Source organism: Myodes glareolus, chromosome 4 (assembly GCF_982192425.1).
Source record: "Myodes glareolus chromosome 4, mMyoGla1.1, whole genome shotgun sequence".
In the NCBI taxonomy this organism is placed as follows: Eukaryota; Metazoa; Chordata; class Mammalia; order Rodentia; family Cricetidae; genus Myodes; species Myodes glareolus.
The window spans coordinates 4,330,223-4,457,500 of record NC_142029.1 but is presented as its reverse complement, the minus strand read 5'-3'; the positions used below and the strand labels follow the sequence as shown (position 1 = coordinate 4,457,500).

The following is a 127,278-nucleotide window of genomic DNA, read 5'->3' as shown; positions in this document are numbered from 1 at the left end:
TCTGTCAACTACTTAATTAAGAGAAAAGTAACTAATCCTACTCCTATCTCAGGCTAAACTAAGATAGAAGGCCGTCCATTCCATACCACTCCCTCAGCTGCGCTAATGGTACATGGCAGGCGTACTGGCTGTCTGCATCTTTACAATCCTACCAATCATTCCTTTGATCTGTCCCCGTCATTTTCTCCAACAATGCTTTCCCCGTACAACTGTAAGTGCAGCTGGAGGATGAATTGCTAGAAAAGGAACCACTAAGTCACTTTCTGGGTGATTATATTGATTTACCCTCACGCTCTGAACGTGTAAACGATGGCTTCCCCACATCACCTGAACACACAGTCTCATGAAACCTCCGGGTCTTTTCTGAGCTGTAGGAGAAAAGTGGTGCTCCCTTAAACACATGTTTTCTTCATTATGAATAAGATTAAGGACATTCCCATACAAATTCAATCATTTCTTTTGCTGCACGGTACCTATTCATGTCCTTTGCTCATTTTTTTTTCCTATTGTGTTTTGATGTATTCTGTGTTAGTTCATAATCATTCTTTGTATTATTAAAGAAACCAGTTCTTTGTTGTGTGTGCTGCAAACGTATTTTCCCCAAGTGGTCCAGGGCAACCAAAGGAGGCCAAAGCACAGCTCAGTGGGCTCAGGATGCAGCTCCAGGTGCTGAGGACTTCACCCCTCCTCCCTGCACAAGGCCCCAGCCCTCACCTTCTCATGCACAGCAGCTCAGCAATGAAGACCTAATTGGCTTGCAGGAGAAGAGGATGCATTGGACTGTTGTCATGGAAACTGCCCCTCCCACCGCATTTACCATTCAAAGGCTTCTTTGGGCATTTGTGTACAACAAATTAGTGAAGGGAGATTTCCAGACTTGTGGGCCTGGTTTTGAATGCAGTTTGAAGGTGCTTGGAGGCACGAAGAATGCCTGTGGCTTCTGCTGGGAGATTACGAGGAACAGAACAGTGTTAGGCTCCAGCTTCTGGGGAAGGCTGATTTGTTGAAGATTTGGAAGGTCTCGGCTCTGCTTGTAATTTTCCTTCCTTCCTCAGCTTCCACTGATGGTCATCAATCCACAGAGCTTGCTGGTCCCAGGGGTGGTTTATGTTGCCCAGCAAAAAGCAGGAACTCCTCAGGCAGGATATGTTCTCATCTGGACTCTAGCGAAAGCCAAGACCACTGAAGACAGTCCATTAGAACGGTAGGTGGGGTGAGGCATCAGAAGACAACTCAACGCCCTTTTGCCCTTTCGAGGCTGGGGGAGGGGTCGGTGAGAGTGAAAGGTGCCACAAGGAATGAAAACAAACCATGAGCACCGCAGACAGCACCCATGCTGACGCTGGTGCTCGGGGCTAGCTCGGAATGAATGAAAACCATGAGCAAAGCGCCCAGGTTGGTGATGGTACTGGGGCTAGCTCTACCCGTTCTAGGATTCCCAGCGCTGGTAATGGCCACTCCAGATGGAAGAAAGGGCCACTGGCCTGTCACTTCCAAAGGACCATATTTCTGAGGCACTGGGTTCTAAACACTGTGGTTTTAGGGTTTTTGGTGCCCCCCAAGTGTGATCCTGAGATTGACGTGTGACCTTACAATTGCCATAGCCACAGGTGTTTGGACTGCCACTGTGGAGGAAGTCCCCATCATTTTGATTAGGTGGGAGCCCCAAAGTACACTTTGTTTGAGTTTTAAAATGTACCCTGACACCTGGGACCGACACAGCATGCGTGTGGAGGTCAGAGATCAGCTTGCAGGAGTTTCTTCTCTCCTTCCACCATGCACTTTCCATCAGGCTTGGCAGCAAGCACCGCTACCTGCGAGGCCCTCTTGACGGCCCAGAATTACACTTAAGCTTAATGACCTGCTATGGCATTTACTTGGACACGTGCAAGTCTGTGGGTAAAGTTCACACCTCCTACACGTTTCTGCCCCACGCTTTAAAGCCTCAGTCCATTCAAGTCCTTCATAAAAACCACACGCCAAAAAGAGAACATTTGTGGCAGTGTCGTTACATTGTTTTCATTTTGTCCACTTGGTAAATCATCAAGTTACCCCTCCTATCTATGGCGACTAAGTTTCAAGACTCCCTTGGGTATCAAAATTCTGGGATGCTTAAGGATCTTATAAAACACGGTGTGGAAGCTCCCCGTACACTCTAAACCATCTCTAAAATTCAAATGCTATGTAAAAACTGTTTGATTTAACAAATAATGGTAAGAAAGGAACTGAATGTGTTTGGTAAATGTGCAATCTTTTTTCAAACACTGTTAATCTGAGTGGCTTACACCTATAGATATGGGACCTGCTGACCTTACCAAATTATGCTTTATTTTCATTTAGCTTGTCCTCCTAACAAATTACAGCATTTTTATGAAAGAAAATCCATTTCTTGTAGAGGTACTTTGTGACTTTTCATCTGTGGGGAACAAGTATCAAACATTCTAAGGTCTGTCCCAGATGGTGACTTCCAAATCAGGGACCGCATGGATGGCTCTCTACTGCCCTCCAGTGGGAGATCTGGACTGAGTATTTGCGACACCAACTCCGAGGTAGAGGCTGCGTTCAGGAATAAGCTAGCTGCTGCACACTGGTTTCTTTTCACTTGGAAGGGAAATTTCAAGACGGCATTTAAAGCAAGTCTCTCTGACAGACGAAAACATCATAAATTTATGTTTGGACATAAACATCTCCAGCGTCTTCTTAGAGTTTCTGTGGGAAAACTCAGAGATTGCAGGGGATGGGACCCCATATCAAATGAGCAAAATAAAAACAATCTAAAAGATGTATCACAAGGATGGGGAGATGGCTCGGTGGTTAATAGCATTTGCTCTTCTTCCAGAGGACCAGAGTTCAGTTCCCGCTGAGTTACATCACTAACCCACTTTCACTTTGAGAGGCAGTAATTTTATTGCACTTATTACATGTCAAGCACATGCTACACAATTATATGATCATTTTAACAGAGTATGTTTTACTCACCCTTAGACAACTTCATATGTGTTGTCTTGATTTTAGGCAGCCCCAACTCACCTCTTCCACTCCCTCAAGGAACCCCATCTCCTCCTTCCCACTCCCCTCCCAGGGACTCCATGTCCTTCCCCAATTCCTCTAGACACTCAGCACACTTCTCGCCTCCGTGTCCTTCCCGTGTGTTGATGACCCACTGAGCACATTCAGCGCCGCCTGCTGGAATGTTCGCAGACCTTTGCAGTAGCTACAGCTGCAGCAATTTCACTGGGCTATAGCCAAAAGACAGCATTCCGCAGGCTCTGCCCCATTCTCCAGCTCTTAGCTTTTTCCACCCTTTGTCAGAGACGTCTCTGAGCCTTGGGGTGGGGAGTGATGCAGACGTCTCTTTAGGGCTAAGCACTTAACAGTCACTTATTGCCAGCTCTTAGAGTCTCTGCATTTAACTGCTGCTCACCACAAAAAGAGGCGCCTCTGGCCATGGCTAAGGACAGTACCAATTCATGGACAGAAACATCCAGAAAGAAGTATGATAATGTGTAGTTTAGCAAAACAACAGTTGCAGGTTCTTTCTTGGGGCCATGACCTCCCAAGCCAGGGGATTTACAGGACCGGGTTCACAGGACCAGGCCTGTATTCAGAAGTAGCTGGTTCCCCTCATAACTGTCATGCCACCACACCGTCGGGCACATCGGACCTGTCAGGGTTTTCTGCAGGGATATCGTGGATGCGCTCTCTTCCCCAACAGCCTGCACAGCGCCAGCACCTTCTGCCACTATGAAGGCTGGTCATCAGGGAGGAATTTTCCAGGTCAGTTCTGCTTGGATGTTTCTACGTTCAGCTACCAAAGTGTATAGCATCTTCAGCAATATTGTCTTACTACTTAGTTTTGGTGGGCAACCAAGAACAGTATCAATAACCTGTATTGTTTGGAGGGCCTCTAGGGCTTCCCTGACCCTAAGTCATAGGAAGCTATCCCATGCCTAGTATTGAGATTTTCATTGAATAAACCATGTCTTCTGGGGGAATAATCGTCCATCCGTGCAGGGTATCTATATTCAAAATTCATATATAAAAAATTATATATGTATTTTCTTTTGAAGATTTACTTCTTTTATGTGTATGAGTGTTTTGCCTGCATATGTGGGTATGCTATCTGCATGCATTACCTGTGGAGGCCAGAAGAGGGCCTTTGGAATTGGAATTACAGACACTTAGGAGCTCCCAGGTGGGTGGATGCTAGGAATCAAACCTAGCCTTCTTCAAGAGTAACAAGTGCTCTTATTTTCTCAGCTGTCTCTCCAGACCCATTATATATTTTTAATTAGCTTACAAAGGTAGTAGGTTTCCATAGGGATTATTGTTATGTCCAAATCTGCAAAGTCCCCGCAAAAGCCAACAAGGAGACCGAGTGCCGTATGTAAAAACAAAGAGACTTTATTTTAATCTAGTTTGCAAACTCGGTCTCTCCGCATGTCCAACATATTGGAATAACCGGAGAGCCCCAAGCTCAGTTAGAATTGGGTTTTTATAGTAGTAAAGGTGAGAGTGAGGGGTTGAGGTTTAGAACCCCTGATTGGCTGATATTTGTCTAGGGGTGTCCTGGTGGGTGTGTGCTGGCAGGTGGTCCTATCTACAGTGGTTGGAATGCTAGGCATTTCCTTTGGATGGTCTGTTCATGGGTGGTGCTCGGTAATCTCAGTTTGTGGTTCTTTCTGCAACCAGGTATTGCCTCAAGCCTCTTATTAAATTTATCTTATTAAATTTATCGATAACCGAGTTTTACTCTGGCAGGTGATAAAGGTTGGAACTAAAGAACCTCCTTTGGGTGACCTGCCCATATTTAGCTTATCATGGCTGGCCCCCATAGTTATAATACTTTGACCGTATTTCCTAGCCAAGGTGATGATTTAAAATATTTTGACTGTCTCCAATCAGGGACAATGCTAACATTACCTCGCTTAACTTCTAAGACCCGTATTACCAGCTACAGTGCCACAAGTCTGTAATTCTACCACTTGAGAGTCTGGGGTCTGGTGAGATAGCTCACTGGGTGGGTAAAGGAGCCTGCTGCCAAGCTGGAATTAGAGCCTCAAGACCCACACACTGGAAGGAGAGAACCAGCTCCCACAAGTTGTTTTCTGACCTCCGAATGAGTCTGAAGTCATTCATACATACATACATACATACATACATACATATCACATACATACACATACATACATAGCACACCCTAGCCAGCACATTCTACACAGTAAAACCATGCCTCGGAAAATAAATAACAACAAAAAAGTTTTGCTTTTGCTTTTTTTTGTTTTGTTTTTAATTTAAAAACTACAAATATGGAGATGCAGTTGGAGACATGGCACAGATGCTAAGGGGACTGGCTGCTCCTGCAGAGGGCTTAAGTTCGACTCCCAGAACCCACTTAGTAAAACTTTAACTCCGGTCCATGGGATCCGACTCCATCTTCTGATCTCTCTGGGTACTGCGTGCACACAATGCACATACATACATTCAGACAAAACACAAATACGCGAAAAAAAATAAATTAAAAAAACTATTCATAATAAAGCTGGGGCAGGCCTCTCTTCTGCATGCTGGCGTCTGCGGCGACTCTGCCTCCATTAGCATTACCGTTCGCACGTGGCTTGCTCTCCGAGGTGCAAGCGGCCCGGAAAGCCTACGCCCTACCTATCTTCTGCCCAACCAAGGGAACAAGGAGGGACATCCGCCGGCGCCGAGCCTCTCCCGGAAGTGACGTCGGAGTGTCAACATGCAAGATGGCGGCCCATCACCGGCAGAACACAGCCGGGCGGAGGAAAGTGCAGGTATGGCGGCCCGGCTCCGCAGCCTTGGCGACGCCGCCGTCGGGTCCGTTTCCCCCGCGGGCGGGCGGATGTCTCGGGCCGCGACCGGCCGGGTTCGACGGCCGGAGGATGACGGGGCGGGGCGCAGCCTCGCGAGGGGTGGGGCCGCGGCGCCAACGGCCCGAGGCGGCGGCTGGGCGGACTGGGCGCCCGTGCGGGCCTCGCGCGAGCGGTCGCGTGGAGCCGCCGTCCCGGGGAACCGCCGTCCCGGGACCGCGGGCTTGCGGCGGCGCCATGGGCCTTCTGCCCGCTCACCTGCCTCTGCTCTCGGCCGCCTTCCTCCGGAGCGGCCGCGACCCGGCGGCGGAGGCCACGCGGCGCCCGCGGGTGGGTGAGCCCCGACAGCGAGGGGCCTTGCGGGGGCGTGGCGGGACCGGGCCGCACGTGGGAGCGTGCGCTGGAGGAAATGACAGTTTCCCCTCCTTTGCAGTGGGGTTCACCTCCCCCTTCACGGTCCTCCCTTTGCGTCTTCCAGTCCCTGTCTCCGTAGCGTCGGCATAGCGGGCGATGAGTTCGTTAACCCACAGCGTGGGTGTTGTGGGTTTCCCTAAATCGCTTTGGTGTGGTGTACGTTTGAGTTCTGCTTGCTGTCTTTGGGGCTGGGTCCTGGAGCTCATTTGACAGTACTTCCTGTCCTGAGCAAGGTCAGCCCCCCTGCACCGGGAGAAAACCAGGCCCGGTGGTACCTGCCTGCTGCCTGTACTCTTAGCACCTAACACGGGTTAAGGGGCTTGGTGTTGAGGGCAAGAGGGTCAGAAATTCAAGGTCATTCTCTGGTACCTAACAAGTTTGAGAGCAGTCTGAGCTACAGATCAGTCTGGCTCAAAAAAAAAATGTTACCTGCTACCTTTTTATCTTAAAGATGGAGGAATTTATTTTAAAGTCCTGTTACAGATGTTTGCCTGCAGGTAGATTGTGTGTGGCTTGGAAAGGTGCATTGTGTCATCAGACAAGTACATAGATTGGCCCAAAAAGGGACAGAGATTGAAAGGGTTCCACAGTCACTAACACTCCACAGAAGAGGGGACCAAGGGACAGTAACCCCAAGGTTCTAGACCTGTGAAGTTTTCTGAATAAATATCCTCTTTAGATTCCTGATCTCACTGGCCAGTTCAGTGTTCCTATGTATTCAGTAGGTGGTTGTCACAGTGATTGCAATTGGGCTGAAGAGATGGCTCAGTCTGGTAAATGACCTGGGGCACAAACGTAATTTAAATTTCTGTCCCCACTTAAAAAGTTCTGTCCCCAAGTCAAGCTCGGACCTCCACACTCATGTACATACATGTGTCTACATGTGCTGTTCACCCACACACACACACAAATAATAAAAAAATTAAAGAATAAGTGAAATTAGAGCAATTTAATATCCCTTAGCTTTCCCTGAATAGGTGTTGTTTTTCTTTTAAAGGGCATTCGTGATGGGATTGCAGTAACCCCAGCTTCCAGGCCAGGTGGTGAGAATGCTGTTTCCAACTAAGCTGTAACTTAGTCATGTTCTGCACGCTAGGATGGTGGTTCTCAATAGAGTAAGGATTATCAGTTCTCTCAGTTTGGGGGCAAAGGTTTAAAAGACAAGGGATGCTGAGGTGGCTTGAGGAAGAAAGGTGCATGCTGCCAAGCCTGAAGACTTGAATTTGATTCCTGGGACTCACATGGTAGAATGTGAGAACTGACCATGTTATCCTCTGATCTCCAAAGGTGCTTTGTGGCACCACCGTCCTACATATATACATGCTTTAAAACATTAAAAGACAAAGCTATGAATATACCTCAGTGTAGAGCACTCATCTGCCTTACGCAAGGCCCTGGAGTTCAGTCCCTAGCATCTAAAAAAAAAGACAATAGGGATCAAGGAGAATGAAGACAGAAATGAAACACAGCAGATGCAAAAACAAAGCAGAAGTTTAGCTGGGCTGGGTGTAGGCCAATACATGCAGTGAGAGGGGGGAGATGGTGGTTGGTGCAGAGAGGGTGAGGGAGGAGATGGTGGTGGTTGGTGCAGAGAGGATGAGGGAGGAGATGATTCTGCTCTTAAACACTCAGAATGAAGCTAGAGTGTGGTGTTCAGCAACAAGCAAATTATAACTAGACACTATTTCCTAACAAGAGTGAAATTAGCCTGCTGAAGAAAAAGTTAAGAATTTGTCCGGTAGGTACAGGAGCAGTGCTAGAAGCCACAGAGGTGATTTCATCTCATTGTGTAGAGAAGTGTGCCCACTGCCAGAAGAGCCCACAGAGAGCACCAGACTACAAACTCTGCCTGTCCTCTACTATCTCAAGGCAGCAGCTGTGTGCGTTGTCCTGTGTCACCCTAGGGCTTCTCAGCCTGCTCAGTCTTCCCTGGGGGAGCTAAGGGTCCTGTCCTGTAAACTGTTTAGGATCCCCTGACTCCTGCCCACTGGATGGACTTATCCTCTCCAGTCAAAAGTTTCCCGTAAGGGCAGAGTTGACACTGCTTGAGAGCCATGCCTGTGCTTTCCCAGTTTGCTACCTGACATATGTGACATTTTACTTTAAACAGAGCCATAGCACTTACTGCTCTTTGTCTCTTGCCTTGACAAAACCTAAAAGCAGCCCCTTTAGTTCACAGTGCCTTACTGTAAAAAATGTGTTCTGTCCTTTCCTGGTGGCACACCCCTTCATCCCTGCCCTCAGGAAGCAGAGGCAGGCCTGATCTATATACCACATTCTAGGTACCTAAGGCTACTTTGTGAGACCATCTCTGTAAAAAAAAATATTCTACAAAATTTACATATATGTATCTGTTGGCGGAGACCGCTTGTTGGTTCCCAGCCACTCAGACCCGAATAATCGCACAGAAACTATATTAATTACAACACTGTTAGGCCAGTGACTCAGGCATATTTCTAGCTAGCCCTTACATCTTGAATTAACCCATTTCTCTTAATCTGTGTTTTGCTGTGCAGCTGTGGCTTACCGGGTAAGGTTTTGGCTGGCATCTTTCTTCTTTGGCAGCTACATGGCTTCTCTTTAACTCTGCCTACTATCTTTATATATCTCTGTTCAGATTTCCCACCTTGCTTTGCTCTGCTCAGCCATTGGTTGAAACAGCTTTATTCATCAACCAATAAAGCAACACATATACAGGACATCCCATGCCATGTGTCTGTAATCTTTCTCTACTTATCTAAGATTATTTTTTAGGAATCTTGTTATTGTGGAAAACTAAACAAACGTGTTTGGAAATCTCAATGTATATAGTTGTCAAACAAAATATGATATATTCTTGTAGTGAGTTACTTTGCTATTATCAAAAAGTAAACTAGAGGCTGGGAAGGTTCTGTTGTTTGTAAAGTGCGTGCCACATGAGGGTCTATGTTCAGATCATCAGTTCCCACCAAAAAAAAAAAAAAAAAGCCAGCTGTGGTGGCATGTGCCAAAATCTTAGTATGGAGAAGGCAGAGACAAGAAGAGCACTGGAGCTTGCTGGCCATTGATAAAGTCCAGAGTCTGTGAGAGACTATGCTCAGATAAAATAAAATGGAAGTAATAAAACAGAAGGCGCTGATGCTTGACCTCAGCCCTCCATGTGCATTCACACACACACACGCACACACACACTCGGTATGCTAGGTCCAGATAATCAAAACAGGAAGGTATCCTGAAATAAGAGCAGCAAGTCAACACAATATGTTCCCATTTCTGAAAAGTAAGATAGTGGCTGGACAAGACACTGGACAGTGTGGTGGCGCATGCCGTTAGTCCCAGGGCTCAGCAGGCAGATCTCTGAGTTCAAGGCCAGCCTGGTCTACAAAGTGAGTTCCAAAATGGCCAGGGCTACACAGAGAAACCCTGTCTCAAGCAAAATATCTAGAGTGCCAGAGCTGCTCCCTAGAGTGATATTCTGTGGTCTGGGTCAAAAGGACATGGGGTACATTTTCTGTAAAGATATGCACCTCTGGGGCAGCAGAGATGACTCACCAGTTAAGAGCACCGACTGTGCTTGTAGAGGACCTGTATTTAATTCCTGGCATCCACAGGGTGGCTCCCAACCATCTGTAACTCCAGCTCTAAGAATTTGATTCCCTGTTACATCCTCTGCACCACACATGTGGAACACATATGTGCAAACACTCAAGGCACATACACATAAAATAAATCTTTTTAAAAAAAATATATGCCCCCCCCCCGTATATACTTCAGTATTTTTGTTGTTGCTGCTGTGTGTTTTCGGGTTTTTGTTTTGGGCTTCGTTTTGTTGGGAGACAAGGCCCCACGGTGTAGTCTTGCCTGCACGCCAGCTGGTGGTCTTCCTGTCTCGGCCTCTTACTAAGATTGCAGGCATCACCACTCGGCTGTTTTCAGTCACTTTACATGTGTTTTTTATGTTTATGCTTGTAAATTATAAAAAAAAAAACTTCCATCTTGGGAAAAGTGGAAAAATTAATGTATTTTGCCTCTTGACTGTGTCTTGGATGAGAAGACAGTACCTTGAATTCTAAAGTCAAGTTACAGACAGGCCTTGTCATTATAATGTTATAGGGTAGTCCGTGAAGAAGGACCCAGAAAGAGTACTCAACAAGTACAGGATCTCCCCTTACAGGTCTCAGCCAGCCATGGAGAGTCTGTAATGAACAGGAATGACTGGACTCCAGCAAGCCTAGCTCACAGAAAGAAGGTTGAGGCTGGATTTGTCTGTCAGTTACTTGTTGCTAAGCCCTGGTCTAGAAGAAGGCAAACTAGAGACTCTGTGTGTGTGTGTATGTGTGTGTGTGTGTGTGTGTGTGTGTGTGTGTGTGTGTATGTATGTGTATGTGACTGTAGACGTGGGTGTGCCATAGCACACATGTGAGCTCAGAATAACCTTTGGTATCCATACTCACTTTCCACCTTGTTTGTGACAGTCGTTCACCAATGCACATGCTATCTAGCTGGCCATGAGTGTCCTGGTCCCCTCCTGTCTCCACCTCCCATGGTACTATATAAGCACTGGCATTCCAGATGTGTGCTACTCAGTCTAGTGTTGCATGGTTTCTGGGTATTCCACTGCATTCTTATGCTTTTGTGGCAAGTGAAGCCACTTACTCACTGAGCCATTTCTCCAGCCCTAAAATACTTTTTAAAAGTCAGCTGAAATAGAGTTACAAATAGAAAGTCATTATGGAACTAGACAGAGGAACGGTTGTTGCCTTACAAAGCTCACATTGTGCCTGTCTGATTTTGCGGGCAGATGAGAATAGTCAGGTATGACTTCTCATCTCTGCCTTCGGTTGTCACAATAACATTATAGTGAAGTCACTGTTGCCTGCTAAGGTTTGCCCAGGTCTGCCTCTCTTGGCCTTCTATTACTTCCAGTTAAGCTCTTCCCTTAGAACACCATACCAGGAGGACTTCTGTGCTCTCCCCAGAATCCTTCACATTTAAATTGTACCTGGCAGCTGGTGCTAATTACTTAGTAGTTGTTGAGAGTATTAGATGTCAGGCCTGGGCAGGTAGCTCAGTGGCTAAGCACATCCTGCTCTTGCAGAGACACCACTTTAGTTCCTACACCCATGCCATGCAGTTCACAGCCACCTGTAACTTCAGCTCCCAGCACCCTCTTCTGCTCTCCATGGACAATGCACTCACACATGCACAGAATGCATGCATATGCCCATAATTAAAATTTTAAAAATCATGAATTAAGTTCTATGTTTTTCTGTCTTTCTGTATCTAGACTTTTTTTTTTTCCTTAATAGCTATAGTTGATTGGGGTGATTCCACTTGTCTTGATTCAGGCCTGGCTTCTCCTGAGAATCCCGCTGCTGTGGTCTTGCTTCTCTGGTAGACAATAATGGAGGCCAGCACATAAGACTAGCATTTGTGCATGGCTAAAGACCTTGGGGGTTTGATATTGTCCCGAACATCTCACGGTAGGAACTGGGGTTCTCCATCAGGCCCTTGTGTTTACTCTTCTCTTCTGAAGGCACAGTTTTGAAGGCAGGTTGTCACTGCTGGACTTTAATGTAAAATGTCTTAAGAACTCATACCTTGGGAGGCAGAGGCAGGCGGATCTCTGAGTTCTAGGCCAGTCTGGTCTACAGAGTGAGTTCCAGGACAGCCAGGGCTACACAAAGACACCCTGTCTTGAGAAAACCAAAACCAAAAAGGAAAAAATCTTTATAAATTCTCCTTCTCCTTTAATGACTGCATAGAGTGTCTGTAGAGTCAGTTTTTAAATACTTGGTATTATTACCGTGCTGGAAGGGGTCACATGCCATGGCACATGTGGAGGTCAGAGGACAGCTTTGTGGAGTCAGTTCTCTCCTTCCACCTTGACATGGCTCCCGAGGGTCAGACTCAGGTTGCCAGGCTTGTGTGGCCAGCACCTTTACCTGATGAGCCATCTTGCCAGCCCAGGATATGGCAGTGTAACCATTTCATTATTAAAGACACTGTTTCTATTTTTCATCATACTACAGTTGGAAAAATGCAATGGTAGAAGCTGGGTATGGTAGCACTTAACAGTACTAGCACTTGAGAAGCTGAGGCAGGAGGATTGATTGGGGGTTCAAGGCCATCCTGGGCTGTATAGAAAGTTCCAGGCAAGCCTGGGCTATATGATGAAATCCTGTCTCAACAAAAGAAAAAAATAGGGTCATAAATCATAAAGGAGGTCTTTTCAAGAGTAAACGGGAAAAGATGATCCAGATTATGTTAAAGACAGGGATCAGTAAGAAAGTTCCATTGTCCACCAGTAGACAAGAAGGAACAAAGAAAGCAGGCACAGCAGTATCCACACAAGGGCATCTGCAGGCGTGAGGATTGCACACTATTCACACAAGGGTGTCTACAGGCGTGAGGACCACACTCTGCACACAAGGGTGTCTGTAGGCATGAGGACCACACTCTATTCACATAAGGTGTCTGCAGGCATGAGGACCACACTCTGTGCACACAAGGGTGTCTTCAGGCATGATGACCACACTCTAGTCACAGAAGGGTGTCTGCAGGCATAAGGACCACACTCTCTAGATTGAAAGGGCATTCTAAATGCATAGCAAAGCCAGTAGATGGTCAAAGGACAAAATCCAGAAATGTGATAGCACAAGAAGATCCTAGAAGCTTAGGGGATGGCCTGGGGTAGGGTGAGGTGTTGAGAGCTATAGGTCCCTAGCCCCTTGATTTTCTTTGCCTGCCTCAGACCCTCACCTGCTGGAGTGAACTGAGCAAAACAACTTTACTGCTGATCTGAGCATAAGACCTTGATGGCAGGCTGGTGGGTCTGCAACTGCCTGAGCACAATAATTGTGGCAATCATGTATCAAGAGTGACCCATGTCTCCATCTCTCTGTGTGTCTGTGTATGTTTAAATCTCTCAGCCCAGTTCCCGGCCACTCCTGTAGTGACAGGGGAGCTACAGGCATAGAACCGTATTGTGATACAGATGCCCGGGTCTGACAGTGGAGGCCCTCAGCAAGATCGGGAACTAAGGAATCGCTGAGAGATAGCCCATAATTATATAGAAAGGGGGCATTCTTGGCACTCTTGTTTCAAGGATGTCCCCGTGGCCCCATCTGTCTCTGTGTGTGTATGATTTTAAAATTTCAGCCTAGTTCCTGTAGCAAGTAGAGCGCAGGGATGGCACAGGTGGAGTTTACAGTAAGGTGTCCAGGATAGAACACAATGAGGCCGCTTTGAAGGAGACTGAAGGCATGGGCTCGGGAACAGTTGTGCTGGAGGAGTTAAAGGAGGCTTTGTGCACGGACATCTACCTTTGGTTTTCTTTTTTCTTTATTTTTTATTTTGAGACAGGGTTTCTCTGTGTATCTCTGGCTGTCCGGGAACTCACTCTGTAGACCAGGCTGGCCTTGATCTCAAAGATCTGCCTGTCTCTGCCTCCGTGTTTTTTCTTTCTTTGTCATGCTTGAGGCAGAACCCAGTGCCTTGCATGTGCCAGCCAATTCTCAGTCAGCCCTCGTATCTAAACTTCCTTGTCTACTTCAAGTGTGAGAGAGAAGAAGACCTTTCCAGTCACCCAGAGCTGTGTATGCTTTCACTCTTTTCAGAACTACGGAGTGAATGAGGCAAGGTGGCGCCTTTTGAGCTAGGAGCAGGGAGATCTCTGGCCCAGAAAAGCAGGAAGCTGCTCCGTCTGTGCTAGGCTTTGGGGAAAGCTCCTCGGGTGTTCTCTTCCCCTGGGCCGCTGGAGAAGGGCCTGCTGGGAGAGAGCTTTCAGTGCACCAGCAATTGCCGTCTTCTCAGAACGGAACTGCAGGTCTTGTCCTGGCATCTGTCTGCCAGCGATAGGCAAACCAGGAGAGGTTGGGGGCAGCTTTCTCTTCCCACATTTCCTCCTTTTCCTTACTGACTGTCCTGCCTCAGGGGTACTGGTGGATGAAGGTTGGTGGAATGGATTAGACAGATAAAGGCAGACAGGAGGCTGGGGAGGTGTCCAGGTGTCAGCAGCAGTCCTGCTTGTCCTGAGCTGGGTTAGGGGTGCCCTGTAGTCTCCGTGGAGTAAGATAAAGACAAAAACTGTTAGTTTGCTATTGGAACTAGCCACTAGTAGGCTACACCTCACCATGCCCTGGCTCTCTTGGTGTCTGCCAGGTTTCCTATGTTATCCGAGATGAAGTGGAGAAGTACAATCGCAATGGAGTTAATGCCCTGCAGCTGGACCCAGCACTCAACAGGCTCTTCACCGCAGGGCGGGACTCCATCATCAGAATATGGAGTGTCAATCAGCACAAGGTGAGGCGGCTTGGACCAGTGGCTTTGACTGGTGGACTTCTTCTTCAGCTCTGGCTTTAATCTCTGAGCACTGAGCTTCATAATCTATTCTGTGAAGACATTTTCCACAGAGTTCTGTAAGGCTGCGAGAAAATGCCTCCGTTAACACAGGGTCTCCATAAATTATTTTGCCTTAAGAGTCCCCTGCCACAAAGGAGCAGAAATATTTGGCTGGTGGGGAATGAGCACTTCCCACAGGATTTTGGTTTAATTATGAACTTGAAAAGTCTCTTGATAACTGTGCATTTACATGTCCCTCACTGTGTAAACAAGAGGCTTTCAAGGCTGGGATGTAGCTCAGGTGGCAGGGTGCTTGTCCAGCACGCACAAGGCCCAGGGCTTGATACTCAGCACTGCAAAACAGTTAGCAACGTCTGCAGAAGCCCAAGGAGTAGAAGGAGAGGGCAGCCTTCATGGTTTCACACTACCATTAGCCAGGAAGACACGAACATGTAGGGACTTTAATCACTTTTTATAAGGAAATTAAATATTTGTAAAAATTCAACATTCTGTTGTTCTATTTTCAGCATCATAATCAAGAGACTTTTCAAATATATTGACATGCAAAGGGGGTCTGCAGTCGAAATGGAGCAAACTCAGGGTTTGTTTGAGTGTTGCTTTGTGAATGATACAGAGAATGGCACTGGGGAGGAAAAGGAGCATTTACACAACTCTCAGCTGTGTGTCTGGCCCTTGTACTCACCGAGGTCTGAAGTCCTGAAAGTCCCTCTTAAGGCAGTAACTGGGAACTCAGCCTAATCACAGACCCCTGGTGCCAGCACCTGAATTTTTCTTTAAGTTTGTGTCTTTTTAGCCAGCTCTTCAAACCGGTATTCACTGCAGTCAGTGCCAGTCAGGGAGTTCACAGCTGCCAGATAAGGTTTCTTGCAGTAGACTCAGTCTAGCAGGCTGAATTCTTTTTTTTTTTTTTAAGATTTATTTATTTATTATGTACACAGTATTCAGCCTCCATGTATGCCCACACTCCAGAAGAGGGCACCAGATCTCATTACAGATGGTTGTGATCCACCATGTGGTTGCTGGGAATTGAACTCAGGACCTCTGGAAGAGCAGTCAGTGCTCTTAACCTCTGAGCCATCTCTCCAGCCCAGCAGGCTGAGTTCTTAAGGAGATGAGGACGGTGTCAAAGGCATGAGAATAAGAAGAGTGTGCTGCCTTTGCTGTGCTCTAGGAACTCTTTGAATTAGAATGTTAACTTTTTGAGAATTTCCAGTATTTTGAACAAATTAAGGGAAAATGCAGTTTACCCATAATCTGGCAGTCTGGCCTACACTCAAAACGTCTTTTTCCTGGTGTTTATGACAAGTTCTTAGATATGCAAAAGAGCTATTCCCTTGCCCCTGAAGTGTGTAAACTTGCTTGTGTTGGTGTGGGACCTAACTTGATATTGTGTGTAAAAGGCTCTGGTAAAAGCCAGGGGATAGGAGTCTGGCAACTGGATTGGGGTGCCGGTGCCCTCGCACCTTGTCTCCTTCTCTGAAGGACAGACAGTATAGGGACTCATCCGATGGGATTACAAGCCACAGGAGGAAGCTAGTCTCCTTTTGTTCTTAGGCCAGACTCCAGAACCACAGGTGTGCTGGTGTAAGAAATCCCTCCCTGTCCCCCTGCACTCTGTGCCCTGTACCATGCCTAGCCCAGAACTGTCAATTTTGCCACCACAAGGTATAAAACTTAACCTTGGGAACCTAGGCTTTTATTATGGTAAATGTCCTGAAACAAGCTTGCTTAAATCATCAGGTCTCTGGAAGCACCCCCTGTTTAGGGAAGTGTCACTCTAGTTAATTTAAGTATGGTAATGTATCACATTAACTGAAGAATCTGAGCATGATTCTACTTTGTCGTGTTTGTGCTCTCTGTTGTAAACTGTGTGGTTTTTCATTTCAGCAAGATCCATACATAGCATCCATGGAGCACCACACAGACTGGGTGAATGATGTCGTGCTCTGCTGCAATGGGAAAACATGTAAGTCTGTGTGTGTGCAGGTTTGGAAGCATGTGGACACCAGAGATGGGTATCAGGTGTCGTCTTCCATGATGCTACACTATAGTGTTTGAGACAGCATCTCTCACTGATCTTAGAGTGCGCTGATTGCTAGATTAGCTAACTCCTGAGCTCCTGGAATCTGCTACTTTCACCCCTCTTTCCTCTCCAGCATTGAAGTTATAGGAGGTTCAGGTGTGTGCTTCCACACCCAGTTTTTTATGTGGGTGTTGGCAGTACCTAATGCCTACACAGGAGGCGCTTACTTGGTGAGCCATGCCCCAGCCCCTGTAAGACTTTTCATTGAAGCCAACATACATGCAGAAAAGTGCACACACATTGAAACCACAGTAAAATATAACAGGATTACCAGATGCCCTCTTGTGCCATTCCAAACCTTCCTTTTAGCCATTCAGCATGAGCACACAATCTGTTTGACACAAATTTGAACTGTAGATAAATAGAACTCTATACTGATATAATCTTTTTAGCCTTAGTATTACATTTTTGTTATTTTCTTGAGTTCCATTTCTTGGTTTTACAGTCTGAATAATTCTCAATTAAATTAATTACTTATACCTGGGAAATTAGAACAGTTTGTTCTATATAATTAAAACCAATACTCTGTGTGTGTGTGTGTGTGTGTACATTTACATATGAAAAGAGCTTTTAAGCGTGCATGTATGAGCAGGTGTTTGTGGTAGCATCACTTGCTGTTAAGTGGCCTAAAGCTCAAGGCCCTCTAGTAAGTCTTTACTCGCCTCTGTGTCTTCTAGTAATATCTGCCTCCTCTGACACGACAGTCAAAGTGTGGAATGCACACAAAGGATTCTGCATGTCCACACTCAGAACACACAAGGTAATGTCCACGGTTCAGTCTTCCTGTCGTGTTGGGAGCTCAGTTTTTTGTTGGAACTCGTGTTCTTACAGCATAGATCATAGTGTGTCTGTTCTGTTATAGGACTATGTAAAGGCCTTAGCATATGCCAAGGATAAAGAGCTGGTAGCATCGGCTGGGTTGGACAGACAAATATTCCTTTGGGATGTGAATACTCTGACAGCATTGACTGCCTCAAATAACACTGTCACAAGTAAGGTGTTTGAAAAACATTTTTGAAAGTGATCTAAGTTGATATAAAAAATGTTATACAACATCTTTTATACATTTGCGTCAAGACGGTGGCTCATGTTTTGAGAGTACCTCTGCATACAGCTTCTAGCCCCTGGATTGTGATTGAACTAGGAGATAGCCCATCTCTGCACTGTAGACTTAGTAGCTTCTCCAGATGGAACCTGACTATTCCTTGTGTATTTCTTAGCTACATAGCTATAGTGTAAGTCCCTGCAGGCAAAGGACTCTGTCTTCTCACACCGTGTACCTCCCATAGTGTTGCTGCCTCAGACCACACAGCCAGTGTTCTCTAGAAGGTGATAGATGGCCATGCAGGCTCTTTTCTGACTTCAGAGTCTTACTGTATTCGTGAGCTTTTCATAGCCAAGATGAGAAATACCCGGGGAGAGAATGTTCCCAGTACCAGTTGAGAAGTCTGTTCAGAGCAGCCTGAAAGAATCCAGCAGTTCTGGAAAAGCCCAGTAAAGCTCAGGCGCTTCTAGAGGGATGTAGAGGTGCTCGGTGTGGCTGTTTGATAAACTTCCAGGTCAGGCTTACACAGCTTACTACAATAGCCCAGCCTATGGAAGCCTCCAGACTGAATGTCTGAGGACTTCTTATGGGAGCAGAGTTTGGCCTAACCTAGACCAGAGGAGGTGTTGAAGACACAGACTCGGACAGTGAGGTTTCTGCGCTGTATGGTCTCAGCTTGTGTGACTCCAGGGCTCCCGTGGCTTGGCTGAGATAGTTACAGCGTCACCAAGTCTGCTGGAAAGCTGCTAGAGAGACTACGTTTACAAATTGTTCAGTGTTGGTTTTCCCGGAAGTAGTATGGATCTAGAGAGGCTCTGTCCCTTGTTCCCTTGGGGTTTTTTGTTTGGTGGTTTTATTTGTTTTTCAGGGATCCAGCAGGTAGGCCTGCCTGGTCTGTCCTAGGCCTCTCTTTGTAAGGCCTGCCTCTAAGGTACACAAACAGAAACTTGGCCTTAGTGAGCACAGATTCTGCCATAGCTGGGTTTACTTAGATTGTAAGGGAGGCTGTCACCAGGTTTATGTGTGTAAGACCCATGCTAATCATAGTTACCTTTGTGGAATGCTTACAAGCAGGCATTTTCTAAACCTGTCATGTGTCACTCACTGGGTGTGTATTTGTGAACCAGTTACCATGGAAACCCTCCACTTTGGCTTCCAAATCAAAGGGTATGGACATGATTCTGGCTAAAAGTGTTGCTTTGGATTTGGGGGGTTTGGGTTTTTGTTTTTTTTAATCTGATTTGTGTATGAAATGGTGTTTTCATTTTGCACTTTTTTGAATAGCAGTGGCTTTAGAATGAATCAGGCTCATCTTTGGAAATACACTGCTTTTATGTGGGTCAGTTTTAAGTGGCAGCACAGTTCCACTTGACAGATATTGAACACTTACACATACACAAATCCAGAAAAACAAGTGTTGATGACGATACTGTTATTTGGAATTATCTCTAGTATAGATAGATTTCATGTCCTTAAAGTGTTTGTCAAGTTTCTAGGTCAAATGTGTAAGCTTGCGATCTTTGCTGACAAGTTGCTGACTACCTGGTCACTTTGTTAATATTGAACTCCTTTTATCCTCAATAGCTTCTTCTTTAAGTGGGAACAAAGATTCCATTTATAGCCTGGCCATGAACCAACTGGGAACAATCATTGTATCAGGGTCCACTGAGAAGGTAAGCATGGCCTGGCCAGTGTCTCTGAACCTAAGAAAATGGAGTCCTTAAAAACATGCCCAGAGCTCAGCGAGGTAGCATGCGGCAGTCCCAGCACTCAGGAGGCTGAGGCAGGAAGATTGTTTGAGTCCAGAAATTCACAACCAGCCTAGATAGCACAACCCATTCCTGTCTCAAAAGAAGCTAAAGAATAAAATAATAAAGACAGGGATTTTGTCCAGTGGATGATAAAAGAAGCGTTATTTGTATACCTCTGAGTGTAACTGTGCAGCTGCTATACGTGGCAGGGCGGGGGGATTTTTGGCCTTAGAAAAGTATCCTTAAGCTTAGCAGCCTTGGACGGCATACATTGGCTGCAATAGTGTTTCCTCCTTAGAATTTAATAGTTGACATTTGATATGAAAGTCAACTGCTTTCAAAAGCTGGTTGTGAGTGTGTTCAGTTTGTATAATGCTCTAAACCCCGGGGTTGGCAGGTTCTAAGAGTGTGGGATCCAAGAACCTGCGCAAAGCTCATGAAGCTGAAAGGGCACACAGACAACGTGAAGGCGCTGCTGCTGAACAGGGACGGCACACAGGTAGGCGCGCTTTCAGGCCCAGCTGATGGCCCTAGCGGAAGTTCCCGTTTTCGTGACTGGAGAGGCTGACGTGAACCATAATCTGCATGTGTAATTTTTATAGTAATTTTCAGTCTTTAGAATATTAAATTGTGGCTCAGTGGTTAGAGTACTTGTTGCTCTTGCAGAGAACTGGAGTTCTATTCCCATTACACAGGTCCAACGGTTCACAGCCTTCTGTAATTGGGGGGGGGGGGGCATGGGTGGATCTGGTTCCCTCTTCTGGCTTCCGTGGGCACTGCACACCAATGGCATATACTCACACAGTAAATCTTTACAAAATAAAAAGCTAAGTTGAAAGCTATCAAGTACAGTCCTAATGTAGCTGTAACTGCATGGAGGCTGAAGCTGAAGTGCTGACCTTGTAGGCAGGAGGAAGCCTTGCTGTCAAAGCCTTGGCCTGCCTGTTAGTGAGGTTCTCATGGTTGTCTGGCTTGGGCAGTTGCCTTGTTGTTTGTGTGTTGTCTATAGGTTTAAGTCTCTAGCAGTGGCTAGAAGGCCTAAAGCTCTTCCTGGCCACTGCAGTCTGGGTCCTATTTCCTCTTTGTAACATATAATGTACTTCTGTATGGGGTGGGGTGGTTTAACTGTCGGATGGAGATCCCTTAAAGTCAGCTATATTTGCTATTAACCAGTAATGTTAGTGGGGCTCGGTTCTAAAAGCTACCAGTTCGTTCTTAGGGTAGGTCTGCCACAGGATTTTTCTGGTAATTCAAGTTTCAAACCTAACTTAGGGGTCTGGGATCATATTAGGCAACTTTTCCAATGGTAGCCAGGTCCCTGACACATAGGCATCTCCTACTGCTGTCATGGGAGGCAGGAATGTCTGGTCAGGGTTCATCTGGTTTAGCAGAATGTTGCATTTGTCTGAAATAATTTCTTGTTGGATATCTCACATTCTTATCCAGTGGAAGGAAGAAGGTAAAAATGGAGGGCGGGAGCTGTTTATTGGTCCTGCCAGCTCCTATAGGACAGGGAGTGTCACCAGGGACCTTGAGTAGGAGGGTGTTTACAGTACTGGGCATCCTTGAGCCCTGCCTCGTGCTGGGTGTCAGTGACTAGCAGTTTGTGTTTTTCTTGTTTCTTGCTCACCTTGTAGCCGCAGAGTGCTGGCTGCTGTTGAGATTGTTCTGTGTTGTGTGTTCATGTGACCCAATCTCTGTTCTTTCTCCTCTGCTTGCAGCATGCAGTCTGCATCTGGTAACTAACTGTTGCAAGTCTTCAGCTTGCTCTGGACTTCCAGAGCACCGTCTTTGCCAGACCTTGCTGTCTTTGGGCATATGTTCTAGGATCTGAGGGATTGGAGCTTTCCTGAGAGAGTGGCTGCATCAGAGTAGCATCTTCTGCCCTAGGGAGCAGAATCTCCTCAGCCCTATCCCAAAGAATGTCTGAGTCCTCCCATACCCAGGTTGGACCAGTCATCCCCTTGTGAACTCGTTGGAAGAGGTGACTAAGTTTCTGGTGCTCCTGGCAGCTGGTGAGGAAGTCTGCTACTCAGTGTTCATGTGATTCACCTGCCCACAGTCTCGCAGGCTCCTGAAGTCAAGAGGTAGAGCAGTAACGTTAACAATCTAACCCACCCATCTATTTAAGAACCACCAAGTCTGGGCCACAGCTGCGCTCCTCTGTAGCTATTGCTTAGTCACATCCTCCAGCACCAGCAGTTGCTTTGTCCTTTCCCAGGGAAATGAAGCTTTTATGCTTTCTACAAGTTGTCACAGCAACCAGTTAGGAATACTGAGCATGCCTAGTATGGCTGTGGGGTGACTCAGTCAGCCTGTTTCTGTCTAACTCAGTGTACTCATCCCTAATCTGTGCCTCCAGCTTGTCTGTAGTTGATTCTCCTGGACTTTGAGAATGTTCAGAACTAGTAATGTTGACTCACAACTCATGTGAGAATCGTTCAGAATCACAGGAGTCAGTAGAGTCCTTGGCTAGACCTTGCTTCTGGTTCCTGTTTGAGCCAAAGACCTGAGCCACAAGAAATCCAAAGCCGTGAGCAAGAAGGTGAAAGAGAACTGTGACACAGGATCCCAAAAAGGCTCTCTGGCCAGAGCAGTGCCATCAGCCGTAGAGCATGGGAGTTACCCGGGAAACCTGCTGGGCATCTGTTGGTGACCTGCTGTGCCCTGCCTCCTTGGTCTGGATGGGACCTGAGAGTCTACATTTTCAATAAATTCCCAGGAATGGTGTTGTGCTGAGATCACCACCCCCTTGCCTTCAGCTGCTGTGTCCAACTCTGTCTGCCTCAGTAGCTGAGCATCCAAACACAGCTCACCTTAGGGTTTACAGAATCAGCAGGCGCTGGATAGAGAGGACAAGGGCAGGTTCCCTCAGGCATCCCTGATGAAGCAGGCACGCTGCCTGTGGTCATTTCAGACTGGCATGCTCCTGGGAGCACCCTCAACTTGTTTCCTCTGTTCACAGTGCCTCTCTGGGAGTTCTGACGGGACAATTCGCCTGTGGTCCCTTGGCCAGCAGAGATGTATAGCAACGTACCGAGTACACGATGAAGGCGTTTGGGCCCTCCAGGTCAACGATGCCTTCACACATGTGTATTCTGGAGGACGGGACAGGAAGATCTACTGCACAGACCTAAGAAACCCTGACATTCGGGTGCTGATCTGTGAAGAAAAGGCACCAGTTCTCAAGGTGTGTTGACTTTTCCAGATTTCCAGCTGAGGTTGTGAGCTTGGTTAGGCCTGTGTGGCAGAATCTACACTACACACTGACTAGATATGGGGGTGGGAAGACCCTCCATCCTCAACAGGGTAGGAAAGTGTCTCAGTGTAGACCCTCAGGCCAGCAAGGAGGCAAGCTGTGACTTGGGGGCACTTCCCTGGCACACGGATGGATGGCTTCCTGCTGTTAACTAAATCCTGGTGACACCATGTGAGCCATGCTGCTGAGTTCTCCTGCCCTCCGTAAGGGGAGGGACATGAGCAGACAGAAAAAGAGGTCCGGACGACAAGGTTCCAGCCTCTGCAGTGAGGAGGGGAAGAGTCATGCAGGATGAGAGCCCTCTTCAGACTGCACACACTGCCTCCCAGCAGCCCTGCTCACAAGGCTCTGGAGTGGGCAGGAGACATGATCATGGTTGGCCAGCAAACCATCCTCTGGGGAAGCAGAGCATTAAGGTTGTAGAGGTAGCAAGCATGAAAGAGACTCTTCCCTGTGAGCACTGCAGGTGCTGGGGACGGCAGACTGAAGAAGGTGGCACACATTGAGTAGAAATGTTTCCTGCCCCTCCAGCTACAGTCTCCTGCTATAGGAAGAAGAGTGGTTCTGTTGAGCATAAATAGACATCTTACATGTACGATATTCTGAAAGGACCAGAGCGCATGTGCTGATGGGATCCCAGTGAGCCCCTCTCTGGGCGAGGGCTAATTTCACATTTGTTGTGTGTGTGTACAATATAAAAACTGGAATAGCAGAAACAGTGTTGCTTTTGCTCCAGAAAGCCCTCATCCTTTTGAGTATGTCCACTTAGGTTACAACAGTTAATCTAAATTGAAATCTTGAGCCTGTCCACAGTGGTACCTGTCTGTATACCAGCTGTTGAGGAGACTTCTGAGTTGAAAACCAGCCTAGCTGATGTAGTGAGATTCTAAGAATATATAACTGTGCACATGTGCACAGGCATGAGTGAACAGCTGTATGTAGCTCACTGGTGTGAGGGATACTTGCCTGCCATAACATAACATACGTCTTAGGAGACTCTTGTTACCAGACTGAACTCCTTTGGTGGAGACCCCCTTCCCTGTGCGTCTGTAGCTCACTGCTAGAAGCCTGTGCAGGCGCTGTATAGTTGTTGACTGAGGAGTTGGTTGGTACTCCTGGTGTGTCACCAGGCTAATAGCTCGTCTCTGGGATAACAGCAGAGGCATGAGCTCTTGGCAAAGAAGACTTTGTGTTTGGCTTTCAGATGGAGCTTGACAGATCAGCAGATCCCCCTCCTGCAGTCTGGGTTGCAACAACAAAGTCCACAGTAAACAAGTGGGTAAGTGTGTGACCGTGCTGTGGTGAGTCTGTAGACGTGGTGGTTTGCTGTCCCAATACGCCAGTTAGCAGCAGCAGAGATCAGTGTGGCCTTGTCCGTGTGCCTCTGTGAATTCAGGGGTGACTCCTGAGAGTGAGAGTAACACTGAAATTTCATGGATGACATTAAGCTGCTTTTACTGTCACCAGCCAGGCTATGTGCTTGCTGCGCTTAGAAGAGCTGGTGCCTGATTGCAGCTGTCCGTGGTAGACGGCTGCCAGCCTCTAAGCTGCACCTGAGAGTGGCTGTGCGATGGCGCACAGCTATAGCCCAGCACTTGGGAGACTGACAGGTCAGAATGCTGCACATTCAAGGCCAGCCTGAGCTACATAGCAAGACGCTGACTGCTTCAGTTAAACACAAAAGGAATGAAGAAGACAGACCATATACCCATTTTTCTAAAGGTAATAGAGCAGGAGCATGGAGAGCAGGGGTAGAAGGAGATCGGGCAGCCAGGTCTGACTGAAGGAGTTGAGCTTCCTTGCATAGCTGACTCTGGGAGCTAGCGGAAAGGATTTGCGTGCAGGTCAGCTTGTGTGCCTGTTCTGTGCCCGTCAGTGATAGTCTTTGCTGGAATACTGCCCTGCTTGGGGCTTAGTTTCTGTTCTGTTGCTGTGATAAACACCAGGTCAGCCTACAGCAGAAAGCATTTAATTGGAAGCTTACTTAAGTTTCAAGAGGTTAGTCCATGACCATTATTTTGGTTAGGGTTTCTGTTGCTTAGAGGAGACACCATGACCATGGCAACTCTTTTTTTGTTTGTTTGTTGGTTGGTTTGGTTTTTTGAGACATGGTTTCTCTGTCCTAGAACTCATGTTCTGGACCAGGCTGGCCTCAAACTCACAAAGATGCATCTGCCTCTGCCTCTCTAGTGCTAGGTTTAAAGGTGTGCGCCACCACCACCCAGTTACCATGGCAACTCTTACAAAGGAAATATTTCATTGGAGTGGCTCACTGGCAGTCTCAGAGGTCCATTATCATCTAGAGGGAGGGAGGCAGTGTGCAGGCAGGCTTGTTGCAGACTCTGTCTTCATCAGAAGGCCACGGGGTGTGGACTGTCTCACTGGGTGTGGCTTAACAAGGCCTGCCTCCACAGTGACACACTTTCTCCAACAAAGCCACACCTAATAGTGCTCTCCCTATGAGTTTATCAGGGCCAATTGCATTCCGACTACCACAACTATTGTGGCAGGGAATGTAGTACCAGGCAGGTATGGCACATGTGGCTGAGAGTGCGCATCTGGTCTAAAAGTTGAAGACAGAGAGAGTGGGCCTAGCACAGGCTTTGGAAACTTCAAGGCCCACCCCCAGTGACACTTATACTCAAACAAAGCCACACTTCCTAATTCTTCTTAAAGAGTTCCACTAACTGAGGACCATGTGTTCAAATTCATGAGCGTATGGAGCCTTGGGTTTTGTTTTTGTTTTCATTGTCTTTTTCTTCCTAAAAACCATTCCCTCATTACTGTTTGCTGGGGATTTCTTGCTGTTTGACCCTGTGGTTCCCTGCTGTGACAGTGTGCTCTGATCAGCTGTGACCCCTGAGCGGTTGCTGCTTCTGTGGCTGTCAGTCTCCTCACTTGGCTCGGAGTGACAAGCCGGAGAGCATAAAGTGATGACATGATAATCTTGTTCCTTTAGACGCTGAAGGGAATTCATAATTTCCGAGCCTCTGGTGATTATGACAACGACTGTACAAATCCCATAACCCCCCTCTGCACACAGCCCGACCAGGTTATTAAAGGTGAGAAGGCCACAGCAGCAGGCACTTGTGGTGAGGTATGGTCAAGAGAGAGGTGGAAATAAAGGCACCACCTTCCTCTGACTGCAGTGCGGCTGGGGACGTGTGCTTAGGATGAGAAATGGCGGGGGGGGGGGGGTAAGGATATTTTTGATTTGTTCTTTGACAGTTTCTACATGTATACCATGTATCTTCATCCTGTCCATTCCCAGGTCATCTCTCCTGCTCCCTGGATACCCCTCAGCACATTCCCATGCAAGATTTCTTTAGTCACCTCCTGGGTCCCATCAGTGCAGGCCATATGCGTATGCATGGGGTGTGGTTGTGGGTTTTTTTTTTTTTTTTTTGAGTGATGTCTGGGATAGTGCAGATCAGGGGTTTCTGTGGGGCTTCAGTACTTGCATGTGCACTGAGGAGATCCAGTCTCCCTCTGCCACCTTCCCAGACTCAGTGATGGCTTTGTGTGTTTGGATCTGTGTGACTGACAGCTATGGTGTTCTGTGTTTGCCGCAACGTCTTCAGTTCCGTCTGCTGCAAACAGGGCATGACAAGTTTTGCATTCAGTATACCAAAGACCTTCGTGCCGTGTGTATTTTGGCACCATTCTCGAGTTCATCTCCTACCCTGTAATACAATAGCCATGTAAAATACCTCTCGTCTTTCGGCACACACCAGACAGTCAGATGTGAGCCTCAAATTCTATGCTTTGGCTAGCTGAGAAAATAAAGTCTATGTAATGTTAGCTCCAGGGTTAGCCTCCTACAGCTCTTCCCGCTAGATAAGAATGGGTAGAAACTAGTCAGGAGGACTGAAGGAGAGGACGGAGAGACGCGAGAGCACATGCCAGGCTGGCACGCTGACCAGTACTTGCTGCTCGTGCCTGACAGCTTGAATTCTATCCTCAGAGCCCGTGTAAAGGTGGAAGAGGAGAAGCAACTCCAGAGTTGGCGCCTGACCACGTGTACACCATGGCATTTATGCCTACACACATGTGCCACTTTCTAAGGATGAGTAGAAAGGCAGTGTTTTTTTTTCTTTTACCAATTGTTCTTTTTTCTTTTCTTTAGGTGGCGCTAGTATCATTCAATGCCACATCCTTAATGATAAGAGACATATATTAACCAAAGATACAAATAACAATGTGGCGTACTGGGACGTGCTGAAGGTGAGCGCCTTTGAGATCAGTGGCTATGGAGCCGTGCATTCCCCTAGTTTTCCGTCTCTGTACATGACAATCAAGATTTATTTGGGGTGGATGCTTTAGAAAGGGTCCATCAGAGTTCTTGTCCTTTGTGCTGTTGGCATTTCAGGCTGGATAGTTCATTGACTGTAGGGAGGGTGTTCTGTCCTGCCCTTTCTTTCACAGAGGGGTCCCATGTAACTGAGTGGATCCAGAGAAGCCTCAATCACTCATCAGCAGAACTGCTCGATTCTTCCCTGGTTACCTAACCTCACCCCAGTGCAGCACTAGGTCATGCTGCCCTGCGCTGTTTCCACAGCACCCAAGAGTCTTGTCAGAACAGCATCTCTTAAAGTTGAGCTACTGGTTTTCTGTGTGTGGCTCTGTTGCTCACTCTTGGTCTGGTTAGCTGTTCTCAGCAGAAGCTACTGTCCAAATGGGATCTAGTTCTGCTTGGGTGGAGCTCTGAGCTAGTGTGAACAGCTTCCCACGTCCAGATAATGAACCTTGAAAGGTTTGAAGTCACGTGATCTGGTATTCTAAACCTAAGGGGGTAAAGAGACAAGGAAGTCTGGGGACATGGAAGAATGGGCAGAGCTGTGTTCTAGTCTGTAGCCAGTAGCCAGTCAAATGACCTGCTGGACTTATCTAAACCAATGACTTCATCCCCAAAATGACTTTTACCCATTTCCTAGTGAAATACATATTTCAGAACCCTGCAACACAGGGCTCAGCACACAGGAACCATTCTGCTGCAGCAAAATGGGTGGGAAAGAGGATGGGAAGAAAGAAAGTGGAAAGTGTGAAGGAGAAAGGTTATGAGGATGTGTCCTCGGTTCTGCTGTGGGGGGAAGTGGTAGAGGGAGAAGATGACAGCCCAGCTCTCAGGACAGAATGGTGTGAGCTTATCGTGGGCAGACAGCACGCAGTTCGCAGGGTAGGCTGACGCACCAGACTAGACAGAACGACACAGCAAGCCAGCGGTACTGATGCACACCTTTAATCCCAGCACTGGGCGGGCAGGAGCAGGTGGATCTCTACAGAGTGAGTTCCAGGACAGCCAGGACTATACAGAAAAACCTTGACTTGGAGGAGGAAAACAACAACAAAAGCTATACAGGTTCCCAGGAAGGAAGGACTGGAACACACCCAGAAGGGCACCTTTTTCTTGGGCTGGGGGAAAGACAAGTTTTCTGTCCACGCTTGCCTGTGCACTCCCATGCTCTTCCAGATAACAGGATAGTCTGTTATGCTGGAGACTTTATGTGACCGAGACGGTGGAGTAATGAGGGGCAGTGTGTCCTGTGTGTTCTCCGTGTGAACATTGTTCTAGCTCAGATGAAGACAAGAGCCTGAGATGACTGCATCTGAGTGGAACCAGGACTTGGGTTTCCAGAGAGGAAAGGAGAATGGTCTGGGGGTGAGGTGCTGGCCTGCATCTGCATCAGGAGTGTGTGTGCAGTACAGTAAAGGACAGGCTTCCCCGTGGCTTGAGTGTTGCCATGGTGTAAGCTCTGCCTGGGTCATTGGGAGAGTCCATGTCTGCCTGCCTCTGAGGAGCTGACTGCGGCACTAGGTGAATGTGAAGGCAGTTTAGTATTAGCAGAATTAAATTACAGCCCCACCCCCAGAAAAGATTATTTTCAATTTCAAAAAATTTTTTAAAAAAAATTCAATGTGTATGAGTGTTTGCTTGCATGCATGTCTGGGTACCATGTGTGCCTGGTTCCCAGGGAGACCACTGAGCCATCTCTTCCAGCTCATTAGTTTAAATTTTTACTAACAGGTAGTTATTTAAAGACCTTAGAATAAAAGAAATCGGCTTCTATGGTAATGGAGGAGTTCAAGACAGGGTTTCTCTATGTAGCTTTGGGGCCTGTCCTGGCATTCAGGCTGGCCTCGAACTCACAGAGATCCACCTGCCCTGCCTCCCGGGTGCTGGATTAAAGGTGCGCACCACACTGCTTATTAGCTCTGTTCTTAAGGTATACTGTAGAATTATTTAACAAGTGTTTAAGATCTGGAAGAGTGAAGCGTCAGTGGGCCCGTTACTCCATGCTGACCCTTGTGCTTTCCTTGGGCAGGCGTGCAAGGTGGAGGATTTGGGCAAAGTGGACTTCGAAGACGAAATTAAGAAAAGATTTAAAATGGTGTATGTTCCAAATTGGTTCTCAGTGGATCTGAAAACAGGGGTGAGTTAGCAATCAGTATTTGTGTAATTTTGTATAACTGCAGATCCCTAGCACGTCCTAACTATTCTGATGGAGTTTGGTGTTTTTAAGTAATGTGCAATTGCTTTTTCCCCCATGTTAATAAACTGTCATTGAAGCTTCTGGCATTTGAATAATGTGAGCCATAGCGGCCTTGATTCCCATGAAGCATGGCTTAACGCCTTAGTCTAGTGTGTGGATGCCGTAGGTTCAGGTGCTACAGAAGGGGGGCGTGCACTGATGTTGTTGTCTCTGGCAGATGCTGACGATTACTCTGGATGAAAGTGACTGCTTTGCTGCCTGGGTTTCTGCAAAAGACGCTGGCTTCAGCAGTCCCGACGGCTCAGACCCAAAATGTGAGTTAAGTGTTAGGTGGAGCTAGGCAGGGATTGCTGGCTAGTCATCTTTGTAGTGTCCCCCCTTTTTTGTTGTGGTTTGGTGTGGGGTTTTTTGTTTGTTTTTTTGTCCGTTTGAGACAAGGTTTTTCTGTGTAGCCCTGGCTGTCCTAGACTCATTCTTTAGACCAGGCTGCCTTAAACATAGAAATTAAACTGCTTCTGCCTCCTGAGTGCTGGAACTAAAAGTGTGTTCCATCACTGTCCAGCATATGGGACGATCATTGTGTCTTCGCTCAGCATTCTTGTAAGAATTTGCTGTGTAGAAACCAGCACATATGTACAGATAAAGTGTTGCCGGCGTCAGGAGAGTATCTCTGTAAATAACATCATGTTATTTAGTTTTTAAGGAATAGCTAAGCCAGGCATAGTGACTCATGCCAGTGATCTCAGCACTCAGGAGGCTGAGGCAGGAGAATAGCGTGAGCTCCAGGGCAGCCTTAGCTACCGTGTAGGACCCTGTGTACAGACAGGCAGGAGAGTGACTCCTGAGGAGCAGAGCCGTTCCCCTGCATCGGCATCTCAGAGTGGAGGTCGGGCTGAGCCCTGCATCCGCACCTCAGCATGAAAGCACCTCCCTGTCATCCCTGGACTTAGGAGTAGGAAGAGAGAAGATGAGAGATCGAAGGCCAGGCTGAACTCACAAAGAAAAGAAAAAAGTATTTAATATCAGTTCAGACAGTGTGGAATGCTTTAGGCACTCAAATGCCGCCCCCTCTCCCGAGAACCTGCTCTCCCTTTGGGGGTCTGCATCTGCCCTGCTCATAGCCTGCCCTGCCTGTAGTTGGCTTCTCCAGCATCAGATGTAACATCCAAACATTGCTCTTCCTCTGTCTGAGCTTGGAGATCACACACTCTCTCCCTGTTTCTCCTGTTAACTTGCAGTGAACTTAGGAGGACTCCTCCTACAGGCACTTCTGGAGTACTGGCCGAGAACACATGTGACTCCCATGGACGAAGAAGAAAATGAAGTCAACCACGGTTAGTGTGTATGTTCACAAAAGCAAGAGTTACTTGGGGTCAAAGGGTACTTAACACAGTGTGCTGAAGTGTGACATGTATCTGAGGTGTGCCTGGTTCATTGTCTCCTTTCTGCACCTGAGTGAGTGTCCAGTGGACTGAGACAACTTGCAGAGATGAGACCACTGTGTGGTGTGGCTCTCACGGGTGAACGAAAACCCATGTTTGATATTCAGAACAGAAACATGCTGTTTGGTGGTGGGTGCACACCTTTAATCCCTGCAAAAACAAAACAGAAACATGACCAGTTCCTTCTGTGTGGGGGCAGTTAAGACTCCTGGTTTGTTGTTTGTTTGGTTGGTTTGGTTTGGTTTGATTTTTCAAGACAGGTTTTTTCTGTGTAGCTTTAGCTGTCTAGAACTCATGCTGTAGACCAGACTGGCCTCAAACTCCCAGAGATGCCTCTGCCTCCCAAGTCCTGGGATTAAAGGTGTGCACCACCACTGCCTGGCAAGACAACTATTTATAAATAATATTTCCCTTCCCTTTCTTTTTTTTTTTTCTTTTCTTTCCTTTTTTTGGACAGGTCTCTTGTAGTCCAGGCTAGCTCACAGTTGCCATAGCTCCTCCCACCTATATCTCTCAAGTGCTGGGATGACAGGTGGTGCCACTGTGCTCGGTTTACAGGGGGCTGGAGGCTGGCAGGGCACATGCGTGCAGGGCAGGCAGTGGCTCAGCTGCATTTCTCTTCTATTAAAACCCTCCAAAGGGGCTCTGTTTACAGTGGTTACATGCTGACTTCTGATCAGATCCTCTAAAATACAGTCAATATAAAATACTAAATTCTTATTTTCAGGAATTTAATGTTTGCTTTTTGCCTTTATTGTTCTTTTTAATATTTAAAAAACTTTTATATGTGTATGCCATATGTGGGGATGTATGTGAAGGCCACACAGAGGCATCATATCCCCTGGAGCTGCAGGGTGCTGGGAATTAAACTCAGGTCCTCTGGAAGAGCAGTCGTATCTGTGAGCCATCTTTCCAGCTTCCTCCATCAATTTTTTTTAACTCTTAAGTAACAAGATTTTTATCTTTTAATTTTTTGACTTACTTTTAATTTGATATGTATCAGTGTTTTCCTGCTAGTGTATATGTGAAGCACTGTGTGCCTAGTGCCCATGAAGGCCAGAAAGGGTATTGGGTCCCCTAAACTGGAGTTACAGATGGTTGTGGGTGCTGGTTCTTAACCTGGGTCCTCTGGAAGAGCAGTCAGTGTTGTTAACCACTGAGCCATCTTTCCAGCCCCAGGATTATGTTTACAACCTGTTGTGATGAGTGTTGAGAAGCTGTGGTCTCAGCACTAACAGCCTGCCTGTCTTTCCTAGTGAGCGGGGAGCAGGAAAGCAGAGTCCAGAAGGGAAATGGGTATTTCCAAGTGCCCCCCCACACCCCTGTGATCTTTGGTGAAGCTGGAGGTCGTACACTGTTCAGGTATGGATGAGAAGGACCAGAGGCCTGCCTGGGAAAGACCTTGCATCATAGACCAACCCTTTCGCTAGGGAGTGCTGGCTCAGATGTGAGCAGTGTCACTGACTTGTAAGAATGTCTGAAGTTGGCTTCTCTGTCTGCTTGAAATCGTTAAATGCCCGGGGCAGTAAGTGATGAGACAGAGGGCCAAGGCAAGAGTCACAGCCCCCTTCCCCTCAGATTCCGGCCTCCAGGCAGCATCTCTGCTGGTACTTTCTCTCACTTACTGACTGCCAGGCAGAGATCAGAAAGCATTATAGCAGTTCCTGCCCACAGGGAACTGGGCCAGGCAAGATAGCTGGGCTGCTCCTGGGAACTGTTAACTGCACTGACTCAACCTGGGCTGCCGGGGAAGTCCTCTCTGGACCCTCCAGGAAAGGAAAAGCTGGTGTGGGGGCTGGGCAAGTGTCACTAGTGTTGCATAGTTGTCAGAAATGTGGAAGATGTCTATCTTGCCCCTGAGTATAGTAACCAAACTAGAGCCCTCAATGCAGGTGAAGTCATGACACCATGGCACTGGCTAGGCCCTATGCTGAATGTTTCTTTCCTGTGGTGACCCAAGACTCAGAAGCAGCTTCATTAGGGCCCAAGTCTCCCTGCTGTACCTACTGCCACCTCTGCTGTCCTCAGTGAGCACTGTGAGGGTTCCTCCTCTGCTGTCCCCTTGTCATGACGCTGACTACCTGATGGATTGTGTCTAGGCTGCTCTGCCGGGATTCCGGGGGCGAGACTGAGGCGATGCTTCTCAATGAGACAGTACCACAATGGGTAATTGACATCACTGTGGATGTAAGTGTCCCCCACTCCCACTTCGCCCTTTGACTTTTCCCAGATTGTGACATTGAGGACTGTTGTAGACGGCACAGTCTTAAACTGTAACAAGTCACCTGTCATGGACTCCCACTGCTTTCCTGGAGTTCTCAAGTTGTAGATGCATTTGATAATTGTTTACATATCAGTTTTTATTTGTCGGGATTCAGTTATGATGATAATTCTATATGCTTATTCTAAGATTGGTGTTTGGGGGAAGTGCCCACCTCTTGCCATCCACCCTCCCCACCTTTCACCCGCCCTCCTCTCAGACCAGCACCTACTAGGAGGCTGACGCAGCCTTGGCTACTTTCTTCACCTACAGGAGCATATATTATGTGTGCATGTGCAAGTGTATAGCTCATTTTGTTCTGCACAAAATCTCAGAATGTTCTGCAACTTTTTATACTAAAAGTGTGTCTTGGACATCTGTTCATGCCTGTACTCAGTGGACTTTTCCCTTTAAATGCCAGCACCCTATTCTATTGTGTAAATGTAGATTCTTTATTGATGAGCCCCTTAGTAGTGGACTTGGGTTGTTTCGGATGTTTTCTGTTGCCAACAGCGCTGCAGTGAATGTCCTTGTACATTGTGTGCTTTTTAGGGTAAATTCCTAGAAGTGGAATTGCTGGATCAAAGGGTATGCATATTTTAAATTCTGATAGATAATGCCAAATTGCCCTTCACAAAGGCAGTTTACTTCTGAGCCCAGTGTGCGGATGTCCAGTTCCCACAGCCACACAACACTGGACACTTTAGCTCTGCTGTACGATAGGTGAATACTGTGTGATGACTTTGATGTGGAATTTATTTATTCATGGTGAGGTTAAGAGTCTTTTCATATTGGCCATTTGCATCTCCCCGTCGCCTGCCTGTGTTCTCTGCCGTCCCTCTAATGCGGTCATTCTCTGACTGACTTGGAGGTGATCTTCTGTTGCATAGTAACCTGACTCCTCTGTGCCTTCATTAAACTTTTACTTTGTTCAAGGTTCTTTCCCAGGCGGAAACCTAGTTTTTGTGTGATCACATTAAGTTATGGCTCTGGGTTCTTCCGTGTTTTGTTAGGTATTTCCTAATCCAGAATTGGGCTCTTTGTGCCTTCTCATTTTCCTGTCTGGCTCTGTAACCCGGTTTTATTCTTCTGTTTGGTGTGAGGGTAGACTCTGTGCCAGTGCAGCCTGCGGAGTCTGTCTTATCTGCTGATCTGAAAGGCTGTGTCAGTTCGTGCACTAAATTCCTGTAGACACTGCTCAGTCTGTTTCTAGACTTTCTTACGTCCTCTTGACTATTTTGTATATTCCTAAAGCCATATGAAAAGGGATTTAATCTCTTAAAGCTTTAGAAAATTTTTTTTCTACCCCAGATATACAACCCCAAGAACTTAAAGCCAATGTTACACCTGTGGCCTTCTCTGTCCAAGCTTCCCATAAACTACTGCTTCCTCTGAATGTAGAACTCATCTGGATGCATTACTGACCCTGTGGCATGGCTTATGCCCTGAGAAGGATGACCAGATGATGTCAGCCATCATTTGAGAATGGGTATTTTCTTCATGGTAGACCTCTCTCTCTGTCAGGGGGATGGCAGGAGAAGCCCCCACTGGTGATGGCCACCCACGCAGCAAGTGAAGGCTCTCGGGCTCTCTCAGCACGCTTAAGCTTCTGTTTGGGCTTTTAGTCGTCAGCCCCAATGTTTTGATTTACACAGCTTTAAAATTTTAGGTTTGTTTTCCTGTAATGCCTTGTATAATAATTTTAGAAAAGTCATGCCACAGAGCCTATTTTGGGCACAAATATTGCAAATAATTTGTCTTAATCTATTTTTACTATAAACTAAACATCATACTTGGTGATAGATTTTTCTCTTAAGGCACATTCAGTTGATAACTTACTATAAATTACATTAAGTCATTGTAAAAATAGCTACTTGTAAATCTTGTTTTTCTATTGACAGCATTTTAGTTTTATCAGCTAATAGAAAGTATTATACCTCTTCAACTTTTAATATTTCAGAAAAATATGCCCAAATTCAACAAAATTCCTTTCTACCTCCAACCTCATGCATCTTCAGGAGCAAAAACTTTAAAAAAGTAAGTAACTATTGCTTCCTTATCCCAGTCACTGCAGATGCCTCTGTGCCTATGGTCGCTTCATAACAAGGGAGACAGGGTAGATCGGAGGCTGGTTATTATGGACCTAGTCTCATGCCAAAATTTAGCTTAGCCCATAATTGCTGATGATGCCTTTGTAGTCTCAGCACTTGGAGGCAGAGGCAGGAGGCCAGCCGAGGCAATATAGTAAGCTCCAGCCCAGCCGAGACCAAGCCAGCCGTATGTAGTGGCTCACACCTGTAATCCCAGCCCTTAGGAGGCTGCGGAGGAGGATCAGTTCAAGGCCATGGGAGACTGTCTCTAAACCACACAATTCCATTTAGGACAAACCTGTGTGTAGTAGCTGCTTTTACAGATACTTAGGGAGGAATGAGAATGGGAAAATAACCAGCTTCTGAGCAGAGCTTTCCAGGAGGTTTCTAGAAGGAATCCCCTGAACACATACAGATGGGTGAACTGCCAAAGACACAATTCCCAAGCAGAAGCAACCTCAAGATACCAAAAATGGGTATGGGGGTGCATGTTCCCACTCGGGGTGGAGTAGGAACACATGACAGGTTAGATAAGGGTTTCATGACTGATTGTATGCCAGGTCGCAGAGCATGGGCACCATGACATACCACCAGAAATTCCTGATAGGTAGATGTGGCTCCAAGAGAGGCTCACGGCAGAGAGGTTGAGGTCTAGCAAGGAATTGTAAACCATGATGAGCGTGTGTGTGCTAGCGCAGCCAGCAGGACTGCGAGCTCACACAGAGGAACCAGTTCCCACTGGCCAATCAAGACACTTCAGGAGTGACCTCCCCGCGGCTAAATGTTCTGTTCCATCTGTACCTCTGCCTGCGTGCACACGTGCACACACTGGATCACTTTATAGCAAGATGCAGACATCACTTCGAGTAGACTTAATGACTGAACTTCAGGCTCCGTGAAGAGTTTAAACCTTGCTGAGAGGTTTGATGACTGATTCATACCAGAGATGAGGGCTTAGTAAAAAGGGCTTCCGGTTGTGTAATTTACGACAAGCCAGCTGCTGGGTTTGTGGTCTGGAACAGGCTGTAGCTTAGTGTCTAGCCTGGGGTGTTTGTTGTTTGCTTCTAGTTGAAGGCACAGCAGTGGGAAGTAACACTGAGCCCTGGGTAGTTAATTGGTGGGTCTACCCAGGGCTGCCCTCGCTGCAGGCAGTACTTGGAGTAAAATGCAGGTAGCCATTGTGTGTGCATGAGCCCTAGAGGGCACCATAGGATTCTCTGACGCCTCTCAAATGGATCAAGACCATGACTGAAAACATATATTGACTTTAGATGTCTGTGTGACTTTTGTTGTTGACACAATGAAAAATAGTAAGACTTTTCGTGATGTCAAAACATGTCATTGTCTTTTCTAGAGACAGACTCTCTGCCAGTGACATGCTGCAGGTCCGGAAGGTGATGGAGCATGTCTATGAGAAGATCATCAGCCTGGACAATGAGTCTCAGACCACCAGCTCTTCTAATAACGAAAAGCCAGAGCAGGAGAAGGAAGAGGATATTGCTGTGTTGGCAGAGGAGAAAATTGAACTTCTATGCCAGGACCAGGTGAGTGGACCTGAGGAGCATAACTTCATCTCCCTGCAGAGACAACCAGAAAGTCCAATACCGCCTGCTACATTCTTAGGCTGTTGGCCTCCAGGGGTTCTGAAGAGCCTGTCCCTCCCCGCTGTGTCTCCCGGAAAAGTCCTTCAGCACACTTGATGCCCACGTTTGTAGTGTGCCTGGCTACCAGAGGCAGTGTCATCTTGATTTGCAGGGTGGTATCTGTCATGTTAAAGAATTTGGGGTGGAGGTGGGTGGAGAAGAGATGGAATTAGAAGCAAGAAGTCCTGGGTGTCGCAGGGCTGAGCCGGTGCTGCTGGTGGATCCAGACACAGTGGCGAGCAAGCTCGGCCTGGCAGAGTCCCTGCTTAAGGATGCCTTTAGCTGTTAGCGACCTTAATGTTTTCAATGCACTTTGGTTATTCAGGTTTTGGACCCAAACATGGACCTTCGAACAGTAAAGCACTTCATATGGAAGAGTGGTGGAGACCTCACACTCCATTACCGTCAGAAGTCCACGTGAAGAGTGGGCCGTGCTCCTGGGTTATTCATCAACCTTCCTCTGTGGCCCCGAGTAGTCCTAGGAAGCCCGCCAAGCCCTACTGGGAGCAGGAGCTCCGCCGGCCGATTTGATGACGTGACTAATCGAGATGTAATATAGAAGCAGGCTCCATGCATAGGTTAAGGTGTCCCCAGGGATCAGTGCAAGGACAGACGAGCCCCAGGCACTGTCCTTCGAGATGTACAGAGAACCTGCAACAGGCCAGTGCAGAGTTGGCTCCTTGAAGGACCCACCTGTCTCTTAGCACTTGGTAGAGAACATCAGCGGGGCCATCTGTCAGCGCGTTTCAGTTTCAAACCCATGAGTTCTGCAGCTTTTCTAAGTACATTCCACTCATGCAGTACCTATGAAGGCTTTTTCCAAATTTGTCATTACAGAGAACAAAAGTTGTTTTCATCATCATGTAAGAGTTATTTCTAATGGGAACCGTCACTGCTGCGCAGTTCAAGAGCCAGCCCATTTCAGGAGAAATGGCCATGTTGGGCTACTTTTGAAATACGAATCTCAGCTATGCTCCGTAGGAAGACCTGCCACTCCAAGGCTAGGGCACAGTACTCGGACTTGCAGGCAGCAGCCTGTGTAGTGAAGTACTGCCCCAGTCACCTGGCCGCACAACAGCCCAAGCAGCTGTGGCCATTCTTTTTTCTCCAGTGCCCAGTCTTCCTCACAGGCAGAGCCAGCGGGAGCCACAGCTTCTTGCCCTGGGAGAGCAGCATGGCACTGTCAAAACTAAGGCCATGCTGAAGTTTCAGTTTCATTCAAATGCTACCTAGAGTTTATGTTATTAGAGTAAAGAGATCTCACAGTGAGTTGGTTTGATATTTCTATCGTGGTCCATGTTTGTTTTTCCAGTTTTATATGCGGGCTTTTGTTATACCTGCGTCCAGATCTTTCCTCTGTCTTTCTAACAATCAAAAGCTTTCATAGACTCACTTGGATCTTGTACAGAATATTAACTTATTGGGGATAAACACTTCGACTTTGGCAGAAAATTCTTTGGATTCTTCCCAAGGCCATTCTTGTTCAGATAGATCAGTGGTCCCATCCACCCCACTCCAGAAGACGAGCCTTGAACAAAGCCAGAAGCACAAGTGCCTTCAGGGGCAGTTTATCCCAGTCCAGTGGCCTCCCTACCACGTGTGGCCTGTCCCCCACAGGAGCAGGGACTGGGGAGGGCTCGCTTTTCTACATCTTCACCGGCTTGGCTGGGGGCAGCCGATGGGTCCAGGTCTGTTCCTTACAAGTTGAGGCATTGATCGGCACAACTGCAGAACAGGGTCCCCTTACTGCTAACTGTGGAGCACAGACATGCCATGGCTTCCACACCTTCAAGTGAGAAAGACATTTCCCAGGCGTTAAAGTGTTCTCCCTCAGAGCAACTGACGGCCTTTTTACCGAACTCCTTTTTGTCTGTTAGACACAACAGTACACTCGGGGTGTGTGGTTTTAGTGACTTTCATGAACTAAATCAAGGGATAGCCCTCAGCAATGTTTGTAGGAAGGGCCTCTGCACTAAGGCTTTTACTGGTTATGGCCCAGCACTGAGCCGTGAGCAGCTGTGGCCCTGCGGTGGATTTTACCTCCCAGCATGGTTGTACTTTCTTTTCCCCTCTAGTCAAAATAAGTAATAAGTTTCCAGAAAATTGGACAGTCTGCAATGCCGAAAGGGTCAGAGTCTGTATTTCAGGTTGTTTAGAATAAAGCTTTAGTTAAAATACTTCAGTGTCTGACAAATTTATTTTCCACTTGTCGTTTTCCTTCACCGCAGACTACGGGGAAACACCTAGGCTTCAGATTTGAAACATCCTCAGCATCCATCTTAACCTGCTGATGGGGTCTCTCAGGGAACAGAACCTTCCAGTTAGGGCAACCAGGGGTCAGAGCGCCCAGCTGCAGAGCTAAGGTGAGGTGGCCCCAGAGCAGCCCTGTGGCGGTGACCCTGTTGTGTGCCCACATTCCTGGCACTCACCAAGAGGCCCTGGGATGCCTCCCTCATAGGCCTGGCTATAAATGTATTCCGAGTGCTTGGGGCTTAGTGTTTGCCCATCTGGGACCTGCTCACTGCATTGTTGGGCTGGTGCTTCCGAGCACAGTGCCCTGTATGTAGAGTTACATGCGGTCTGTGGCCACAGATGGGAAACGACCAAAGGCCGCTTACAGTGATGATACAGAGACCGGAGCTGCAGAGGACATGCCTGGCACCACCTGTAGAAAACCAGCAGAGCCCACAACCTCCCCTAGCCTTAGCCTCTAAACTCAAGGCACCTGGAGTTTTCGGGACAGTTTCCCTCATGCTAAGGACAGACAGAAGGCCTGTACCCACTCTCACTTGGTCTCTGTAGCAAAGAGGTAGAGGGGTTTCCATGAGCCATCAGACCTGGCTGAATACCTTCTGCACTCAGGCAGTTGTCCGTATGTGGGGCCTGGTAGGAGGGGTCACGGGACACCACAGCTAGAGTGTGTGCCCTCCTGTGGGGAGGGGAAGGTGTCACCAGCACAGGTAGATCCCTGAGAAGGGCCTTTTCCAACTTGAGAAGAAAGTATCCAAGTATACACCTCTCTCCTCCAGCGTAAGGATTAGAATGGGAAGGGAGGGCCCTGGGACTTGGAGTCCCACCTCAGTACGGGGTGGGGGGCTGCTGGAAGACATAGCCTCTCTTGTCCCTCATCTTCACACTCATTCAAGATCAGGCCTTGCTGCCTCTCCCTACCCATGAGGCTTCAATGCTGTTGTTCCCAGCCTCCCTGCCCCTTCAGTCCAGGACCAAGTACAGGGGTAAAGCCCATGCCTCTGGGAGCTACACAGATAAGCTAAGCAACACCAAAGGTCACGGGACCCTTCTCACAGCCCAGGCTGTGGTTCTGAGGCGACCCCCTCGGTCTCTGTGTCTGCTGGCTCCTCAGTTTGTGCCTCCAGCAGCTCTGCAGACAGCCCATCTGGTGAGGACGCAGAGGTGAGTCCGTCAGGGAGAGTCAGCTGGGGCAGGTGGTCCTGGGCCTGGGCACCGGGACTGTCCGGGAAGGAGATCTCAAACTCGGAACCTGACCATGTGGCTTCCCCTGAAACAGAGTGGGGCCGAGGAGGCCCAAGCTCAGCGATCACTCCCCTGCAGTCAGGCTGTGGTGGAGGTTAGAAGCCAAGCATGTAAACCCCTAACCCACCTTTGAATCTCAGGGCAGCCCTCCCCAAACCCAGGGTTTCTCGGGGCGTCACTGAAGGTCACTCACCACCCCGCTCATGCGAACTGCTACTGGAACCCATGTCCTCTGGTCCTGAGGCCGAGAGAGCTGTGGGGGTCAGCACTGCAGAGGATGACAGGCTGGGGCACACACTGGTGTTGCTGCTGTCCAGGAGAGACATCCCCGACACATCCAGGAAGCCTGGGGAAGAGAGCAGCTCAGTTCTCTGGGAATCTGGGAGCCTGTCTCCCCCTGCCATGTTCCCAGAACACCTAACTTAACTAACCAATACCCTCCACCAAACCCCATGGAGGCTGTCCCTGAGGGGCAAAAGAGTTGAACATCGTGGGGTAGCACCATGGCAATGGGCCCAGACCCCCCTTCTCTGCCTCTGTCTGTCTACCCTTGACTTGATGACACAGGTTAGCAGGTACTGAGGAAAGTTGGGGCACTGCTACACAGTGTAACCCTGAGCCTGCAGCCTACTTCAGCACCAGGGCTCCAGGTGCCTCAGTCTCCCCCGAGCCCGTCCCATACCTGGGTCCATGACCCGCTGCACTGGAGGTGGAGGCTGAAGGGGGATCTCCATGGAACGTGGGCATCCCCCAAAGTCAGCAGCACCATGGCTAGAACTCTCAGGACCAAGGAGCTGCCCTTCCGTGAAGCCACCAGGGACCTGTGGCAGGGCCTAGAGATGCCAGGAAGAAATTGGGAGTTAAGACAGTGCCAATAAAAACTCAATATAGAAACAGGTGTCCAGGGCTGAAGAGATGGCTCAGAGGTTAAGAGCATTGCCTGCTCTTCCAAAGGTCCTGAGTTCAATTCCCAGCAACCACATGGTGGCTCACAACCATTTGTAATGGGGTCTGGTGCAGGCATACACACAGACAGAATATTGTATACATAATAAATAAATAAATATTTAAAGAAAAAAAAAGAAACAGGTGTCCAAACAGGTGCGGCCCACTCCAGCCCCACCCCGACCCTACCCCGGCCCCACCCTGGCACCATAAAAATCACCCTGGGTTTCTGTGAGTGGTGGGGTCAGGCCAGATCCTCCCTGCAACAGACACACTGAGAAAGGTTTCTGACACTCAGGGGGGTATCCACAAATACCTGGGAATACTCCCTGAGCCTCACTTGAATCCAGGTACATGGGGACCATGCATTCTAATGTGTCCGCCACTGTCCTGGCTGTCCCTCCCTCACTGCAGCACAAGGTTCTGTCCATTTCAGGGTCTCGATTTCCCACTCACAAAATGACCACCAGGGCCTCATCTCTCCTCCCAGGGCAACTGAGTCAAAAGTGTGCCTCCCTGAACCCATTCTACTGCATACCGGGGCAGACGGGCCTCCTCCAGGCCCAAGGGGAGGCTGCCCCAGAAACTCCTCCCATCCCTGCCATGACAGGTGCTCCCCACATACCTCTGTGTAGTCACTGTGCCTGGAACCCAACTCTGGGCTGGAAGAGTCTTGAAGGATGGGCCATGGTGGTGGGGTACCAAGAGGCAAGTCACTAGGTTGTGGCGTATTAGCTGCTGGAGTACCAGATGATGAGGTCCCGGCTGGCTTCTTGTAGTGGCCGGAGGGCTGTGTTGGGATTCGGTGTAGATACCCATAACCGATACCACACCCCAGACTATGGAAGACCGGAGACATTCAATCAGGACTGTCCACGACACAGCCCTCCCTACCTATACCACCCCCACCCACAACCATGTCTGAGCAAGGACACTCCTGGGCAGGGATGAACCTCAGGACTCTGGGGTGCAGCTCCATCTCCTCCAAGGGATGCCAGAAGCCCAAGCCCACTGGACCAGCCCACCCATCAAGCCCTGTAGCCCTGTGACCCCAGGAAGTACCTGCCCTCTCCACCCCAGGCTGCATTGGGAGTCACAGTCACCTCCCGGCAGGAGTCGGACTCAGAATTATACACCATCAGCTTCAGGGACTTCCCCTCATGGGATTCAATGAGTGAAAAGAAGTCTTCAGACTAGGAGAAACACAGTGTCTGAGGGCTGCTCCAGCGCTGGCCTGGAAGCCTCAAATGAGACACCTATGCACAACACATCTGTCCACGACCCTTCAGGGGGCCTGGAAACAGACGCCACGGGTTCCTTACCTCCTGCAGAATCTGGTCAGAGCCAACCACATAGTCTGTGTAGGGACACAGGCCAGCCAGGGCAGCAGGTGAAGAGGGCTCCACGTCCTGAGGTAAGAAAGAAAAACTAAGACTCACGGCTGAGCAGAGAGAAGAGGCAGGGGGCTGTCTCTCTAGGAAGGAGTACCCTTGTCCTCTGTTGCCAAGCACAGCCTCAAGCGAGACCTCCTTCTTTACAGGGCCCACTTCTCTGCCTCCCCCAGGTTCACAGTCTAGCCAGCAGAGGGCAGCACCTGCCTGCAGTCCAAAATCTGACCTGCGGCTGCACTGCCGCACCAGTCACAGGCCAGTGCCTGGGAAAACGCTACGGAGCCAACCACAGCTGCGTAGTGAGACCCTGTTTCAGAAAACTTAAAGAAAGCCAGGGGCGAGGGAGATGGTTTGTGGGTGGAGTGTAAGCATGAGATCCAGGTTTGATCGCTGGCAGCCTTGAGAAAGCCAGGGGGCAGCGCTCGGCAGTAGGTTAAGGAAGGAACCCATCTCGAAAGGTACTGCGTGCAAGAAAAGATGCTGGCGTGACACCGGGCTGCCACGCTTGTACATACACAGCAGGTAAAGGTACGTGCCACAGAGCCTGGCGCCCTGAGCTCAGTTGCCTTGTTGCCGTGTTGCAGACAGAGGCTGGAAACACAAGGACTAAGAAAGTGGCTCCTTCCTTCCTAGGAGAGTTCCTAGGAGCTCGGGTGTCCAGCCCATGGCCACATGTGGCCCAGGACAGCTATTAATGCAGTCCAACCCAAAGTCAGAAACTACTAAAACCATTGGGGGGTGGGGGGTGGAGCAATCAGTAAAGCACTGGCTTCACCTGAGTTCAAGCCCCAGCATCCAGGTGGTGGCGGGAGGCAGATCCCAGGGATTCACAGGCCAGGAGTGTGGTCTAGCTGCTGAGCTCAGGCCAATGAGAGAGACACTACCTCAAAGGAGGTGAACAAGATTCCCAGGGATGAACCCAAGATTGTCTTTTTGCCTCCATGTGCACACACAAATAAGCATGCATGTATCCATGTGCACATACATCCATATATATGTGTGTGTGTGTGTGTGTGTGTGTGTGTGTGTGTGTATGATTGGCTAGCGAGCCAGTTTAGTGTAAAGAATGTCAAGCTGGAGCTGAGTTCTGCCCTCAGGAGCCCATGTGGCGGAAGAAGTGTTGTCCTTACCTCCACGTGTACCAGGGCACACATGTACCCACACAAAATAAATGTAAATATTTGTGAATAAAACAAAGCACTAAGTATGAGCTGTTTTGTAAATGGGCTGTGGCTTGGTAGCGTGAGCTTCGTAGATGACAAAAGCATGCTCTCTGTAACACCACAAAAGGAAGAGACACGCTCTCAAAACCCACATGTCAAAAGCCGGGCACCCCTGAACACGTGACCCAGAACAGGTGGCCATCCCAAGCCAGAAGCTGGAGCCCTGCTGCGGCCCCACTACTCCTAAGGAGTGCCCAGGTGGCTGCTTTACCGGCCCATTTCCTGCACGGCTACGTCTTTGCAGACAGACTGCAAAGATGCCCCCAGAGAAATCATGGGAGGCAGCTAGAACCCCAACCAGCAAACCTTCCATCAGGGCACTCCCTCCGCCAACCTAGGAGACTGAAGCACACAGGTGCCAGGTGTGCGTGTGTGTCTGTCACCTAACGCTAACATCTGGGGCAGCTGTTATTGAGGTTGGCTCACGTGGCTGCTATACAGCAACAGGTCACAGAAACTACCACATGGTCTGTACCTATCCACCCGGAGCAACCATCAGCTCACTCTGACCCACCCTTCAAGAGAAACCATGGCATGGGGCTGCACAGACAGCTCAGAGGTTAAGGGCACTGGCTGCTCTGGCAGGGGACCCAAGTTTGAGTCCCAGGACCCACATGGCAGCTCACAACCATTGGTAATTTCAACCCCAGGGGACCAAGGGTCCTCTTCTGACTTCCAGAGGCATTGCACACACGTGGCGCACAGACCAGAGACAATACATGCAGACAAAACGCCCATATACACAAAATAATAAAACAAAATTTAAAAGAAAGAAACTAAGGTTCAGAGTTAAGAATGCCCAGAGGTGCTAGGTGTGGTGGCGGCGCACACTTAATCTGGCACTCGGGCGAGCAAGGCTGAGGGGTCTGTGCAGGTTTGTGGCCAGCCCAGTCTATACATTCCAGGCCAGTAAGGGCTACACAGTGAGACCCTGTTCTGAAACAAAATGGAACCAGAATGCCGAAGGTCACACAGCTAACAGAAGCAACGTTCATCTGTCCTCTGAAGTCACTGGGGCAAAGTCATATCCCAGGGCACTGCCCTCTGCTCCCTGCCCCACCCACCGGCCCTGGCCAGCCTGCCCCTGCATGCCCCAGCCCTGCCCAGTCCCATGCCCTGCCGGTACTCACCAGCACATGCCACACGTGCTCGCTGGCCCTGCGGAAGCTGCAGAAGCGCACACTGGCTCCCAGCAGGCCCTGGCCACCCCACATGTTGCTGGGCACCACCTCCACCTCGCGCACCTTCATGGTCTTCATGTTGAATACCTCCAATTTCACCGGCTTCTCCACATTGGCCTTCAGCAGGGCCTTCAGTGTGTCATTCTCCTTGTTCTGCATGGGCCAGGAGGAGTTGGCTCAGTCTGAGGCCCCGCACCCCTCGGGCAGGTCAGGGCCAGAGAGGCGTGGAGGGCTTGCTTGAACAATACTGGGCCCAGCTTCACGGGCTAGGATTGGGCCTACAGCCACTGTAGCCATCACTACCCAGCTCCAGGCACCCCAAGTCCTACCAAGCCTCGTTCTCTAAGCCTGCCAGAAAGCACAACAAAGCCAGCCAAAGGCCTCTTAGGCCTTGAAAGACAGTCTTCTTAGGGCTGGTGGCCACCTCCAGAAGTCCCTCTGGCCCTCGAGACCACCCAGGAAGAAAAGGGAGGAAGAAGCAGGCTGGGCATCCTGTGGGGACAGGGAGAAGTGGGGACCCTCACCAGCCTCGAGTGTCCAATGGTGATGATGAAGTCGAAGTAGGGTTCCAGGCCTGCCTGCTGGGCTGGCGAGTTCTCCTGTACCTGTCACAGGGCAGAAGCAAGTCACGCCCAGCCCCGACTCTCGCAGGTTCCAGAAGCCCTGCACCAGGGAAAAGAACTCAGGCCTGCACAGCTTCTCTGGCCATTGCCAGGGCTCCCCTCAGGGCTCCCCTCAGGGCTCCCCTCAGCTCCCGCTCACTACCTCCTCAGACATAAGATTCTGAGGAAAATGACGTCTCCTAACTGTGATATACACATGATTCTAGAAAAGACTCCCACCGCCCTGGGAGTAAGGGACACCCGGAAACACGGCGTCCCACCCAAAAACTGGGCTGCAACTGGCCAGGAGGTCAGAGGGATTGGCCAGGAGAGCCCAGACATGCAGTTGAAATGCTGTCAGGCCCTGCTGGTCCCTGAGTGGCCAGCCTCACTCCCGTCCAGCAGGCAAGGACAGCCTGATGGAAGGAAGGAAAGCAGATCCCAGGCTCGGACCAGCCTCTACATGAGTTCAGCTCCACCCACCACACAGTTCTGCTCCAGGAGTTCCCCACCCCTTTGGGTGCTCCCTGCCTGTCTCAACTACCAGCTCACTACTGTCTCCAAAGAACAGCCAGTACAGCCAGCTCCCCATCTCAAGCTGTACTGGGCCACAAAACAAGCACCGTCATAGGCATAACAAGCATCATGCCTTGCTCAATGCAGCCTTTGTCCCCAGGTCCTGAATCCTAAAGATGCTCCAAGGCCATTGGCTCAAGCCTTTTGCTAGGAACACTTGATTACTTCTTGGGCCAGGCATCAGCCAGGCCCCAAGGTGACAGTTCAGGTGACAAGGCACAGGACTCATGTGACCTCAGATCCTTGGTGCTTCCATTGGATTCCCCAGGATGAAGGGGAACTTCCCAGGAACCTGATAAGAACACAGTACCTGAGGTGTCTCTAGTTCAAGGCCAGTTGCGCCCTGGCATGGCAACCCCCTCCTAACGGCAGCAACCAGCCGAGTCCCTGAGTGCCACCTCCTGGAGCTGCCACAGCTGCCAATGGGAGTAAGCCCATGTTGGTTGCTGGCCCATCCCAAGAGCAAGCTGTCCCTGGCCTGTTTAGGGACTTCAAGTCCTGCTCCATCCTTCTGGGGGTCCCTACTTCTGAGATCTGCCCTCTGTCCCTCTTAGAACAGCGGTTCTCAACGTTCCTAACGCCATGACCCTTTAATACAGTTCCTCACGTTGCGCTGACCCCAGCCATAGCATTATTTCCATTGCTACACAGAACTGGAATTTCACTACTGTTATGAATCGGAATGTGAGTATCTGTTTTCTTTTTTTTTTTTTAGAACTGGCCAATTCCAAGGATCGTTTCTTTTTTTTTTTTTAGATTTATTTATTTATTATGTATACATTGTTCAGCCTCCACATATGCCTGCAGGCCAGAAGAGGACACCAGATCTCATTACAGATGGTTGTGAGCCACCATGTGGTTGCTGGGAATTGAACTCAGGACCTCTGGAAGAGCAGTCAGTGCTCTTAACCTCTGAGCCATCTCTCCAGCCCCGAGTATCTGTTTTCTGATGCTCTCAGGAGACCCCTGTAAAAGGGTCGTTCAACCCATGCAAGGGTCATGACCTGCAGGTTGTGAACCACTGCTTTTGAGGCTTTGGAAGACCACGGGACTAGAATATATTGGAGGGTGGGGGTCCCCCCAAAGCAGGGCCACTTCCAAACCACCCCAACTCCCTCGGGTAAGGCCACTTTGCTCCTAAGAGGCAAGTGCCACCGTCTATCACACGATGTGAGCTACCCATCACGGTTAATGGGGCCTGGCAGCCCCGGTGTCCCTGCCCATCTATGATCTCCACCCACTCAGGCCTGTGGATCTGTCCGCTACACTGTCTACACTGCCCATTAGAGCTCCAACCGCTGAAATAATCTAGGCTGTTGCCCATCTTAACCCATGCCTGCAAAACCCGCTGCCCTTCCACCCTGCTCTCCCTGTCACCTCCCAGTGCGCCCCTGCCCCGCGCCCCGCGCCCACCTACAGCATGCTCAGCCTTTCCTAACCCCACACCTGACCTCCCAACCAAGGACCCTATGGAATGAACTGGGAAAGACTCTCGACAGGAGTTGGGTGTCAAGTATCCCAGATGCCAACGTCTCCTGTGCTTTAAGCAGTCTGTAGGCTGTTATATATAAATAAACGGCAGTCAGACGGTGCCTATATATAAATAAAGGCAGTCGCACGTCTTTAATCCCAGCACTCAGGAGACAGAGGCAGGCAGATCTCTGTGAGTTCAAGGTCAGCCTGGTCTACAGAGCAAGTTCCAGGACAGCCAGGGGTGTTACACAGAGAAACCTTGTCTCAAATATATATATATATGTGTGTGTGTGTGTGTGTGTGTGTGTGTGTATGTATATTATTTTATATTATATAGTTTGTATGCATATATATATACACATACATACATACATACATAGGGGGTGATAGGGGACTGGTAAGGTGACTCAGCAGATGAAGACACTTGATACCAAATCTGCCACCCATATGGTGGTCAGAGAGAACCAATATACATGACACTTCACACATGCATACATACACATACAAATACAAGTGAAAAAAAGCCCTTTAAAAAGTGTGTGTGTTTGTGTAGGTAAAGTCATCCTCCACTTAAAATCTTCTGATAGGAGCTAGAAAGATGGCTCAGTGGTCAAGAGTACTTGTTGCTCTTGTAGAAGACCTGGGTTCAGTTCCCAGCAACCACAAGGTGGTTTACAACCATCCACGACTCCAATTCCAGGGCACCAAGCACCCCTATCTGGCCCCTGTGGGTACCAGGCACATACACACACTCTTACACATAAAAATGAAAATAAAATATGAAACAGTAACAAATATCTCCAAATAAAGTACCAAGTCTCAGGACCTGGGGAAGGGACTTGGCGGCATCCCCAGCATCCAGGAGTTCAGTACTCGGGGACTTAGCTCGGGGGCATCCCCAGCATCCAGGAGGCCTAGGCTGGATCCCCCACACTGCAAAACCAAAAGCTCTCCAAGTCTTCAGGACAACATGGAAGGCCCTGCACGCCTGGCCTCATCTTCCACACTCCCCTGACGGTAGCCACACCACACTGCACACCAGCCAGCTTCCCTGCACACCAGCCAGCTTCCCTGCACACCAGCCAGCTTCGGCATGATTTCTCTTGCACCCTTGCAGAATCCGCCACCTGCCCCCTGCTGCTCTCCCCTCCACTCTTTACTTTCAAACGTTGAGCAGACATCTTTCCCATCGGGTACCACTCTTCATCCCCTTAACCTGAGCTATTTTTCTTGCTAGCATTTACCATGTAGCACATGTTTATTTGTATGTTTAAGATCTGTGTGCATGTGTGCATAAGCACATGCCTGTACACCCATGTGTGCAGATGCCAGGTGTATGTGGATGCCTATGGAAGCCAGAAGAGGACTCTGGATACCCTAGAGCTGTAGCTATGACAGATGTGAACAACACAGTGTAGTTACTTTTGCTTGTGCAAACACACAATGCCAGGAACTGAACCTGGGTTGTCCAGAAGGCAAGTGTTCTTAACTCTGAGTCATCTCTTCAGCCTACTGTGTATGTTTCCGAGATAAGAGTCTTCACGTATAACACAGACTGTCCTCACACGTGAAGTCCTCCTGCCTTTACCTCTAAATACCAGTACAGCAGATGTGAGCCCCGCATCCCATTACACAGAGTTCTTTATGGCCTTCCTTCTCTACAACTTGGCTTCCAATAGAAGTGCTCTGTCTCCTGTGTTTCCTCTAGTGCCTGAAGTTCTGCCTGCCACAGAGCATATATTCAAAAGCATACCGTCTATAGCTAGGTATACGTCTATAGCTAGGTATACCGGTACTCAGGTGGAGGCAAGAGGACCAGGAGTTCAAGGCCATCCTTGGCTACAAGAGGTCCCTTATCCAAAACAAACAAAGAGACTGGAGAGACAGGTCAGCAGTTAAAGAGTTGAAGGTTCAGTTCCCAGCATACATGGTGGGCAGCTCCCAAATGCCTGTAACTCTAACTTGTACAGGCACCCTCCTCACTCGTGTGCATGTGTGTGTGCGCACGTGTACACACACACACACACACACAACTCTGTGAAGGGTTCTCATCCTCTGACCTATCAACCTGTCCCCCTTCCACAAGCACCCCCCCTTGCCTTCCCTGGCACCCACAACCTCACCACCCATACCCCTTGTGCAAATATGCTTTAAAACACTCCTGGCTGGATGCATTCCAATGTGTGCCAATCCCCAAGCACAAATCTTGTCTCTTCCGGTCTGCGAAGCCACCGTGGCTTTCCTGCTAGGAACCACTTCTTAGCCTTGATGCTAGCCTTTCTTTGACATAGACCAGAGAAGCACAGTGGCCCAGGAGGCAGAGGCAGGTGGATCTCAGGTTCCATCCAGGCCAGCCTGGTCTACATAGCAAGTTCTAAACCAGTCAGGGCTACATAGAGAAACCATCGCTAAATAAATAAATAAATAGATAGATAGATAAATAAATAAATAAATAAAATGTAAAAGAGGCAGAGAAAGGAAGGCTAATGAGAGTTGGAGATCAGCTTGAGCTACAATGCCTGCCTGATGGCAGGCAGGCAGACAGGTTGACCAACAGCCAGGCACCAACCTGATAAACATGCCTGCCTTCACACAGCTGTGCATCTATCCACTTTTCAAGGAAGAAGAGTGGGGGAGCTGGGGTTCAAAGCCCTTCCTATCCCCAACACCATATTCCCCCACATCTTTTACCAACCAGGCTATAAACCACTTTGTTTCTACTTCCCAGAAGCCTGTTCGCTTGTACCTCCCTGCAAGTGACACGTAAGGCCTCCCCCAAGTCTCGGGGTGTTTCACTATGGGGTCCCAGTGCCTGACTCCAGTCATTCTGGCCACCTCACCCTCCTGCAGTCTTCCCGAAGCCCTCGCGCTCCTCCGGCCCCTTGCACTGCGCCTCCCAGAAGAGGCCTCGGGTCTCGGGCGCACTGAGCCTTCTCAAGCTGGCAGGGAGGTCACCGCGGGACCCCGGAGCTGTGCAACCCTTCCCGATGCCACCCCGACTCAGCGGCTCACCCCGTGCAAGTGGAAGCCCTCGCCGCCCGCCGGCTGCTCCGTGCTCGCCCCTAGCCCCATGGCTGCCCTCTCTCTCCGCTGCGTGGCTTGATCACTTGGGGCAGGCCACGCCCTCCCGGATGTCACAGCTCTTAGCAACAGGCCGGCTGCCAGGTTACCAAGGACGCGCGCGCCTCGGACTTCCGGCTGCGAGCCGGGTCGCGAGTTGGGCAGCCAGAGCTGGGAATCCCGCTCAGCCGGGCATCAGCTGAGCTGGGCTGCAGCAATGAGCAGCGACGACTCCTCCCTCATGGTGCGTGAGCGCTGGACCGCCTGTGCCCGGGCTTCTTCTGCTGCCAAGACAGCTCTGCCCTGGGCTGTCCCTCTGCTCCCTGGCCATTTCTGCTCCGGGGCCACCTCTCTGCTCTCTGACCATTTCTGCTTCCGGGCCACCTCTCTGCTCTCTGGCCATTTCTGCTCCGGGGCCACCTCTCTGCTCTCTGGCCATTTCTGCTCCCGGGCCACCTCTCTGATCCCTCATCATCTACGCTTGGCCCACCTCTGCCTGACAACACGCCCTGCTACCCTCAGGCCATCTCTACTCTTGGACACTTCCACCCCTAACCACCCCTACCCCTCTGTCCACTCCTCTGGCAGCGTCAATGAGTCGTCCCATCTTCCCCAACTCCCTAGCCAATGTATTTCTTCCTGTGTCCCCTGTACCCCCAGCCTCAAATTAGCACCCTGACCTGACCCTGTCCCCTGTGCTCCCCAAACTAAACCCATATCCATCATCCTGTCATATCCTGCTCTTAGCCTCCCTCCCAAGCCTTTCCTGTGTCCCTGCCCCGTCTCAGGAGATGCTGTGAGCTGGTACTCTCTTCTGTGCCCACCTCCCAACCCTAGTCCTAACCCAGCAAGCCAGATGTCTCCAAGGTTTCCCTATTTGATTTTATTTCCTAAGCCAGAGCCACCATGTCTGCCCTAGACACCCCTAACCTGGTTTCCCTACGTTGACTCATTTCTTTAGAACATACATTTGAGGTGCCTGGAGCTGTAGCTCAGTTCCTAGAGGATGCACCAAGCCCTGGGTTTGATTTCTACCACCATACAAAACAGGTCTGGTGGGTATGTGCTTGTAAGCCCAGCACTTGAGAGGTGAGGAAGGAGGGCCAGGAGTTCAAGGTCATCCATGGTTATGTAGCTGAGTTTGTTGCCAGTTTGTCAAAAGGAGACTCTGTCAAAACCGTCTTAAAAATCTGAGAGCACCACCCCCCCCCCTGCTTAAACCATCCCAACTGCTTCCTGTTTGCTGCCCTGAGATGATGTCTAGGCTTTTTCAAATGGCCCATGAGGCTTTTGCGACCCAACCACATCTATCCTCAATTCAACACCCACAAACCTTAGAGGAAGTGAGACTTCACTTTGAAATCTCAGTGTGATCTCTGTGGAGCTGTGTCTCCCTGACCTTCAGCTTCTTTAACTACGACGATGATGGACATAGAGCCCATGACAACGGTCCCTAGCTTGTCCCTGCAGCTATTCCGACATTCGTTCCAATTATTGCTCAGTACTCCTCTTCCTCCCCCTCCTACAAGCCTGAGTTGGTTTACATTGCATCTTAACCAGAATCTGTTGCCGTCTCCCAATCACCTATAAACTCTGACCTACAAAAGTTGCCCAGAGCGACTCCCAGGGCTGCAGAAGGAGAAAGCAAGGCCTGGCTGAGCCTGTCCACTGAAGAGGAGCATGGCACCTCAAGAGGGAGCAGGTCTCACCCTGCCTGGGTCAGAAAAGAGATGGGACCGAGGCTATCCCAACCATGTCTTCCTCACAGGCTTCGATCATTTACTACAGCCAGGAAAAGTACTTCCACCATGTGCAGCAGGCTGCGAGTGTGGGCTTAGAGAGGTTCAGCAATGACCCTGTACTGCAGTTCTTCAAAGCTTACGGAGTCCTGGGGGAAGGTAAGGCCTTGCGCTGACCCCGGGTACCATCCTCGCCCTTATCCTCTGGCAGCATCCAGATGCCTACGCCTTGCTACGTTCCCATGGAAACAGCCTCACGCTGACCGCAGAGTCCCGCTGATAACCAGAAACCTGTGAAGTCCGTATTCAGGTTGGATTTTGAGATCTTGGCTCACTGTACCTGCCATGAGCCTCAGTTTCCCTATCTGCAGAATGAGTTACTAGAGAGGGGGCTACGTGACTGACGTCTTTTCCTCGGGCTTGGAAGCTGAGAGCTGGAACTTCGGGAAAGGAGAAATGGGAGGCTTGAATATAGGAAAGCGGGGCATAGATGTGAGAGGGCGGGACTTAAACAGAGCCCAGGCGCTGAGACCTGTCTGAGCAGCCTGTGGCCAATGTTGGGGACATTCAGGATAAATGGAACTGAGAATGTTCTGTCCCTCTTCAGAGCTGACTCCAGCCCCCAAGAGTTCCCAGGCTCATTCTAGGGCACACCTCCGGGTTCCAAGGCTCTTAGCCGGTGGGCCAGGCACAGTGGTACACGCTTGTCCGAGTGCTTAGAGGTCTTAGAGGTAGAAGCAGGAGGATCAGGAAGTTCAATGTTATCTTAGACCACACATCAAGTCCCAAGCCACCTGACGTAGATGAGGACCTTTCTCAAAAACAAAATACAAAGTGGGGGTTAGTGACGATGGCTCACCAGTAAGGAACACTTACTAGACCCATCATTGATGGTGCACACCTTTAATCCTAAGCACTCGGGAGGCAGAGGCAGGAGGATCTCTGTGAGTTTGAGACTAGCCTGGTCTACAGAGTGAGTTGCAGGACAGCCAGGGGCTACACAGAGAAACCCTGTACCAAAACAAAACAAACAAACAAAAACCAAGCCACCTAAGGTCATCCTCTGACCTCCAATCATAGCACACGCACAGACCTCCCCTTGTCAGCCTGGACCACAGAGCCAACGGCCTTCGGAGAGCTTCACCCTCCAGGAAGTTCACGTTCTTGGGGACTTTTCAAATCAGTTTGTCCCTAGATTCTGTGTGTGAACGCAGGTAGCACTTACCTAACAGGGGTCCCCTGTTGTCTGTCCGGGACCCCAGAGCAGAACAGTGTGTAATGCTCTTTCTACAGACCATATCCACGACGCCATCAGTGAGCTGGAGAGCATCCAAAGCCACCCAGATGTGTCCCTGTGCTCTGTCATCGCTCTGCTTTATGCTCACAAGCGCTGCGACACCATTGGTGAGTGCCGCCCGCCGTGCTTGGTGGACCGGGCCCCTAGGGGAAAAGCCACTGCACAGACACAGCCCTCGGAGGGCTATTGAAGGAGGGGCATACACAGGCCACTTGGATCTGCTGTTAGGCAGCCAAAACAGACCATCCCTCATGCTCACCCCACAGGCCTCAGAGAAGACCTGATGCCTGAAACCACACAAAAGGGAGCAAGCAGAAAGCATGACAGAAGAGGTCATCCCTCCAGACCGAGCATTTGAAAGTGTCCTTCATTATTCACCAAGATACTAAGAAAGAAAGAGAGAGAGAGAGAGAAGGGAGGGAGGAAGGGGAGAGAGAGAGAGAGAAGGGAGGGAGGGAGGGAGGGAGGAAGGAGAGAGAGAGAGAGAAGGAAGGAAAGAGAGAAAGAGAGAAAGAAGAAAGGAAGGAAGGAAAGAGAGAGAGAGAAAAGAAGGAAAGAGAGAAAGAAAGGAAAGAAGGAAGGAAGGAAGAAAGAAAAGAGAGAAAGAGGAAGGAAGGAAGGAAGGAAGGAAGGAAGGAAGGAAGGAAGGAAGGAAGGAAGGAAGAAAGAAAGCCATTCTAAATAATTGTGCTTTTAATCTTGAGTCTCTAGGGAGTGAGAGAGAGGTGCCAATGTAGACCCCCATTTCTCGCTCAGTATAGGGCATGGACCTCACTTAGGGATTCAGGCTCAGTCCATCTGTTCAGCGCACCGATGAATGTGGAATGGGGAGGGGTGCCTTCCAGACAGTAAGCTGAGCCCATGCGTACACACTCCCATGGGGCAGAGGTCGCTGGTGCAGAGGATACACTGCATCAGATGAGAACCTCTTGACCTTCACTCGGCCTCTTTCTCTTCCGGGTTTAGACGGAGAAGCAGTTCAGGAGTTGGAGAGTAACTTGAAGGAAATCCGCAAGACGGCCAGTGACACTGCCCTGTACTACGCCAGCCTCTTCCTCTGGCTCATTGGCCACCACGACAAGGCCAGGGAATATGTTGACCACATGCTGAAGGTCTACAGTGGCTCCAAAGAGGTACGAGAGCATCTCAGGGCCACAGCCAAGCAAAGCAGTATCCAGACACATTGTCAGGGTTACTCCCTGAAAGCCCTGGGACCAGGGCCACATCCAGGCACTGGACCTCACACTTGTACCTTGTCTAAAGCCGCATCACATTCGTGCACAACAGTGTCCTGTCTCTAGACTGCTTTCCTATGGCCTGTCTTTTTTTTTTTTTTTTTTTTTTTTTTTTTTTTTTTTTTTTTGAGACAGGGTCTGTGCATAAGCTTTTCCTGAGAGACGCAAACAGACACACACTCACCCATCAAGGACAGACCAAAGCACAATTCCTCTAAAGCCCAACTTGGTAGAACAATGAGTCTATTGGGCTTGATCCCAAAGCAGCCACATAAACCAAAACAACCTCACCACAGCCTGAATGACCAATCCTGCACAGACAGAATCTGCCTTGAAAGGACCCCCCCCCATATGTACCTTAGCACCTCCCATGACCACAAAGTCACCTGCAATTAGGACAAAATGACATGCACCCAGCAGTGAGGTGCAAGCTGGTCTACATGAGGCTCCCAACCCCTCCTGCGAATGAGCACAACAGCCTTGCTCTTGAGAGTGGCTTGTGAGTGCTTACAGCTGCTCCTGGTGACGGTGGCACCGGCTGTCGTACTCAAAGCCTGACCCTGCGGCTGCACGAGGTTGCCCGTAGCTCACAGCAGTTTACACTGTAGCCAAGGATAGCCTTGAACTTCTGTTGCCCTGCCTCCACCTCCAGAGTGCTGGAGGTGCACTTATTATTCAAGGCCGGGAATGGAACCCAAAGCAGGCACTCTGCCGGACATACCCATCCCAATATAACATTTTTTAATACTTGTTTTGAACTTATTTTTTCTGGTTGTTTTGACCACTTTTATGTCCATGCACCACATGCCTGCTAGATGGCTGGAACTAGAGTTACAGATGGTTGTGAGCTACCATGTGGGTCCTGGGACTCATACCAGGGTCCTCTAGAAGAGCAGGCCAATGCTTTTAACCACTAAGCATTCTCTGGATCACCCTCTGCCACAGTATTCTTTAAACATCTTGAATTAGGTGCTGACATGTAGAAAATCAGACCATTTGGCCGGCAAGCTGGCTCAGTAGGTAAAGGCATTTACCCCCAAGCCTGATGACCTGAGTTTGATCTCTGGAGCCCATATGGTGGCACATGTGTGAACACACACATACACACACATGCTAACTATATACATACATGTATACATTCATAAATGTAATAACTTTAAAGAAATCATAAAATTTAAATAGACAATCAGGCATGGTGTGATGGTAGCACATGCCTGTCCCTGTAGCACCTGGGAGGCAAGCAAGAAGCCATTCTGGGCTATAGGGCAAGACTCTGTCTCAAAAGGAAAGAAGTAAGAAGCGAAAGTTCAGGTTCCCTGGTTCTTTTGAAAACCCAAGTGAGCTGTCAGACACCCAGGGCTCTGCCCTCTCTGTAGCGTCTTGATGGACCTGAGTGGTCAGTACCTCATGCTGGTGCTGATGCTGGGACTGGAAGTCCATTCAGGCTGTACATTCTTGGAAAGCCTCGTAGCAATGTTCACGAGTGTAAGCCTTTGTCCATGGGGAGGGGTGAGAACTGACATGTCTGAAACAGAGATGCACTGTGCGTAGCTCTAGACGGAGGCATTGTCTCCTTAGGGGAGAAAAGAGAAGCATTGCACTGGACTATCAAGGGGTGTTCAAGGCCGGGCTTCTCCCAAGCGCCCCACTCTTCCAATGCTGCTCCCAGGCTTGGCCCTTCCCTACTGGAAGAAGCTGTGTGCAGGACCAAGAGCAACCCCGCCCAAGCCCCAGGGATGTTAACCTGACTGCAGTGACCAGTCTCTGCAGATACAGGAAAGGGGCCTGAGTGTGGAGCGACAGGGAGCTGTGGGGATGTGGGGAGCAGTGGGGATGTAGGTAGGAGAGGTCTCCGGAGAGGGGCGAGCTGCCAGGCTAAGTTGTGAGTCCTTAGGAGATGGATGTGGACTGATTTGGAAGGTGAGAGGTGGCAGGATGTCACAGGCAATGCAGGTAGGAGTGTCCACCTGGCAGAGGAGATAGCCCGCTGGGATCTGCATGAGGTGATGCCCACCAGCGATGTGAAGATGGTAGAGGGCAGGACATAAGCTAGCTCGGGAAGAGGCTGTGAAGGACCCAGGACTTTTACCTTTCCCGCTTGTTCTACCCCCAGGGCTACGTGCTCAAAGGCTGGGTAGACCTCACCTCCAATAAACCCCACGTCGTGAAGAAATCCATCAAGTACCTGGAACAAGGAACTCATGACACCAAAGATGTGCTGGGGCTGATGGGCAAGGTGAGCAGAGGGAAGTGGGGGGTCTCTGGCTGGCTCCAAAGAGCTGCCAGGTGAACTCAGGCCAGATCTGAGATGCAGACCCAGAAAGGGCCAGCAGCCCGCCCACAGTCACACCAGTCCAGAGCCCACTCCTCCTTGCTTTGTGTGGCAGTTCTGTATTGTTTTGAATGCTAGGGAATTGAGCCCAGGGCTTTGCACGCACCAGGCAAGCCCTCTGCCACTGGACTATATCTCTAGTCCCTGTTTGGTGTCTTGAGATAGGCTCTCATGTACCCAAGGCTGGCCTTATACTCACTATGTAGCTAAGGCTAGCCCTGAGTTCCTGCTCCTGCTGCCTTCACCTGCCCAATGTTGGTCTAACGGCGGTGAGAGTGGCCTGGCAGTACCTTCTTCAGTTTGTCTGGGACTGAGTCAGGCCGCCTTCCTCTTGGCCTCTTCCACCTCTGACTTTCACTCCTCCCATTTCTACCCCCAACTTCCCCCCACTTCCCCACTTGTTAGTTACTTAGCAGCCACAAGAAAAGGGAGGCATGCACTCTGCCTGTTTTGCATTTCCTGATCTTAATTTGAATGAAATTTTTTTATTTTCCTTTGTGACCCTCATTGCTCCACCTTTGAGAGAAGAAAACTGATCTCTTACTATCTTTCTATGTGTCTGTCTGTCCTTACAAAATGACTACATCATCATTAGATCACAGAGGGACAGGAGGGAGCGGGCTCAGGCATGCTAGGCAAGCACTCTGCCAACTGAGCCTTCCCAGCCCTTAAGCCCCTCAGAGCTCCTGGGGGGACACCCCGGGGGAACAGTGACTAACACTGAGTCCCCAGTCACACAGAATAAACATCTTCCCAGCTCACTACCTGACAGCTGGGCCGCTGCAGTTAAACTCTGGGTCTTTGGGCTCTAGGCGGGTCAGAAAGATCTGGACTGCCCATCCTGCCCCACATCCCCTGATGTTGAAACCCACCCCTGCATCACTGGTGCGCCTCTTCTCTTGGGCTCCCACAGGCAACATACTACCTGACACAGCAGAACTTCTCCGGGGCCCTAGAGGTGGTGAACCAGGTCACTATGGCCTCAGGGAACTTCCTGCCGGCCTTAGTCCTGAAGATGAGGCTGTTCCTGGCTCGGCAAGATTGGGACCAGACAGTAGAAACCGGACACAGGTGAGGGAAGAGCCACGTGCCAGGCCTCCTGCCTTTTAGGTATTCTGGGGTGCTGGGGATGGAACTCAGGGCCTTCTTCAAGCTACAGAAGCACTCTACCACAGAGTTTGAGGGTCCTGGGTCCTGACTGGATTATTATTTTAACTGGCAGAGATGTGTTGAAGCTGTAGAATATTACTTTACTGTGTAAAGGTGTGTTACTTTTGTGTACTTTTTTTTTTGGTTTTTCGAGACAGGGTTTCTCTCTCTCTCTCTCTCTCTCTCTCTCTCTCTCTCTCTCTCTGTCTCTTTCTCGTTTGTGTGTGTGTGTGTGTGTGTGAGAGAGAGAGAGAGAGAGAGAGAGAGAGACTGCGTGCGCGCGCGCAGTCTCACATGTACCATGGCAAGTGTGGAGGTCAGAGGACAGCAATGTGGAGTTGACTTTCTCATTCCACCCTTTATGTGGGTCCTGGGGACTAGGGAGAGAACCCCTCTTGTGTGGCAACTGCCGTTATCCCCTGAGCCACCTAAAAGTTGTTTTGCTTTGCTTTGTGGTTTTGGCTTCCAAATGGGAAAACAGCAAGAGCTCCTGCCTTGGGGTCTCCAGTGCTTTCAGAGTCGTTAGCCCTGGCTAGACCTCTTCCAGGGTGGCTTACCCCCAATCACACTGCAATTTTGTTGTTAATTTGAGTAACTCTGAGCTAAGTGCGGTGGCATACACCTGTAATCCCAGCTCTCTGAGGGTGGAAGCAGAAGGATCTTGAAGCCAGCCTGAGTTACAATAACAACTGTAGCTCCAGCTTCGGGGGATCAAACAGGCATACACACATACATATAATTACAAAATAATAAAACTAAATGAAAAGGAATGGCTCTTAAAAGACAATCAGATGTTTCCAATATCCCATCCTCGCTGAACTGTGAACACTGTCAGTTCTTGTCTTTCTCGTCCAATTCCAGAATCCTTGAAAAAGACGAAAGCAATATTGATGCCTGGCAAATTCTAACTGTGCACGAACTTGTGAGGGAAGGAAACACGGCCACGGTGAGTCACCCCACGACTCAGAAGCTGAGCCAGGGACAGCTCTTCATACTCAATGCTGAGGCAGGATGATCAGATAAGGAGTTCAGGTCAAGACCCCGCCCCCACAAGACAGAAAGAGACAGAGGGAGGAGAGGGCACTGACTGAGAAGGAAGCACTGAGCAGATGGGATACAGAGGAACCCACTGTAGCCCCAGCTCCACCTCAACCCTGGCTTTGCCTCTGAAATAACCAGAAATGCACCGTCCTTTGATGAGGCTAGCATAGGATGGGGTCCCCGTAGGAGAAAGGAAGTTCTGGTTCCTCCCGTCAGCAGAGCCCTGAGATGGGTCTCTGGGTTGGGGTGACATAGAGAGACAGTTCGTACCAGGGGAAAACCCTGGACAGGCCTTCATCAGGCCTGATAGCAGCAGGGTCAGCATCTCGTGCCCCGTCTCCACCCCCACCTCAAGTTCTGGGGCTTCCCTAGCGAGCAAGCAAGCAAGCCAGCCTGTGCCCTGGCTGCATACTTCTAATCCTGTCTCACTGAAGAGAGCAGCCCCAGCTGGGCTCCTTCCCCCTCCCCTTTTCTCCCTTTCTCTTGCTTTCTGAATCCGTGTTGGGGACCCGGGGTGGGGCAGAGGGCAGGGGGGCAAATGGGTAGCAGTCAGAGGATAACCTGCAGGATGTCCAACCTTCTCCTCCACCACGTGGGTCCCAGGGCTAGAACTCATGATGTCAGGCATTCCCTCGGAGTCCCTGGGCTTCTCCCTCGCTGCGGTGTGGGCAGGAGAGTCAAGCACACAAGGAAGGCTCCAGTATCAGCTGCCTGGGTGACTGGGTGCCCCTCCCAGATTTCCTGACCTCTTCCTCTGCTGTGCTGGGGAGTCCGGACAGCAACGCCCACTTACAGTACTGTAGAAGGTCCACTGGAACAACAGGGGTGCCCTGTTACCCACATTTTAGAACAGAGCTGAGGACTTGACTACTGCAGACTGCAGGCTGCAGGCAGGGACTTAAGGGCAACCGTGTGGTCACATGAGGTCACTTAGAGCAATGGCCTCTGCCTTAGTGGGGCTGTCAGGGCAGCTTCCTCTCACACTCAGGGCAAGGGCCAGGGTCATCCCTGGAGGGAATGTGGCCCTTCAGGCTCCACTTGTGGGACTTTGAAATAGTTCTGTTGCCTGGGTCATCTGGGAGAGGCAAAGCCGAATCCCAGAGGGTGGCATCCGAGCTAAGTGATTAGTGGCCCATCTAATGTGCAGTCAAGATTGAAAAAAGTTCTGCACAACTCTGGTTCTGTGTTTTGGGGTTCAGTTGTGCTTTGTTCCATTTATAGACAGGATCTGGAACTTCCTGTGTAGTAAGGATGTCCTTGACCCCCCCCATGCTACTTCTACCTCCTGAGTGCTGGTATTATAGGCATGCACCACCATGCGTGGTTTTATGCTGTGTACCTCAGGGTTTCATGCATGCTAGGCAAGCACTCAACCACCTAAGGTATGACCCCAACCCCCCACATTGTCTGTTTTGTCCCTGCAGGCTACTGATCATGTTAAAAATCTCATCAAGGCACTAGAGACTCGAGAACCCCAGAATCCCAGCCTCCACCTTAAGAAGATTCTTGTGGTCAGTAGACTGGTAAGTAGGCAGCATCCGGTTTCTGACCACGCCCCCCCATGAGAAGACCTTGGCTTCTCTCTATGCTCTGAGCACCCACCCTCTCCCCTTCCCCTGATAATAGAGACATGATATGACCACATGTCCTCCAGCAAGGCGCCCCACGGAGGTGCTACAGTGACCAGGGAGATGGGGTCTGAAGGGCTTCTAGAGTGACAGGTCAGCCATGGGGAAGGTACCACTGCCTCTGCTATGCAGAACGAAGCCAGCCCTGTTCAGGATCCATATTCTCCTCATAGGAGCGACCTAACAGACAGTCCACCTGGGCCTCTGGCATCGAAGGTCCAGACAAAGTTGCCAAAGAACTTGTCTTTTGTAAGAACATTCACTCCAAGAAAGGTTTACAGGAAAAACTAAGAATGAAGCCAACCCTGGGCTGCAGAGACCAGAACGGGGTTGCTAAGTGCTGCTGGGTGACTGTCCCCCTCCGTGTGTGTGTCTGAGTTCCTCAGCTGTGTCCTTATGTGGCATGGGACATGGTTCATCACAGCCACTTCCCATCACCAAACTCAAATAGCTTTTCCACAAGCTTTAGATAAAAAAATAAAAGCAGGGGCTGGAGAGATGGCTCAGTGGTTAAGAGCACTGACTGCTCTTCCAGAGGACCCGGGTTCAGTTCCCAGCACCCACATGGCAACTGCAGTTCTGGGGAGCTGATAACCTCATACAGACATACATGCAAACAAAACACCAATCCATGTAAAATATATATAAATAATATATTTATAAATAAATATAATACAATACAATGCAATGCAATATAATAAAACCCACAAAACCAAACCCCACCTTCTGGTAATAAGTTGGGAGCTGTGATGCCTATGATCCCAAAACTCAAAGGGTAGAGGCAGAGGATCAGGAGTTCAAGGCCAGCCTCAGCTACATAGCAAGTTAAAGACCAGCCTGGGCTACATGAGACCCTGTCACAAACACAAAACAACCTGTTGGTAACTACTAAGATTAGTTACTGCTGAGTGGTGGTGTCGCACACCTTTAATCCCAACACTTGGGAAGCAGAGGCAGATGGGTCTCTGTGAGTTCGAAGCCAGCCTAGTCTACAGAGAGAGTTCTAGAACAGCCAGGACACGGAGAAACCCTCTCTCAAAGGAAAAAAAAAAATCAGTTACTTTGGCCAGCCAAGATGTGTTTGGAGGACACTATGACTGGAGGCAGGTTCCTCAGAAGATGGATAGCTAGCTACGTACAGATCCCAGGTATGTCTTGGGCTCTTTGCGTCCTTCCCAGCTCTTCTGAAATGCCCCCACTTCTGGTGTAGCTTCACCCAGGCAGCCGGACTGACCCTCTGTTCCTATCTGTCCACTCTTGGCAGTGCGGGAGGCACCAGGCGGTCCAGCGACTTGTGAGCGGCTTCCTGGAGCGCATGTTCATGACCACACCTTCCTGTGCCCTTGTGGCCACAGAGTTGGGCTATCTCTTCATTCTACAGCAGCAAGTGAAGGAAGCATGCTTGTGGTACAAGGAGGCCATGAAGCTAGAAGAGAACCGGCTAGCTGCTTTGGCAGGTCTCCACGGGCCGGGCAGGGTGGTATCCTGCTCTCCAGACTGTGTATGAGTTTAAGGGGTACCCTCCTATGGGGATCTTCCAGTGAAACCACCGATTTAGATGGAAGCCCAGGACTGATCCATGTTGTGGCTGGAGCACCCACATCCTACATCAGCAAAGATGGGAAGGTCGGCGTTTATCCATAGGTGTTGGGTCCACTAGAACTGGAATTGTAGACAGTTGTGAACTGCCACGTGGGTGCTGGGAATTGAATCTGGGTCCTCTGGAAAAGTAGTCAGTGCTCTTAACCCCTGAGTCATCTCTCCAGCCCCTGTGGGATACTCTGTTTTGTCCCTTGAGTAAAGGGCAGAATCATCTGGGTGTGTAGGTGTGCACCTGTCATCCCAGCAGGGGGAAGCCAGGGATCAAGAGTTCAAGGTCATCCCCAGCTAGGTAGAGCTTCGGAGGCCAGCCCAGGCTACATGAGACCTTCTCTCAAAAATAATGATTAAACACAAGTTAATTACCCTAGTCTATAAAAAGAAACAGGCAGACATGGCTTAGTAAGTGTTTGCCTGGCAGGTGTGAGGCCTTCAGTCCCTACTACACTACCACTATAGAAGCAGTCACCTTTAATGAAAAGAAGGGGGCTACAAATAGCAAATTCAGAGTGTGATCGAAACATCACCAACGTAAAGATATAAAAATATGTTCATTCCCCCTAATAATCCGGAGAATATGGATTAGAACTCATTCCTTTGGTTCTTTGACGTTGTGTGTATACCTGAGAGGGATGTACATGTATGAGTGAGTGTGTGTATGCATGCGCACCCCCACAGAGGTCAGAAGAGGGTGTTGGACCCCCCGGAGCTGGAGTTGCAGGCAGTTGTGAGCCCTCTGTTGCGAGGGTTGGGAACCTAAGTCGGGTCCTCTGCAGAAGCAGTCAGCGCTCCTACCTGCTAAGCCCCTGGCCAGCCCCTCCCTTTATAACTCAGGTTGGTAAAGACTGAGCCGAGTCTGGGGCCGTAAGGAAGGACATGTTTAAATTCTTCGTAGGGACAGCAAGATGGCTGAGTAATAAAGTGGCCTTCTTCAAGCCTGACAGCCCGAGTTCCGTCTCCAAGACCCCCTAGAAAAGAGCCAGCGCCCACAGTTGCCTTCTACCTCCACACGTACAGCATGGCACACGAGCCCATGCATGTGCTTGCACATACACAGTCTTGCCCATGCTAGGAGCTGAACCCAGGGCTCCATGCATGCTATGCCCTGAGACCCTAAATCTGTAGCTCTTTGGGTTACGTGTTGCTGTGTGTACTTTAGTCACAAATACTAGAAAACGGTGTGAAGGATTAAACGTCACATGGTTAATGGTGCTTCTCACTTGGAGCCATTGTTAAGCCAACACATGAATGGGGGATAATTGACCTGCAGTTTGTGAAGATGTGAGGCGACCTCCTGCCTGGGCCCTTCCTTTCCCCTCTCAGTCTGCCCCTGAATCGGCCCGGCTGCTGACTCTGCTGCCTGCTCAGCTTCGTTCTTGTCCCATCTACAGGGAGCATCTGGTGCCAGATCTTGCAGGGCCAGCTGGAGGAGGCGGCGCACCAGCTGGAGTTCCTCAGGGAGGTGCAGCAGTCCCTCGGGAAGTCTGAGGTCAGAGCTAATGGAGTCTCCAGCAGAAGGCGGTCCAAATGGCCAGCCTCGGCTCCGAGCCCCAAGCCTCTCTTCCACAGGTGCTGGTCTTCCTGCAAGCCCTCGTGGCATCTAAGAAGCAGAAGCCTGAGCAAGAGGCCACCGCGCTCCTGAAGGAGGCAGTGGAGCTGCACTTCTCCAGCATGCAGGGCCTGGCCCTGAGTCCCGAGTACTTCGAAAAGCTGGACCCCCTCTTTCTGGTCTGCATTGCCAAGGAGTATCTGCATTTCTGCCCCAAGCAGGTTAGGGGAGACCCATCTTCTCGGCAGGGGCCTAAAGTACAGGTGTGACTGGTGGCCACACAAGGGACAGAAACAAGGGCTTTACCTGGCCAGCCTCCAAGCCAGGCTGAACTGCAAGGAAGCACTAGTGTTTTTGTGGTGTGTGTTTGTTTTGTTTTTGAGGCAAGGTCTCCTGTAGCCCAGGTTAGTCTCTAACCTGCTGTGTAGCCAGGGATGACCTTTGAACTCCTGATCCTCTGGCCTTCACATCCTGAGAGCTGGGATTACGGGGGTCTGCCGCCACACCCAGTTTATGGGGTGCCATGGATGGAACTCAGTGCTTCCACAAAGCAAGTGCTCTATCCCCTGAGTGACAGCCCCAGCCCGTGACAGGTCTTTTCAAACAGGAACAGGCTGAAGCCAGATCACCTCAGAGGCTGTTCTGGCACAGAACCAGATGGCCCAGGCGATGCGCAAAGTGTCCTGTCCCTCACAAGTTCCCAGGCCTGTCAGAAGCTGGGACACAGGCACCGTATTTGGGTGGGGCAGCACACCGGCCTGCACCTGTCCTTGTCCTGGCATGAGCTGTAATCCCAGCTCTCAGGCGGCAGGGGAAGGAGGGTTAGGAGTTCAAGATTGTCCTTGGCTGCATAGGGAGTTCAAGGCTGTCATGGGCTACATGAGACCCTGGGCATGGGGGGGGGGGCAGGGCAGAGGGTGGAGAAGGGGGCAGGGTGGTGGTAGGAAGAAGAGGAGGTAGGAGAAGAAATAAGGCAAGCCATACATTTAGCCTCTGATCTTCCCACAGCCTCGGTCACCTGGCCAGCTCGTGTCTCCACTTCTTAAACAAGTCGCTATGATCTTGAGTCCTGTGGTGAAGGTAGCCCCAGCCATGATGGACCCACTGTTTGTGACGGCTCAGGTTAAGTTCCTCTCAGGTGAGCAGCGAATGCTAGCAGACACCTGGTGGAGCTTCTGCCTTAGGTTGTAGCCACAGGCTCCTTGCCTGGGATTCCTTTTCCTGTCTGTATATGTGACATACACACACACACACACACACACACACACACACACCTGCATACATACATACACACGTATGTACATACACACACGCACAGAATACCGCTGTGGAGGAAACTGAAAGGCCACGTGGGATAGGAAGAGTATTTCCATGAGGTCCCGGAAGGCGAGGCTTTCACTGAGGCCACAGTCAGGTCTGTAGTCAGGTCTGCCAGCTTCTCTCGTGTCCCAATTTAGGCATCAGAGAGAGGAAAGGGAAGAACATCCGTTGGCGGCCAGTTGTTCTCTGCGGTACACAGCCCTCCCCTGAAGCACTTCGCTTACGGTCTGCACCCATCTCCCTGTCTGCGGAACTGACTATTCCCACGTCTCCTGCTGTCTCTACACTGAGGGCTTTCACTCACTTGAGGGCTCTTAAGACTCTCTGTGCCAGGTTTACTCATAGTTTTAATGGCTTCTGGGTCCAAGGCCGGGGAAGAAGAACTGTCCCAGAGGCGCTGGCAGCAGGTTTGGGACCAATGCTAGGTTGCCAGGTGGTGAGGTTGCCATGGTGACCTCTTCCTTCCCACAGCACACAAGAAAAGATGAGGGAGTTTGGGACCCAAAAAAGGTATATCCCAACCCACAGGTGATGGCTTGCAGGCAGCCGCTGTGGAGAGGCCTGCCTACAGAAGGAGGAGGTGCCCTCCTGGCCCTCTGTGCCCTGGCATTAAGCTGCCACTATCAAACCAGGGCAGCCTGCCTGGGCTTCAGAGGGGCGCCTAAGTCTCCTAGTATCAGGAGTTCAGACCCCATGGGCTTGAGTTTAAATGAAGACTTTGTCCCTTGGGCTAAATGGCCTTGATGACTACATCCTGAGTCCCATATCCAAAAGACAGTACGTCAAGGCCCAAGTGCCTCGTTAACATGCACGAAGTCTTAGGTTCAATTCCCAGCACCACCAAAAATAAAGATAAAGCACAAGGGTCAGAAACCAAACTTACAGGGTCATGCAGATATTAAGTCTAGTCAGACTTTAACAGGCCTGGCAGGGCAGAGCAAGAGCTCAGTCATTAAAGCATGTTTCTTGTGATTGTAAGGGTCTGAGCTTGATCCCTGCTTGTGATCCTAGTGCCAGAGAGGCAGACAGGGGCAGGTGGAGCCCTGCTTGTGATCCTAGTGCCAGAGAGGCAGACAGGGGCAGGTGGAGCCCTGCTTGTGATCCTAGTGCCAGAGAGGCAGACAGGGGCAGGTGGAGCCCTGCTTGTGATCCTAGTGCCAGAGAGGCAGACAGGGGCAGGTGGAAGCCCAGGGTGGCCATTGGCCAGCCTAGCCTGCGTGCTGAGCTCCAGCCCAGAGACCAACCCTGTCTCAACACAAGGTGAATGGCTCCTGAGGAATGACACTGGAGTTGTCTTCTGGCATGCAACACAACACGCACATACACACACACACACACACACACACACACACACACACCGCATGTCTCTCTCTCTCTCTCTCTCTCTCTCTCTCTCTCTCTCTCTCTCTCTCAAACTAGATAAAATACCAACATCTGACAGAGATTTCTGTAAAGACCAGATTTCCGAATGGCCGCATATGTGAAACCCATTCTTCCTCTACTTGTTGGGTCTCGGGGGCTCCTAAAGCTCTCTGGAGGCAGGCTTTGGTTTTGTGTCCGTAGGAGAGCTGGAGAACGCCCAGAGCACCCTGCAGCGCTGCCTGGAGCTGGATCCCACCTTCGTGGATGCCCACCTCCTCATGTCCCAGATCTACCTGGCTCAAGGCAACTTTGCCATGTGTTCCCATTGTTTAGAGTTGGGTGTCAGCCACAACTTCCAGGTGGGAGCTCTCTACACTCTGTGGCCGATTGAACAACCCCTTTCGGGACCATTGCTGGGGCGGGGGAGCACATAAAGACGTGGGATCCCCCCCCAGACCCTTTGCTAACCCCCAGGCAGGGCAAGCTCCTTGGTTCTCCCGGAGAAGCTCCCCAGGCTTCTGTGTGAGCAGCAGAGGTAAGCTAGCCCCAGTTCTGCTCTGCCTCTCCTAGGTTCGAGACTACCCCCTCTACCACTTCATCAAAGCCAGGGCCCTCAACAAGACTGGTGACTATGCCGAAGCCATAAAGACCTTGAAGATGATCGTAAAACTGCCCACCACAAAGGTGGAAGAGAGCAGGAAGCTCCGAGGCCCCTCCGTACGTCCCAGCGAGCGGGCATCCATCCTGCTGGAGCTGGTAGAGGCCCTCCGACTGAATGGGGAGCTGGTGAGAAACGCCCTGCATGGGGCTGGGGATTAGGCCCTGAAAGCATCGGGACCAGAGTCCAGATTGCCAGAACCCACAGTACGTCCGAGAGTTCTAGGTTCAGTCAGTGAGAGAGACAGACCTCGATGATAAAATGAACACATACCTGATATCAACTTCTTCCCCGCATGCTCACGCCTCCACCCCCCAATATGAACATGCATACACACATACATGCACACCAAACACACAGACATGCAACAAAGAAAGAAATGCTTTGTTCCCATTCCCTGGGCTGGGGCACATTTGGAGGCCCCAGGAGACCAGCCTGGGGTCAAGCTCTGATTTTGTCTGAGGTTCACTTCACTTGGGCTATGATCTGAGTCCTTTTTGTTTGTTAATTTGGTTTGGTTGAGACAGGGTTCTCTTATGTAGCTCTGGCTGTCCTGGAACTCACTATATATACCAGGCTGACCTCAAACCCACAGACATCCCCCTGCCTCCGCAAGAGGCAAGAGTGAGGCTTGGAGGAGCTGAAATCTGTATGATACCCTGGCCTCAGCAGCCTTGCCAGCTCATAGGATGTGGTCTGCCCTGGACCATCTCTGTGACCAAGGCCCATACCCTTCCCTTGTGATGCACCTGACTGAGTCAGGAAAACTAGCCTGAAAGGGTTTTTTTCCCCTTTCAAAATAAAGGACTGTGAAGATGGTTCAGTTGGTAAAGTGCTGGCCGTGGAAGTGTGAGGACCTGGGTTGGATCCTGGAGGAAAGGGAAGGTGTTGACTGATGTTTCTGTCCCGCCAGGCCCCACAGCCATTCAGTCCCAAATAAACACACAGCAGTCTACATTAATCATAAACTGGTTGGCCTAGTAGCTCAGGCTTCCTATTAATTAATTCTTACATCTTGCATTAACCCATTATTCTTGTCTGTTAGCCACGTAGCTCGGTACCTTTCTCAGCGAGGCAGTCACATTTTGCATCCTCTGTGTCTGGGTGGCGACTGCAGACTATGTCTTTCCTCTTCCCAGAATTCTTCTGTTCTCATTGCCCCACCTCTACTTCCTGCCTTGTGGCCTCATCTATACTTGCTGCCTGGCTACTGGCCAATCAGCATTTTATTAAACAAATACAAGAACCAGATCTTTGGGGGCTGGAGAGATGACTTGGAGGTTAAGCATTGGCTGCTCGTCCAGAGGTCTTGAGTTCAATTTCCAGCAACTGCATGGTGGCTCACAACCATCTGTAATGAGATCTGATGCCCTCTTCTGGCCTGCAGGTACACATGCAGGCAGAACACTGTGTATATAATAAATAAATAAATGTTTTTTAAAAAAAGAAACAAATCTTTACAGGGTAAATCATTGTCCCACAGCAGAGAGGCAGCATGGTGGCATATGCCTTTAATCCCAGCTGTGGTGGTTTGAAAGAAAATGGACCCAAAAGGGGGTGACACTAATGGGAGGTGTTGAGTAGGTGTGGTCTCCTTAGAGGGAGTACATCACTGTGGAAGAGGACTCTGAGGTCTCGTATACGCTCAAGTCACACCCAGTGACAGTTCACTTCCTGTTGAGATTGACCCCGGCATGTGTTCACATGTGCAGGTATACCTCTCATGCTCTAGCATGCAGTTGTAACACACACACACACACACACACAGATGACTCTCTGGGTAAATGTGTGAACATGGAAGCAGAAACTGCCCAAAGGAACACAAGACAGGTAGAGACAGATGCTCCGCCTTTGCAGAACCAGGAACTTCCCATCCAACGTCAGCTGACAGCTCAGCTGTTCCTAAAGCTAAGGGTTGGTCTGTCCGGCATCAGGAAGGGAACTGGGTGAAGGACAACAAACCCAGATGTTCCCACTGGGGACGGAGAGTAGGGAAGTGGGGCTGGGGACAGAGTGGGCCTGGGATGGAGTGAGACAGTTCCCCCCGTGCCCTGCTCCCCTGCTCCCTAGGGTGGCCAGCTCCAAGAGGCACAATCATGACAGCAGCATCTCTGTGTTCTAATGACCAGCCATTGCCTCCACAGCCGCTCTGCAGGTGGCCGAGTACCTTCTTGGCACAGGCACACCCCTGGGCTGGGACGGGAAAGGTGGTATAAATGTCCTCAGGTCACCTGTAATAGATCTTACCAAAGAGAGGGTCTGTTTGGTCCTTCGCCTTGTAGCATGAGGCCACCAAGATCATGCAGGATGCCATCAATGAGTTCAGCGGCACGGCCGAGGAGATGCGCATCACAGTCGCCAATGTGGACCTGGCTCTGAGCAAAGGCAACGTGGACTCGGCCCTGAGTATGCTGAGAGGCATCACGCCCAAGCAGCCCTGCTACACTGAAGCCAAGGAGAAGATGGCCAGCATCTACCTGCACAATCGGAAGGACGTGCGCCTCTACATCGGCTGCTACATGTAAGCTCCACCGACACGGCAGGAGTCCGACACCCTTTCCCCCGGAGGCTGGGGAGGGTTCCCTTGTGTTATATGCCTTCAACTTGGTCTCCAGAGTGTATCCCCAGAGTGCATTGGACCACGTTAGACCTCGTAGGTCTCCCTGGCCAAGGGTGAGTTCCGAGGACCCTCAGCTCTTCCCCTGCACTGTGCGTTTTATGGTGGGAGCATATAGGTCCGGATCCCAGCCCTAGTGCCAACAGAACCATGAGAACAACCACACCCTGGCCCTGCTCTCTGCTTTTCCTTGGTGGCGGGCCTCAGAGGTGATCAGTGCAGGGTGGGCGAGAAAAGAGTAGAAGTCGGAAGCACAGTCCCTGACTCCTAGAATTTGGAATTGGAACCTCAAGAGGTCCTTCTCAGTCCTTTTCTCTTGGCAAAACTAGGCAGTCTGGGGCTCTGAGAGCTGGGAGGGTAGGAACTGACCAGCAGGGAACTGCTTTCAGCGGAGCAGTGTGGGGCTGGGGTGGGGCTCAGTGGCTGTGTGCTTGCTAGGCATGTCCCACAACCTGGGTCCCAGTGTCTCAGGAAAGGAGGTGTAACGGGGGTGTAGCCGGTTACGGAGTGCTTTGCTTAGCATCCCATTAGCTCCGTGTTCAGTCTGCAGTGTACAACCCACAGCTGTAATCCCAGTTCTTGGGAGGTAGAAACTAGAGAACCAGGAGTTCATAATCCGCCTGAGGCATGGACCCTGGCTCAAAAACAACCAAGTCCAAAAACAGTATGGCCACTCATGGAGAAGCTCAGAGGGCTGGGGTGGCCCTCGGCCATGACCTGGACGGACAGCAGGTGCGAGCCTGGCTATCAGTGCTCCCTAGGATCTCCGGGACTGCAGATGATGAATGGATGGACACTGGCCAGGCCCAGGCCTGAGAAAGGCAGTTGGTTTCTCCTGTAGGGAGCTCTGTGAACACCTGCCCGGCCCCCACAGCAGCCTTCTACTGGGTGACGCGTTCATGAACATTCAGGAGGTAAGGAGAGAGTCTCCGGGTTTTGCTAACTAGCTCCCAGGATCACTTCTCCGGCGAGAGAAGAGAAAGACACCCCTTCCATACTTTCCCCACCAGCCTGAGAAGGCCCTGGAGGTGTACGATGAGGCCTATAGAAAGAACCCTCACGATGCCTCCTTGGTCAGCAGAATCGGACAAGCCTACATGAAGACCCACCAGTACGCCAAGGTGAGGCTCCCCCTAGGGAAGGCCAGCCATGCAGGGGAAAAGCTTAGAAAGCCCAGGAGTTGGGGGTCTAGATGGGAAGGGACAGCGTTTCTCTCCAGCTTCCTGCTGAGAGCATGACGGGGGTGAGCGCACCAGTCTGCACTCTCTGCCCTCCCTGCTTCACCTGAGGCCTGAGCCCAGCTGGGAGGTGGGACTGGGGCGTTCATCTTAGGCTTCCGTGTGCCGAGGGGCGATCTGATGCAGTGGCTGCTGAAGGGACATGATGTCAGCATCCCCATGCAGAGCCAAACTGAGGCCAGTATTTCCCGTTTGCACGAAGGCCATTAATTACTACGAGGCCGCCCAGAAGATCAGTGGGCAGGACTTCCTGTGCTGCGAGCTGGCCGAGCTGCTCCTGAAGCTGAAGAAGTACCACAAGGCAGAGAAGGTGCTGAAGCAGGCCCTGGAACGAGACTCTGGTGGTGAGGCGGCATTCGAACTCGCTCCGACCCCTGTCCACCTTGGCCCTCCTACATTAGCTAGGGATCTGAACCCAGCCCTTCCCAACAACTCAGGGGCCAGACTACACTGACTCACACCTCTCTCTAGGGACCAAAGACATTTCATCCCTGATGAGTGAGGTCAAGTGCTTGCTTTTGCTGGCAAAGGTTTACAAGAACCATAAAAAAGAGGATGTGGTTGGAACACTGAACCAGGTAACTGACCCAAAGTCTTTGTAGTTCCTGATGTCGGGGAGGAAGGAGGCTCAGCCCACGGGTCTGCCAGGGTGCAGACCTTCCTCAAAAGAGGCCCATCACCCCCCCCTACTCACGTCTAAGAACACTGGGTTGGGCTGAGAAGGGCCAGGAGATAGTGACTTTATCCTTAAGAAGAGTGAGGTGACCGTCAGCGTGAGAGTGGCAGCAACTCCATGCATGGAAAGCTCTGTGCTGGCTGTTTGTCCCCTCTCCTTCCCTCCCTCTGTCCCTTCCTCCTGCCCTCCCTAGCTCAGTACCTACCTTCCTTCTTTTTGAGACAGGGCCTTACTATGTTTACCCAGCTAGCCTAGAGCTCACTATGTAGCCCAGGCTGGCCTTACGGTAGTCCTCCTACCTCAGCGGGCTGAGTGCTGGTATCCAGGGAAGCATCTCTATGTCCGGCTTCTCTGCTCTCTTTTTTAAGTTTTCACAGTGGTGCTTTGGGCTAAACACTGTGACATTCCTATATGACTGAGAAAACCTTTCAAGGCAGGAAGACTAAAACCCAGAGCTAAGTCCAGATGTTTATGACTTGAGGTGATTTGCCTGAGAGTTCTTGAAATTGTCAGAACTGTAGGTCGAGCTCTGAATTTTTACTTTTCCTGGGCTAGAGATATATGTCGCTATACTGCCTTGGAGATGCCTTGGAGCTTCCGAGGGGCCGCTCACTGCCAGGCTCGCCCAGAGCTCTACAATGTTCTTCTTGCTAAGATTTGATACTCGAGATGTTTGGTACAGTCAATGCAATTTTTTTTCAAGACAGGTTTTGTCTGTGTAGTCCTGGTTGCCCCGAAACTCACTTTGTAGACCAGGCTGGCCTCAAATTCAGAGATCCACTTGCCTCCCAAGTGCTGGGATTAAAGACTTGCGTCACCACTGCCCAACTCTAATCAATGCTGTTTTGTAAGATTTAATTTTATCAATATAATTGTTTACCTACACATATGTATGTGCACTGCATGCATGCTTTGTGCCTGTGGAGACCAGAACAGGGCATTCGATCCTTTGGCACTGGAGTTATAGGTGGTTGTGAGCTGCCCGATTTGGGTGCTGGGAACCAAACATGGGTCCTCTACATGAGCAGTGTGTGCTCTTCCGTGCTGAGTCATCTCTCCAGCCCAAGAATTTTGAATTTTTTTTTTTAAACGGCATCTCACTCTATAGCCCTGGCTGACCCAGTACTTACTCTGTAGATTGATGTGGGGCATGACCCCTATGGGGGTCAAATGACTTTCACAGGGGTCACCTATCAGAAAGCACAGATACTTACATTACAATTCATAACAGTAGCAAAATTATAGTTATGAAGTAGCAACAAAAATAACTTTATTGTTGGAGGTCACCACAACACAAGGGGCCGCAGCATTATGAAGGTTGAGGATGACTGATAAGCTGGTCTTGAACTCAAAGATCCTCCTGTCTCTTTCTCCCAAGTGTAGAGATATCACACCTGGACCAATGCATCTTTTACTTGCATCTATTCACCTTACAATGGATTTATCATAAGTCAAGGAGATGGAGCTAAGATTGAAGTCTGACCTGTCCAACACATCCTCTTCCCATACTGGGCTGCTCTGACCCACACGTCCTCGGCCATTCCTGTCGGGCCTTCCTCACTCTCCACCCGCAAGTGCAGGCTCCCACTTGTTCCCAGGGCAGAGCCCCCTGTCTCTGACCACTGGAGGTACAGGGTTTCTCTGTGTGACAGTCCTGACTGTCCTGGACTCACCTGTAGACCAGGTTGGCCTTGAACTCACAGAGACCCCGCTAGCCTTGGCCTCCCAAGTGCTGGGATTAAAGTGTGCCTGATAAGGTGCCTTATCTTGTTTGCCACCCAGTCCACTTATCTCTGTCCTTAAGGAGCCAGCTCTAGTTCTCACGCACTTCTAGCAACTTAGCTGTCTTTCCTGCTCCTCCCCTCATCCATTCACATCTTAGGTGCTGAGAACTGCCTCATTTTCCAGAAGGGAGATAAATGCAGAGCAAATGTGTCTGCCAAAGGAGAGCCCTGGGACATAGTTGAGTTGGTAGCGTGCACAAATGCCTTGGTTCTCCCTTCAGTACAACACAAACCAGGCATGGTAGCACAGGATCAGAGGTTCAAAGTCATCCTTGAGTATATAATGAGTTCCAGGCCAGCCTGGAGTATGGAAGACCCTATCTCAAACAACAATGAAAACCCAGCCCGGGCTCCCTGGAGGCAGAAGACAATCTCTGTAAATTTCAGGCCAGCCTACTCTATAAGCAAGTTCCATATCAGCCAGGACTACATAGTGAAACCCTGTCTCAAACAACAACAAAAACCCAGTCTGTGCTTGGTTGGCACATGCCTTTAATCCCAGCTCTCTAGAGGCAGATACAGGACGGTCTCTGAGTTTGAGGCCAGCCTGATCTACTTAACAGGTTCCATATGAGCTAGGGCTACATAGTGAGAACCTCATCTCAAAAACAAAGCAGTAAACATCACTAGTGACAAATGCCCAGGCTGCTCTGGGCACCTACTGTGTGTTGCTCTAGCCTGCGAGACAGCTCAAAGCAAATCCCGCACACAGCCTCAAGTGTGATGGAGGCAGGGCAGGCAAGTGAAGACAAGTTTGCCCTCTGCTTCTGTTCCTCCTGGGCAGGGGGTGGGGGAGATGGGATGGGGTGGGTGGGCGAGCAGTGCAGGCCTCCCTTCTGCGTGCTGACGGAGTGGCCCAGATTTCCTCAAGGTGCTCTTTCTGACATTGCCCCCTATGGAGCACACTGAGAAGTCCTGTGGCCTGGCACCTGAGCTGGGGGTCTCTGACCCTAGCCTCACTGGTTCCCCCAGGCCTTGGACCTCCAGTCCCGGATACTGAAGAGGGTTCCCCTGGAGCAACCGGAAATGCTCCCCTTCCAGAAGCAGCTGGCAGCCTCCATCTGCATCCAGACCGGGGAGCATTACGTGACAGAGAAAGACTACGACAAAGCCGTGAAATCCTACAAAGACGCCCTCTCCTACTCGCCAACGGACAACAAGGTGCGTGGCCCTTGAAATAACACCGTGGGGGCCAGGGAGGTGACCGGGTGGCACAGCTCTTGCCTAGCGCCCACAGAGTCCTGGCTTCAGTCACCAGTCACTACCAACCAAGTAGGGTCGTACCCAACTGTAACCTCAGCCCTTGGAAGGTGGAGGCAGGACCAGGAGTTTGGGGTGGGTGTCCTTGCCGAGAGAAGCCTTCTCCGAGGCGCTGTGGGTGTAGAGCAGGAAGGAAGGCAGGAAAGCCAGCCCACTGGAGCTTCTTGGTCAAGAAGCAGCTCTGGCTGACCCCGGACCCTCACCTGCTACCATTCTTAAAGCATGGCTAGGAAGGCCAGCTTTGGGCCATTTATGAAGGCTAGAATAGGAAAGACAGCTCTGGAAGTCTTGTTGGCCTGGCCTTTGTCAGTTCCCGCTGGTGTGGGTGCCACTGGTGGGGGTGCGGGGTGACTCGTGTTTGCCAGGCTGCGTGGGAATCTGGCCCAGACTGAGTTTCCAAGCCAGCTGAGAGTCGTGGCAGGGGTGTGGTGCCAGATGAGGAAACAGTTCACACTAAGTTCACACTAAAGAGCCTGGATGTTGGAAGAGTGACCTTGGTTTAGCATACCCCGCCCATGCAGGTCCCCCCTCCCCGTACTGCATAAAACTTGTCAGCTCAGCACCCGGCAGGAGGCAGGAGGTCATCCTTGAGTGCGTAATGAGTTGGAGGCTAGCCTGGGATACATGACCCATGAAATACATGTCTCAAAAACATAGTTAAATATATTGCATGAAAAAATAATAATAAAAAAATTAACTTGGTAACTGTTCACCCTTTGACAGGCCTTCCATACAAGACAGTGAGGTGGGGCAGGCAAGATCCTTGCCTGAGACTGGCCTCAGGCAAGAGGAAAAGAGTAGCAAGTAGGATTCTAGCGAGTTGTCATCTGTCCCGGAATCCAGGACACAGAGGAGTCCCCAGAGGAAGCAGCAGAGGCCAAAAGATGAGATTAGTGGCTTAGCCAGGCCCCAGCTCATTCCGTTGGTAAAACCAACAGAACGGCAGGGGAACTGGGTGAGAGGGAGGCCTGCTTTCAAAGCCGATAGACTCGGAGGCGGCGGCGGCGGGCACGGAGGGAGCCAAAGGTGACTGCAGAGAACGCGGAGCTGACTTGTTTTCTTCTCTCTGGTCTCCGAACAGGTGGCGCTGGAGCTGGCACAACTCTACCTGCTTCAGGGGCAGCTGGACTTGTGTGAACAGCGCTGTGGCCCCCTCTTACAGATGGAGCAGACGCACGAGAGAGCTGCCGTGGTAGGAGCTGCCTGTCATGCTGCGCACCGCCCCGGGGTCCCTGTGACAGATTCCTAATTATTTAACCTCAGACAATTCACCGGCCCACCCTAAGAGCTTTGGGGCCCTGTCCCAGCCTCTGTCCTTCTTGGGGGAGGGGGAGGCATGGAAAGACCAGCAGGGGGCAGCAGCATCCTCGAGGCTAAGCTGGGGGCGGGGCACGGTTGGTCCAACTTCAGGGGAAACCACACCCCCTGTTAGGTGAAGGTGAAGGTCGGGTGACTGTAAATCACCCTCCCTGGTCAGCCTTCTCCTAGGCCACCCCAGGCCTCCACCTTGCAGGGTCAGAAAGTCACCTGCAGTCCTCCGGGAGCTCACAGGCTCTCGGGACCAGGGAGGCTACCTGGGGAGTCTTCTACTCTCCCTCCCTGTCAGCCCCCAGGAAGCCGCCCTCGTGTGTCTTCTGATAGATGCTGGCTGATCTGATGTTCAGAAAACAAAACTACGAAGCGGCCATCAGTCTCTACCGCCAAGTGCTGGAGAAAGCGCCAGGTACCCGGGGCCAGAAGACCACTTCCCCACCCAGCCAGGATGGCTATCCCAGAGAAGGGTGGGCCTTCTCCCCTCCTTCCTGGCTGGGCAGAGGAAGCCCCTTCCTTCCCAATTGTTCCCAGAGAAGCAGGAAACTGATAAAGACCCAGAACGTGGCAGCCCTTCCTGAGTCCAAGGGGGCCAGTTCCTGGACCGAGGCGCTTGGCACTGGAACCAGGACAGCCTGTCTGTCCCCATATCGCAGCTATTGGGGCTCAACACAGGCCCCTCTATGGTCACACCCACCTGGAAGCCGGTAGGCGGTCTCTCTAGGTTGGTTAGCCACACCCCTAGTTGCTACTGAATGAAATAGCAGCTTCAAGGGTCAAACCTGAAACCCAAGCCAGAGGTTCAACAAGCCCACAGCGGTCCCCACAGGCCAAGCAATTGTGCTTAGGAGCCTTGTAACCTTTGAAAAACTACTCACTCCTCCTTGCTCAGAGTCCCCATCTGTCAAAACAGGGACAGAAAGAGAGCTCAACCCTGTAGTTAAATCACAGGTAAGACATCACAGAGCCAGGTAGAGAGAGGGTAAGTGCTGTGTGTGTGTGTGTGTGTGTGTGTGTGAGAGAGAGAGAGAGAGAGAGAGAGAGAGAGAGAGAGAGAGAGAGAGCCCTAGAGGTCAGGGGACAGCATGGGTGCCCTGCTCTAGCACCTTCATCTTGTTCCCTTGAGACAAGATCTCTCGTTGAACTTGAACTTAGCTAATAACCAGCAAGCCCCAGAAATCCTCCAAAGTCTGCCACACGTTGCTTTTCCGATGGATGCTAGAGATTCAAACTCAAGTCCTCGTGTTTGCTCGGCAAGTGCCTTACTGACCAAAGCATGTCCCCAGCCCCTGCTGTCGATATTCTAAGCACTGTATAATTTACTCACTCTTGTGTATGCAATGTCTCTGCTCAGTCTGAATAAGTAGTGTCTCCTGAGACCTCCTCAAGGTCCAGCACTCCCTCCTCCTGCCTCAGAGCTCAGAACACCAGCCTGGTGCAATGCTATCCCACTGCATGCTGCAGATTTCTGCTCTCTCTCTCTCTCTCTCTCTTTCTCTCTCTCTCTCTCTCTCTCTCTCTTTCACCCTCTCTCAGACAATTTTTTGGTATTGAATAAATTGATCGATCTGCTACGACGGAGTGGCAAGCTTGAAGAGGCTCCTGCTTTCTTTGAACTGGCCAAGAAGGTGTCTAGCCGGGTGCCTTTGGAGCCAGGGTTTAACTACTGCCAAGGCCTTTACTGCTGGTGAGTTAGCCTGGAGCATACCGAGGGTCCATGGTGGGATAAGAGGCCTTGCTAGTAGATAGCTAGGGTCTTGCTCAGCAGAGGGGAAACAGAGAGCAGCCTCTGGGAAACGGGAAATGCTCAGACCAGATATCCAGCAGTGCAGCTCTAACCGAGTGCTCCCCATGTGTCTCCACGTGCCTTACACAGCTCCTCTTACTGACTCCTGGCGCTTCCTGCACTCTTTGTAGGCACATTGGACAACCCAATGAAGCCTTGAAGTTTCTGAACAAAGCCCGAAAGGACAGCACCTGGGGCCAGATTGCCACCTGCTACATGGTCCAGATCTGTCTGAACCCTGATAATGAGATTGTCGGTGGGGAGACCTTCGAGAGCCTTATGGCTGACAGCAAGTAAGAGGGCTGGGGTAAGCGCGTTGGGGGGGGGGGGGGAGTGAGCACGGGAAGGGGCCTCAGCTTCTAGGCCCAGGCCAGGTAAGGGCCACACAAGCAGGCTGTCAGCCCGAGCCCCATGCCCACAGTTCCACCAGTCGGAAAGAGTCCCAGCAACACGGGGTGCGCACGGCAGAGAAGCTCCTGCGGGAATTTTACCCCCACTCGGACTCCAGGCAGACCCATCTGCGGCTGCTGCAGAGCCTCTGCCTGCTGGCCACCAGGGAGAAGGCGAATGTAGAGGCGGCTCTCGGGGCCTTTATCGAGATGGCCCAGGCTGAGGTGCGAGAGCCAGGGATGGGTTCTGGTGGGCAGGGGTCAAGATGGGGGTGATAGCCAAAGTGCCCCGGTGTCCCACTCATGCTTCCACGCGTGTGCAGAAGGACAGTATCCCTGTATTGCTGGCCATGGCACAGGCCTACATGCTGCTGAAGCAAGTCCCCAAGGCCCGCACGCAGCTGAAGCGCCTCGCCAAGGTCCCGTGGACGCTGGATGAGGCCGAAGACCTGGAAAGGAGCTGGCTTCTGCTAGCTGACATCTACTGCCAAGGCGGCAAGTTCGACCTGGCCTTGGAGCTGCTTCGCCGCTGCCTCCAGTACAACAAGGCAAGGGCCACTGGGAAGGGAGAATAAGGGAGGCGTGGACGTGGTGGGAAGAGGTGGAATCAGAGGGGCTCGTCGGTGACGAACCTGGAACCAGGAGCCACAGGTCAAGGAAGAAGACAAGCTTCGCGGGGTCGGGCACAGCCTCGGAGAGGAGCAAGAGAGGTCGGTGGGCTTGAGGGATGTGCAAGGATTAGCTTCTGACAGATGAGATGCTAGTAGAGGGGCTTTCTATGAAGGGGTCGTGCCAGATTTTGAGTAAGGAGTGGCTACACAGTTAATCCCTTAAAATGTTGAGGGTGCTCTTGGGTATCCCTGGGTACTTTGGGTTAATGCTGCTCACTGCCACTCCCCGCCCCCCGTTGCCCCTCCTGGTCCCACTCTGAGGACCATGGTGGCTGCTTTGGGGCAGACATGCTCACTGGCTTTCCCTGCAGTCTTGCTGCAAGGCCTATGAGTACATGGGTTTCATCATGGAAAAAGAGCAGTCCTACAAGGATGCGGCCACCAACTATGAGCTGGCCTGGAAGTACAGTCACCAAGCCAGCCCTGCCATTGGTAAGACAACAGGCCAAGGTGCCCAGGGGCTGGTGCCCAAGTCCCACATCCTGGCGGTTGACAGAGCCAGAGGACTCCCCAGTTACCAAGGCATCCTCCCTACCTCCGGACAGGTTTCAAACTGGCTTTCAACTATCTGAAAGACAAGAAATTTGTGGATGCCATCGAAGTCTGTCACAGTGTAAGTCATCGGCACAAGTGGGACGGTGCAGGGCCCCCTGCCTGGTTTCACACGTCGGATCTATCTCTGTACCAGGTCCTGACGGAGTACCCCAATTATCCCAAGATCAGAGAGGAAATTTTGGAGAAAGCCCAAGGGTCCTTGAGGCCCTAGCTGTGCCTGGAGAGGGCTTGAGCCAGCAGAGGTCGCCAGTCTGTACACACTGCACGGGGAGAGCAGGAAGAATTGGGAAAATGACGTGTTCTCGCCATTTCTGTATTGTCTGTGGTTTATTTGGACTCATGCCTCATCTGGCCTGAAGGTGTCTAGAAGCTTTATGTCTTTAAGGCCCAAGAAGCAATTTTCCCTGGGGGAAGGAAGACAGCTGGTTTAGTATGGAGCCCACTTCTGTTCCAGACTCCTGAAGAAGCAGAACAAAGAAATCTCCCAGTAGAGCGATGGCTGGGAAAATACACCCTATACCTATTCCAGAGTGTTCCCTGCCCCAATCTTGTCCCCGGTATCTGGGACTACCCCTCCCTACCATGATGTCCACTGAGCCTGCCCTGGCAGTGGGCTCAGACCGTAGGACCACCTGCGGAAGGGTCGGTTTTCAAACCCCATTGTCTTCACTGTATTCACCCACCTTCCCCAAGCTGGACCTCACCTGGTTGGGACAAGTCACATGACCACCGAATCACATCCTGCCCTTGCAATCACCACACTTTGGATTTTGTGGAAGGTATTAGCCAGCCAGCTCTCCTTCTAGGAACCCATTTAATGCCCTAGCGGGCAGGCATAGTGCAGCGGCCCCTATTCAGATGCTAATGATCATTTTACCGCTAAGAGAACTCACCTTTGCTGGGTTCCCAATACACCTCTACCTGTTTCTCAGGATGGAATTATGGGTCAGTCCAGCCTTCGGGGGGCAGGCGGGAGGGACTCTGAACTGAGTATCTGGAGGCCCCTCCCACGTGCTTCTCTCTGAGATCAGGGCAGGGGATGTGATTTAGCTGGTGGAGCTCTTGTCCAATGTGCATGACATCCTGAGTTTGACACACACACACACCCACAGCACACATAAGTCACACCTGGAACCCCAGCACTTTGGAAGGTCGAGCTCATCCTAACTGAGGTGATCTTGGGCTATGTAAGACCCTGTCTCAAAAAGAAAAAGAATCCATCTCCCGAATCTTGCATCATCCTTTGCGAGTAATATCTAGAAAATTATTTATTTTTGGTTATGGGTTGGAAGTGAGGGTGTCACGATCCCTAGGTACACACAGTACCCCTGAACTCACCTTCTACCCTTAAATTGAGGAATGATGCACTTACCCATGTCTACACAACACATTTAGGGATTCTTGGGCGCTGTTGGAAAGGATAGGTCTCAGCTGGTAGCATACACCTTTAATCCCAGCAGCACTTGGGAAGCAGACGAAAGGCAGCTACAATCCTGAAGCCAGCCCAGTCTACAAAGGGAGTTCCAGGCCAGCCCAGTCTGAGTAGGGAGATCCAGGCCAGCCAGGGCTCCTGAGGCTGGTGAGATAGCTCAGCAGGTAAAGGTTCCTGTCCCAACTCTGAAGACCTGACTTGAATCCCTAGGTCCCATGTGGTGGGAAAGAATCAATTTGCACAAGTTGTCCTCTGACCTCCACACAAGAATTGCGACATGCGTAAGCTCACGTTCATACACAAAATAAAAATAGAGTGGCTGAATTAATGAATAAAGCAGTTTCGAAATAGAGGCCTCACTGTGGGTAGAACGAAGATGTGTGGTGGCGATGGATGACCTACTATCCCAGCACGGGGGAAGTGGAGCTTAACATCACTGTCCACAGCAAAGCAGGTACAACCTGGGCTACATGAGACCTTGTCTCAAAGGGGGAGTGTGTGTGTGTGTGTGTCGATGTCGGGACAACTTCCTATAATCCCAAGACTTGGGAGGTATTGGCAGGAGGATCAGGAGTTCAAGGTCACCCTCAGCTACCTGACAAGAGTTTTAGATCTTCAGTTGCCTGGATGGTTGCTAAGTCTTGTTTGCCATCTTTCTTCTGGTGCTGGAGCTAGAACCCAGGGCCGTGGGGGTGCCCGGCTGGTACTCCGTTGTGCACTCCAGCCCCAGCCCCGTCCTTTCTGTAACACTGCTGACCATGTGCATGGATCTAGAATGCTACCCTCTTTCCAACGGGGACGATTGGTTCCTTTTTCCCTGCTGTTTGACAACAGTATTGTCGGGACAATACTGGCAGGTCTGTGTTTTGGGAGAGCGCTGCTGTAAAGAGATTGATGTTAATCATGTTTTATCTGTCTCCATTTAAACAAAACTCCCCAGAACTGACCCTGTGACCCTAGATGGGAATTAGAGGCCTGAGTCTGTGGAGGAGCCTGTCACCAGGCACCCTGGATTATTAGAGGACTCTCAGAAGAGACACAATGCTGCATGCTAGTGCCATCTCTGCACAAGGGTCTCCAGGCCCTGGTGATGGAAGGGGCAAGGAGGTAGGACAGAAGAATGTACCAGATTCTACTCTGAGAAGTTAAATAAGCTAAGCCAGTACATGTGGCCCCTCTATAGGCAGTGATTCAAGCCCTCAGGCCATGGTGGCACAAACCTTTAATCCCAGATCCCAGAGTGAGGCCAGCCTGGTCTATAGAGCGAGTTCCACAACAGGCTCCAAAGCTACAGAGAAACCCTGTCTCAGGGCTGGAGAGATGGCTCAGTGGTTAAAACATTGACTGCTCTTTCAGAGGACCAGGTTCAATTCCCAGCACCCCACGTGGCAGCTCACAACTGTCTAACTCAAGATCTCTGACACCCTAACACATACATACAGGCAAAACACCAGTGCAAATAAAAGTAAATTAAAAAGAAACCCTGTCTCAAAAAAGAAAAAGGAAAAAAAAAAAAGATCAAAGTCAAACATGAAAACAGAATGGGTATCACAGGCTTATACATGCAACAGGCTTTCAAAGGTGCTGCCTGGGTATGAATCGAGCACTCTGAGAGTAGTCATTGCACAGGATTGAGGAAACCCAGGCTCTAGGCAAGTAATCTGCACATCCTGTCACCAGGGAGTGAGCTGGGTAGAACACAGCAGGGGGCTGGAGCAGAGGCAGGACGCCTGTGGTCATTCCTTGGAGGACCTGTGCAAGTCCCTTCAAGCTCCAGACTGGGGTTCTCCAGAGCAGGGCGCACCCTGGCCCGCACGGCTGGCCTAAGGCCTATTCTGACTGACTTGGGACAGGTCTGACAGGTCTGGCTGGTAGAGACACTTCCGGAGCAAGCACAAGTCCCCAGGGACTACAGCTGCCGAGCCCTGTCACCAGGCCAGGCCTCCCCCTAGCCACATCTTACTGCCCTGCCCTTCCTGGACCCAGACGTGAGGGACAGTAGCTTCTGGGCCAGGGCCCAGACCAGTGTGTATGTATGCAAAGGAGGGTGCCCTCACCCAGCCTAAGTGACAATTTCCCCCACTGCGTCCCAGAAGGCACTGTTAGGAATGAGTTAATGCAGAGGGAAAACTTCCATTGGCCCAGCCAACCTCTCAGCTGGCTTTCTGCCTCCAGGCTGACTGGCCCGCCTGGAAGGAAGCCCAATGGCTGTCCCTGCGGCATCAGCACGGCCAGCCGCTGTCCATGCTACCCTGCAGTACCCCGCCCCCACTGCTTCCTGGGGGTGCACCATGCTCCCCACCCCACCACAGAGACCACACTTAAAAATAGAGCATCTTTATTGGTACCTGTCAGCTCAGGTACAATGTGTTCCCACAAACACACAGGCTGGCAAGGCCTCCTGGGCAAAGAGCAGGGCCTGAGCCTGTGTCTCTTGGCACACACACACATACAAAGAAATGAATAAATTATAGTTCTGACACTTAGAGACAATATAAAAATGCATACAAAATCCAACGTCAGCTAACGAAGGGCATAAAAGCCCTCAACAAGAGCCACCCCTGCCAACTGGCCGAGGGGCACATGGTGGGCGAAGGGTGGAGTTCAGTGCCCAGAAAGCCCTGAGACAGTGATGGGGCACTACAGGGTCCGCTTCATGCCCTGAGGCAGGCCTGTTGCCCCTCTTTGTGGCCTCTGGCTTCCCATCCTACAGGGATGGGCTCTATAACCCATGGCCTTGGGGGAAAAGGGAACCGGGCACAGGACAAGTAGTGGCCAGGCAGGGGCAAAAGAGGTTTTTGGTCAAGGCTGGTGTAGCGCACACCCTCAGCTCAGGAGCCAGGGAGCTGTCGTAGGTAACAGGCTCAAACCACCAAAGCCCAGGCAGGCAGCGCACACTGAAGGGGCTCTGCCCCAACACTGCCCACCTGCCAGAGAGACTCGACCACTGATGCCGCTCGCAGTCCCCAAATAAATTACAGGAATAAATTACATCTTCACAGTTCAGAAGATCTACTTCCCAGGGTTCAGAGGAATCCATAAGCCTCTGCTCTCGGCCCTGTTGCTGTCTTGGGACCAAGAAACAATCACAGTGCAGAAAGACAATTCCTGAGCCAGGAGAGCCCCGCCCCTCTTCCTCCTCCTGGCACACACTGGGAGGTGGAAGACCTCTGTTTGAATACAAAGAGACCAGGCTTTGAAAGAGGGACACCCCTCCCTGCCCTCTCTTTAATACAGAATAAAAAATTAAAAAAATAAATAACTTCAGAGTGTTAATGTAAAAATAAGAGGGTGCACTTAGCACCCATGGCCAGGACCAGCCCATGGGAGACCGTTACAAAGACCTTGGGGAACCCCAAAATCACACAAAAAGCAGCAACAGGGCTCTGGGGGCAGGGAAATGGCACCTTGGTCCTTACACTGGCACAGGCTCCATCAAAGGTGCCACAGCAGTGTCCTCAAACTGGCTCTCCAGAAGGGGCGCCAGGACATCGGTAACCGTCTCCGACAGGCCCACGAGTGACTCCAGGAAACAAGAGCTGGCATCCCTTGGCGGAGAGAAGCTGGGCAAGGAGTGGAGGGCCTCCAGGCCGTCCAGGCTGCCAGATACCCTGCGGGAAGTATAGTGAGGACCCAGACTATAGTCCGGCAGAGCCTGGAGCAGCTCAAAGGAGTCACAGGAGGATGAGCTGAGGTCCAAGGAGCCACTCTGCGCGGCCTCCACCCCAGGGGACCCGGAACCGCCAGGGAGACTGCCTTCCCTCAACCCTTCAAGTCCACTGTTCAGCAAGCAGCTGGCGTCCAGGTTGGCATTCTCATCCAGGATGCCCGATGCAAGGCTGGAGTAGGACTGACTGTGAGTCCAGCTGGCCAGGCCGCTGGGGTCACCGGCACCAAAGATGTCAGCCAGATGGAAACAGCTGAGGTTATCCAAGTTGTCCACACCCCTTTCCTCCTCCTCCTCTTCCTCCTCAATACCGAGGTCAGAGTCACTGAAATTCAGGATCTGCACCAGGCTGTCTTCATCCACGGCAGACCGGAAGCTGGGACCCGGCAGGCTGGGGCGGGCGAGGTGGTCCGGGGGCTCGCTGCCCCCGGAGGACGAGGATGCGGAAGAGTCGGTCATGTCACTGCTGCAGCTGCTATCCCCCCAACTCACCGCTCACAGGGGGCTTGGCCAGCGGGAAGGAGGAAACCAGGGCTTGTTCAACGGGGCAGTCCTGGACGGGAGACTCCAGGTCCCCCAGGCTCTCGGCACCCTGCTCCATCTGCAGGCGGGTGAGCGTATGGATGAAGTGTGTCTGAACTCTTGCCTGATTGAATTCCACACGGCCATTGGGGTTCTCACAGCCCTCACTGCAGCAGCCACAGGGGAAGGAGGTGTGATCCATCTGCAGAGAAAGACAACGCGCAAGTCAGGACTCAGTGGGTGTTAAGAAGCCTGCCGGCTCAGCTCCCCAACCCACCAAATCCAGTAGGCTTTGCTTTTTGTTTAGTTTTTGAGACAGGGTTTCTCTGTGTAGCCCTGGCTGGCCTTGAACTCTGAGATCCACCTCCCTCTGCCTCCCTAGTGCTAGGGTTGAAGGCTTGTGCCACCGACACCTGGCTTAAAACAGGGTCTCACTGTGTAGCCTTGACTGGCCTAGAACTTAGTGTGTAGACCTGGCTGGCCTTGACCTTCTTACAGAGACCCGCCTGCCTCTGCCGGGATTATGCGACATCACATTTGGAGGATTTTTCTTTTCTTTTCTTTTCTTTCTTTTTTTTTTTTTTTGATAGTTTTGTTTAGATAGTGGGGGTAGGGATTTAACCAGAGACCTTGAGCATAGCAGGCAAACCCCCCCATTCTCCCCAATCCAGCCGCACACCTGGCATTTGATCCCGGCCAGGCTGCAGCTGCAGGTCTCGGGGTCACAGACTCCATCACAGCGGCAGCCACATTCCTCCCGCGACTGGCGCAGTGCCTGCAGCTCCCGCTTCTCTTCTCGGTCGATCCTTCGGACACCCGAAGCGCGAAGTAGGGCCCGTCGCTGCCGAGGTGGATGGGGCTGCAGGAAATTCACTTCCTCCAAGCGGCCACCCGCTATAGCCGCTGCCAGGTCGTCCTCCACAGAGGCGTCAGGGATGGCGTCGGCCGTGAGGGGCAGGCCTGCCCCTGTCTCTGGAACTCCAGCCACGGAAAGCTATGCACAAAGGAAGGATGCGAGAGATTTAACAGATCTGCCATCCATGTCGTCCGAGGTCAGACACAAAGCCCCTTCTCTAACCAGACACACATACTAGCAATGTCAGCTCTGTCTCCAACCCTAGAAAGTCTAGAACAACTCAAGCATTATGTTCCAGGCCTGATCCTTCTCTGAAACTGCCTACTTTTCTTTTGAGACAGGGCCTTGGCCTCAAACTTGCTAGATAGCTGAGGATGACCTTGAACTTCTTACTCACTCCTCACCTCCCGTGTGCCTGGTTTATGCAGTGCTGGTAACGAATGCCAGGACCTCCTATATATTCGGCAAACATTCCATTTGCCCAAGTTATAGCCGTAGTCCTTGAACCCTCTCTGTACACCTTCCCTGACACCGAGCGCAGGTCTGTTTCTACACACACACAATGTGCAGACTGACTCCATGGGTCTCCATACCTTCCACCTCAGCGTCTCCAGCTTCTCCTCCTTCAGGCGCTGTCGGAGTTTCTCACGCCGAGCACGGACCTGCTCCTGTGTAAACTCAGCCAAGGAGAACAGGCGGCAAGCGCTGTGGCGAGGAGCCATGCCCAGGGTGCAGCCACCACGGCTAGGCACACTGGTGAATCCCTGGCACCGTGGGAAATAGTAGACAGTGATGCCGTCGAAGGTCACGCGACCCAGATGCTCCCGCGGAGCCCGCTTCAGGATGGATGGGGCTAGAAGGGACAAGGAGATGAGCAGAGAGTGAGTTCTCGGCGCGGTGTCATTTCTAGGAAGATGCTTACCTACCCCTCCTTTCTCTCCACCCAGGGGCCTGGATGACCTGGAGAAACTGAAGGTGGCCCCCAAGTCAACATTGGCTTACTGTCGTTCATCCGTCCAAAAGACTGCACAGAAGGACTAAGCACCCTGACACCATTATCAACTATTTACAGATCCTCTGTGCAGTTTTCTGTAATTTTTCTGCATCTGCTAAGCGTTCTTTACATGTAATAAGGGCAATAATTCTGTTTGAATATATAGAGGCACCGGAGAAATGGCTTGACGGTTAAGAGCATGGGCACCCACACGGTTGCTCATAACCAACGTAACTCCAGTTCCAGGGGCTCCAACGCCCTCTTCTGGTCTCCTCAGGCATAGCATGCATATGGTGTTCACATGGTATTCACACATACAAATTTAAAAAAACACTTATTAATGTTTTCCTTGATAGTTTAAGTGTTCTGCAGAAGACTTAGTCTTTCTCTAAGTTATTGATTACATATTTAGTTGGCTCTCCCACCATGTGTGTTCCAGGGGTTGAACTCAGGTCATCAGGCTTGGTGGCTAGCAACTTTACCTGCTGAGCCACCTCACTGGTACTATTTAAAAAGAAGTACATGTGGGTGTATGCCCTGGTGCCCTTGTTAGAAGGCATCGATCCCTAGTGTGAGAGGTACAGGTGACTGCGAGCCGTCTGATGTGGGTGCTAAGGGCCCAACCCAGGTCCTCTGGAAAAGCGGCGGATGCTCTTAACTACTATGCCATCTTTCCAACCCTTGTTTGTTTTCTTGAGACAGGGTTTCACTAGGTAGCACTGACTGGCCTAGAACCTGATACATACACCAGGTTGGCCTTGGACTCAGAGATCCACGAGGCTTTGCCTCACAAGTGCTGGAATTAAAGGCACCTGCCATCCATCAGGTCTCACTTATAAACAAGTCTGCCCTGTGACTGGTTCTATACAGGAGACTTTGAATCCAGCCATGGCGGGGCACTTCTGTGATCCCTGTACTATGGAGGCAAGTTGGAGGACAACTTGGGTTATATGGGATCCTGTCCTCAAGACTGGGTGGGGTAGGGGGGGAAGGAAGAAAAAAACTAATCAGGAAAAACCCTTCAGAAAAAGCTAAAAAAGCAGTAAAACAAGAAGGAAGTGGCTCAGGAGGGCATATGCACGGGGGTAGGAGATGCAGGACCCACTCCATCTAGGTTCCTAGAGGGGCAGGTGTATGGGAAACTAGAAAGGCAACAGAAGACGGCCCCTTGGGAAGGTCTCAGAGCCCCAGGACTTCCAAGGTCAAAGTGAAGTCAAGGCAGGCCCAGGTGTCTCTGGATAGGAGGCACTAGGAGAGACACCCCAAGGCCGCTCCCAAGGCTGAAAAGGGCAATTTAACCTTTGGAGAAGGAGAGGGTATGTGTACGGGGAGGGGCTCCCAGGACAGAAGACTCACGAGTGAAACTTTGGAGGCCACAGGAGTCCTGATCGGGCCGGAGTGCCTGACCACACGGTCCCTCCTCATCTGAGTTCCAGGCAGGGAAGACAGAAGAACCAGGGGAGGAGGAGAAGAGACTGCCGGAGGAGGAAGAGGAGGCGGAGGAGCTGAAGAAGTCCTCCTCCAGCTGGTCAAACTTCCTCTTCAGTACCCCAGCCATGGTGGTACGGAGGGGCTCTAGGAACGGAGGACAGATGACCTGGAAAGAGAAGAGACATCTGAGCGGCAGGCTCCCAGCCTAACCATGCTTCCCCATCCTGGTTCACCTCATGGTGTACCCCAAACTCCATCTGGGCCCTCCAGCCCTGCCAGAAGCTTCAGGCTCATGGTAGGCTCACCAGGAGGGTCTTCAGAACCAGACAACATAGCACATCTCCATCAAATGACTCTAATCCCAGAGACTTTGATCTCCCAAGACCTGGCCCTGATAGCAAGCCTTCTTGGGAAAACAGCCAGGTACCTTCCCACTGCCTCCTACACACACACACACACACACACGCTGGCGCGCACACACCATCAGCAACCAGGTACCTTCCCACTGCCTCCTACACACACACACACACACACACACACACACACACACACACCAACAGAGCCAGAAGGCAGACAGACTGACAGACGGACTGACAGAACTCAGCCTGCCCTGGCTCATCCTCCCAGGAATCCTGGGGGCTGACTCACAGGCACTTGGGTCTGTGTGCCTTTGTGTGCAGGGCTTCTGCAGCGGCCATCTGCACAGCCTGCCTCTAAGGGCAGCGCTCCTCCACCGCACAGGTCCGCCACCTTGCTCAGGGACAGTCAGGCTGACTAGGCACTCTGGGAGTAGCCACTGGGTTTGACATTGGCTCCACTCCAGGCAGAAGGACTTCCCCAAGCCCCGCCCCTCCCCTCCCTGGGATGGAGCTTCTTAGAGTTTCCCTCAGAAAGTCCCATGCCACATGAGAAAAAGTCCCCTGCTCTAGGCTGGACTGCAGGCAGGATACTTTGATCTCAAAATTCACCTATGTTTTGCCTTCTACTCTAACATGGTTAATTCTCCTTAAAACAAAAACTCTAATAGTGAGACTGATCCAGGAAGCTGCAATCCAAGCCTCCCTTACTTGTTGGTGGCTTCTCTGGACCTCTGGCAGGGTGCGGTCACTCACCAGTCAGGCTAGGGGGGTGAAAATGCCTTCCAGAACTCCCAGCGCTTGAACCAGTAACAGTCCCTCCCTCCAGGACTTGGGGAACCAGAGGATGTGGGCTGAGGAAAGCTACCTGCTGCGTGACTGACTGGCTAGAGTCCTGTGGAACTCACTCCTTCAGGGCTGAACGGCCACAGCTGGGACCCCTCCCCCAGCCCCATCACAGGAAGTGAAAGGGGCAGGAAAGCTGTATGGGTCTTCTCCACTGAGGTGTCTGTTATTCTTATGGTCGCTTGCCCTATCCCAAGCCTTCCTGCAAGCCCCTGATCTGAGGGCACCAGCTGTCAGCCCACTCAGTGGATAAAAGTACTCATGGAAGCGACAGCCTTCTCCTCTGGGCAGGCATGGGAGAACCAGGCCAAGCCCCCACCCTGGACCTGGGGGAGAGAGGATGACAGGTGTTTCCGGGGCAGCTTCTCAGCCTTGGCTACCCCCCTTCCCAGAGTCAAACCACAAACACAAACAGCTCGGTTGACCTGTAGGCTCTCCCAGGAGATGTTTGGGCATGAGCCAGGCACCCTGACCACAGACACACTCAAACACACAGTTGACGGGCAGCCCCTAAACATCCTGTCAGGACCACCACCACCGTCTAAAGCATGGGACACAACACACACACACCCCATCCTTTTCTCTAATTCCAGTTGCTGTCCATAAGACAAAAGGTCCATCTCTGAGACCCCAAGACCAAGGGCCCGTTTCCCCTGGAAATACATACTTCCCAGGCCCCCAACTGAACCCTGTCTGTTCCCCACCCCCCATGTCATCTGTTCCTCTTCCTGCGTTCCCTGTCTTAGTAACAGCACTGCCACCCACCCAGTTGCTCAAGCCAGAAACCTGCAGCCGCCCCTCCCCAGTCCTCCCTCCCCCCTCTTCTTGCACCCACACCCAGGCAGTGCTCAGTCCTGGAGTTCACACAGGCCAGGCAGATTCTGGAGGTATCCTAGTAGCCAACCAGTGCCAGAATTCGCTGGCTACATTTGAACCCTGACTTGGTTATTGACTGGGCGATCCTGGGCAAATTCCTTAACACCATTGTCTCCAATGGTCTTAGGTCCCCAGAGGCCAGGCAGGGTGGCGCACACCTGATATCCCAGCACTTGGGAGATACAGGCAGGAGAATCAAGAGTTCAAGATCAGCCTCAGCTATGCGACACCGTGTCTCAATGCAAACAAAACAAATTAGAACCTCTAGGACTGGGAGGGTTACAGGAATCAATACCCGTCAAGTTCTCTCTCAGTGATTCAAGCTCACTGAGTGTGCAAAAAACAATCAGCTCTAGGACTCATGAGACTAAACACAGATGAGTGAAAGCAGCAGAAATACGGACCAAGATTATCAGAAGGTAGAACCAGTCGGTGGGGACTCCATTGACTCTGCCCTCTCCACAGTCAGGCTGGAGAAGTCAGCGGGAGGAGTATGTACTGGGGACAGTTGTGAAGGGGTCCTGGGGGAAGTATGGAAAGATTGATGTTCAAGGTAGTTTGTATGGGAATTAAATGTTTTAAAATTCCTCTAGCTGTATTTTTGATATTCCTATACTCTGCGTGCGTGCGTGCGTGCGTGCGTGCGTGTGTGTGTGTGTGTGTGTGTGTGCGTGTGTGTGTATTTCTATGCAGGTCACTATCAAAATTTGGGCTGATGGTATTAGCTCTGTGGTGAGGTGCTTGTGCAAAGTTGAGCTGGCTTCTCAACACATGCGTGCAAAGTTTACCACCTGTTCCAAGTCTCTGCCCCCACCTGCTACCACCCAGTCCTCTCCTGAGCCACCCTAGACCCCACAACCAGGGTAGAATGAAGACACCACCATATAGGCCCCATGCTGAATAACACTCCGTGGTGCCTCACATGGCCCTGTCCCTGCCAACCTCCTTGGCTTCTGCACAGACTGGAACAGCCCAGCCTTACATCCTTCCAGAAGCCACAGCTTGAATCTTTAAAGTCCCAGGTGAGGCAGGAGAATTGCCTGGAGTTTCAGGTCAAACTGATTTACAGAGTAAGACCCCCCCCCCCAAAAAAAGGCATCTCCAAACAAACCTCAAAAGCTTCCCGCTTCCGAAAGAAAGTACGTTCTTTCAGAGGTACTGCTATGGACAGAACACTTTCCAACAAAAATACTCCTATACTGAAGATTAATCTCCAGTGTAATGACTTTGGAAGCAAGAGCTTTGGGAAACAGCATCTTGAGTGAGAAAGGATCTCGTGTAGCCCATGATGGTCTCAATTCCTCATCTCCCTCCCAAGTGCTGGGTTGACAGACCTCCGCTGCCATGGACCTGTGCCTCTGAGGGCCAGGGACTCGGCTCAGCTCTCTGGCCTGCATGAAACCCTAGGTTCAGTTCCTTAAAGAGACAGGAGTGCCTGAAGGGCGGTTAAAGAGCACTGGCTTCTCTTCCAGAAGTCCTGGGTTCAATTCCCAGCACTCACATGGTGGCTCACAACTGTCTGTAACTCCAGTTTCAGGGGACATGACACCCCTTCTCACTTTCAAAGGCATCATCAGGCACATACATGACACACAGACCTACATGCAGGCAGAACATTCACACACAAAAAGTAAATCATTTTTAAAGATGAGAGGACCCACCCCTCTATCATAAGGAAACAGCAAGATAGTGCCCAACTACAAATCAGGAAGGGGGCCTACCCCAGGTTGGGGCTTTGATTTTGGCCCCAACCGCCAGAAACAGAAAAATGTCTCTTGTTTAAGCGGTTCAGACTGGCTGAAATGGCTCTCAGAGATCCTGGATTTTCCTCAGCGCTCGAGTCTCCTTATCTAACCACAGTGTAACGGCCTCCCTCATACCAGGCTAGGCTACCTCTGACCAGCCATAGTAAAACCGGCCCCAAACAAGTGGTCAGGACAGTCCTTTGCCCAAGGGTCTCGGTGTGACTTTTTCCTGCTCCTGAAAGCTAATTTAAGGAGGGAGACACATGCCCATCCCCCAGCCAGGGTCAGAGCTCAGTGTTCAAAAGTGGCTTTGAGGGCAGTGGAGGGAAGCTCACTCGGGCTGCAGGCAAGGGTGAGATGGCATCTCAGAGGCTCCCTTTCCCCAAGAGTAAACAGACAGATGTCAGGGAGGGAGGAGGTGCAGCCCGGGACAGGGCTCTACAGTCAAGTGTATCCAGATAAGAACTAAAGCCAAAGAGCATTCACATCAAAGCGGTGCACATCCCAGAAAGGTTAGGCTGTGCTCCAGGCAGGACCTCTGGCTGGGTCTGAGGAGAGGGAGGGCAGGAGGGAAGGGTGCCTGCCACCTGGGATCCAGAGGCTGAGAAGTCAGGGACAGGAAGAAGCCAAGTCAGTAAAGGGAATGAAAGATAGCTAAGGAGTCCAAGAAAAGTGCCAGACAGTGAGTCAAGGGTGGGGGAGGGGCCGCAGCAGCTACTCAGGAATCAAGATCCCGTTCCCAGGGTGAACAGAGTCCCGTCCTAGGGACCTGGAGGAAGGAAAAGCCATTCCCGGGAGCTGGCTCAGACAGAGACACCACACTCCCTGAGAGCACCACAGACAGGCCCCGGAATCAAAGAGAACCAGGCTCCTTCCGGGATGGCAACAGCCTGAGAATCTGGGGCCTCCCCCTTCCTGCCACCACACACAGGCACTGACAGCCCAGAGAACGGAATGTCACCCCAGGCTAGTGACCACAGCCATCTAGTACTCTGAGTCCAGGGAAGGCTATTCCACCACGACAACCAAGGGGCAGCTGTGGGAAGCCTCAGCCCACCGATGTGTCCCAGCCCCCAGTCAGGGCTGGTACTCGGGAGGGGGCACCTCGAACTACCTCTATCCCCCTTCCAGGAATCTGAAGAATGTGTCCTTTGACCTCAGAACCCCAGGTCCTGATCAGTCATGCTCCCACCCCTGACACCTTGGTTCACAGGACCCCAGACCCTCCTGAAGGACTTCCTGGGCTGTGCAGAGATCACCTCGGAGCCGTTTTGGACCGCGCAGAAACAAAGTGCAGGGCGGCTCAAGAGACGGCAGACAGGAAGCACACTGACATGCCCCTCCCCCACCGGTGCCTCCGAAAGTGATCAGGGGGGGAGGGGACAGCTCTTTCGATTCAGCCTCGAGGGCCCTGCACTGGGTAAATGCCAAATGTTTGCTGGCTATATGAAATACTTGGTTCTTCTACCCAGGGAAAATTGTATCTGACAGTTAGTGCTTCCTCTGCCTTAAGCCGTTCTTCACACTCATTCATTCATTCATTCAATCAAATTCTTGTTAAGTTTCCAAAAGACGCCAAGCATTGTGGGCAGACACTTGGTGCATAAGGGAAGAAGACCTACAGCCAATATCTCTCAAGTTGGAGTTACAGGAGGTGGGCAGGAAGAATACAACTGGGAACCCTGTTGCAGGTCCCTCTGAAGGGACATTGGCAGAGTTCCAGAGAAGGGGCACAGCACGGTCCCAGGGACTGGAGCAAGGACAAGAAGCATGCCTTCTGGTGGAGGTGCAGTTAAGAGGGCCTGTGTTAGCCCGAGGGCACAGGAAGTCACCCAAGGGTGTTAAGCAGGGACGACAATTCTAGATTTGCCTGGCTAAAAGATGGCTCAGCACCTCTGCGGGAGAGGGTGTGATCCGTACGACACACAGGGCAGGGCCAGGTGAACTGACAGGACAAGGGCCGAGGAGAAAAGGGGGTGGATTCGGTGACAGCGGGAGGGATGGGGGCGGGGTTGTCAAAGATTTGGGGGCAGGAATGCAGACTTACTCCCGGCAATGGGGCTGAGACTTCGGGCCGGAGGTGTTGGGTGGGCAGCTCGAGCGCAGGGACGGATGCTCTGCTGTCAGGAATGTGGGCTACGTCTGGAAGCGACTGTACCGGCAACCCGAGTAAGTGTGTGGCTGTTGCTGTGGTGTGGGCATTTCTACAGTACGTGAAGGAGGCGAGAGGGCCCCCGGAGAGGGGAAACTGAGGAAGGGGAGGAAATGCTTGCAGAAGAGGGAATAGAAGTGCGTGGGAGAGAGCCTACGAGTGCCCGCGGGTGGCCAGTGGAGCTGCGCCCCGTGACTCACGGCAGTGGCCTCTGCGTGTGACGGTGACAGGTGAACGTACGACATAATCCTCCGCCCCACTCCCTCCCTCCCTGCCTCCCGGGGTCCGTGACTCACCGAGCCTCACTCATTCCTCACTCATCCCTCCACGCCCTCCCTGACCCCCGCCTGCCGGGGGCGCCCGGCACACGCCGCAGCACCAGCACTCTCGCCCCCCCTAGGGAGCCCGAGGAGGAAGACGACCAATGTCACCTGCCCCGGCCACGCGAGTAACTTCTGAAAAGTTCTCAAGCAACTAGGTCAAAAGGAAACTCAGCCGCCGGGCACGCGCGCCCCGTCCCTCTGCCACCTGCACCCGGCTTTGGGGCGCCTGGGTATCTCGGGGTAACAGCAGCGGGGCGGGGGAGGGGAAGGGAAGCCTAGGGCTCCCCCCACCTCGCAGCCGTGGGCTCCCACCCGGGGTGGGCGATTTGCAGTCGGGCTAGGCGTCCGGATCCCGGCGACCCTTCGGGAGGATCCAAGATAAGCAAAAGGGGCTGGAGTGACAGCGCCACTCAGGCTGGACACCCCCTGTCCCAAATCCCTGCCGGTCGCGCTTCAGGGTCCCCGGCGCTTACCTGTACTGGCAACGCTCGCCAAGGACGCCGCGGCTACCCTCGTCCCCGTCCCAGGGTCGCAGCGCGCGCAGCGACCCGCAGTGCGCTCCGCCGGGCGGCCGTCGGTGCAGCCGAGCCAGGTCTGCGCGTCCGGCCGCAGCGGCGGGAGAGACTGGCTGAGCCCCGGCCCCGCCCGCAGCTCCGCCCTCCTCGTCAGTGGAAAACTCCGGGGCTCACGGCGCTGACGCACGCCGGGCCTCCCGCCAGGCGGCCCCCGCAGCCCGCAGCTCGCGCAGCCCGCGGCCCCGCCCCGGAGGCGCCGCCCCCTCCCCCGCCCGGAGCCTCCCCGCGGACTCTGACCCGGTCGCGGCGCCGCTGCTCCGCTCCTCCGATCGCCGCCGGGCTCTGTGCAGACCCAGGTCCTAGAGATGCCCGCCTGTCTCTCGACAGTCCCGAGCTGCAGACTGGGTAGACTGAGGCTGCGAGCGAGCGGAGGGAGCTCCTCCCCCACCCTGCCTCCGCCCGCCCGGGGCAGTTTAGTACCAGTCCTATCCGCCGACCCTTTCCCGGGCCCCCACCCTACCCGTCTCATTCCCAGATCCCGCAGAAAGGGAGCCGAGGCTGGAAACCAGCCAGGGATGGAGGAGAGAGGGCGGAAAAGGTCGTCCCAGGGCCTGGCGCCTGGCTTTCACCTCTGCCCTCGGGCCAGAGCCCCTACTCCCGAACAATACCTAAAGCAGAGATTGCTGGAACCAGCTCTCCCGCCCTCATCCCTCCTTTAAAACAAAAAAGAATTTGGTTTCCCCTAGGCCGGACCCTAGCCATTTAGAGTGGCCTGCTACCTTCTCTGCTCCCGCCAAGACCGTCCCTAGGCTCGCAGCCAACTGCCTGTCCTACTGGGCAGAAGAGTGTTCTAGCAGGCAGCTTCTATCTTCAGGAGCCCACCCCAGTCCTCGGCCCACTGCAGGTCCGGTACCTAGAGTGTTTTCGCTCTTGGATTCTGGCTGCACCGCCTGGAATGTTCCACCCTCTCTCTGCTCTCACCTGAGGAAATCCCAGCTACGCCTAGGAGGGCTCGGCGTGGACTGCCTCCTCCGGGAAGCCTTCGTGGAAGCTTGACCCTCCCCCTCAGCCCGGCTCCCGCTGCATTCTGGGTTCTTCTGAATGTCCTAGATGAATGTTGTCAGTGGCTAGTCCAACCCTCAGGATTCCTTTCTCCCCTCCCCCGGATGCAGTAGGGAGGTGACCTGTCCTGACTAAATGGCGTCTAGGGTGGAGATGATGGTAATGGTAGGGTCCCTTCTTCGGTCTTCAATCCTGGGTGTACATGTACAGACAACAGGCAAGGTTCGGGTATTCCCTTCACCTGTGGTAATCTGAGGTCTGAGGGGCAAATGAGATTCCTGACACACAGCTTTGCTATACTGAAGTTGTGGTGGCTGGGGCTGCTCAGGAAATAGTCTGCCGGGCTAGGCGAAGATGCAGGGCACTTGCCTGCCATCTTGAAAGCCAGTTTGAGACCAGCCAACGTATATGAAACCTTGTTTCAAAAAGCAAACCCGTAAACCGAGTGTGGTGGTTTATATCTATAATCCCAGCGCACTCAGGAGGCAGAGGCAGGCGGATCTCTGAGTTCAAGGCTAGCCAGGTCTACAGAGCGAGTTCCAGGACAGCCAGGGCTACACAGAAAAATCCTGTCTTGGTGGAAGAAAAACAAACGAAAAAACAATGGCCTGGCGTGGTGGCACACATCTTTAATCCCAGCTCCTGAGAAGCAGAGGCTGGTGGATCTCCGTGAGTTGGAGGTCAGCCTACTCTACATAAGGCATTCTAGGACAACCAGAGTTACATAGTCAAGCTCTGTCGGTCTCAAAACAAAAAGCAAAAACAACACTACAGAACTGCCCACCAGGCTCTGCAAGTGGCTGAGTGGTCACAGAATTGTCCCTCCAGGCCACACACTTCCAGTATCAGATAGTCAGCCCTGAGCCTGCTGATTTGCAACCCTTGATGACCCAAACATTTCTTGGTACCACCAGCCTTCCCACTTGTCACCAGAGAAAGGATTTTTTTGGTTTTGGTTTTTCAAGACAGGGTTTCTCTGTAGCTTTGGAGCGTGCCCTGGAACTCACTCTGTAGAGCAGACTGACCTCAAACTCACAGAGATCCGCCTGCCTCTGCCTCCCAGGTGCTGGGATTAAAGGGATTAAAGGCGTGCACCACCACCGCCTGGCAGCAGAAGGGTTTTTAGTCTTGGAGACACATCTGATGTATTCGAGTCTCGCCTAAACTTTGTGCAACTGAGGATGGCTTTGACTTTTCTGATTCTCTGACCTCCACCACCTGAGTGCTAGGATGACAGTCGGGTACCAGCATTCAAGATTTTAAGTAGTGCTGGGGATCGAACCCAAGGCCCTGCATTCTAAGCGAGCACTCTGCCAGCTGAGCTACCTCTCCAGCCCAGAAAGGGCTCTGATGATGGCTGAAGTGCTGTTCCACTTGCCAGCTCCTGTTTCCGATGCATAAAATGGGAGCACTGGACCAGAGAGCCCAGCCAGCTGCACATTCCTTGCCTTGGATTCTGCAAGATGCTGATGAGGGAGCTGGGCAAGGCTGGGCTCTCGAGTTAATGAGGTTCTGGGGGCTACCCAGGTTTGCATCCTGCCGGGCTCTGTATCCAGGAAACCAGACGAGGCTGAAAGCAGGGCAGGGAGTTGGCACGGACTGCAGTGGGGGCTTAGAGCAGGGAACGTGATGGGCGAGGGAGTCTGGCAAGCGGGAGGAGAAGGAGATTAAAGGGAAAAAAATATATAATCAAATAAGTGATGTATTTTCTGCAGAAAAGCATTTCCCTGTCCTGGGATAGCTCACCAGATGTTGCCCAGATGTTGCTGGTGATGGGGAAGCATCTCCCTCAGGGATCTCATCTGAACTCTTCCTGTTCGTGGGGAATGAAGGGTCTGTTTCAAGGCAGGCAGGGTGGGGTATGGAGCACTCGTCTGTAACTATGGCATACACACACACTGTATAGTGTGTGTGTGTGTGTGTGTGTATGTGTGTGTGTGTTATGCAAAAACAACCACACATCCTCAGAATTTCTAAAGAAAGTGGAGACCTGCAAGTTCTATGTCTTCAGCATCTGAGGACCACCCACCCAACCACTCAAATTAAAATTATTGCAAATTTTTTCCTTGTTTTTTTTTTTTTTTTGACTGGGTTCCTCTGTGTAGCCCTAGCTATCCTTCCTGAAACTCACTCTGTAGACCAGGCTGGCCTAGAACTCAGAGTTCTGCCTGCTTCTGCCTCTGAGCACTGGGATTAAAGGTGTGTGCCACCACTGCCTGACTTTACATAGTATTCTCTTGATTGCATGGAGAAGGACTTGAGGTAAAATAGCCCTTAGGAACATAGTCACACTGGAAGCAGGGGATGCTGGGGCAGGAGATCCAACAGCAAGCATTACTGTCATAACTTTACAAGTGAGAAATTCAAGTCAAAGGGAGGAAGAGGCCTTTGAGTTTAGCAGGTCTAATAAGATGGAAGGTGTGGTTGGTGGTCTCTGCCAGAGCAGGATCTGTGATGCATCACTGCCAAGCTTTCTTCACGGCAAAGATGCCCTCTTGTAAGGCTATAGATGTGTAGAAGGTGGATCCTTGCGTCTCTGAGCCACAGTTGGTTGTAGAAGGAACTCAGGGGATTCTTAATGACACTTGGGAAAACAGACCATAGTCCTACCTCGTTAGGACCCAAAAACAATCCCTTCTGGAGATCAACTTCATCATCCATGGAGCAAGTTTTGACCTTCCCCAGGGGGCTGTTGGTCCCCCCCTTTCCTTAAAGGAACCCTCTAGATCCCCACCTCCATCCCTCCACCCTCCTAGGACTCTCAGGAGCCTAAGGCAGAGCAGCAGAGATCCAGGGCCTGAGGGTTGAGTTGGTAATCCTGGGCAGACCCCCAGCGGCTCATGAGATAGCAAGTGCTCCAGAGCACTTATTCCAGCAGCCCTAGGACCCACTGAGCTATAATTCCTGAGGCTGCCTGTCAGTGTTAGTGGAGGCTTGGGTGAGTATCACAACCACGGGCCTAGATCCGACGCTCAGGGGGTAGAACAGGAGGATCTTAGGGCCATCCTCAGCTACATAGAAGGTAGGAGGTGAGAAAGAAAGAAAAGAGATTTTAGTTGAAGACAGTCTCACTATGCTGCCTAGTAATGTCTTACCTTTCTAGCTATAGCCCAGTTTTAAATGGGAAGACTTTGTGAATTAATAACTTGCTAGGCATGTGGCACTTGGGAGGCAGAGGGAACTCTGAATTTGAGGCCAGCCTGGTCTACAGAACAAGTTCCAGGATAGCCAGGGCTACACAGAGAAACCCTGTCTTGAAAAATGAAAAAGCAAAATGAACAAAACAAAACAAAAACAAAATCCTACCTACTGGCTTCTGGGTTTTCTGGGTCAAAGATTTTTGACAGATTCTACCAAATCGCCCTCCCCGAATTTCACCAGTCTCCCTCACAAACATCTTTGGGGTGGTTATTTCCCAACATCCTCCCGAGACCTGGGTATCATCAAATGTACTGGTTCCTGCTACTCCACCTGGAAAAACAGAAGTTGGTCAATTTTGTTTCATCTTCTTAAACTCTTGTTTAAAGCTCTTGTAGCTCAAGTTGGATATTCAGCCCTGGGTCTGAGCGTGAATTTCTGATCCTTCTGCCCCCACTCCCACCCCCACCCCCACTTCTCAAGTGCTAGGATTACAGGGCCATAGTGCCATATTCAGCTACTGGATTTATCTAAGAGATCTTGGGTTGTGAGAGCTCTAACTCCATTATTGGATCCAAAAAATTTTTTATTATTTAGTGCTAGGATTAACGGTAGAAGCCACCACACCTGGCCCCTTTAGCCGTCTTGAATGCAGTGGTTTAGGTATAGAAATGGAGTAATTCCCATGTTATCTTTTCCTCCTTGGTTGATTTTTTTTCTGAGTGTGTTTTTGTTTGATGGGTGTTTTGTTCCTTGGTTTCGGTTTCCTCTTTGGTCTTCTGGTCTTTGTGGTCTGTATTTCTGGTGGTTGGTATCACCTCTGGCCTAGCAGGTCGTCCCCTCAGAGTTGGGGGCTGGACTTGGGTTGGCCTTTGGTCCAGCAGGGAGGTTCCCATTCTTATGACTAATTGTTACTTTTGCTGTCATCTTTCTCTTATTCTCCTTTCCTTATGTATGTGTTTATGTGTTTATTTTTGGTTTTTCAAGACAGGGTTTCTCTGTGTAACAGTCCTGGCTGTCCTAGAACTCGCTCTGTAGACCAGGCTGGCCTAGAATTCAGAGATCAGCCTGCCTCTGCCACCCAGGTGCTGGGATTAAAGGCGTGTGCCTCCACCGTCTGGGTTTATTTTTTGTTCTTATTTATTTTCGTTAATTATTTTATGTGAGAGATGTGCACATGCCATGGGATGTTGCATGTTGCATGTTGTCGAGATCAGAGGACAACTTTTGGGAGTTGGTTCTAACCTGCCTCCTAGAGTGTAGGGTTCGAACTCGGGCTCTCAGCAAGTTTGCAGCAAGCCCCTATACACACTGAGCCACATCGCCATCCTTCGTTTATACTTATTATATATGTGTAAGCTTTTATTGATTACTTAAAGATTTCATGCATGTATTCAGTTTATTTATACTATATCTGTCCACTTCGTCCCCTTCCAACTCTCCTTAGTCCCACCCTTGAAAACTTAAATTCCCCCTCCCAACTTCAAGATGTCCTTTTTTAAAATTTATTTTTGTTTTTTGAGATAGGGCTTCTCTATGTAGCCCTAGCTGTCTTGGAACTCGCTCTGTAGACCAAGCTGGACTCAAACTCACAGAGATCTGCCTGCCTCTGACCCCCCCCCCCAAGTACTAGGATTAAAGGCGTGCGCCACCATTGCCTGACCCGGCCAAGATGTCTTGTCTTTAATAAATAATAATAATCCACTGAGTCCAATTAGTGTTGTCAGTATGCAAATAGGAATGAGGCCTCCGCTGGAGCACTAGCATCTACCAGTGGCCACACGACTAAGAAAAATGATTCTCGCCAGGCAGTGGTGGCGCACGCCTTTAATCCCAGCACTCGGGAAGCAGAGGCAGGAGAATCTTTGTGAGTTCGAGGCCAGCCTGGTCTACAAGAGCTAGTTTCAGGACAGACAGGCTCCAAAGCTGCAGAGAAACCCTGTCTCGAAAAACAAAATAAAACAAAAAAGAAAAAGAAAGAAAGAAAGAAAGAAAAGAAAAGGAAAAAAAGAAAAATGATTCTCCCTCTTTTAGCAGCCAACAAGGTCCAATAGCTTCTCAGTTAGGGGTGGAGCTTTCTAAGCCCCTCCCCCATCCATGCTCAACTTTCAACTGGCTTGATATTGTGTAAGTAAGTACAGCTCCTTGAGTTTCTGAGTACAACGGCCCTGTCCGTCCAAAAAGCAGCATTTCCCAACCCTCCTCTGCATCCTCTGGCCGCTCTGTCCTTCCACCGCCTCTTCTGCAATGTTCCCTGAGATCTGGGGGCAAGAGGAGAGGGGAATTGGTACAGACGCTCCGTTCCGTTATGGTATTTGTTTTCATTGCTAATTTAAGATGTGCTTTAGACAAACAGAATTCGTGTGTGTATTGGAGTCAGTTTCTGTATTTGTTATTTATATGTTTGTATGTGTCTACATGAGTACATGCAAACATGTATGTGAAGGAATGTACCTGTGTCTGCCAAACTAAGGTGTTGAATGCCCTCCCCTATGGATCTCCATCTTATTTCTTTGAGTCAGGTCCTCTCTTTGAACCTGGGGATTATACTTCCTAGGCTGGGCTGGAAGCCAACAAGGACCAGCCCTCCTTCCTGTCTGCCCACCTTGGGGCTGCTGGTCCAGGGGTATGTGAGATGCCTGACTTGTGTCATGGGTGCTGGGTTCCAAACTCATGTTGAGCACTAAGTGTTGGTAACTGCCGAGCCTCTTTCCAACCCTCGGGTGCAGGGTCTGGGTCACTCTAGATCTTTGGCCTCAGGGAGAGGTTCTCATCACTTTTCCTGTTGAGGAAAAGACACCAAGATTTTGAAGATAGAACTAAGATGCCGAACTTTAGCCTTGGAGAATAGAGCTTTTTCTTTCATTTTCTTCTCTTGGCAGAGATATTCATATAAAAGTAACCACTGGTTAGGGTAGGGGCAGAGTCGAAGTCTCCAAATCATTGCATGAAATTACAAACCCGTGCACACACTTGCCGTTCACTGTAAGCAAACACCGGACATGGAAAAACAGAAAAGTGGAAGCATTGAAATAAAAAACAGAGCAGAAGATAATATTAACAATTAAGGTTAATAAGTGTAAGTGGGATTAAACTCACCCTCATAACAACAGAAAGGTTCTTACTGGGCAGGAAAAAAAGCAATACCCTCTTCTGTGCTGCATGCTAGGGTTGGGGTTGCATCACCACCAAAATAACTTGGGTTGAAAAATGCAAACTGAGCCCAGCAGTGGTGACTCATGCCTTTAATCCCAGCACTCAGGAGGCAGAGGCAGGCGGATTGCTATGAGTTCAAGGCCTGCTTGGTCTACAGAGTGAGTTCTAGGACAGCCAGGCTACATGGAGAAACTCTGTCTTAAAGAAAAAACAAAAAGTACAGGCTGGGAATGATGGTGCACACGTTTAATCCCAGCACTGGAGAGCAGTTGGACTCTGTTCCAGGATAGTCAGGGCTGCATAGAGCATCTACCAGGATACTGTGCACTTTTACACACACACACACACACACACACACAAACACATATACACACTAAATATAATGAAAAATTTTAGAAAGTACAAAAAAGATGGAGTATTCAGCACAGGAGTAGAACATTTGCCTAGTAAGTACAAGGTTCTCAGAACGACCAAACGCAAGTGAGTCGTCCATGTCTGTCTGTGTCCATCTGACCCCGCAGCCGTCTGCTTCTCCACACAGACCTCTGAAAACACCCAGCAGCCATGAGTGCAGACCGGAGGCTTTTATTGCTGTGAATCCTGAGGAGGAATGGGTTGTCACCTGACTGCCAGTCTGTGAGGACAGTGATGTGCACCGACACTCGGGTGCAGGATTCGTTTTGTTCTGAATCTGTGAATCGATGTTGGGACGGTCAGCATCCCAAAAGATAAAGACACACTTGGAACACGATGGTTACAAAGAAGGCTTATTTACCCAAGTGGGTTCAGGAGATCCCCAGAGCACAAGCAACCACAGAATTGAGGTCAGGGAGAACCAGGGGGCAGCTGCAGGAAGGAGAGACCCTGTGGCATTCTCTTGGTAGGAGTGCTGCAAAACCTGTAGTGACTCACAAGAAGGGGTTCCCCAATCTCTCCCCTCCATCCCTGTTCCCTGCTGGGGTACTCATAGCAGAAGCCACCTGGAAAACAGTGTGTGATTCTAATATTTTTCTGGGGTTTTCTTGTTTTGCTTTGTTTTCTTAGACAGAATTTCAAGAATGTAACTCTGACAGCTCTGGAACTCACTAGTAGTCCAGGCTGGCCTTGAACTCCGTATTCGGCCTGCCTCTGCCTCCAAGGTGATGGAACTAAAAGTGTGTGCCCAGACCTCCAGCTTGACTCTAATCTGTGTGTGTGTCGGGGAGAGGTATGTGGTGCACACACTCTTGTGTACACGGAGCATATCAGACCCACATCAGGTTCCTTCCTTTATTGCTATTAGCACACCCCTGTAAGCCCAGCACCCCCACTTTGGAGGCGAAGGTAGGTAGTTCAAAGTCACCCCCACCCACATAGTAAGTTCAAGACTAGCCTGGGTTACAGGAGACACTGTTGAAAAGAACATAACAAAAATTGTTGCCAGGTGGTGGTGGCGCACACCTCTAATTCCAGCCCTTGGAAAGCAGAGGTAGATGGATTTCTGTGGGTTCGAGGCAGCCTGGTCTACAGAAGTAGTTCCAGGACAGCTAGGACTGTTACACAGAGAAACCCTGTTTTGAATATATATATATATATAAATTGTTGCAAAGGACCCCCAGGAGACGTCCAGGAAATCATCTCCTACAGCAGCAACGGAGATTAGCAAAGTGGGGAATGGGATGGTCAAGACTGATTTAGACCACTTTGTTTGCCTGAGCCTGAAGAATGTGTACACGGATCAAAACCAAGAGTCTGTTACCAAGAAAGAAGGGAAGGGATGAATTCCCCATTGACACGGTGTGCGGCTGGCTTCCAGGGCCTTTGTTCAACAATGGAGCTCTTGTCTGCCGGCACTCACTGGGGGCGCAATCGCTCCTTCACAGTTTGTGCCATTGATTCTGTGTGTGTCATCCAAACGGGTTGTTTGATCAACTCATTTCACCAAGAGCTTGCTCTGCTTTCTCTCTGACCAGAACATCTCTCAGTAGCCCGTGGCTCTGTTGATAAGCCACAGAATGAACGGCGTTGTCAGTACAGGCTGGACAGTTTCAATGATGCCTCAAGGGTTTTTATTTATTTATTTTTTTAAATTTTTCTTTCTTTAAGGAAAACATACGAACATCACACTAGACTTAGTTTTACCCACATTCTGGGAACAAACTTGGCTTTCCAGCTGCTAACCGGGCCCCAGTGGGATTCATAACCACCATTTCACAAGATTTCATAATGTAGGGATGAGGATGCAGCTCACTTGGTACAGAGCTTGCTCAACATGCACAGATCCCTGTGTCCTGCCCACAAGCACCACATGAAACTATGTTTAGGGGTACACACCTTAATTCCAGCTCTTGGGAGGCAAAGGCAGGAGGTCACCCTTAGCTATATAGTGAGTTCAAGACCAACCTGTACTACAAGGAGGCCCTATCTCAAACAAGAAACACCATATTTACACACTCATGTCTATGCCCGTCATTCTTCCTCTTCGTGACACAGGGTCTCACTAGACAGATGGCAATGGCTTCAAACTCCTAGAGGTCCGCCTGCCTCTGTCTCCTGAGTGCTGCTATGGAAGATGGACACCACCCTTCTGGGCAAGGATTACTTTTTTTCCCCCTTGATACGTTTTTAAGGTCTGAAGTCAGGCTGCCACATCACAACAAGAAGAAGATGAAATTAAACATAACAATCCTAAACAGGAATGTGAAAATGGCTTGGGCATATTTTGACTAGTTGGATTGCAGCCGATGGCCTTGTTTTTAATGAACGTGAGCTAGACTGAGCTGGCTAACTGTAGTCCGGTGGCTCAGAAGAACAGGGCAGTTACTACAGAAAACGATGATTTCTAAAGACATTAGCATTGATCTCACACGTCTGAGGAGACGTGCTGAACTAACACCTGACTGCTTAGCAATCCTTGCCTCAACCCTGTTGTCATCACGGGTCTCACATGTGCCTTGTTTAACATTTCAAACAGCTGACTCCTGGCCTGGGGCAATCTTTCTGTTGACCCAAACCCTGTACAATTTACCCAGAGGGCAGGTTGGAAGTGGCCTTGAATACAACCCTTAACAAGCTGTGGGCTAGGGTGGAACCCTCTGTGGAATGTTCTAGACACCACCTCAGAGGTCTCAGTGAAACGAGCTGCAGTTACTTCTCTGGTAAAGTACCCATCATCCTTTGTTGGTTTTGTTCCCCTTTCCCTATTCTTATACCCATGAACACCTCAACACACACACAGACTCACAACGCACACACACATAAAATAAATCCTTGAAAAAGAAAAGAAAGAAATATGGCTTGAAGCTGTAACACGGAACTATAATCCCAGCTGCTCCCGAGGCTGAGGTGTGGGTTTAAAACTTCAAGGTCTGGCTGGTCAATTCAGTGGCTCAAGATAAAAAAAGTAGGCTTGGAGCTCGGCAGTGGTGGCCGGCATTTGGGAGGCAAAGGCAGGCAGATCTCAGTGAGTTCGAGGCCAGTCTCATCTAAAAAGCAAGTTCCAGGACAGCCAGGACTGTTATAAAGAGAAATCCTGTCTCGAAAGGAAAAAGAAATCATAATCTTGGTTATGTGGCGGCAGATGTTTGTAATCCTAGCACTTGGGAGGTGGAGACAAGGAGTCGGTCACTATATAGTGAGTGAGTTTAAGGACATCCTGGGCTACATGAGACCCCGACTCAATGATGAAGTTAATTAATAAATTGATTAATTAGAAGAGGATGGAGGGTACAGCTCCAGAGGCAGAGAGCTTGCCTGGCACACCTGCTTTCCTACATGGGACATCACCCATGCATCCTTCTTGTCCAACTGTGCCCGCCTGACACTCATTTGCTACATGGAGTAGTCCACAACCACTGGGTGCTTGACCTTGTGAAGACAGGGTTTCTCTGTGTAGTCCTGACTGCCCTGGAACTCACTCTGTAGACCAGGCTGGTCTCGAACTCAGAGATCTGACTGCTTCTACGCTAGGAATTTTCCTAACGCAAGCTCTCTGCTGAGGCAAAAATCCCAATCAAGCCGAATCACAAGCCAAATTAAAAAATATCCAGGTTTAATGGGATTCCTGCGCTCTCGGGCGGCCCCGAGACTTTCCAGGGGAAGCAGTTTAAATAGACTGAGGGGAGGGGTAAAGGCTTGGCAGGCACAGAGACGGGGCCTCCAAAGATGGAGGTCAGAGACCAGGATTTGGGATTTACACTCTGTCTCCTGAGTGCTGGGATTAAAGGTGTGTGCCACTGCCTGGCTTTAGGAAGACTCTGGGTACAGGGCATATGGAGACATTTGAATTATTCTCAGTGACCGATGGAGAGGGAAGTAGGGCCCACACTGACCTTAGCATGTCAAGTCCAAGAGGGAAGGGCAGCCAATGGCTCTTTTTCCTCTTCTGACCCTTCTCTCTTGGGAAACCCCTTTGTAGGGAAAGCATAGAGTCTGTGAGATTGGAAATCCCCCTCACAAACCAAGAAGGTAGCCTCGGGAGGGCACTGCTTTCCTCTAGCTCCCCCGCCCCTCCCCTCCCCATCCGCCTGTGGATAAAAGGAGTGGGGACCTTACTAGAGTATTCATTCTCAGAACCCACCAGAGAAACCAAAATGAGGGCACACTCCCCAGTGCTGAGATTGATTTTAGGGCCTGTGCATGCTAGGCAAGTACTCTACCATGAGTTATAATCTGGTCTCTTTCTACTTTTTGTTGTTTTATTTTGTTTTTCAAGACAGGGTTTCTCTGTAGCTTTGAAGTCTGTCCTGGAACTAGCTCTTGTAGACCAGGCTGGTCTTGAACTCATAGACCCCCGCCGGTCTCTACCTCCCAAGTGCTGGGATTTAAGGCGTGTGCCACCACCACCTGGCTCTACTTTTGTTTTGTAAAATATATTTATTCATCTTAAGTGTATACGTGTGTGTGTGTGTGTGTGTGTATGTGTGTGGTATGAATAATAAAAATCCAGAGACAGACACTGGGGTTCAAACTGAAGATCAGAAAAGCAAAACAGCCAAGCCACTAGAAAAGTTTTACCTCTACCTAGGCTGGGGGACAGCAGACTGAGCCCTGAGCTTCTGTCTCCTCCCGTCTCGCAGTCTTGCACTCCCCTTTAGTGCTAGGATTAAAGGCATGACCCACCTGGTACTGGGATTAAAGGTGTGAGCCACCACCACCTAGATCTATTTCTGCATTGAACTCACAGAGATCCGTCTGCTTCCCAAATCCTGAAATTAAAGGTTTATGCCACCACTGTCTGGCCTCTAGTGGCTTCGTTTAATTATTTATTTATTTTTTTGGTTTGGTTTTTCGAGACAGGGTTTCTCTGTAGCTTTGGAACTTGTCCTGGAACTAGCTCTTGTAGACCAGGTTGGCCTCGAACTCAAAGAGATCCACCTGTCTCTGCCTCCCAAGTGCTGGGATTAAAGGCGTGTGCCACCACCACCCGGCTAGTTTTACCTTCTGATCTTCAGGCGAGTTTTATTTATTAAAACAAACATAAAATCTCTATATGTGGGTGTACACATGTGTGTGTGAGTGTGCATGTGTGTGTGTGCGTGAACACAAGTTTATTCAAGCAGGCTAGGGGAGCCGACTCTGCCTGGAGCTGGGCTATAGTTATAGGGCACCCTGGGAAGTAAGCAGGCTCGTCCTCTGCCAGAGCAGCACACGGTACTCCACACCACTGAACCATTGCCCCAGCTCTACCCATTTTTATTTTAAGACAGGCTCTCACTAAATTGCTCAGGCTGGTCTTGAATTGCTGACCTTCTTGGTTCAGCCTCCTGAGTACTGGGATTACAGACTGGTAAGTAAATGAGAAACAATGGAGTTTTGTGCTCTTCGGGAAGAAATATCTTGTCCTGGGTATTAGCGGTTTACTGACCTTCCTAGTCACCTGGGCACCCTGTCTCTTTAAGAGACAAGCCTCACCCACCAATCTGCCCCCACCCACGCTCTCCACCTCCATCTTTGAAGAGATATCCTTCCTTCTGAAGAGATAACTGCCTCCCCCAGTTCCCTTTTCCTCTCTCTAGCTCTCTGTCTCCTTCTACTTCTCTATTTTCACTCCATAGTCCCCTTACCCATTAAATAAACTCTATACCCAAGCTCTCTGCCTGTCTCCCACCCACCAGGGGGCCTTTCACTGGGTATACCTTTGAGCAGGGCAGTGATGGCGCATGCCTTTAATCCCAGCACTCGGGAGGCAGAGGCAGGCGGATCTCTGAGTTCGAGGCCAGCCTGGTCTACAGAGCGAGTTCCAGGACAGGCTCCAAAGCTACACAGAGAAACCCTGTCTCAAAAAACAAAATAATGATTAAAAAAAATCCCTTTAAAAAGCAAGGTAAATATGGCAGCACAAGCCTTTAACTTGGGAGGCAGGCTCAGAAGTCCAAGGCTAGCCTCTGCTAAAGGTTAGCCTCTGCTAGATAGATTATATAGTGAGTTAGAGATTAGCCTGATATATGAGATCTTGTCTCGAAAACAAAAACATAAAAAACTACAAATCTGACATAGAAAATACTCAGGAGATAATGAGCTGTCAGGCCAGCAAGATGGAGAAGCAGGAAAAGGGCCTTGAAGTTGAAGCTGATGACCTGAGTTCGGGTCCTGTGACCCAGAGGGTAAAGGTCAGAGCCAGCTGTCGTCATTGTCCTTTGACTTCCACAGCCACACGCACGTGCACACACACACAAAACACATAGATATATACAAAAAGATAAGATACTAAAATGTGAAGATAGCTTTCCTTGCCTCTCTTTCTTTTTTATTTTTCCGAGACAGGGTTTCTTTGTGTAGCCCTAGTTACTTATTTATTGCTTGTGTGTGTGTGTGTGTGTGTGTGTTTGTGTATCAAGGGTGCACTCTCCGGTGCCTGTGTCCAGACCCTCCACCTCTTTCCTCTCTTCCTCTCTGCTGTCCTCCTCGCCCCTCCCTCAGCACTGAGGTTATAGACACAAGCTGCCAAAGGTGACTTTTACACAGACATTATTTTCTGTGTACGTGCGTGCGTGCGTGCCTGTCTGACTCTGACTTGTTTGTCTCCCTCCCTCTCTGTCCTTAGCCTGTTTAGAGTATTTATCCCAGCCTGCTCTCCTTCTTCCCATTCCCCCTTTCCTCCTCCTCCTCTGACAATACTGTACTGAAATACTCTTGCTTTCCTCAGCAACAGACCCGGCTCTGGTTCTTTGGTTCTTCATTCTCTCTGGAGGACTGACCCTATCTATCCCAGTTCTGGTTTCTCTAATCTCTAATGGCTGGAGGGCAGTGGCCTCCTTTCCTTTTCTACCTGAGTTCAGTCTCTGAGATCACGGCTTTGTGCGCAGATCCCCTTCCCCGCAGCCCGCCCATCACCTCTCTTTGCTCTGCTCTGCACTGGGGGCAGCCCGCCCATCACCTCTCTTTGCTCTGCACTGGGGGCTGATTCTGCAGGCTGCCCCTCAGCCTCCTCTGCTTTGGGCTTCCCAGGGGCTTCAGAGAAGAGGCGTCGAGTGAGGTCAGAGGTGTGTTCCCCTTGTAGGGTTGCCAGGGACAGGTTCCAACACAACTCAGCTTCTGCCAGTTGGCTGAATCCACACTGGTCTAGCAAAAAGTTAATCCCCTTCCTTGGATGAAGTCACAGAAGCTGGACGGCTCTCTTTCTAGTCGCTCCACAGAGCTTGCTCTCTCTCCTCTCCTTTGAGGCAGGGTCTTGCTATGTTGCCAGCCTCAGTTGAGCCCTTTCCAAATGCTCAGATTACAGTTCTGCAGCAGCTCAGTGTCTTCTCCTTACCCCGGATCTGTGGGTGCTAAAATCGCCACTCTCGGGAGCCTGGGGTCCAGCACTGCCCTCATGACTTCTGTAGACTTGGCTTGCAAAGGCTGGATTTTTTTTTTTTTTTAATGAAGTCCTCCTCAAATTTCTCATTCAAGCATGCCAGCTGTTTCTCTCTGGGGCCTGCTCCTGTTCAAATTCCAAACACTCTCCTGTCTCTACCAGTCCTGAAACCCTGGTCCTTGGAAGCGGCTCACACTAGCTATTCACACAACCTCTATCCTGTAAAGGACAGGCTCCTGCTTCTGGTTACACAGTAGCCTAGGGCCTCTTACCCTCACACCTACATCTGGGCTACTGGTGAGCAAATTAACCCAGAAGCCTACGCCTGCTGATTCCTTTCTCCTCCCTCTCTGGTTGACTCTCATTGAGTTGACGGCTGGATCTCCTCTGGGGTAGGAACCCACTCAGAACCCACTCAGAACCAGAAGGATCTTCCACAACCTGTCAGATCACGTCCGTTCATTCTTCACAACCCATCGAGGGGTTGGGCATGAAGTTCAGTTGGTAGAGTGTTGGCCTAACCTGCCCCTTCAGTTCAGAATAAAGCTATTCACAGTAGTTTTGATTGTAATCCTAGCACTCAAGAGGGTTATAAATTCAAGGTCACCCTTGGCTACGTGGAGAGTTCAAGGCCAGCCTGGGCTATGCTGCCTGTGCAGACCCTGACTCAGAAACAAAACAAACACCTGGTAGGGGCTTCTCTCCTGAAAACATATAAAAGCCGAAGGGCCCTAGGGCCTGTTGGTCCAACTCAGCACCCTTCCACCTCTCCAGAGAACCTTGGCAGACACAGGATGTTCACAGCTTGTTTTGGTCTCTGTGCAAATGCCAACTCGTGCACAAAGCCTTCCCTTTCCACGCCTGGTCACCGCGATGCATTGTGATTGCCCTTTGCTCCCGTCACAGCTCTGCCAGTGTCTGTGAGGCATCCTGAACCTCCTAAGTACTCGGTCTGATTATTCTGTCTATAAGACAGGGTCTCACTATATAGCTTTGGCTGGCCTCAAGCTAGGTATGTAGACCAGGCTGGTGACGGCCTCTGCCTCCTGGATGCCAGGATTAAAGGCAGAAGCAGGAAGATTGAGCTCATGAGCTAAGAGCTACACATGGAAGACCTATCTCCGAAAAACCCACGGTGGAGATACAACTTGAAAGCCCAGCACTTCTCTATATGCACAAGGTCCTGGGCTCAATCCTCAGCACCAAATGGGAAAAAAATTAGACCAGAACAGTAGGCAAACATGCTGGCACGGCATTCTTGGGCTCTGTTATAAAGCATCTTGTAATCCACTCAGGAAGCAGTGGCAGGAGGATGGAGAGTTCAAAGATAGCCTGGGCTATATATATACACACACACATATATACACACACAGTGTTCCAGGTCGGCATAGCTGAGACCCTGTCTTAAAAACAAACAAACGCGCAGAAACAACTCAGTCAGCCTAACCCAGCATACAGAGTGCTAATTTACCATGCTCCTTTCCAATGGATTATCTAGGTCTTCGATATTTTAAATTATCACTGCCGCCAAACCACCTTAGTTAGCATTTATCCTCCTGTTGTGTCCTTATCCTTGGGTGTGCAGTTGTTAGGTCAAAGGACACGTCCAGGCAAAATCTGGTCTTATTCTCAAGTTGTTCTTCGAGCCCGCTGACCCTCTCCTTTTGCCTCATCTGCCCCAACACGAGCCATCTCGGATTTTTGGTTCATGGCTCAACGGTCTGAGTATCGCTTTGTTTCGTTCAATTGGCCTTTCTCAAAATACGACAGAATGGGGAGTCACCTCTTTTGGGGTCAGAAGAGCCAAGATCTGGCAGGGGACAAGCCTGGGCTCAAACAGCTGGCTGCCACCCCCACACCCTCCAATACTCCCACTTTCCTTCTTCTGAGTTTTCCTTTCTCGCCCACAAGTTTCAGATTCCTGGAACCGTTCTCGGTGACCTCACGCCCGTGACTTCACATCCGGAACCTTCTGGGAATTCTCGGCCGCACTTTTTCGTAAGAAACCTTGCAGGGGAGGAGGTTTGGGCAAGGCGGAGCTTTGGGGACTCGGCCGCGGCCGCGCGCCCCTGGTCCCGCCCCTCCCGCGGCGCGCAGCCGAGGGCCCGCCCATGCAGCGGATCCTAGCTTCCTGAGAGCCCCAGGTTAAGCCTGTGCCATTTGAATTTAGCTGGTCGTCGGTGGGAGAGAGTTCCAAGAGGGAAACAAAGAGCAAAGTGGATCTGGAAGGATCCACAGTACAGACTTCAGGGGGGTTGGGGTTGGAGCCAAACATGGACATTCCTAATGGCTTTGAAGTCTTCAGAGGGGACTTCAGACCTGAGTCTTCAGATTAAGCTTTCCAAAACAGGTGGGTGGAAATAGGGAATGTGGGGTCCAATCCAAGCAAAACCAGGATCCCAGACACTCCTGTCTTCACGGGAGTCTCTTTTTCTCTATGTACTTTATGACTGGGAAATGAAAGATGAATATGTCAGTGCTGTATGTTAAAACCTTTTCTTTGGAGACTAGGGCTGGTGTTGTATTGGTACCCTGCTTTGCCTAGCATCCACAAAGCCCAGGGTTTGATCCCCAGCACTCTGTAAACCAGTGTGACGTCACATGCCTGTAAACCCAGTGCTCAGGGGCTGGAGGCTAGAGTTTCAGAAATTCAAGGTCACTTAGTAACACAGCTTTTGTGAAGTCTGCCTGGGTTATGGCAGACTCTGTCTCAAAAAGGAACATTTTCTCTACTGGGCATAGTGACTCACACCTTAGATCCCAGCCCTCGGGAGGCTGAGGCAGGAGGACCACTGCAAATTCAAAGCCAGTTTTGACCTGGAGGTAGTGGTGCACACCTTTAATCCCAGCACTCAGGAGGCAGAGGCAGGCGTATCTCTGTGAGTTCGAGGCCAGCCTGGTCTACAAGAGCTAGTTCCAGGACAGGCTCTAAAACTACAGCAAAACCCTGTCTCAAAAACAATAACAACAACAACAACAACAAAACCCAGTTTGGTCTATAAAATGACCTAATAGCAAGACCTTGTCTCAGGTCTAAACCAAACAAAACAAAGGACAACAATACAAAGCATTTATTTTGTCTAGAAGTTAGCAACATGCACCCCTGGTTCTCCTTCGGGTTTTAAGAGAGGCTGTATTTCCAAGGGTCCCTAAAAGTATCTCAGGCCTTAAACAGGATGAGGTTGGAAGGGTAAGTTGGCCCTGGCCCAAACCAGCCTGGACAGAATAACAAAGGCCCTAGAAGGACCAGTGACTTGTGTGATAAACAGCAGCTGCCAGGAAGAGTTTGAACGCCCACAGACGGGGAATTTGAAGGTGGAGGTGGAGAGAGCTGCAGGGTGGAGTAGGAGGAGTCATGGTTTGGGGACCTCTGCAGGGGCGGAAGGCTGTTGCTGTAGGACGGACCAACACTGAAGATAAGCGGTGGGGGGGGAGGGGCAAAGGTTCAGCACAGCTACTGGGACCTGGGGCAAGGCACCCAGTTAGAGTGGGTGGTACCTGCTGCTACCCTCACAGGAAGTGGGGAGAGCAGAGATAATGTCCCTGCTCCAAGGTTTGAGAAGGATCCAGTGGATGCCCTTCTTGAATAAGCAGGCAGAGGGGTTGAGAAACCTAACAGGTTTGTCTTAAAATAGCCATACCGTGGTGGTACACGCCTTTAATCCCAGCACTCAGGAGGCAGAGGCAGGTGGATCTCTGTGAGTTAGAGGCCAGCCTGGGCTACAGAGTGAGTTCCAGGATAGACTTCAGAGCTACACAGAGAAACCTTGTCTCGGGAAAATAAAACAAAAAAAGCCTTAAGATAATTGTAATAAAATAATAAGAATAAGAATAATAATTTGGGCCAGGTGGTGGTGGCGCATGCCTTTAATCCCAGCACTTGGGAGGCAGAGGCAGGCAGATCTCTGTGAGTTTGAGGCCAGCCTGGTCTACAAGAGCTAGTTCCAGGACAGGCTCCAAAGCTACAGAGAAACCCTGTCTCGAAAAACCAAAAAGAAAGAAAAAAAAAGAATAACAATTTGACTCTTGCCAATAAGTGACAGGCCCATCTGTGACCCGGGTCCCTTTGACTGTATGGGTTCCCACCTTCTCCCTTTTGCCTGCTGCCCCTCCCTCAGGCTCCATTCCCAAGCATCCACTTTCCTGTTTCTGATGCCCGCCTGTCAAGACCCCCTCAGGTGGACATTTACAGAGTTTAGAGCGGGAAAAGGCAGACTGGATTTCCAATGCCCTGGGCGGTAGAAAACTGTCAGAGCCTTAGACGATCATGCATTTCCTAGTCTCCAGTAGCTGCATCTGTCCCCCAAAAGAAAACAAAAAGGTGGGATTGGTGACATTGTCCTCTGACCTCCATGAGTGCCATGGCAGGAATGTGTCCCCATTTATAAACAGATGAATAAATACATGTAGTTAAAGAAAGCTGTAGTTGCCTGCTGCCTCCAATACAAATAGGAGGTATGGTAGTCCCCAGTGTGATGGGATTTAGACTCCCCATGGGAACGAATCTCTGGTGTGTCAGGAGAAGACAGGGAGGAGAAGACCCCCAGTGTTCATCTCTCTCTGTTTCCTGACTGTGATTAGTCCGCCATGCCTTCCTACTGTGACTGATTGCATCCTCAAGCAACGGAGAAAAACAAGCAAATCAGGCTGGTGAGATGGCTCAGCGATTAAGAGCACTGGCTGCTCTTCTAGAGGTCCTGAGTTCAATTCCCAACAACCACATGGTGGCTCATAGCCATCTGTAATGAGATCTGGCGCCCTCTTCTGGTGTGCAGGTGTACATGGAAGGAATGTTGTATACATAATAAATAAATAAATCTTAAAAAAAAAACAAGCAAACTGTAAGTCCTTCCTCTCTCACAGCCGCGAGAAGTGGGTACCCGTGTTCCAATGATGCTCTGGCCGACACGCCCTTGTCCACTGTAAAGGACGCACTTTGTACCTACTGTGTGCTTTGGAATCATCCCGGGCAGAAGGTGTGTGTTCTCCACGACGGTGTGATGGCAGTGAGGAGGGGCTGGCGGTGGAGAGGGCACTTGCCAAAGACAGTGGCACAGTCTACATTTTTGCCTTTTCTCCATCAGAAGGTGCCACCAACACCTCTTGCTTTTAATCCGGGCAGATTCGTGATTAACTCGCAATCCACAGACCACCAGCGTGATTCTCTGGGACTTCTGAATTTGGCTTCTGCTTTGTCAGGTGGACAACAAGCCCTGCCACAAGGAACGATGTCCACAAGACAGCCATGCTGTGAGGAGGGTCACACAGAGAGCTGCCATCTTCCCTATTACAGGACAGGGGAAAACCATCTCTCCTGGCTTCGGTCCCAACGCCTAGGCCATTGTGAGCATTACTGTTTAAACTGGAGTTTAGGGGTTTCTGGTGCACATTAATATGCTCCAGCAAACACAAAGGGCAAGATCAGTGAATTTTTTGGGGGGGGGAGGGGAGTGTTTCTCTGTGTAGTCTTAGCTGTCTTGGAACACACTCTGTAGACCAGGTTGGCCTCCAGCTCACAGAGATCCGCCTGCCTCCGCCTGCTAGGATTAAAGGCGTGAGCCACCACCGCCAGCTTACTCAAGGACAATTTTATTAGAATTTAAAAGAAAAATTCCAGAGCAGGTCAACTGTAAATCTCGGCAGCTGCCTGGAAGAGGAGAATGGCAGAGAAAAGGAGAAGGGACCGCACCATTTAAGCTGGTGTGGGGATCAGACAGATGGCGTGAGGGAGCTTTAGATGAAGAACACAGAAGTTATATGCTGGGGAGGAAGCCCAAGTGCTATGGAAAGCAAGTTTGGAAAAAAGGGAAAAGCAGGGCATGGTGGCACACGCTTTAGTGGCAGTAAGTGGGAGGCAGAGGCAGGCGGATCTCTGTGGGTTTGGGGCCAGCCTGTTCTACAGAGCGAGTTCCAAGAAAGTCAGGACTATATGGCGAGACCAAAAGAAGAAGGAATAAGAGAAGGAGGAGATGATGATGAGGAAGAAGAAAGAGAAGGAAAAGGTGTATGGGTGTGGCTCTGCAGCTGTGTAACCTGGCAGCCTCTGCCAGGAATTTCTATGTCGATAGATCTTAGGGAGAGCTTGAAAAGGCATGGAAACGTGGAGGAAGTCCTTCCTGTTTAGACAGGAGGAAAAGGCTGGGCACATGTGGAAGACATGAACAAACTGCCTCCCAATCAGACAGCAATGACAGAGCAAAGTTACAATCCCACCCAAGTCTGACTTGGAAGACAAAGGAGTCTATTCGCTTTACTTCCAAAGCACAGATGAAGAGTCACTGACAGGAACGTGGGTGACCCCCAAACAGCTGCATCACCGAAAAGTCCCGCTCGTCACGGATCATGAGCTCATGGAAGCTTCACGGTGGAGTCCCCCTCTGTATATTCCCTATTCTGTTCCAAGACATGCAGCCTGGCACAAGGAATAGGAAGGGGTAATGGCTGGGATCCCAGGCGAGATCTGTGACCTCACCACACTCCTACTAGGGAAAGTCAATCGCTCCATTAAGGGACATCTTCCTGTCACTGGATTGTTTTGTTCAGCCCGTTGCCATGACTACCAGTCCAAGGTACTCTGTACTCCTAGGTGGTGACGGAAGACCGTGTATGCCCTGAGGAAAAGACCATAGCACAGCCTCACTGACATGGAAGGTCTTTCAAGAGAGAAGCTGGGTTGATAGCAAAGTGAGTTAGGATTTCAGCCCCTGAAGATCTGGGAGAAGAGACTTCCAGGCTGGAGGAAAGTACAAAGGTCCTGGGGCAGGAATCAACTTGGTGTTTTATGGCCAAAACTAGTGTGACTGGTGGAGGAGCGGAAGGAGCAGTGGGGGCCTGGGGAGAGGAATGTGGAGAGGCAAGCCGGTCTGGTCCTACAGGCTACTGAGAGAGAGCTTAGATTCCAGACCTAATAACCTGGGTAGCCAGGGCAGGGTATCGGGAGGAGTGACTTCAGAGGGTGTGTGTGTGTGTGTGTGTGTGTGTGTGTGTGTGTTTATTGGTGTGCACATAATAAGCAAGTACTTTACCACCAAGTCATATGTCTACATATGGCTTTTTTCTATTTTTTTTTTTTTTGAAACAAGGTCCCATGTTATCTTGACTGGTCTGGAACTCACTCTATAGACCAGGCTGACCTCCAACTCTCAGAGATCTGCCTGCCTCTGCTTCCCGACTGCTGGGATTAAAGGCGTGCAGTCATGTGTATACACACCACAAATAATAAAAATAAACCAATCTTTTACTATCGTGTATGCATAATGTGTATGGATGGGTGTGGAAGGATGCCACGTCCTGTGTGTGGAGGTCCAAGGATAACTGTGTACATTTTTGGCTTTCCACATTCACCTGGATTCTGGGATGGGACTCAGGCTGCCAAGCTTGTACCATAGCCGTCTTTATTAGCAGAGTTATCTCGCCTGCCCAGGCTCTTAATATTTTACTTTGATAGAGTCTCAAACTCGGGAGGCAGAGATGGATGGCAGCCGGAGGCAGAGGACGAATTCCAGACACAGGCAAGGACAGAGAGCATTAAGGAGGGACCAGGCGCCCTCCCGGGTGAGCCCCAGAACCGGCATCCGTTTGGAATCAGGGAGGGAGGCTCCGCGCAAGAGCTGGCCGGGACGGCGCGTCCTGGCGCCCGGCGTCTGCTCGCGGAGCCAGCCCTGGCAGCACGCCTGCCGGGCGTTTCCTGGCAACCAGCCACCGCCTGAACGTTCCGAACCCAGAAACCCGCGACGTCACCGTCACCTTGGCGACGGCCGTGGAAGCCCGCCCCGCCGGCTCCGGGGGCGGGGTCTGGGCTCGGCGCGCGTGGAGAGGGGCGGAGCCTGGGCAGGTGCGGAGGCAGGTGCGGTTGCAGGTATGAGCGAGCCGGGGCGGGGCCTCCTGCCTGCGCCGCTCGGTCGCTGCGCTCACCGGGCGCCACCGTTCGGGATGCTCTGCAGCGACGCTTCCCCGACCACCCAAACTCAGCCTGTCCTCGCCGACTGACCTTGTTTTCCACACAGTTTTTGTCCCGTGTAAAATGACCTAATCTGCTTGTATATTTATTTGTCTTCTCTGTCAGTCCTTGTGAGGTCAAGGGTAAATTCTGCCTTGTTCATTGCTATTTTTAGCATCCTGAACAGATCCTGGCACGAAGCGCTATTGAATGCCAGTAGCGTGAATCCACCACAGTTTGACTCAATCGTTTCGTTCATTTGTGTGCTCATTTGTCTGGTAACCAAGATGAACAACACTGGGCACACGCCCCCTGCAGGTAAGAAAGGAGATACTTTAAAAAAATTCCAGAAGGTTACCGTGACGACACAGCCTACAATTCCAAGACTTGAGAGGTTGGGGTATGACCAAGGGCTCAAGGTCATCTTCAGCCACAGGGCAAATCTGAGGCCAGTCAGTTTTGTTTTTCGAGAGACAGGATTTCACTGTAGCTTTGGATTCTATCTTGGAACTAGCTCTTGTAGGCCAGGCTGGCCTCGAACTGATAGAGATCCCCCTGCCTCTGCCTCCCAGAGTGTTGGAATTAAAGGCTTGCGCCACCACCGCCCAGCAAGGCCATTCAGTTTTAAACTAGACTCTCAAAAACAAATAAAAAACAAGGCGGTACACACTGCCATCCTCAGCACTGGAGGGGGGGGGGCAGAATTACAGTAAATAGGAGGCTAGCCTGGTCTGCATATTAAGGCTCAAGTCAGTCAGAGCTATTTAGAGAGATATTGTCTCAATTTTTTATAAACAAAACAAAATCTCCCCTAAATTGCAGTACTGAGAATGCATGCCAAGCAGAGTTTTAGCTTCAGTTACTCAACACCTATTAATTTAGTCGTCACATAATAGGTGCCACAATGGTGCCCATTTTACAGATGAGGACTTTGAAAACACTACCAATACCAAGCTGTTTGTATTAAATGGTTCTATAATAGAGCGTGAAATCAGTAAGTTCCTTCATGTGTTAAGCTGCTGGACCCGGTGACCAAGTGAGAGCCTATGGCGTGTTAGGAGAGAGACAAAGTGGGGGCCGAGACAGGGGAATTCTTGGCACAGTCATTTTATTTTTTGTGGTATTGAGGATTGCTATCCTGGGACCTTGTCCTTGTCAGGCGAACGAGGCACTGCTGAGCTCTATCCCCACTCCCACACTTTTTTTTTTCCCTTATTTTAGGCACGGTCTCACTATGTAGCCTTGGCTAACTCAAAATTGGCTGTGTAGATCAGGCTGGCCTACGCACAGAGATCTGTTGCCTCTAGCCTCTTAGTGCTGGGGTTAAAGGGATGCACCACCATATCCGGCTCCCATACCCTTTGTTTTGAGATAGTCTGATGTAGCCCAGGCTAGCCTCAAACTTACTAGTTGCCAAAGATGACCTTGAACTTCTGGTCACCCCCCACCCCCACACACACCTCCTGAGTGCTGAGATTCACTCTGAGTCCTGTTCTCTTGGCATTCAGGTTTCAGATGGCCAACAGTTGCCACCTCTCTGAGGCTATTCTTTGTCATGGTCACATTTCCATGACTTATGACTCATGTCTCCTGAGTGGAAAGACAGCTCAGCTAGGCTCATCACCCTCTGTCTGATGTCATCTGTCTTGTTTCTCCTTTTCCTCGTGCAAAGCCGGTTTCCCAGGGGCAGAACCCCGCTGGATCTTGCTGTCATCCCGGCCACCAACACTGCCCCTGGCAGAGAAGGTTCAGTGGCTTTTGAAAGAGGGGGAAAGGTTTTCACTGAATCATTGCATTTCCAGTCAGGATCTGATTGCTCCCTTCCCAAGAACGCTTCCCTGCTTGGCACACGGTACCCGCTGTGCGCCAAGAGCACAGGTGAATGAGAAGGGCTGAGCAATTCTGGGCATGGGAATTCTAGTATGAATGTTCCTACCTCCCCTTCCCTGGTTGTATGGAGTTGCTTTCCTATTCTGGGCCAGGATTTTAAGATTTTTTTTTTCCCTAGAATGACATCCAAGAACACCATGGGGAGGCAGAGATAAAGGAGGCAGTAGCATGTGGATCTGTGGTGTGTGCATGTCTGTGGTACACGTGTGTGTGTGGTGTGTGTTAGTGTGTGTGTGAGTGGTACATGTGAGTGGCAGTCTGTGTGTGTGTGCATATGTGTGTGTGTGTGCAGCATGTGGATATGAGTGTCTCTATGGAGTGTTGGAGACCACGGAGTTCCCTTTGAGCCCTGTGCTACCTGGATGCTGCCCGCCCCTGACCCCAGGCAGTGATAATGGAGTGTGGTGGATGGGTGTGCAAGCAGGGAGTGGGCGGGGCCTTTCTGTTGCTGCCCCACACTGTGTAAAAATGCTGGCTCTCCGTCAGTACTGCTAATGTTAGAACAGGCACCTGATGATCATGACTGTGTTCCCCGTGGGGACGATGACTCACCGTCTGTAACACACAGAGTAGAGAATCACCTTTGGGTTTATTTTGGGGTCATATTTTTCCCGTGTGGGGTACAGAGTGGGGGTGATGGGAGCAGAAAGGGCAGCGTATTTAGCTTCTAGGAACGCTGTTGACTGCTAGCTGTTTCTGTGTGAACTTTGGACCGCTGGTTATGAAGAGGCAGGCGTCCAGGTTTTTCTGGAGCCTTCTGTCCGGTCTCTAACAGAGACCAATGCCGCGTCCAGTCCAGTCAGCCCTGGTCCTCACCAGGAATTAAGACAGTCAGATTCCATAATAAAAGAAATAAAGGCTGACGATGGGGGGGGGCACAATGGAGGGGTGTCGCTCCATCGCTAGACAATGAGGTGCAGATTCACAGATTTGCGGGCAAGCTGGGCTAGTGTGGGGGAGCATGTGCACATGTTCCGTCCTCCACAGGCATCTGGTAGACCCCGTCCCACCCACCCAGCGTTACTCTGTGGCGGGCTCCTTTCCTTGTCTCTTTTTTTAAGAGTTGACCTGACATGGCAAACAGCCCTCGTCGGCTCTCTGGAGAGCTCCGTTCTTTTTGATCCTTGCTCCGCACACTTGTTGGATTCAGTCCTAGAGCTCTGGGGGAGGGACCCAGGATGGGTGGGAGACAGAGGGGCTCACGGGGCAGTTGGCTGGATGTGGCTGCAGGGAGTCCATGCTGTCTCGGCTTCTGTCACATCCCTGTTGAACCTGGATGGGCTGTGTAGGAACTGCCTCAGCAAGGGAGCAGTGTGGAGCCGGAGCTGTGGGCTGGGGTCCATCAGGGGCTCTGCCTGATGGGTGATGGTGGTGGAGGAAGTGAGGACTGTATTCCCAAACTTTTCTGTCTCCTTATACTCCTCAGTCACTGTTCTTTTGGTTCCATAGGACTTGGAGTTGGCTGGCCCGGTCTGCAATTCCAAGACGTTCTTTTGCTGCCCTGTGGGCACAGAGCCCTTGCTAACCATCCCAGGCTGGTCCTGGATATCTCTCTGGTAGAACAGAGCTTGGCCTGTGTCCTGAGCTAAGTGTGTACTTTCCCCTGAGATACAATGGCTTCCCTGAGGGTTAGAAGCTTCCAGAAGTTTCTCTGTAGCTGATTGGATAGAGATGAAAGTTGGAAAGGAGGAACCCCTGCAGGAAGGTGACACTGGTTGGAGACCAGACTCTTCTTTTGGTGTCTCCAGCCTCCTGGAGGGAAGGGCAGTCAGTGCTGCCTGACCTCCTGCCTCTGTGTGATTTAAGATCTTGGCTTGACCTTGCTCCTGGGGGTGGTTCTCAACCTTGCCTTGATTTTTGACTATAGTTGGATCTTTGGCCTGACTTGAGCCCATAGGTCTGTCTCTGCTGCTGGTGGAGACACTGGCCTTGTGCGTGCTGGTGTCTTTTGGCGTTCTCTGTGGATAGCTTCTTGTGTGAGCCTCAGACTGGAGGCTAGACATGGAGCTAAGAGCCTTGTGTACTGCTTCTTCGATGTCCTGCAGCCTGGCTAGGGTCTGTTCCTTCAGCTGGGCAACCTCCGCACTCACCCGAGTCAACTCCCCAAAAGCCTGCTCCATAGATGCTTCAGTCTTGTGGGGTATAGTGGGAACCCGAGGGGTGTCCCCTCTCAGTTGGGGTACACCCTCAAAGAGCTTCCGCAGGGCCTGCACATCCACACTGTGGATTGCTTCCTTCTCCAGGGCTTGCACTTGGGTTAGGAGGCCCTTGATCTCTTGGTGGCTGCCTTGTATAGTCTCTGGGCTCTCAGGGGCCCCCTGCTCGGAACAGTCCATGGACTGCTCTTTTGGGGAGCTAAGGTCCTTTTGTGGTGGGGTGACGTCATTGTTGAGAGTGTTCGCCTCTGAGGACTCAGGGCTCTGGGTGCTGCTGGGTACCTGACCCCTGCTTGGCCTGGAAGCCGTGGTGCTGAGAAGTTGCTGATGTTTGGCAACTTGTCCCTTGGGGCATTCCACTGGAGGCAGGCATTCCGGGTCTGCTGTTCTGGGAACTTTGGCTAACTGAGAGTTGGCTGTGTCAGGCTCACCTGGCTTGCACTGTCGTCCTGCTTCTGAGATGGTGGAAGAGGCTGCTGAGGGCTTGGGTGGCCTCTGAGGTGGGTGGACTTGGCTTAGATGTGCAGGTTTGGGAGGCACTGGGGGTTTCTTTCTTGGAGACATGGTGCATTCCGGTTTGGAGCTTTTTGTCTCTGACCCCTCAGGGGTTTTCTGGCCAGCAGGTCTGTTGTGAGTGTGAAGAAGGGGGTCCTGCAGGGGCTTGGAGGCCTGCTGGATGGAGTCCGCCTGCTGGTGGTCTTGAGCTGGGTGATGAGGTTCTGTCACAGCAGCTGGGAGAGTAGGAGGGGGAGGAAGAGAGGCATTATGGGAGGCCAGTCTGGCACCTGCCGCCCCGAGTTTAGATGTCAGAGTGTGATGAGTTAGAGGGACAGTCTTCAGGATGGTGTCTGCTGCTTGGAGGCCCTCGGGCCGGATTTGGGCCATCGCCTTCCCCAGAGGTTCCCAGGCCCTTTGTGTATGTTCCCCAGGCTCATGATACCCTAACCTGGGGTTCTGACCTGGTTCTGCCTGGTCTGGGCTGGCACTGTGTGTGGAGAGTGCACTCTCCCTGCCCCTTGGCTGGGGCTCTTTTTCAGAGAGCTGGGCAGCCCCAGGTGGGTCAGAGGTCCGCACAGGGTGAGCCGTATAGATACCATCCTGTATGGCCACCCGCCCCCCAGGCAGCCCTTTGGGGACTACTGTGCTGTCCCCACTGACCTTTCTGGGGGCTGCTGGGATCCTGGCATCACTTCTGGCCACAGGCCCAATGTTGCCTTGGGTCACCGTGGTGGCAGGAGTCGATGCTTGCAGAACATCTCGGTTAGGCATGGAGGTGACCGTGGGGTCAGAGCCCCGTGGATGTCTGTTCAGAACTTGCTGGTGCAGGTTTTGGGCCTCTGCAGTTGCCATCCGCAGGTTTTGCATGGCTTCCTGGAGATCTGGGGTCCCAGACCCTAGAGGGGAAGCTGCGGTTCCTTCTGGCCCTCCTAAGGTTGCTTTTACTGTCTGCCCAGCCAGGCTGGTATCTTGTTTTCTTGCTTCCTGCAATGGGGCCTGAGCTACAGAGCTCCCATTTGGAAGGATCACTTTTCCAACTGCCCGAGGTGGAGGTGTGCAGGGTGCGGCCCCTGAAACTCTCAAGTGTCCCATCTCCATGGTGGAGTCTAATGGGGCCACCTGTATGATGCTCTCAGCCGGGGGAAACCTCTGGGACTCCTCCCTGCCTGGTGTAGAACTTGGGTCTGTTGGTGGCTCCCACCGCAGGCTGTGAAGGCCCGTCAGGTCTCCTTTGTCTATGCAGCTGGCCAGCAGCTGCACACTACTCCTTTCAGGGGCCCTGCTGGTTAGCTGGGGCTGGAGGGAATAAGCGGTCAGTGCCACTAGGCCCTGCCCTGTCTCTTGCATCACCAGCCCTGTCTTTGCGACAGAGACTCCAAGGCCACAAGCCAGCAGCTGTTGGAGCTCAGGGTCCATGTCTTCAATATTCCCAGTGTCTCCTGGCCCTGGAAGCTTGAGTGGATGGAGCTGGAGCTGACCAGCCAAGTCCTCCTGCACCAGCAGCCCCTGCTGGTCCACATCTGCCCTGCGCAGGACTTGGCGTAAGATCCTGGGGAGCTCACCGCAGACCAGCTCCTCCTTCCGTATGTAGGGGTGCCCCTGCCCTGGGCTTGGGAGCACATACCTGGCAAGGCAGAGCTCCCCTGGCCCCCGGGCTTCCATGAGGATACCTCCATGGTGCAGGATGCCAGGAGTGGCGTGCAGAGTCCGGAGGGTTCTCTCAGCCGCGGTCTCCTGCCTCTCTGGGGTCCCACGATCTGCAGAGCCTTTAGGCTGTTCTTCCTGGAGGCTGTCCCCTCTGATGCTCTCAGCTGCCAGGGAGCCCATGGGGCAGTTCTCAAACAGCCAGGTGAATTTGTGCACAGAGCCTGTGGGGATGGACTCAGGGCTTCTCCTGGCCTCCTGTGTCTCCATCTTGCCTGTCTCCAGTGCCTGGAAAACCTCTTTCTGCCGCGATACCTGCCCTGAAGGAATCTCCACCCGGCTGCTGTACCTCACAGGCCTTCTGCCACAGGGCTGGCCTGATGCCTGCAGAGATTCAGTCTCAAAGACGTGTCTGTCTGTCTGCCTGTCTCTAGCCCGGACCTGGCTGGTTTGCAGGTGCTGCTCCCCAGAGCCTTCTCCCTGGTTCAGAGATTGGGTCCCAAACATCCAGGTGCACGACTGTGCCTCGGCCTTGCTCACGGGGTCTGTGACTCCAGATTCTTGCTTCTCTGCCAACTCACTCATGGGGTAGGTCTCAAACAGCCAGCGGATGGTCTGCACATCTCCTTTTTGGGGGGGCTCAGAAGGGGTTTCCGACCCCTTCCCATCCTCCTCCTGTCGTTTCTGTCGCTCTTGTTGGTGGATCATCTCCAGTGGCTGTGTCTCAAAGAGCCACCTCCTGGTGCCAACATCCCCAGCCACCACGTCCTGCCGAGTGATGCCTCGTACGACATCAATGGTGCTGGGGCTTCGGCCCAGCTGGTCTAGGGGCTGCGTCTCGAACATCCACTTGTAGCCCTGTACATCACCTCTGACTACCTGCTCTCTGCTGACGGAAGTTAGGGCGTGGAGCTGTCCCCTGCTGTCCTGCATGGCATAGATGGGGGAATCTGTGCCTTGTGACTGTTTGGCAGAATCAGTTGCTTGTGCTCGGTTTGTATTTCCACAGGCTAAAGACTCGCCCTGACCGATGCTGTCTAGGGGAAGAGTCTCAAAAAGATTCTTGAAGGTTTTCACGTCCCCCTTCAACTCATCGCTCTGGGGGACACCCTGAGACAGAGGCAGTGCTGAAGTGCCATCACTAGATAGACGGGTGTTCATAAGCCCCTCACCCTTCTGGTGACCCACCCGTTGTAGATGGCCCACTTGGACCTGGTCTCTAAGAGCATCCAGGGGTTTGGTCTCAAACAGCCAGAGTGTAGAGCGAACATCACCAGGGATCACCTCCTCCTTGGGTGGAGCCTCTGCCCCAGCGTCTCCTTCCCCCTTCAGAGTATCCAGGGCACAGGTCTCAAACAGACGGCGCTGCTGCTGAACATCTGGACCAGGAGGGACGAGATCTGGAGATGGCTGGAAGTCCTTTTCGTCCACCAAGATCTCGCGGATGGCATCCAGAGGCTGAGTCTCAAAGATCCAACGAGTCGCACTGACATCGGGCAGGGCTCCCTCCTCAAGGGAAATCCCCCGAATTACCCGCACCTGGCTGGGATCCTGGTTGAAGGCATCCAGAGGTCGGGTCTCAAAGAGCCAGCGAGCTGACCTCACCGCGTTGCTTTGAATCTCCTCCCGACAGGCAGCCTTGACTTCATGGATGGCGCCCTCTGTGTCCTGGATGGCACACAGAGGTTCTGTCTGAAACAACTTCACTGTCTTCTTCACGTCACCCTTCAGCTCCTGAATCTCTGAGCGCAGCTCCAAGGGGCTCTGTTCCTGGATAGAGGGGCGGGACCCGAGCCGGTCCAGAGGACGCGTCTCAAAGAGCTTTCTGGTACCCCGTACGTCTCCACTGGCTGCAGGCTCCTTCGCGGTGGCCTCTGCCGCCTTCTCCCTGACTGTCAGTGCATCCAGCGGCTTGGTCTCAAACAGCTGTCTGGCAGCTTGAACATCGCCTCCAGATGGCTGGGACCCAGCTGGCTCCTGCTCTGAGCTGCTGGCAAAGGAACCTTCCTCAAACTTCCGAGAGGTGGCCTGAACGTTGCCACCTGACACAGGTTCCTTGGCAGCTGGCCTCTCGTGGTCACCAATGGCATCCAGTCGCCAGTTCTCAAAGATCCAGCGCATGCATTGAACATCGCCCTCGGTGGGCTCCTCTGAGCCCAGCACCTCGGCCAGGTCCTCCGCCACAGCTTCCTCGAGGTTCTTTCGAAGCTCAGGGTGGATGTGCTTGTAGAGACGGCGGAGCTCGCTGGCTTGCCGCTGTTGCTGGAACCTGGAGAAGGATTCCTTGGGTGGCGGCGGTGGCAGACCCTCCGTGGCTGGGGGAGGAGGGAGGGAGAGGTCCTCCTCTCTGGTCCTCATTTGGATGGTTGGTGCAGGAGCCACCTGTGTCTGGACGTGAGCCATCCTTCTGGGAAGAAGGGGAAGGGGTGAGTGGGAGTGAGGGCCAGTTCCTGGGATGAATGGCAGGAGAAAGGCCGCGGGACCATGTGGAGCCCACTAAGGGGCC

General features: G+C 51.0%; 5 protein-coding genes across 10 annotated transcripts in view; 2 read left to right on the top strand and 3 right to left on the bottom strand.

Annotated features, from left to right (window-relative positions):
- Positions 1-5,683: 5,683 nt before the first annotated feature.
- Positions 5,684-38,832, top strand: Wdr48 (WD repeat domain 48). Of its 3 annotated transcripts, XM_085689041.2 has the most exons (20): positions 5,782-5,798; positions 7,246-7,363; positions 14,391-14,531; positions 16,479-16,557; positions 17,352-17,434; positions 17,537-17,666; positions 19,304-19,392; positions 19,868-19,969; positions 22,436-22,660; positions 23,934-24,008; positions 25,689-25,791; positions 26,856-26,953; positions 29,053-29,160; positions 29,438-29,534; positions 30,459-30,554; positions 31,919-32,024; positions 32,762-32,849; positions 34,883-34,959; positions 36,367-36,556; positions 36,981-38,832. In XM_085689041.2, exons 2-20 carry the CDS (start codon positions 7,346-7,348, stop codon positions 37,074-37,076), a joined length of 2,001 nt encoding a protein of 666 aa, XP_085545167.1. In that variant the 5' UTR covers positions 5,782-5,798; positions 7,246-7,345; the 3' UTR covers positions 37,077-38,832. The 3 variants fall into 3 exon arrangements, with proteins under 3 accessions (XP_048279599.1, XP_085545168.1, XP_085545167.1); XM_048423642.3 differs by lacking the exon at positions 7,246-7,363 and having other exon boundaries at positions 5,684-5,798; XM_085689042.2 differs by lacking the exons at positions 7,246-7,363; positions 32,762-32,849; positions 36,981-38,832 and having other exon boundaries at positions 5,684-5,798; positions 36,367-36,505.
- Position 38,833: 1 nt separating this feature from the next.
- Positions 38,834-50,670, bottom strand: Gorasp1 (golgi reassembly stacking protein 1). 2 transcript variants are annotated; one of them, XM_048423643.3, is made up of 9 exons: positions 50,554-50,670; positions 45,415-45,495; positions 44,840-45,043; positions 42,418-42,504; positions 42,158-42,288; positions 41,721-41,934; positions 40,833-40,983; positions 40,344-40,496; positions 38,834-40,175 (listed from the first exon to the last, which is right to left on the bottom strand). In XM_048423643.3, the coding sequence occupies exons 1-9, from the start codon at positions 50,611-50,613 to the stop codon at positions 39,958-39,960; spliced, it is 1,299 nt and encodes a 432-aa protein (XP_048279600.2). In that variant the 5' UTR covers positions 50,614-50,670; the 3' UTR covers positions 38,834-39,957. The 2 variants fall into 2 exon arrangements, with proteins under 2 accessions (XP_048279600.2, XP_085545170.2); XM_085689044.2 differs by lacking the exon at positions 50,554-50,670 and adding an exon at positions 46,142-46,312.
- Positions 50,671-50,731: 61 nt separating this feature from the next.
- Ttc21a (tetratricopeptide repeat domain 21A) lies at positions 50,732-81,581 on the top strand. Its single transcript, XM_087905147.1, has 29 exons — positions 50,732-50,845; positions 52,370-52,499; positions 53,634-53,744; positions 54,604-54,770; positions 56,986-57,108; positions 58,118-58,275; positions 59,215-59,299; positions 60,819-60,917; positions 62,287-62,479; positions 64,013-64,110; positions 64,191-64,391; positions 65,179-65,308; positions 67,054-67,211; positions 67,423-67,638; positions 69,793-70,031; positions 70,969-71,041; positions 71,138-71,248; positions 71,568-71,709; positions 71,837-71,943; positions 74,798-74,986; positions 76,167-76,277; positions 76,727-76,808; positions 77,933-78,083; positions 78,314-78,475; positions 78,604-78,796; positions 78,895-79,119; positions 79,554-79,674; positions 79,788-79,855; positions 79,931-81,581. Exons 1-29 carry the CDS (start codon positions 50,819-50,821, stop codon positions 80,006-80,008), a joined length of 3,948 nt encoding a protein of 1,315 aa, XP_087761273.1. The 5' UTR covers positions 50,732-50,818; the 3' UTR covers positions 80,009-81,581.
- Positions 81,582-83,550: 1,969 nt separating this feature from the next.
- On the bottom strand, positions 83,551-95,612 carry Csrnp1 (cysteine and serine rich nuclear protein 1). The gene is given in 6 exon segments (XM_048423634.3): positions 83,551-85,379; positions 85,381-85,620; positions 86,098-86,412; positions 86,868-87,127; positions 88,625-88,865; positions 95,471-95,612. Coding segments are annotated over 5 exon segments (1,752 nt in total). The 5' UTR covers positions 88,827-88,865; positions 95,471-95,612; the 3' UTR covers positions 83,551-84,644.
- Positions 95,613-121,044: 25,432 nt separating this feature from the next.
- The window catches only part of Xirp1 (xin actin binding repeat containing 1), a 9,541-nt gene continuing 3,307 nt past the window's right edge, over positions 121,045-127,278 (bottom strand). The window contains exons 2-3 of one of the 3 annotated variants that reach the window (XM_048424001.3): positions 123,789-127,179; positions 123,222-123,361 (exon numbers count right to left, since the gene is read on the bottom strand). In XM_048424001.3, coding sequence (XP_048279958.1) covers positions 123,353-123,361; positions 123,789-127,175 — 3,396 coding nt within the window. In that variant the 5' untranslated portion in view covers positions 127,176-127,179 and the 3' untranslated portion in view covers positions 123,222-123,352. Of the gene's footprint in view, positions 127,180-127,278 lie in introns of all 3 variants that reach the window. The other 2 variants (XM_048423999.3, XM_048424000.3) reach the window with 2 other exon arrangements.

Excerpts from the sequence above, each read along its gene's own strand:
- Ttc21a (XM_087905147.1), top strand. The coding sequence starts at position 50,819 with ATGAGCAGCGACGACTCCTCCCTCATG. Across the intron at positions 50,846-52,369 it reads GCGACGACTCCTCCCTCATG|GCTTCGATCATTTACTACAG; the intron begins GTGCGTGAGCGC and ends TCTTCCTCACAG. Across the intron at positions 79,856-79,930 it reads CCATCGAAGTCTGTCACAGT|GTCCTGACGGAGTACCCCAA; the intron begins GTAAGTCATCGG and ends TCTCTGTACCAG.
- Wdr48 (XM_048423642.3), top strand. The coding sequence starts at position 5,751 with ATGGCGGCCCATCACCGGCAGAACACAGCCGGGCGGAGGAAAGTGCAG. Across the intron at positions 14,532-16,478 it reads GGAGTGTCAATCAGCACAAG|CAAGATCCATACATAGCATC; the intron begins GTGAGGCGGCTT and ends TTTTCATTTCAG. Across the intron at positions 29,161-29,437 it reads CAGTGGATCTGAAAACAGGG|ATGCTGACGATTACTCTGGA; the intron begins GTGAGTTAGCAA and ends TGTCTCTGGCAG.
- Gorasp1 (XM_085689044.2), bottom strand. The coding sequence starts at position 46,297 with ATGAGTCCTGTGCCTTGTCACCTGAACTGTCACCTTGGGGCCTGGCTG. Across the intron at positions 45,496-46,141 it reads CAAAGGCTGCATTGAGCAAG|GTACAGGAGAACTCGCCAGC; the intron begins GCATGATGCTTG and ends GCCCTGTGACAG. Across the intron at positions 41,935-42,157 it reads GCCTGGGGTGGAGAGGGCAG|TCTGGGGTGTGGTATCGGTT; the intron begins GTACTTCCTGGG and ends GGTCTTCCATAG.